The sequence below is a fragment of the Quercus robur genome, chromosome 9, assembly GCF_932294415.1.
Source record: "Quercus robur chromosome 9, dhQueRobu3.1, whole genome shotgun sequence".
NCBI classification, from domain to species: domain Eukaryota; kingdom Viridiplantae; phylum Streptophyta; class Magnoliopsida; order Fagales; family Fagaceae; genus Quercus; species Quercus robur.
The window spans coordinates 11,073,280-11,192,429 of record NC_065542.1 but is presented as its reverse complement, the minus strand read 5'-3'; the positions used below and the strand labels follow the sequence as shown (position 1 = coordinate 11,192,429).

The 119,150-nt window shown below is 33.7% G+C and overlaps 3 protein-coding genes, 1 long non-coding RNA gene and 1 pseudogene across 8 annotated transcripts; all 5 read right to left on the bottom strand.

The window, feature by feature from the left end:
• Positions 1–2,156: 2,156 nt before the first annotated feature.
• On the bottom strand, positions 2,157–5,831 carry LOC126698532 (abscisic acid receptor PYL8). The gene is made up of 3 exons (XM_050395831.1): positions 5,428–5,831; positions 4,265–4,480; positions 2,157–2,844 (listed from the first exon to the last, which is right to left on the bottom strand). Exons 1-3 carry the CDS (start codon positions 5,575–5,577, stop codon positions 2,626–2,628), a joined length of 585 nt encoding a protein of 194 aa, XP_050251788.1. The 5' UTR covers positions 5,578–5,831; the 3' UTR covers positions 2,157–2,625.
• Positions 5,832–20,587: 14,756 nt separating this feature from the next.
• Positions 20,588–26,346, bottom strand: LOC126699841 (laccase-14-like). Its single transcript, XM_050397818.1, has 7 exons — positions 26,123–26,346; positions 25,857–26,008; positions 23,824–24,068; positions 23,494–23,619; positions 22,147–22,738; positions 21,296–21,654; positions 20,588–21,019 (listed from the first exon to the last, which is right to left on the bottom strand). Exons 1-7 carry the CDS (start codon positions 26,216–26,218, stop codon positions 20,820–20,822), a joined length of 1,770 nt encoding a protein of 589 aa, XP_050253775.1. The 5' UTR covers positions 26,219–26,346; the 3' UTR covers positions 20,588–20,819.
• A 4,528-nt stretch (positions 26,347–30,874) lies between these two features.
• LOC126699291 (uncharacterized) lies at positions 30,875–35,143 on the bottom strand. Of its 2 annotated transcripts, none has more exons than XR_007646766.1 (6): positions 34,810–35,143; positions 34,605–34,705; positions 33,846–33,941; positions 33,197–33,344; positions 31,455–31,549; positions 30,875–31,156 (listed from the first exon to the last, which is right to left on the bottom strand). It is a non-coding gene; the product is annotated as an uncharacterized LOC126699291 (long non-coding RNA). The 2 variants fall into 2 exon arrangements; XR_007646765.1 differs by having other exon boundaries at positions 33,899–33,941.
• Positions 35,144–37,339: 2,196 nt separating this feature from the next.
• LOC126700704 (laccase-14-like) lies at positions 37,340–69,106 on the bottom strand (annotated as a pseudogene).
• A 30,664-nt stretch (positions 69,107–99,770) lies between these two features.
• On the bottom strand, positions 99,771–112,873 carry LOC126699771 (probable trehalose-phosphate phosphatase 2). Of its 4 annotated transcripts, XM_050397737.1 has the most exons (12): positions 112,702–112,873; positions 110,207–110,253; positions 103,450–103,518; positions 103,021–103,167; positions 102,705–102,845; positions 102,424–102,495; positions 102,193–102,318; positions 101,867–101,920; positions 101,466–101,567; positions 100,902–100,979; positions 100,671–100,814; positions 99,771–100,163 (listed from the first exon to the last, which is right to left on the bottom strand). In XM_050397737.1, the coding sequence occupies exons 4-12, from the start codon at positions 103,162–103,164 to the stop codon at positions 99,969–99,971; spliced, it is 1,056 nt and encodes a 351-aa protein (XP_050253694.1). In that variant the 5' UTR covers positions 103,165–103,167; positions 103,450–103,518; positions 110,207–110,253; positions 112,702–112,873; the 3' UTR covers positions 99,771–99,968. The 4 variants fall into 4 exon arrangements, with proteins under 4 accessions (XP_050253694.1, XP_050253695.1, XP_050253697.1 ...); XM_050397738.1 differs by lacking the exon at positions 110,207–110,253; XM_050397740.1 differs by lacking the exons at positions 110,207–110,253; positions 112,702–112,873 and adding an exon at positions 103,826–103,894.
• Between the last annotated feature and the right edge of the window lie 6,277 nt (positions 112,874–119,150).

Genomic DNA, 119,150 nt, shown 5'->3' with positions numbered 1-119,150 from the left:
GATTCATTAGCATTAAGAGCTGTTGAGATGAAATGAAGCCGATGAAAGTTGTTTGAATGTAATAACAATCAACAAAAAATGGTTTTCACTGTTAATAAAAGTGGTGTTAGTAATAAATTAATGTGAAAGTAGTATTGTATAAATCATAACTTATTAGTTCAATGAAATCACAACTTATCAAATCAGGAAGTTACAAATTTTTGAGTGCATATATTTTACTCTAATCTTTTGCTATGGTAAGAGCAAGCTTGAGGTTGTTTGGGAAGTACATAAATCTTTTGCTATAGTAAGAGCAAGATTTAGGCTGTTTGGGAAGTACATAAACTATGAAAAAAAAAAAAAAAATACCATTTAATAAAGTGATATAAAACAATGACATTCCATATAGTAATATTTTTTCTTTGTTTAATATGTAGATAGTGGGGAAGGAGAGGTGGGGTTCAAATCACATACATGAGAAACCATAAAGGATGCCATTATCACTGAACTATCACTTAAAACCCTTAATCTCATTGTTGAAACCACCAAAGTTGAGTTCAAGATATAATTAGAGTTTTTTTTCTTTTCTTTTTTCTTGGCAGAACTCCGAAACTTTCTTCATTGCAAATTTTTATACCTAAATCCTTGAACTATTGGGAACTACCATTTGAACTAGAGCTTTACCAAAATAGGATAGGCCTTGTTTATGAACCCATTTAAAGAATAACACATTTGGGGATTTCATTTGTGAAATTACTCTACTATTGTTCATGATGTAACATAATTTTTGTTCAAACCATTTATATTAAAACAAAGCTCGAACAAAAACTTTCTAAATAAATAATCCTGAGGTAATAGAGAGGTAAAGTCACATCAATGATATTTATCAATGGACTAAAATACCCACCAACATTTTTGTTAGATCCCATGTAAGAAAAAAAAATTATCTCCTCACACAGATTTCTTCAAATCACCACAACCACCGATCACTTAGATCCTGTTGGTACTATACTAATGGATTCATTTATGTTGAACATTACTAGAATGGTGTCAATGTTGGTTGCTTCAATGATGATATGCTCCTCATGTCTGAGGAGACACGGATAGCCTCTGCCTTTGAGCACCATGTGGAAATTTCTAATTTGAGCAGCATCAATACGAGTCAAAGAAAGTTGGACCATCTTTCATAAAAACTCCCCAAAAAAGACAACAAAAAAAACAACAAATTTTTTGCCAAAAGCCTGTAGCTTAATTGATTGAGTACTATTTGAAATTAGGTAATTTTAATATTTTCATCAGAGATATCCACGATTTTAGATTCCAATTCCTTAAATTTTTTTTTAAAAAAAAAAATTTGGAATTGGAGTATCAACTTCAACATGAATCAAGAAAATGGTATTTTTGTCCTCTAAAAATCCAATAGTTGGAGTAATTGCTTGCATTTACTAAAACTTGAGTGCAGGCACCCTAAATATTCTTGAGAATATGCCAATGTTTTTTTAAGATCATGCTCTGGTCTCTTGCCAAAAATTTGGACCGTTATTACAAAATAGAGTAGTACTGTTTACAATCAACAATCTCCTATATTGACAGAATTTTCCTCTAAACCAGTATTAGAGGTTGCACTAGTATGGAACCAATCCTAATACTTCCTATTGAAGATCCACAATAGCTTAAGCATTTCTTTTTCCTCCACTTGAATTCCATTCTTTAAGGTTACAAGTATAACCTCAATAAAATAAACCTTTGACAGGAAGCAACCCACTAATTACCTATCCATAAAGCATAAATGTTACAGTAAGAAGTACAAAAATAAGTTCCATCTCAAAAGAAAAGACAAGACAGCAGAGAAGGAGTAACAAGTTTTAGGGGTTTTTCAAGTAGGAGGGAAGGTGATGTGAGTCATGAACTTGTGGCAAATGGTTATAATTACACAATGACTACAGTTTCTCCTAAGCCGCATTACAGCGGTACCAGCAAGCAGCCTATGAGACAAGATTGAAGATCTCCAAATTATTGGTGGAAAACCAAAAACTTTACATGACAATTTGTAAGTAGCTAACCTTACAGCAGCACCTGAATCCACAAACATATGTCCTGCAATTTTACCATTTCAAGATTAGAGGTCTTATGGCCTATAGGGGATAATGGACAGTAACATTGGGTACAGATGAATATAGTACTCACTGCTAACTTTTCACAAGACTTCAATTAAATGCAACAAGAAACTACTACACCAGAAACCAAATATACAGACATCATCTCTTTCCAGCACATATATACAACCATAAAAGGATACCGCAATTGGGACAAAAGCCTGAAGAAAAGAGAGAACCTACACTGTCGTTTTTTTGCCTTTTTTTTTCTTTTTCATTTTTTTTTTTTTTTTTTTTTTAATAATTTTCATTAATGAAAAGTTCCTGAAACTCTTATAAAAGCTGTGGTTCTTGATCTGCTAAAGACAGGAAAACCAGACTACAATTTTTAAAAGGAAGGCAAATAACATAGCAGACAAGAGTGTGCAAGTATGTATGAAGAAGGAAGTAGTATAATTGCCAGTCTGTCTCCAAAGCCTCCGAGTTTCGAAAGCCTCGGAAGCTTCATCCTTGGCTGCCCTAGCCTCCACTATATCCCTAGCCCCAATTTTCAGCGCCGATCAATGGGTTCAGTTCGGTCCTGCACTGCAAGCCGCTCTGAGACATCAGCAAGTGATTTGAGATTGCACTTGATCAAGGCCTCAACAAAGTAGCAAGTCTCATCCTTTGTGTTCCCTTCAGGCACATCCACCACAAACGATTCAATTACGAGAGTCCCTGGTCTTCCATCAATGATCTCGGGATGGAGGGAAATAATGGAAGAATAGTTCTGAAAAAACCAGCCAAAGAAAAAGAAATAGGTTGGGCTCCTTTAGGCTTATTTCATAATAACAAAAGAACTAAAAGATCAAGCCATAAAGCAAACTAGATCTAACTTATCCTACCAAGCTCCTTAATGGAAACTTCAAGGTATTAAATTTGGTCAATATGATTGAGTTATAGATAAATAATGCAAGTACAGCTGCAATTAAGCCACCAATAAAAAACAATCATTTACAATAAGATCTGAAACATGGGCAGAGGCTCACTCCGTTAAGCTAGAGCAACTTCATAATTTTGCCAGAGCACATGACACGTGTGTGTGCACAATTGGCCCAAAGGCCCTGGAAAGTCCAAATTAAGGCACAATTCAACTTTAGCTGGAAAAAACATGAACTCTCCATGTAGCAGGCTTGAAATTCAAAATAAAAATCAACAGAAAATTTTCAAACTATAATCATGGAGCTGATATCATCATCAGAAAAAGCACACTGGATTTCCATGGTTAGAAAATTTCTCAACTGCTCACAATTTTCTTAAAACCAACGAAATCAATTATAAGAGCACAAGAGTTTGAGTTGAATCAGAAGAGTCCAAATTGGGTCTAGAACTATCCTCAAGTGGAAACAAATGAATGGACACCACACAATTATTGCATTGAACACCTGGGTCAATTGCATGTTCGACAAATGCTGATGATCAAAAACTTCCATTGACTTCCAGCATTATCAAAAAAAGAAAGGTCCAGCATTCACACAGACAAGTGCACAAATCAGTTGGATCTAGATATAACATATTGGCCAGATTCAACCACTTCCTATCAGTTCAGAAACTGAAATTCATAAATCAAGGACAACACTAGCATATCTTTTAAATAAGTAAAACACAAGAAGAAAAATTGATGAAAGATTCGGACAATAACTGACAGCATTTACTGGGTTTATCTTAACCCACTCAAACAATATATTAGAAATATATTATAGTCCAAACAACTCTAATTAAGGACTGCTTCAAAACGGCAAAACTCTCATTTTGGTATCAACATATGCCAGGTGAACCACCCAATTTTCAGTAATCTCAACATTTAGTAGAGAAGCATACTGTCCTCATAGCTCATGCTTTGTACATCTTGAGCACATAACTTCTTCTAATCTGGTAAATTTCAACTAAAACCAAAAAATTGCACGGTACAAAGCAAAAACTGCAGTACTGAAATAAAATACTCATTGGTGCAGAGCAAAGAGTAATGCTAGATGTTCAGTAATTTCTCAATACATGCACATCAAGAAGCAAATTTCTTCAAGTTGATTTTGGGATGGAAAATTATATAGTATGTGGAGATCATCTTTTTTTTTTTTTTTTTTTTTTTTTATTGAAAAAAAAAAAAGGCGAAGAAAGGGTTAAATCAGAAAAGAAAAGAGATTCCATACCCTAAGCCTATGATCTCCCCCAACTATCCTGATGCTGAGTATATGCTCTTCATCATCAAGAAGTTCCAATCTTTCTGTGCTTGTAGTTGCAGGAAGTCCAGACTTAACATCTACTTCTCTGAGACTCCCAATCTCAAGGTTCCCCTGCGCAACACACCTGCTAACAAACGGCTTGTATTTCTGCGGTTGGTCAAATCTCCTCACTAAGGACCAAACCTGGTTACATGAATGAAAGAAAATGTCAGAAAGAAATCTGCAAACCCAAAACACAACATTTCAACCATCAAGTTTCCCAAAAAAAGAAAAATCATTCAAGAGCTAAACTTCTCAACAAATGAAACCCATTTCTTCACCATAAAAGACATCAATATAGACATGCAGACTCATCTTAAGCCTTCAAAATTTGATGTAATTTGTTTCAATCATTAAAGAAATCCAACAAACACAGCATAACCCAGTATTTGGTTGGAGATAGAGAAAGCAAAAAAAAAAAAAAACTTTTTAAGACTCAAAAACAGAGCTTTATGCAGAATAATGTAATAGGTTCAATTGACTTGAGTTGAGCTAGGAAGTTGCCATTTTAACACGACCGCAAAATTGGAAATTTCAAGACTAGCTTTCTTTACTGTTTCCCTTTTAAGTATTCCACAGAAACAAACAACAAAACAGAAACCTTTATAGCAAAAACCTTCACAAAAAAATCCCATTCCACCCCTTTCCCATAAACCTTTTATAGTAACCAAAAACTTCAATCAAACCCAACATAAATAAACATTACCAAAAGAAAGAAAAAAAAAAAAATCCAAACTTGCATGCAGATTTCACCCAAAATTTATGTGCCTAATCAATTAAGCAACAAAAAGATTGCATCTTTTTTTTCTTTCTTTCTTTCTTTCTCTTTCTTTGCAATCTTTCCCTCAAGAAATGAATCTAAGGAAGGAAAAAGAAAATCACAGATCGAGATCGACCCAGTATCAAAAATCAAGGTCAAACATTGAGAAAATTACCAGAAATCTCAACCCAAAAAAAAAAAAAAAAAAAATTTCACAAATTCAAACTCCGATCCCTTGCTCACAAAACTTAACAAGTCTCCATATCAATCCCCCCAATCTACATATGCATATACATACACATACAGAGAGAGAGAGAAAGAGAGAGTTTACGAGATGAACTGGGGCTTTGATGTGTTTGACGAGAGCTGAGCTACACTGATTATCAGCTGGTTCATGGCGATGGTGTCTCCGAATGTAATCCCACTCCACTCCGCTAAACCTTCCATTTCCATCACCATTACTATCTCCATGCCCATTCATCTTTCTTCACTATTCTCTCTCTCTCTCTCTCAGCTCAGCTCAGCTTTTCTCACTCAAACCACCATATCACAAGCCCTCTCTCTCACTCACTCGACGGAAAACCCAAACTCCGATCACCGACCGACGACGTCTCTATCTCCGATCAGACCCAAGCCTAGCTTTGAAATTCAGAAGAGCATGTGTGTGTGAGTGTGTGTTTGAGAGTCACACCGCCATAGCCGACCTACCTCTAAGCCTCTCTATTATTATCTCTGAATAAAAATAAAATATTAGATAATAAATAATAAAAAATATTGTATTATAATATATAGTTGGATCAGTTTTTTTTTTTATTAAAAAAATAAAAAGTTGAAAACTACTACTACTAAATTTTTTTTTTTAAATTTATTTATTTCCAAAAATGCTATTGGTTTGGATTATAATTACGAGATTGCCATGGTTTTGTCTTTTACTAGAGGTCTAGCTGTTAGTATTTTTTTTTTATGACTGAAATGCCCTCGGTTTTCCGTTTAATTAACGCGTGCGTTTATTAAAAATATATATATATATATATATATATTTTTTTTTTTTTTGTTTTGTCTTTAGACAGAAAAGATGACGGGCGATATTTTGGTTATAGCTATTGTGGATGTCACCCATTTTTATTATTGATAGCAGCATCTAACTTTTGTACCATTTTTGATGTATATATTTTGATGTATATCCATTGGGTTTCCCAAATTTAAAAAATTTAATTTAATTTTTATTTATTTATATCCATTTGAGGCAATTTTTGGGCTCCAATTATATTAGAAACTTTAGGATAAAAGGAAGTGGGAAAATACATTTAATTTTTCAAATGAAAGAAAGAAAGAAAAAATGGCAGATTTTTTCAAGTACAAGAAAAATAGAATATATATATATATATATATGTATTTATTTACTAATTGTTGCTGAATAAGTAAGAAAGAATTTATTAATAAACTAAATTAACTTAGAATACAATATCCATATAGTAATATTTACATAAGGTTAAGTTCAAGTTACATCTTATATAAGTTATGTTACGTTACTAAATATTTTTTTTTATAGAATGTAAATTTTAACAAATCTATTGTTAGATTAGATTTTATTTGTATACTCTACATGTTTGAAATCAATAACTATATTCTATGTGTATTATTGTGGGGCTTGAAAAAATTTTAGATTCTCATAAGGGATCATATAAGTCTAGATATTTGTCTTACATTATCAAAATTAAACTATAAAATTCTTGACTTTTTTTTAAGTAGTTTTTCGATAGTTACAAACAGTAAATTTAAATTTTGAATGTCTTTATTAAAAACACTACTAAGAGATACTAATTAAATTACAAAATTCATGACTTTTTAAAGGTAATTTTGACTTTTTTTTTTAATATATCAATAGTCAAGGGTGGATAAATTTAATCTTTGAATATTTTCGTTAAAAATAATAGTATATACTAATATGTTAAGTTACAGTACTCACATAATTTTGACTGTCTTGATCTAGTTGGGAAGAGTGTGGATTTAGTGGAACAATAAGTATCAGGAAGGTTCAAACAGTCCAATCAGTTTATTCATTGCGAAGTTAAGGATGTGAAGGGTGATTGATCTGTCAGTGTCTATATGATTAGGAGGTGATGGACCTTCCTGTATTGACTGTTATTAACTGGTCAAATAAGAGGGACAGCAACAATAATTTTGATTAGAGAAGTAGAATGGGCTGAGGAGTCTTTGTAAAAGTATAGTCTAGAAACATATGGCTGAACTTTGGAGTTCACAAAGGTGGAAATGGTTAGAAATGATAAGAATGCAATTAGTAGCTTGTAAGCCGAGTTAGTTGGCTCTTATTCAGCCAAAAAAAAAAAAAACCCGAGTTAGTTGGCACTTGGTTTTAAGGTGTTTTTATAGGATTCAATTAAGTGTGCTCTTTAGTTTGAGTTTGACTATTTGTATTTTGAAAAAAAATTCTAGGCCAACGATTTATCCCACTATGGGCTTATCTGTTGCGAATAATGATTAGTCTCTGACTAAAAGTTTTGAGGATATATTATGCAAAAAAAAAGTTTTAAGAAAAATAAAAAGTGCTAGCTAGGTTCACCTATCACTTGCTACTTTGACGTTTCCATCATTGGACAAAGCTTGGATTACTCCATTCCTAACCATCAAGTAGAGCTCCTGCTAGAAATATTATAGTGCCTGGTTGGTATCCCATTTAAAAAGAAAATAGTTTTCTGTATTTAAAAACAAAAATTGGTAGGTCTCACTATATAAAGTTTTAGTTGTTTGGCTACTCTTTTCTTAAAACAATTTTCAGAATACTGTTCTCTGACATTATTTTGGAAAATAGTTTTATGAAAACTGTTCTACATTTTTTCTTTTTTTGGGATGGAACTTTTGTAAATAAGTTGATGGCATTTTTGTAATATTTTGTTATTTTATTCTCTCTCTCTAGGTCACGATGGCCGGGTGATTCGACTAAATTCCATGTAGCGTCTTTATTGTTATTGTGAGTTGTGACTTTTGTGGGATGAGATGGTAGGTCGCAAGTTGTGGTGATGGATGGCAAGTTTGTTGCTGTTGCTATTATTATTATTATTATTAATAAGAGAAATAAAGGATCCAATTAATATATGCCCTTAGACATATATTAATTATTCATTTTAAGAAATTTTTTATGGGAATTTGAAAAATACTTTTAAAAAAAATTAGTCATTTTTTCATTTTTCCATAAAAATGCTTATTAGAAGGGTCCAGTTAAGAGTATACGTTAACAATCCATTTTAGATTTTTTTTTTTCAAAAATTGAAAAAATTGTTAAAAATTTTGACAACTTTTTCAATTCTTGATAAAATTTTTCCTAAAATAGTTTAGTAATATATGCTCTAAGATCATACGTTAGTAAAACTCATTTCTTAAAATAATTTATTAATATATGCCTTAAAGACATACATCAGTAAAACCTTTATTCAAAACACCTAAAAAAAATAGTTTATAAAAATACAAAATTTAAAATAGGGAGTAGGGATGTAGGGACCAAACAAACCCTATGTTTTCCTTTAAGGCTGATAAGTCTCCTGGTCCTACTAGTAAGGGCAGTACAAGATTTCTTCTTCTTGAGTAAGCTCTTGAAAGAGGTGAATGCTAATGATTGTTATGGATTGAGATGGTGCAATACCTAGGATATTGAATCTGATGCAATAGTTTTTAATAATTGAGATTGAGAGTTAAAAAAATAACTTTCAATCTTAATCATTAAATAATTAAAAAAAGTGAGAAAAAGTTAAAAAGTTAAAATGGTAAAAATATTTTATGAATGTAAATGGGGGTAATGGTACAGGACCAGTCCAAATCAGATTGTTATGCTAGTTCCTATTGTATCTAATCCATCCTACATGGCAGATTTTAGGCCTATATTTTGCTACAACATAGTATACAAGTGCATAATTAAGACTTTGGCAAATAGGTTGAAATAGGTTGAAGGGTATTGTGGAATTTGCCAGTAATATTCAAGCAGCTTTTATTCTAGGAAGAATTATAGTTGAGAATGTTCTTCTAGTTCTAGCTTAAGAGTAGGTAAAAAGATTTCATAGAGAGGAAGTCAGATGTATCATGACTAAAATGACAAAAATGACAAAAATTGAAACTTTACCAAACGAAAATGACAATTGATTAAGACACTTAAATACATTAACCTTTCTGCATTAATTTGCATGCACTAGAGTCTAGACCATGCGTATGAATGCATACCGCATCAAGTCTTCTTTTTTTTTGATAAAATACCGCATCAAGTCTTCGTTTCAACCACCAAATTTCACTTGTCAAAATCAATATCTTGGATTTTGTGTCCAATTTCGTCATGCATGACCCTCCTTTCACCCCAGATATGGATGTGAATTAATAATTTATCGTAGCAGATCGATTTTCATTTAATCTGCCGGACTAAAATAGTGAAGGTTTCATTGAAAGTTGGTATTTGGTGGATTTCATCTTTGTAGATAAACATTTCCAATAGTGTTACATTGTATAATAGTTGTAACAAAACAAATCATCAAATATCACTATGAGAGTTCAAAATCTTAGTTGGATCTTTTGGGTTATCCATGATTCTGCTTTAAAAAGGAACTATTCTCATATTAGAGGCATAGCCCTCACTCAATTGCCAATATAGGAATCTAGCTAACAAGTGTTTTGTATTACCAAACTTGTCAATTTAGAGATAAGAAGTTATTTATGACTTCTCATAAATGACCTTGGTTAAGAGATAAGATTATGTAACGTATGCATATCTTACATAGGTTGTGATTATCTAGAAAAAAAACAATTTAAGCAATTGTCAGTGGTCCAATACATTGTATAGGATACATAAATGTCACATTTTCATTTTTAGATTCATGACATGTCTGTGTCATGTCAAGTGAATTGGTTTAGACACTTATAATATAAGGTCACTTCCTAGATATTTAGACTAAAAATATGAGTATGATTGTCTTAACCTTAAAAAATAAGGTTTTAATAATGCATAGTCTCAGGACATATATTAGTAAACTATTTTAAGAAATTTTTTATGAGAAAATTAAAAAGTGACTAATTTTTTTCAATGTTCTATAAACAATTTTCTAAAATGGATTAACCGGACCATAAAAAATATAAAGCCTTTTTTTAATAAACGGAGCCTGTTTATGCAGAAATTATATACGTAAATGTCCGGTTTCTCAGTTTCATGGACTAGAGTTGCACAGAATCCGTGTATAGAGTGAAGTACAAATCGTTCACATCCAAATCAAGCATCCTTGAGCATAATTGTGTCATGTCTCCGAGGCTCTTCTTTCTCTCTATAACAAATGCTTTGTTTCTAAACGAGCATTTTGTTTAGGGAATAATTTCTTTAGGCTGAGAATATTAGTAGACCTTGTTGGTTCTATGTGAATGTAGTTAGCAGTGTCTAATGGCTTTAGGATGGTCAGTTGGTCACTATAAGTGGGGGTGATTGCATTTATTGTACATTCGAAAGCTAGAGAACGTGTACTTCAAACTTGAAAAAAATAAAAGATTTACCATTTTCTTCTAATTAATTTAACTATTTAAGTAACCTAACTCATGCATCCAAGTGGAGTCGAACAGCAACCCCATTTATATCATATCTAAACGTGGAATGTCAAATCCATTATTAAAAAAAAAGTTGAGATACAAGCTAACTTACAAGACCTCCAATACATGTAATCAGATATTGTCATATTTTATTTGAGCTCCCCATTTTTGTTGTGTAATTGTTGATCAAGCCTACATCTTTATAATGGTCCAATTCTGCTCGCCGACCGTAAAATCAATCTCTTAGTTACCTAAAGGCCACTTGAAGGTTTTTGTCATTTCTTTGTGGTTAATTTTAGGAAGTACTTTTGAATACACTCACTAGGCAACCTTATTGTTTGGATGGAAACCTCCTCTCATGGACAGTTTAATTGGAAGGGGTTAGAAGACAAGGAATGGGTTCATTGGGTTTTCTTTGTATTTCAATAGCCATCTTCCTTCTTTGGAGATTAGGATCAACATAAGGGGTTTTTATATGTGTAGCATTTGGGCTAGAGGTGGTCAAAAAATACTTTTGTTCGGTACGTTATATCAAGCAAGTTTCAAATAGAATGTCTCACCAACCCCTCGCTAATCATTTAACTCTGTTTATTAGGCAAGGCCTCAAAGAGTTTTTTGTCCCTGGCAGATTTCTCTCCGTAATCTTTGTGTGTGTTGAGTTTTATTTACTGATAGTTTTTACTATATTTAATTGTTTATCCATGATGCATGAAATTGGAATTGGATTAATCAATCACTTAGTTAAGTAAAATTTGTTAAAATCAATTGTAAGTCGAGCTAGGGCCTAAATTAACATATATAATTAAAAAAAAAAAAAAAAAACCTTTATATAAGGTAATCTCTATTTTCTTTATTTTATTTTATTTTTAGTTATGGTCTAAAAAATTGTAAGCTGTACACCTTGTAAATTTTGGAGTTGAGACTCCGGCCAAAATGGTAGAAATAGGATAGCCATTATTAAGTGGATGTTGCGGTATGCTTAACACCTTTGCAACACATAAATGAATCCTCAAACCCAATTTAATGGTTTTTTTTTTTTTTTTTTTTTTGAGAAGACAATTTAATGGTTTGTAATACTTTATTCTCCCATTTAGGTTAGAATAACACGTATGCTCTTACCCCTAAGCTGATAATAATAATAATATAAACCGGAAATTAAATGATCGATTACAGTTAATAAATTCTATAATTGATGAAGATCTACTCAACTCTCTAAAGTTTAAACATGACTACATGAGATCTCCCAAGAGAGTTGATTTAGAATCCTGTAGTGATATGCACGACTATTCTTTTCATCCTACAATGTATTATTAGATGTATCAATAATTTATTTGGAGAATAGTAGCTCAACCGAGGGCTTTATCGTAAGTTGGATTGCAGGTCGATTCCAAAGTATTAGTAGATGAATCAATAATTCATTTGGAGAATAGTAGCTCAACTATCTAAATCACTGAGATTGTTCAAACTTCAAGTTGGCTTTATGTTCATAAATTCGGCTTGAGAGAACATTAATTGTCATATTCTTGACATTAGATGAATATTGTCTAAGCAACCTATGGTTTATGTTCAAAACTTGAGGGATTTATTTTGACATTGATTTCGCTGTTTTCTCATTTAGAATCGAATCATGGTTTCTAGTTATCTTAATTGGTAAAAATTTTTGTGATTTGGATTCAAATTTCACTTACACCAGATTAGTATCTTAGCATGATGATAAAAGTAATCTTCATGAATTTGACGTCATAGGTTGAAGTTTTATATTATTAAAAAAAAAAAAAAACTCATCTATATAATAAGACATGAATTCTCATCAATATCATACTAGAGAGAAGTACTTTTTGAGAAATTGATGGCTTCCATTTACAGAAGGTGCGTGTTCGGATTCTTTATCTTCTGCAACTACAAATAGGCTAGACATATGCCTATGATTCTCTGAAAAAGTTGGCGATAATGTTTACTAAGAAAATCAAACCCATTTATGCAAAACATGCATTGTAGGTTATGACACTTGTCAGGTTCAAAAATCTAAATTCCATAAGCTAGATTGCAGGGAATTTATTAGTACGAAGTTAGGTATATATCTTCACTTTAGGTCATGCACAATGCCTCCATAAATTTATTTTGTTTTTAAATCTAGCATTGTTGAGGATTTTAGGGAACAATTTATCATGGTTGAGAATATTAGTCCGTAGAAACTGGAGGTTCAGGTTCTATGTGAACGTAGCAGTTCCTCGTAACAAAGTGGCATTTGTAGTACAGGCAACAATAAGCTGGAGAATATATTGAAATAAAAAGACTAAAAGGAATGCAAAGAGAACTTATGGCAGCAGTATGGGCTGTGGAATTGCATGTCCTTTTAACCCAAACAAAAGAGCAATTAACAAAGGAATTAATGGTTGTTGGTATGAGGCATTTTCAGGGCCAGGTAATTTGGTTAGTTCAAGGAACCAAACTCCATTCTTTTGGGGACATTCAAGTGCTGGGTTCAATGGACTTGAAGAACACAGACTTAAAGGACACGTCGTGAGTCCAAAGGTTCTAATTTCTATCAACCAGTTTAAGAACGAAATTGTAACGAGAGATTTTTAATTTTTTACCGTAAATAAGTTTGCGTTTATGGAGACATGATAAGTGTAATTAATTGGTAAAACTGAATTGTCGTGTGATCAAAGTATCAACATCAATGTTACAATATGTTGCACTGTAACGCCTAAAAAGAAACAAAAGCTACAGAATCATAAGAACATACGCTTTATTCAAAATAATAATAATAATAATAATAACTCACACACGCACTTTATTAAGTATAAATAAATTGCATCGTATTGCTTCGTTTGTAAGACAGAAATTGTACTACGAAGAAAGGTGCCAAGGTTTCCAACAAGCCAAGACAATTAAATTCAGGTGTCATTACTAACAAGAAAGGCAAAAAGTTTCCGAGAAGCATAGACAATGGAGCTCTTACGTATCATTTACGCCATTAAAGTTTTGGATGCATCACAAGGCAAATAAGCAAAGGGAATAAGAGAATATTCTCTTACACTCATTTTACATCCACTGCTTTATTTAATATTTACGATTAATATATTGATGTACACATTTTAAAAGGAAAAAAGATAATGTTCATATTTTTTTTTTTTTTTTGAGAATACTAAATATTTTAACACAGGGAGAGAGAGAAAAAGGTCTTAAAAAAATTTACAAAAAAAATAATCGTGGGAGAATAAAAACCTTAGAATATGGAACTCTCATATTCTTTGGTTTTCTATCTCTTTCTCTCTTCAATTTTTTAAATATATATATATATATATATATATATATATATATATTAAAAAATGTAAAGTGTTAAAGGTCATTTACGACTATTTACCCCAAAAAAGGCGTCATTTACTATTATCTTGGATCATGATCACAGAAAGTTAGGCTAGCCAGGAGCTTTTGGCTGCAATGGAGGAGTCATTCTATCATGGGCAAAAATTAAATTATTGAAAAAATGTTTAACGAGAAACTGAAGATTACCCCTTCAAAGAAAGTGAATGCCATGGTTCTCACAACTATTTATTGTATAGATACACGGGTAATGAATCTCTCAAAAAAAGAGAGAAACGATGTTTACTCAAAAAAACAAAAGCTCTTTATTTGAAGAATGTACTCATATTTCTTGGTTCAAACTATTGTACGAGCTGTGTCACTCCACCTTATAAATTAATTAGTGATGAATAAGATACACTAAAATCTTTTATGATATTGAACATCACATCCTATGGACTTATTTTTGAAGTGGTCATAGGGAGCCGAATTGTGGTCTCTTCTAACAATCCCTCCTTACAATATGATACTCTAGCGACCTGAATCTATGACATTGATTCTAATATTTCTTATAAAATTGTGAGTTGTGTTATGCCACCTCTAAAGTCTTTTATGGGATTTAAAATCGTTATCCATGCGCTTGTTTTTAAAGCGGCATAAGGAGGCAAAATGTGGTCCTTTGATAAGGTGCATTTCAATATTAAAATAAATAAATTAATTGATGTTTAGTTTAATAGAAAAGAAAGTGTTGATGCAATTCATCAATATTAAAATAAAAAATTAATCGAATGTTTATTCTAATAGTAAATTGGCTAATTGATGAGAAGTGGTGTGATTCAAGTGAACATATGGTTACGCAATCCCACGAGTTTTTTGAAGATTGATTGATTGGCTAATCTATACAAAATGTTGTATATGTTGCATTCATTAAAATTTTTCCCCTATAATTTTTAATTTTATACTACAGAATAAGATAAACCACCACATTTAGTCTATGATTATGGTGTACATTTATATAATGTTACACCACCTAATAGCTTTTTATTAGATTAATATTTCAAAAATCATACTGTTAGATTATATGTTTTTTATGTTCTTAACATATATGTCAAGTTTCGTGGCAATCGAATGTTATTAACTGCTCGATCTAGAAGCCCATCTTTTATAGACAATTTTTTTTTAAAAAAAAACTTAAAATTTAAATTCATGATTGATGACATAGTTATTGATTTTAGATCATCATGAAATTTTGCAAACATGTAGAATGTAAGAAAAGAATCTAATCTAATGGTGGATTTATTAAAATTTACATCCAATAAAGAAATACCGAATAGTGTAACATTACTTAAAATTAGATCAAGTGTAACTTAATTTAAACTTTATATATAAATATTTATTTATTTATTTATTGAGAAAATACAGCAGATAGGGGCTGGAGATCCGTACACTAATAAAAGTAGGAGAATCAATTTCAATGAATTACAGAATTAAGAAATCATGAATGTGACTAAAATATTAATAAGCATCATTTCACTTGTCGACAATTAAGTTAACACCAAAGCAGCATCCACTGACTAATAGATTAATAAATAATAATTCACAGCATATGTAGCCAAAATATCTTCAAGTCTTTACATTACTGGTTATTAGTGCAAAGCAAAATAATAATTTAAAACTAGTTGTGGTTTTGTAAATCATCCCAATTGGCATTAAATAAGATAGGTTCAGTTTAATCAAGAAGATTGAGTATTAATCAATTTTAGAAAAGACCGTTCAATGTTGGTATTATTACACTTGCTAATTAGGTTTTTTGCGAATTATTTGGACAAGAGTGATATGATATGATATGATATGATATGTTCTTTAAAAAAAAAAGTAGAGTGATATGTTTGAATTTTTTATTTTCTATTTATTTAGATGATTAGACATACATACATTAATATATTTTTGACCCTGCAACTCAAACCCCACCCCCTGAACCCCTAAATATTCTATGCATGGGGGAGGTATCATCCTGCCTACAAGGACGGGTGGTAGTGATGTGTTTGATGAGACCTAACTTTTAGCTTTTTGTTTGTGCTATTTCCAAATATTTCCTAAAAACTAAAGTCAATATTATTTTCCTAATATCACAAAGATCAATTAATTAGAACAGTCTATTAATCTAGTTTTTTTTATGGTACCTTTTTTTGTTGCATTACTTAGAAGGGCTTTTGTTTCATGCCCATTTTATACTTTCCTAGGTGGTAAGAGTTTCATAACAAAAATCTGCATGGAAGTGAGGTACCATAAAAAAATAAAAAAAAAAAAAAAAAAAAAAAAAAAAAAAAAAAAAAACCCTTATTTTGTCTTCAACTAAGCATCCACCAGTGGAGGAACCTTTAATATTCTGTCCGACTTTATAAAAGAGGAACAAAAAATATATGTATAAAAAAATTTTCTTTATAGGCTTTAAACAAGATTCTAGACTGCTGTATATTGCATCTTGATTAAGAAGCTTAGATTCCAGCAACATATATGAGAATGTTCACCTTTTTTAGACTAAATTTTTTTTTTTCAACTTACTAGTTGTCAAGGGCAAAACTTTGTAACCATCCCCATGATATATTTTGATAACTCGAATTCCTATTTCTCAATGATATTTCGTGATTAATGACAATTAATCAAATCTCGCAAAACAGTTAATAGAAGTTCATTGAATGATCTTTATTATTTCTGATGCAATTGCAATAAAAGATTCCATCCCGGAAATTTTTTTTACTATCTTAATTAGGATGAAATGATCTAAGTGAGGTCTATCAACTTAAAAAAAAAATTTCTTAAAAAAGTTTAATTAAATTTTGTTAAAAAAAATTAACACCACATAGATCAATGGTATGTTTAAAGTTTGCCTTCATTTTCCTTTTCTTTTTATAAGTATACTTATTTTATTTTTATAGGCAAGAATGAACCCACTTTCATTTTTGGAGATCCTTTTTCATTTTAGGTTCTTATCTTGACAAAAAATGAACCCGCTTTCATTCAAGAGAACTTTTGTTGTCCTCATTTTTTTGAAAGAAAAGAACCTAATTATTTTTGTGATTTTAAAAAATGTACTTACGTTGCAGGTTTTAAAACATGATTCTCCTTTGTTCTTATTAAGAGACAGATAATATTATTGAACTACAATTTTATTGCACAAAACTTTTTACAACCTAGTTGATGAAATTACAAAATAGTAAACAAGTTGTTTAGTAATCGAGTCAAATAGAAAGAGCTGTAAGAAAAATATGACTGTCATTTTCAGAAAATATACATGAGAGGGAATAGGAATGATGTGAAAGTTGAAAACTTTTACTTTTTTTTTGGTAGAAAAAACTTTTACTTTTAGTTCTTATCATGCTTTATTGTCTTAAAAGAAATTTCTAAAATATGATGGGTTAAAACTCTGGAGACATTTGGAGAGTCAAATCATAAATAGTTATGTCTAAAAAGATTATATAAAATATTATATGAAAATTTTGGGAGTTAGTATTACTTTAGCCCCAGCCAACCCAACCTCATTGGGACATTGAAAACCTTTCTTTTTGAGCTAGAGTTGTACATTTATTTTTATCTAACTACATTTATTTTTCTTATAGCTAAATATTTATAAATGATATTTATTATATATTATATTTATATATAAGTATATCCAATAAAGAACTACAGCAAGTGGGGCTAAAGTTGATTCATTTTCCTACCCTTTTATATATATATATATATATATATATATATATATACTGGTTTCAATTAAGACATGGAAAAGGAAAGAGAGAAGGTGGAAAACTTTTTCTTTCATTTCCTTTGGTCTCTTATTATATCACTGAGAGAGTCAGACTATACAAACACACACATACAAATAAATAAATATTTAAATAATCCATTGTTAAGAAAAGGATGTCATGATATTGTAATTCACAGACACTTCATTAGTGATATATTTTTCTTGTCATGTAGTCATGTGCTGTAAAGTCTCTCTAATTAAATGCCTCTTTCTTTGATGTGAACATGTGGTCGAGCATTATTTGGACTAGTTTGATGAAACACGTCTCTTGTCTTTGACCTCTCTAAAGTAATAACACTCCCTATTGTATATCTACCAAAAATCATGATTCATGTGATACTTCACATTTTTGCTTTTGGAGCATGTGATACTCGGCTTTACTAGTGACTTCACCAGAGAGAGAGAAAGATATATACACAACTTTTACTGTTCTTGTGGTCACTTCAGCCCAAAGACTCATCAACTATACAACAATTGGGTCATTGAAATGTACATCTCTAAGCCCATACTTGGGGAACTAAGAGCAATATAATGGACTTTGTAAATTTAGCCCCTTATAAGACTTTAGACCCAATAAATTATGGACAGGCCCAACTGATTAGCATTGCAGGATTTTTTTTTTTTTTTGAATACATCGAGAAGGAAAGATTTGAACTCTGAATGTTTCCGTTAGAAACACTATCAGATATCAACTAAATGTATGAGTTTTATTCCGTTTATGATTTTAAAAATGTTTTAAGAATATGTCATAAGAAAAAAAAAAGGAAATGAAAGAAAAGAGTAAATAGACTACTCGTAAATAAATTATGAATTTGAATAAAAAATCATGTACTAAAATAATGGCTGTATATGTTATATGATGTTATCTCTTCTATTATATTCTCATGTAATTTCATAAGATATTATAAAAATCAATTAATTAAGCATGTAATATATTTAGTATATTTTTGTTTTTCAATTTTAGTTGTGTTTCTAAGCAAAATAACAATGTAAAGAAAGGAAATGATGTTAGTATTCCATCATTCACTTAGCAAAAGAAAAAAGAAAGCAAGAAAAAAAATTGATTAATTGTTTTATGTGATTATAATTTAAAATCATTTGAATTTTATTTATTTTAAATCTATATATACACACACCCATAAATATGAAAATAAGATTTAAAAAAAAAAAAAAAAAAACAGAATGAAAGGAATTCTGATTACTGAAATAACATTCAAGTACAAAAATGCTTATCTTTGCTCAAACTATCCCTTAAAAACGCAGGCTCATCTTCAATCCAAACAAGCTCAGTCTACTAGCATCTTTAGCAAACCAAGCTAACTGGTGTGCTACACGTTAGCTTCTCTCCTAGCAGGTGAAAATAAGATCTAGTATATTCATACACAAAGAAAACTAATAAAAAAAAAAGTTATCAAACATAAGCTCCCCTAATAAGTTTATGACAATTCATACATATAACTCAGGCAAAAGTTTCATCTCAAAGTGTAAATCATGGAAAGAATGGGCGATAAACAGATTTCTTTGTTAAAGATCTATTCTTAACCGAAGCAATAAAAAACTTTAAAATAAAATTCCTATCTTTGTGTATCATACAACTATGGTGGCTCATTTCATTTAAAATAACTCTTACAATATGTCTTCTACCCTATTGGGCCTATTCATACTTCACCATATAGACTTTCATTATATGGGAAACTAAGGTAGAGTCGTAGACACATTTTGACTATTAAGAGTTGCAGAAAATTTCAAATTACCTTTTACAACAAAGTACTCATGGGTACACTGATGAATAACGGCAACCGCATGTGTGTGTATATATATATATATTCTTTTTTTGAGATAAACAATTGAAAACTCAAATAGTGTGAAACATTAATGCTTGTTTAGACCCCTAATTTTAAAAACACGGTTTAATTACTTTTATTCTAACTTATCTAAGTGCAGAATAAGAGTAAATGAAGCGCAATAAACCAGAACTACTCTAGTGCATGAATATAAGCAATAAACATTAAATGTAAAACACAAAAAGTAAGGGAAGAGAGATGCAAATACAAGATAACACCAAAACGTGTTATCAAAGAGGAAACCAAAGAACTCGGCGAAAAACCTCTCTGCGATCCTCCAAGTTGAAATTGATCCACTAATGAATAAGTCTAAGTCTAATCTATTCAATGTACTTAAGCCCTCCAAGCTCCAGCTACCAACGGATTTCTCGGAATCTTGTTTTCGCTAGTTATCCAGATTTCACAATACCACCCGATTGCATCCGCCAAGCCTCACCAGCTTCTTTTGGCAAATCTCAAATGCTTCCCAAACTCCAAAACACTCTCTACACTTTGAATAGATGTGAGTTATATTTGGATACAAATCTCCTCTCAAGGTATAACAATGGGAGAGGAGAAAGAGAAGAGACTACAAAGGTATTCTCACTTAAGGATGAGTTGCTCTCTTTAAACAAGGGTGGGTGTGTTGTAAAAATCTCTTTAGGATTTTCTTCTGAATAGTCTCTTTGCAATTTTGTGGGTAATAAGAGTATATATAGTAGGGTAAAGAAGAGGAAAGTTCACACTTAAAATCCAGCTAATCAGTGCATTTCGTGGGTCATCTTGCGAGTTGGCCAAGTTGCAAGATGAGTCGCGAAACTCACTGACTCTTCAGCTACTAGCATGTGCTCCTCATGTGACCTTCATGAGTTGCACCACTTGCAAGCCAAGTCACGAGATCAACTTCTTGAGCAATTTTCACCAACTTAATACTAAACTCATTACTAATAAATTTTACAAAATACAAGGAAATAAATTAATGCAATTACAACACTTTTTATATTCATTGCAACCTCCACTACTTAAAACACATGCATCTTACAAGACAAATACAACTTACAAGACACATTACAATACTTAACAAAATGGTTCAAAACAACATTTAAACTTCCAAAGACAGGCACTTGAATTCTTACTTGAAAACTATTTAGAGAAATTATAACACTGCATCAAGTTGTAAGCTTAGCAAAATACTTTTTAAGTGATGTCTAACTAATCAATCTTATTCAGTCTATTCCCATCTAAGTTCTCGTATTGTAGGAGCCTACTGGTAAATGAATCCTTACAAGGAGGCAAGTAAGGTGGGGGTTCGCGTATACTCGTCTCCGGTGTCCCACCATTTTTCACTATAAAGACACTGCTCATACCCCAACTTAAATGTCGTTCATAATGACAATGCCATAACCATACTCCTGCAAGAATTTATCCATTTATGTAGCAAAATTGGAATATATACATACATAATCAAACATAAGTAAATGCAATTTATGTTATGTGCAAAAAAACTTAAAAGTAAGATAAATGCTAAAACTGTTACAAATTTTACTACATGACATTTTTGGTGATTGGTCCCACATTAGTTTACAAATGTTATGTAGTAAAATTTGTAATATTCTTAGCATGCTTCACTTAAAAAAAAAAAAAAAGTAATACCACACCAAAAAAATAAAGTAGAGGAATGTACATACCAGGATTACTTGCTTTGAATCTTATGGCAACCCATCCATTCTTAGGGAGTGTAACAGTGTTCAACTTAGGTGGATCATCAAAATTGTAGCCTTTTGGGTCAGTCTCAATATCAAAGACCCCATAACCCGAGCCTATCACATAGAAGGAGTACCCATGAAGATGCATTGGGTGATCCATCGATACATCTAGCAAATTAGTACCTTGAAACACTATCTCCACCTCTTCATTATAATTCAGCATCCTTACCTTGGTCCCCTGAACAGACAGAGTTGTGTCATCCGGAGAATCATCTTCAGTGAAGTTGAAAAATGAAGGTGGATTGTCTGGAAAATCTGCGGTGAAAATCCCACTTATGTTCCTGTTATAAAGGTTTTGGCATTATGTCATTTCATAGTTATAAACAAAGGCCCCAATTGGGGTTAACTAGTTCATAGCTAGGAGAAAGGATCTTTGTTTGAAATGGAACCATTTTATGGTTTAGAATAAATCTTATAAATCTAATTGTGTATACAATACTACATTATTTAAAATTGTAAATGATGTGATACTTTGTACATAATTAGATCTAAGAAATAAATTTTTTTTTTTTCATAAAATAGACTCTCTCCATATCTCAAGTGAATCTAGTACTTTCCTTAACCTCCAAAATATTAATGCATTTAGGTTATAATATATAAATTACTTAGAAGTTATAATACTACTATCATATTTTCACACCAAGAAATTCTTCACATAACTATTTTACCTAAAGGTATACATATATATATATATATATATATATATATTTGGTAACATGAACATAAATGAATCATGAAATGTAATAAGAAAGGTAAAGGTAATAAGCAAATACCTGTAATAGGCAAGTAGTACATCTGTGGTAGGGTTAACCCAACTAATGTTGTTTAGGCTCGAAGCAAGAGCAGTTACATTTTCTCCCCCCAAGTCAACGAGAACATTGTTCTCGGAAGCTGTTACATACATTCTAGTAGTTATGTTTTGGGGGACATTTATCGGATGATCTTTATTTGCTAAGCTCCTAATACGTTTCATGAATTCTATTGCAGGACTGAAGTCTGCATAGGTTGGGAGATTGTTTGGAAAACTTGGACTCACTGAGGGAGTGTAGTTGCCTCTATATTCAAGAATTGCTGTGACATTCACTTTGTCATAGTTTTTGACACCTTGCCTAATACTATCATATTGTCTAGCAGCCATGTAATAACGACCAAGAGGTTGGTTAGCTGTGACCAAAACATCCATTGTTTGTCCTGGGGATATCATGACAACATCAGTGAGTATGGGCTTAACATATGATCCACTCATTCCTACCACAGTGAGGTTATGTTGAGCAATTGCAAAATAGATTTCTACATTCATGACTGCACTGACTAAACGAAGAAGATAGGTCTTGCCATGTTCTACTTGCCAGCGGTATGTACTTTCTGCAACACAAAAATGATTGTATTTAGAAAGAAAAAAAAAAGGTTAAACAATTAGATCAATAATACAAAATAAATTACAACGTTTATAATTTGTTAAGATGATAAGTCGTAATTAAAGAAATATCATTTCCATACAAACTTATTTTTAATATCACTTTTATTATGCATCAATCACAATAAGTCATGTCAATGAAAAAAAATCATGAAAATATTTGTATCATTACTTCATAGAACAACTTTCCCTTATAAATAGTTTGAGACTCTTTTTTTTTTTTTTTTTTAAATTTTTTTAAATTTATTAAATCTTGGATCATAATAGTTGAAATCAAGAAAATATTGTGTGGGAAATAATTTTTTATATTTTCCTAAGCGCAAAAAGGTATTAACATAAATGTGAACAAAAAGGTAGCAAAGAAACATAAGGGCCTAGATAAAACACGTTGATATTTTATACTAGAGGTCCTACTTCCCGGGGCTGGAAAAATGTTTACTCTAACTATATAGCTTCAAATTAAATTATCCTACTTCATTTTACAGTAAAATAAGTACAATTTTAGAAAGATGTTATAATTGGTTTCGCTATCGTGAAATGAAATCTCATTTTGTCATGAAACATACTACATAAGTGCAAGAACTTCATTATTTCAAAAATACAACTCTTTTATTCTCTCTTTTTTTTTTTTTTTTTCATTTTTTTTTTCAAAAAATAAATACAACATCTTATATATTAACTCTGTGAGTGTATCTCCACATACCATTAGAGCATGGGCACAGATCTCCCGGTTGGCCATTGATAGTGTAAGCATTTGATTGAGGAGTGACATTACCAGTTTCGAGGTCCTCATTAACTTCCTTATTCACATCGCCCTTATACCAAGATCCTGCAAGTATAAAGAGAAGAGATGCATGACATTATTGCACAATATTCAAACTAATGGGACAATTGGGCCACCGGTATATTTATAGATACTAGTACATCAACAGTAGCTTCAATTTGATGGTACATCTCAATTGAAGGAAAAAAGTTCTATTTTAGAAATGCTAATTTAAAAAAAAATTAGGAACACTAAGAACAGTTTGCATACCAAATACAAGAATTTCTTCTCTATCCGGTTGTGGGAATGGATAACCGGTTTCCTCTTTCGGCAAAATAACAATTGCACCATGAACACTATGTCGTGTCCAATCACTATGTGCATGCCACCAAAGTGTTCCTTCTTCATCCGAAAATATGATTTCATAAGTAAAGTTTGATCCTGGTTCAATCGGGCATTGTGTAATGTACTCTGGACCATCTGACCATGAGTTTCTTGGTTGATGCACTCCATGCCTGTTGAAACCATATTCTTTAGATATATTTAAAGCATCTTTTAATTTTTTTTTCATTTCTTAATATTGAAATTCCTTTATATATATGTTTCTTCTAGGTAGTTTCCTAAAAAGTAAAAAAAACTTATAGATAATTGGAACAACAACAAAAAAGTTAGTTCCAAAACCCATATATAGTTAAGAAAAAAAATTGGGTATAGTCTCTCAATAAAAATCAGAGAGAAAGAACTTATATATTTATGTGTAGTTACCTAAAATGATTACACAACTTGATATTAAAAATATCATAACAATCAACAATTAAAAATATCCAAATTTTAATATCACAGTTTTATCCAATACACCACTTGAAGTTGAAGGCTTGCAGAGACAGGATCAACTTCAACTTGTTGCAAAGAAAGACAAAATGGGTAGAGGCAATACAATGGGTCACCACAAGAAACAAAACACGCCTATGTTAAGAATAAACCCTTTGAATTATCAATAAGAATTCTAGAATCCACCCCCCCCCCCCCCCCCCCAAAAAAAAAGTGAGAGAAAACCTCTCTTAAATTATTATTATTAATTTTTTTTTTGAATAGTCTTAATGTCTAGAGGCTACATCCACAAATATTTATTAAAGAAGTCATAGGCTGATTAGGAAACCCTAGAAAACCATAATACATGCTAGGCATGAAATTAGGTTTAAGCAAATGAAAACGAACCAAAAAAATATTCTTAAACAGATCATAATCATAATTGATACCTAACCTTATAAAAACTCAATTTTAAATAAAATACTTTAAAGAAAAGTTCCACTCCGTATTGTTTATATGGCTAATCTGATGTAGCTAGTTTAAAAAATGTTGTATACCTTCCACATAAAACATGGAACTCATCTCTTGACAAGAATGTAAAAGCAACATTTGTTAAACTAGCCCAGTTGGATTAGCCATGTTCTTACTGAATCAAACTGAATTATAACACTCGTTCCAATTCCAAACCAGGTGGAAGAGCTTCTAACCATACACTCGTTCCAATTACTGAATCAATCTCTATAGCTTTTCTAGCCATGGAATGAGCAGCGGCTAGTTCATTTGCTTTGCCCATTGCTGTCTTATTTTATTTTATTTTATTTTATTTTTTGGGGTGAGAATCATAGCTGCAGTCTCTACAATGATTTGCCTATATTGGGTTGAAGATGCTGAGGGTCGAGTGAAGCTTTCACAATGTGGTTTTACAATGCCCGTATTGAGTATAGTTCATCTTCTTTGCCCGTAGTTTGTTATATTTTCAACTTTTTTTTTTCTTAAAATTGAACTTTAACAAACTTTTAGGTTTTAGTGAATAAGTCAAAAAACTTTCCAGCAAGAGATGCTATGATTAGTATCAGTATTATTATATAAATATGTCACAAATAATAAATTTAATATAAAATTATATTTATTATATTGCTAAGTGGTATCAATCAGAAGAATAATTTTAGGAATATGACAAATTTTAGTTTAATAAACCGACATGTTACCAGCACAAAAAAAGTATGTAGATATTTATTTATTTATTAGTTGTTGGTATCTCTTCAACAGACATCAAGGTAAGGAGTGTAATATATACTAATAGTTTGGATATGGATTTTTTTTTTTTTTTTTTTAATTTTGAAAAAGGTATGCCATTTGGTTAAAACTGAATGTCATTTTGTCCATATTTTAGGAATATCATTTTATAAAACTTTAAGGGATATTAGTGTATTTTATCCAAATGAATATTATAGATATGAGAGAGAGAGAGAGAGAGAGAGAGAGAGAACTACCAGTGAATAGTAAGACCATAGTTTCCTTGATTCTGGACATTAACATATACGGTGTCCCCTTTTGTTACACGAATGACAGGTCCTGGAAAACTGTTATTCACAACCAACATGCTCTTGGTTTCACACAACCTTGTAAAGTTAGCCTCCTTCAGCTACATGAACAAATGAAAAATAAAAAATAAAACTGCAACTCTACAAACAAGTATTCATGCATATCCCGTAATCAAAAATAACAAGAAAGCAGATGAAAGAGAGGTGGTACTTACAACAAATTCATGGTAATGGACTTTGCCTTGAGCCAACCCAAGAAACATCCCATGGAGAAGGATAAACTTAAGAAACCCTGAAAGCATACCCATCATCTGAAGCCCCTACTGATCAAGCTGTCTGTTGTGAAATTTTGCTCACTCTACTGTCTCTGAGAGCCAGATATATGTGGAAGCTAAGCTTATATGGTACTTAGAAGTCCATGCATGGTTAGGTTGAGTTGGACTACTTCCTCCTCTTTACGTTGAATGCTTGTTGTAAGCTTTTAGTGCTGGCCAGGAAGAGAAGCAAGAGAACCTTGTAGTCTTGGAGTTGGTGCTCCCCTCTATTTTTAAATTAAGCATTATAAATAAAATAATAGCCAACATTAATCGATCTTTGGTTTTTACTTTTTAAGAGTGGAAATATAATTAAAGCAAGAGCATCTTAATAAGTTCATCAACCAAATCATATGGCAACGTTGTTGGCTAACATATTGGTTTTTATTTCTTCAGTTCTGGCACCCATGGATTCCTGCGGCAAGCATAGATAATATAACTGATTAGTGTCATTCGCACCAAGAAAGGCAAAGAGACTTCCACAAGTAGAGAAAATTGAACGCGCAGTAGTGTTATCAAAGGTAATTAATCAAAACCGTACTAGTACTAGCATATATCGTATCGGTTATTAAATTGATAATGGTTCTACTCTGAAAGTACTGGATGAAATATCGGGCTGTACTGATTTGTATCAACTGTATCGGAGATTTTTCAAGCTTTTTTTTTATTGGTATTGATGTTTAAGTTGGAACAATAGAAATTAATTAAAAATGTTTAAAAAATATAATAAAACATGTTATTTAAACTAATAGATTGGGTTGATGTTTTTAAGGTTTTATTAACGGATGCTCTCAGAGTATTTGTTAATAGTCATTTTAGGAATTTTTTAATACTACTTTTGTGGAAAATATAAAAAACTGTCAAAAAATCAAATTTTCTTTTCTATAAAAAGTTTTTAAAAATATTCTCTAAACCAATGCCATTTGAGCATCTATTAACTTTTCTCATGTTCTTAAGCTAGCAAATATTTGCACTTACAAAATGTGTAGATTTTAAATTATATGTTTATAAACATATAAATAGTAGTATTCCTAAAACAGTACACTGATATTAATTAGTATAGAAATATTTTGTTCCACTAACTAAATTGAAACGATCTCCTGTACAAAACTAACTTCTTAGTTATTATGATGAGCTAGGAATGTTTTGGATACACTCACATAAAGCAAAACTTTATTGATTAGAATTGTTGGAAGACATGTATATAAATAATGTGTATATATATATATATATATATATATATATATATAGCTATTAATTAGGAAGACTATTTGAAAATGGACAAAGTTTAATTACAAAATTGGTTGTAACTTAAGGGTACAACCGTACTTAATAAAATAAATATTATTACATATTTTGAAAATCTAACTGTTGAATTGCATGTTCTTTACTTTCTTAATACACATATCAAATTTTGTGTCAATCAGATATTATTTATTATATGATCTATGAACTTATATTTTATGCATAATTTTAGATTACAAAAACTTACAATTTAAATAATATATTGATGACATAGTTATTGATTTTTAATTTTCTAGAAATTTTGCAAGCATAGAGAATATATGAAGAAGATATAATCTAATGGTAGATTTTCAAAATTCACCTCCTATAAAAAGATATTAAGTAAAGTTATAGCCTGAGATTATAACAAATTTTGTAGTTAAATTTTGTCGTTTGAAAATTCACCAAAAGAATAGAGAAGTGTTACGTCTATAACATTTTCACAACAAATTATAGATGGTAAGTTGCTATTGGTTATAATTTAAACCTACCACTGATTTTTTTTTTTTTTCTCAAATAACAACCAAAAACAATATGCTATTTAAGATTTCTTGTGAAAGTGTTGTAAAATACCCTTTAAAATTCTATTAATAAATAGTGAATGTTGTATGGGCTACAAGTCTACAACCAGTAATTTATATAAGGGAGACACTAAAGAAATTCTTTTGTGATTAGAAAACCCTAATTTGAATTTGGCAGGAAAGTAGACTAAAAAATAGAGAATTTTGTAGAAAAGGAAAAATTTTTAGGGTGGCTAGAAAACCTTAGGAAAGTCCTAATTTGTAGTATAGAGTTAGACAACATATTAGGCTAAAAATAGGAAAATTTGAGAAAATCACATAACTAATACCGCAAACTCTAGAAGTATTCCAGAACAAATGAGACCTTTTTTTTTTTTTTTTTTTTTTTTTAAATTTTTTTTTTTAAGCCTAAACGAAGAATTTAGCCAAAAAAAACAGCATAATATAAGACACAGATAATCTTTATTTATTTCTCGCTTGTTGGGCCACTTTGTACCTCGATAATCGATTTCCTTAACCAACAATTTCCAAGTTGTTTCGTCATTAGTTCCGAGAATTTTTACTAGTGTTTTTTTAATGCAATTTGACTTAAAATAACCTCTTATATGGAAAGTTTGAGGTGTACGTTCTACATAATCTTTATTTTCTTAAAAAAATTTATATTTTAATATGATATTTGAGCCACATTTTTGGGACAGAAACAGAATCATTGATTAATTCCAACCGTGATTAATTCCAACCGATCTCCACTGACCATGTGATATACATCGAAACCCTCTACAACGTTGAAATTCGACTACTCATAGTCTCATACACCCACATGACATGAGAGCATCATCTTTCTCTGCCTAGCATCTCGACATTGCCTCGAGTCCCCATCTCCCCCCCCCCCCCCCCCCCCCCCACACACAAATATATATGCAACAGCAAAACCAAAATTTTAGTCTAGAGGGGGCAAAATTAAAAGACAATATTTAAAAATGAAATTAATCTAAAAAATATTAATCAACAATAATAACAAAATAAATAAACAATTGTAAGCAAATATAAATATATTTCATATTACTAAAATAAATAAACAAAAATAACCAATTCATAGCTACTAAAAAATTTACAAACTGATGGAGTAAAAATGTGATTAGTGTTACTTAAAAAATATAATGAATAAATGTTTGAAATTATTTTTTGTGATTGGTGACATGCCAATCTATAAGACATAAGTATTAAAATTTGTAGCATATCTATCATCATTCAATGATAAAATGCTGTGAAAAGTATCACAAATAGTGAAAATGGTGTAAATAATGATATAAAATAAAAAATAGTGAAATAGGTGCAACATGTAGGACAAGACAAAAGCTACTTACAAGAATAGTGAAATTGGTAAAAAACTTACATGGTTTGGTGTTTGAGAACTTTTTTTTCCTATGTCAGAGTCACTTTCAACCAAGTAGAAGTCATTTTTTTTCATTTTTTTTCCTCCATGTCACTAAGTAATTACTTTAGACTACTAATGCTAGAAAATTTTAAGAGGAGTCAGGGGGGTAGGTGCCTCCTCTCACCCCCCCTCTGGCTCTGCCAGTGTATATATGAGTGATTGATTATCTATCACTTCCATATGTACCTATAATTTTTTTTCTACCACTCACATTCTGCTACATTATAATTGTGGCAAGAAGTTGTGAAAAATTTTGAGATCCTATACTTTTTCCTTTATATATAGAGGACAACTGAAGCATATCATTGAAAGATTTGGTAGTCCTCAGTGGGCAGTCAGTAGCCAGTTGATTAGCAATAATCAACCTTTCTTAATTGAAAGTTGGTATTAACGACTATTTTAAAATTATATTTAAATAAAATAATAGCCAACGTGAATCTGCTGGTTCTTTTTTAATTTTTTCTACTTTTACTTTTCAATGTTTAAGCTTTGTCAACGCAGGCAACGTCTACGGTGTTGGTGTATCTCAGTGTATGGTTGCCATTAAGTCGGAGTTTTAATCGGTGAATAGGGTTTGTATGAGTTGGGTTGACTTGGATTGGATTTGGAATATTATTCATCTCAACCCAAATTTGTTTAATTAAAAAAAATATATAATTCAATATATTAAGAGTTTTGTAGCTTAACTAACATTTTTTAGTGTTCTCAATGGATACCTTTAGGATTTACATCCCTCATTCTTCAACTATCAAATTATCAAAATCAGTAATTATATGAAGACTAACTTAACCCAATTTTTATGAATTAAATAATCAAGTTGGGATAATTTTGTAAAGCCTAATAAAATTTGAACTTTCATTTGGCTATTTTAGCAAATTATGCCAATAAATTATTATAATTTACACAAAGAACTTAATATTCCAAATGTTAGTGTATGGCCTTTACACGCACAATAGTTTACTTGTTTGTTACTCATAAACCCTGTACCACACACATGTACAAAACTAATATGTTTACCTATATAAAGGAAGTCCCTTGTACTTGTACAGCCTGACTCATTTGTTGTTGGGGAGGTCCCGACTCCAAGACTCAAATGGACACAAAAAAAATGAGCACAATGGTTGTAGGATTGAGAATATTAGTGTTTAATGGTGTTTGGGTAGCCAAGCAATCAAAGAAGAAGGTGAAAAACCATCGAATCTCATTTATATTAACTAGTCGCTAACCCGCGCGATGCACGGGAAAGCTTTTGTGTAAGTAGATGTTAACAATTATTTGACTCTTCCTCTTTGATTGTATATTAAGATTCCAGCCTCAAAATTTTCTATCCTTGATATGAAACATTAAATTACATAATGAAAAATATAAATCAAACTTAAATTAAAATTAAAATTAATATTCCAATCTTTAACATCCTCAATTATCCAATAAATATATAAAACACAAATTTAAAAAACTACTTAATTAATATTTGAAATAAATTGAAAGACAACTTTAAAGTATTATTTGTATTTTCTTCCTTTGTTGCTTCACAGTAGTCACTGAATAACTCCTTTTATTTTCCTTGATTACAAATGTTCGTATAAGTTGTACATTGCTTTCAACATCAACTTTTTGAAACTTTGTAGAATCACCATCTTGTTCACTTGATAAGTTGTTGTCACATTCATTTGAAATACCACTGATGTAAGCCTGTCAATAGAATAGGTTGAGAAATCTATTACAACATACAGAAGTGAAATATCAAATTTGTAAATTTGCTATTTTAAAAAAAATATGTACTTCTGTCATTTTATCATGTAGAATTCCCATCCATATTTGAGATTATAGTCATTTAAACTAAACAATTAAACCAAACATAAAACCAAGTTTGAGATAACAAAGAAACTTAAATATGCAATCACATTCCAATTTCAAATTCTTTCTAGAAACATATTACCAATAAATACGCAAGAAACAGTATAAAATAAAGGAGAAGACTGGTAAATACCTGGCTTTTCTCATCTTGCTATCATATTAAGAGTCTTACACAGATAAAGATCCACAATTCCAAATAACCCAGATAACAAAATGCCAAATACCTATCTACAAAACAATAAAATCCAATTTTTAGCCATCATTCAAGAAACATTAATAGAATAAAACAGATTAAATAAACCAACTGCAACTGGAAAAGAACTACAAATGCAGAGAAAAACGTACAACAAAAGCATTCAGAACATAAAAATCATCCAAGTCACTGTTAGGAATGGCTAAACACTTCCTATCAATCACATAGGTAATACCTCCCTTTCATACCAAGTACAATTGAGGGTTGTTGCTAAATTTGTGAGCTAAAGTAAAAAGTTCAGTCGAACACATAGAGGAGAGTCCTAGTGATCTAATCATTATTGATTCTGAATATGAAGGAAACAATGTCAAAGGAATTCAAATTAAGATCATCCAAGGCAGTACTGATGTTTTCCCAATACACACACACTCAATATGTTCTACTTATTCACTGAGAAATTTAAATAAACACATACAGAACAAACACAAAGATAACTAAGACAAAACCCTCAAACCCACATTGCTCTTTTTATAGAAATTGACATACGAAACAGAAAATTGGTTATATCATAGGTGCTAAAATGTACTTAATACAAAAAGTTATTTAAAAACAATGCAGAAAGTTATTCAAAACAATGCATATTTTATGAAATAGTACAATGCAGATTTTTATGAAACAGTGCAGTGCAAATTTTGGTTGATTTTGGTTGTAAAAAAAAATGCAGATTTTAGATGTAAGATAGTGCAAACTTTATGTAGAAAAATAGTGCAGAAAAATAACTTTTTGAAGAAGAAATCCTTCTAACAAATTGGATCCATAGACCAAATTTTACACATAGAGAACAAACACAAAGATAACCAAGACAAAACCTTCAAACCCACATTACTCCTTTTATAGCACTTGACATATGAAACCTGATTTATTTAGATTCAAATGCATGTTAGAAACAAAAATCCCAAAGCCAAAACCTATTAGTAAAATCACATACCAACCAATACAAAGTACAAATTAAATCATAGGAACAAATCACAGTGCTCCTTTTATAGAACTTGACATAAAAAAAAAAAAAAAAAAAAAAAAATCCTAAAGCCAAAGCCAAATAGTAAAATCACATACCAAACAATACAAATTTTAGGCCATGAATTGCGATTGTAACAAATAATCTCTAAAAAATTAAACACTATTTATAATATAGTGTTCTGTACTTGCCAACATACTTGAAAAATGTAGAGGTCCATGGGTAGGAAGTATCGGAATTTGGGGGAGAAATAGTTTGGGGGAGATATTAAAAGTCACAAACCAAAACAATGCAGAATTAAAACCTTTTATATAGACAGCAATGCATCAACCACACACTAATAACACTAAAAGAAAATTACACAATCAACTTTTCATATATACATTACTAATTAAATTCACACACATGCTAAATGTTTCAGTATCATATTTCACTAAACAATCAATGAGTAAAATAAGAAACATAGAAATATGATACACACCAACATTGATGTAATACACTAAAAAAAAATAGTACTAACATAGTGTTGGCAATGCAAGAACACACAGAAGGTGCATTTCACTTATAAATGGCCTCACTGAATGGTCAACAACAGAAGAGAAATATGACAGAAAAAGCACAAGATTAAAGCTACTAAAAAAGAAAATGAGCATTTTGAACTTACCACTTACCAGTACTGCCCAAAAACAATGTAGAGTATGAAAAATCAGCAAATCTGAAGAGAATATATATTGGAAACTTAATTGGATTAGGAATCTCTCCACTTATGACTGTCAACCTTAGCGTCAAAACTTCTCTCTTCTTGTATCCATCTGGGTTGGAAGAAACACAATGAGAAAGAAACATAAATCTTGCATACTTTCATGAGTTGGAGGACCCTAAAATCATCATTGACATAAATCACAAATTACAATGAGAAAGAAACATTGTTAAATCTACATTTAAAATTTAAACAGTACCAAAATTCAAACATTTTTTGAGGGCTAAGTTATTGTTTTTCATAATTATAGTCCTCGGATGCTTTGGCTAGACAATATGACATATATTGATTTGAACTTAAAGTATCTCTTGAAATAGTCGCCACTACAAAAGGATCTTATATATTATGGAGAAACAAAGACTTTTTTTTTTTTTCCAATCAATAATAGAGAATTAAAATGTGACAATCTCTTTCTTTAATTCTCTACTACAAATACTAACCCTTTAAACAAATAATGATGATGAAGACACAATTAAGGACATCAAACATGCTCAGAATAACAATATGTGTTATATCATACCTTTAGCAAGTGTAAAATAAGACAGTATTGTACCTGTCCAAAAATGTGTCTAATTCCTCTATCAAAATTATCGATTGACTGCATACCTTCGCACACGATCATAGTCTCGATGCCAATTCCATTCCATTCCTAATTGAAGACATAATTGAAACTAAACTTTGAGCCTTTGTCCCATTTAAAACAATTTCAATTTGAATTTTAACCCATATCAGTAACTATCATTTCATCAAATGAATAGCTATGCAAATTTCATCATTTCAATTGGAAAAAGTAGCTACTTGGAAAAGGCAGTAACTATCATCAAATATACAATTTACGATAAACAAAAGGACCAAAATTGTATTATTAGTACAATCTAACGGGTCACTACTAAACTGTTCCAATACCAAAACTTATCTTGTTCCTATTAGGGACATAAAACATGGTCTCAGTCAACACACCACATTCTCCCTCCAATCTACATTCTAGTAGAAGGATCTCATTCCTAGCCAAATCATTTTTCCTTTAATACCAAGCAAAACAAAAACAAATAACAAAAGGTATATTATGTCCAGATAAAAGCAATCCTCAAGATTATTAAAACCTGATGTCAGTAAGAGCACCTCAATGTTCTACTCAGCAACTATGCAACAATATTGGTTCCTAAGGAAAAATAAAATAAAAATAAAATAAAAATAAAAACCATGCACAACCCAAATATATAATCCAACAATGCACAAAATGCTCTTGTTTTCTAATAAATCAGATCATTCACATAAGCATAAAAGAAGAAGAAGAGAGATAGAGATAGACCTGGTGATGCCAACGGTGACAACCGAAAAGGCAACCACATCTCTGCTAGGATTCACTTGGCGTTGGGACTGAGTAATTGGCATCATCATCATTACCTGAAACTGAAACTCAAAAAATAAGTTTTAGAGAAAATCTTAGAGAAGAATTTCTTGAGAAGCAGATCAATCAAATAGGAAAGAGAATGACAGAGGGGGAATTATTTAACCTAATCGGCTCTGTGGCTAAATTCGTCCATGGAGAAAAGAGGTTGAGAGTGGAGACCAAGGAAACTCTTGCATAGGTCTAGCACGTTGGCTGCCTTAGGTATAGGGTTTGCTTTGGAGATACAGATTGATGATTAAATTTGATTTTAGGGAAGTAGCATCGGTTTTAGAGAAGAGAGAGGAGAAGAAGATGGCGTTTGGGATTGATTTTCAGAGTTGGGTTTTGGGGAGAAGGGTAAAGAAATAGAGAGAAACGATTCAGAGTCAGGTTTGTATGTAGAGTTGGGTTTTGGGGAGAAGGGTAGAGAAATAGAGAGAGAGGATTCAGAGTGGGTTTGTGGGTATCGGGTTTGATTTTAACGATTGTGGAAAAAAATTTGAGCTTCATTTTTTTAACTTAATTAATGTTTTTTTTTTTAATTTAATTAATGCTGACGTGGAAAATTGTGGGTTTTAACTTAATTAATGTTTTTTTTAATTTAATTAATGCTGACGTGGAAAATTGTGGGAATTTCAGAGGCTTCGGTTTTATATATATATATAGATTTGGATTGAGGTTAGACCCATGTTTGTGTGTAATTTTTTAATAATAAAAAATAAATAAATTTCATAAACCTACCTTGAGATTTGAAACAATACCAATTAGGTCCAAAACATTTTAAAACCCACCAATTTGGTCATCAAAAGAGATATTAGTCCCTAATGGACCAAACACCATTACTTTGGTTCACTCTCTCTCTCCTCACCCCTTCTCTTAAACTCTTTTCTCTGAGTTCTCTCTAAGAATTCTCTCTCTCTAATTGAACCTTAGCTACGGCGAAACCCATGAGCTTGGCCACCGACATCAGCAACACCACCACGTAAGGGTCTTCCCGATTCCCACTGCAAGTTTGATGCCATCAGCACCATCAATGGACCCCATCCTTCTCTCTCTCTCTCTCTCTTAGATCAGAACCCGCACGGTGGTGGTGGTGCTTCAATTTGGATATCGCCTTCAATGGACTCTCTCATCCTCTTTGTGGCAGCGTCGACGTGGATCGCGGCATGGCCTTTGGATTTCGGATTTGGGTAGTGTTTCTTTAGGAGACAATGAAGTCAATCTCGTGATATGGTTTTTTTTTTTTTTTTTTTTTTTTTTTTTTTTTGGGTTTCTCTAATAAGGTTGACAATTGGGGTTGTGTTGATTTTTTGTGTTGTTTGGCTGGGATTTTTGGGGTTTTTGTTGGGATTTTTAGGAGATTTCATTGGGAAATTACAAAGGGATTTATGTGTGTTATTTGGCTTGGATTTTTGTTGGTTTTTTTTTTGGGTTTCTATTGGTTTTGAAAGAGTGTTTTTTTTTTTTTTTTGGTGCTTTTTTTTTTTTGGTAGTTTTTTTAGAGGGGCCTTTAATGAGATTTTGGTACCATTTTTTTGGATTCAGAGAGGGTTGGGAATTTTTGAGTTGTTATTGTGTTGGTTTTTCTGGTGCTTTGGGATTATTTGTAAAGGCAAGGAGGTTTTTCTGGGAGTGACTAGGGTTCAGTTAGAGAGAGAGAGAGAGAGAGAGAGAGAGAGAGAGAGAGAGAGAGAGAGAGAGAGAGAGAGAGAGAGAGAGAGAGAGAATCACTAATGACTTTTGGTTTGTTTAGGGACAAATTTGTCTTTATGGACCAAATTGGTTAGTTTTGAAATGTTTTGAACTTAGTTCACATTATCACAAACCGCAAAGTATGTTTATGAAATTTACCCTAAAAGAATTTGTCATGTCACTAAAAATTGTGCCTCCCATCATTATTCTATTAGATGCATGGATAAATAAACTAACGGAAGTTAATAGAGGGACTATTAGTGTTTGTTTCGAAACAACTTATCTAGCTTTTTTCTAAAAACATTTTGTTGAAAGTGTGCTATAGTATACTTGTACTTAAAAAAAAGTTAGAAAAATTGGGAAAATGAGGTTTTAAAAACCTATATATAAAACATAAAGCTAAAAACGAAAAGTTAAAGTTGATGCCAAATTGACTCTTAATAGAACTCGTTTTTAAAATTTTCGAAGCCAATAGTGCACATTTGAAAGTTTAGGAACCAAAAAGCACTAAGTAGTTAAACTTAACAAATCAATAATATATTCAAAAAAAAAAAAAAAAACATGTCAATAATAATAATCATTAATGAATTAACACAAAAAACATGATCTAGAACATCTGTACTATATACATAATTTAAAAAGAAGAAACAACCTCAAATTTTGTTTAAATTATTTTGATAAATAACAATCCCATAATCACTACAACTTCCCGCTACTTAAAACACATGCATCTTACAAGACAAACACAACTTACTAGACACACATGACAATACATAACAAATACTAACCTTATTTTAAGACAACATCCATCTGATTAAGACTTGTTCAAAACAACTTTTAAACTTCCAAAGACAGGAACTTGAATGCTTGAAAATTATTTAGACAAATTATAGCACGGTATTAAGTTGTAAGCTTAGCAAATACTTTTTAAGTGATGTCCAACTAATCAATCTTGTTAGGTTCTAAAAGTTTAGAACAACTGGAAAATTGTGAACACAAACTTATCTAGATATAGATCTTAGAGTTTATAGGTATTATTAGACAATGCTCAAGGTGATTCAAGTCAAGATTCAAGAACATACAAGCTGTAGGAAGAAGATTTCATAATCTGTCTAGTTCGATCGATCGAAAGACAAGCTCGATCGATCGAGAGTCGTATTTGCATAATTTTAATTAAGCCCAAACAGCAGTTCAAGCCTATTAAGGATTAGGGTTTCAGATCTACTTCTCCCAATATATAAAGGAAACCCTAAGCACGTTTTTATAAGACTTTTCAGAGAGAGAAGAGAGTGCCTCTTTTGTATTTAGGTTTTGTTCCTAAAAAGCTCTCTCATATCTTCTACCGGTGCTATTACTTGAAGAATCTCAAGATCCGGTATTGTAGAAGTTGTTGCCTTCTCTAGTCATCAAAGGTGCTGATGATCTAAACCTTCAAGGGTGGTCTTGGAGTCACAAACATGAGAGTTTTTGTTGCCAAACCTTTTAGTGGGATCTCAAAGTCACAAACGTGAGTGTTTGTGTTTTGCAAAGGCCAAAGAAAGAAGGAGTTCGTGGTCTTGGAGCTTGCACGTGGTCGTGTCAGTAAGTTTCTATTGGTGGGTAGCAATAGGATGTTAGTGGTCTAAGTCGTTATTGCAAAACTTCGATTCTTTCTAGTGGATTTGCTTTTTACCTTGAGGATAGCTAGGTTAAATCCTCTCCAGATTTTTTACTGGTTTGATTTTCCTAGGTTATCATATCGTTGTGTTCTTTATTTTTCGCACTTTACAAGGATATGATATATTTGTGTTAACCTAGATTTGTTAATTTGACTAAGTAATCACTTGGCTAAATACCTAGGTTAATCTGGTTGTGTTTTAAGGGGTCTAGAAACATACAAATCTTATTCAATCTATTCCCATCTGAGTTCTCGTATTGTTGGAGCCTACTGGTAAACGAATCCTTACAAGGAGGCAAGGCAGGTGGAGGCGTTCCTGGACGCTTATCTCTGGTTTCCCACCATTTTTCACTATAAAGACACTACTCATATCCCAACTTAAATGTCGCTCATAGTGACAACGCCGAATCCCTACTCCTACAAGAATTTATCCATTTATGTATCAAAATTAGAATCTATACATAAATAATCAAACATAAGCAAATGCAATTCACGTTTTGTGCAAAAGAACATATATGTAAGAAAAATACTAAAAGTGTTACAAATTTTATTACGTAACCTTTACAAACTTGTAGCAATGTGATTAGTATATTTAAAAACCGTAATAAATGAATGTTAGATTTACTTTTTTGATGATTGGTGTCACATTAATTTTTATAAATTATGTAGTAAAATTTGTACTTGATGATGTGTGAAATCATATGGACGAGAAACACTTTTTAATTACCCATCAGTACTATTACTAGCATGCATCACTTGAAAAGTAATACCACACCAAAATCAATAGTTCATCAAGAATGTACATACCAGGATTACTCGCTTTAAATCTCATGGAAACCCATCCATTTTTAGGGATTGTAATGGTGTTTAACTTAGGTGGATCAACAAAATTGTAGCCTCTTGGGTTAGTCCAGTGCCGGCTGAATGATAGAGCAAAAAATGCGGTTGCCTAAGGCCCCAAGTAAAAAAAAGGCCCCTAAATTTTAACCAATAGGGTTATTTATAATCAATAAATAAAATAATTTTTTTTACTAGATAAAAAACAAATAAAAGCGAGAGAAAAATGTAACGTCCACAATATTTTTCACAACACTTTTACAACTAATATTAAGTAGTAGGTTGTTATTGATGACAAAAAAAATAATTATAGTGATATTTTCAAATAGAAAACAAAAAGCAACTTAAAACCTAGGATTTGTTGTAAAAAATATTGTGAATGTTGCACTTCTAAAAAAAAAAGAATAATGATAAAAGTTGAGTTTGCAAACTTTTACCAGTTCTCATCTAAGTCTACCACTAACACCGCTTTTTTACTTATCACTATCAATCTGCCACAAAAAGTATGAAAAATTTTGTCAAACTTTTTCTATCTATAAAATTTCTATAAAAAAAGAAAAAGAAAAAATTCTACGTAATTCATATTAATTAGTGGAAATTTTGCATCTAAAATAAGATAATCGATTTTCGCCTTAGGCCTCCAAATGCATCAAGCCACCCCTGGGTTAGTCTCATTATCAAAGACCCCATAACCAGAGCCAATCACATAAAAGGAGTAACCATGAAAGTGCATTAGGTGATCTATTGATGCATCTAGTAGATTAGTACCTCGAAACACTACCTCCACCTCTTCATTATAATTCAGCATCCTCACCTTGGTCCCTTGGACAACAAAAGTTGTGTCATCCACAGAATCATCTTTGGTGAAGTTGAAAAATGAAGGTGGATTGTCTGGAAAATCTATGGTGCAAAAACCCACTCATGTTCCTGTTATAAAAGTTTTAGCGTTATGTCATTTCATAGTTATAAACACAGGCGCCAAGTAGGGCTAACTAGTTTATAGCGGCAAGAAAGGATCTTCGTTTGAAATGGAACCATTTTACAGTTTGGAATGATCTTATGAATCTAAAAGTGTACAATAATACGTTAATAAAATTTCAAATGATGTGACAATTTGCACACTATTAAATCCAAGAAATAAAATTGCAATAATGAAATAGACTCTCCATAACTCAAGCGAATCTAGTACTTCCTTAACCTCCAAAATATTAATGCATTTAGGTTATAGTATTTTATGACTTTAATTTTTAATGGTCTATTGACAAATATGACTTGTACAAGAATGCTTTTCTGAGCATGTTCATATTGTTGACCTGTGGCACATTAACCCTAGAAAATTGGATACATTCATGGCGTAAATGCTCTTTTCGTCCCTACATTTTGAGGTTATTTATATTTTGGTCCCTACATTTCTATTTTACCACTTTTAGTCCTTAATCCAATTAACGCTTGTTATTTTAGTCCTTTCCGTCACTCAACTAACAGAAAAAGCTGACGTGGCAAACGGAGTGCACTTGTTGACATAGTAAATGCTAACGTGGCGAATAAAATAATAATAAAAAAATTATTTATTATTTAATAAATGCCAAATCAGCATAAAATAATAATAAATGCCACCTCAGATCCATGTCAGTTTAGAATTTTAAATTTTAATTGATCAATTTAAAAAAAAAAAAAAACAGAATTCAAAATAAAAAACACATGAATTTAGATCTAACATCCTCTTCATCAAGAACACAGAAGAGCACAACCTAGAAAAAATCATACAAACCCAGAAAATCAAACACAAAGAACACAAGAAAATCAAACTTAGAAAAATCATAAATGAATATTGTACAAAACAAAATCAATCCACATATATACATAAACAAAATTAATAAATAAAAAAATAAATAAAACTTGAATTTAGATCGGGTAATTCGTTGGTTTCTCCATCTTCATCTCTCTCTCAAACACAGAAAAGAAACAAAACAAATCTAAAGTTGGGCTTTGAATCTAACAGCAAACCATGAATACAACAATTACAACCAAATCTGAACAAGGTGGAAACCCAGATCAGCAAAATCATAACCCACAATTACATAGACAAAGTCTCCGAATCTCTATCTATATACGTAATGAACCAACCTTTAGGGGTTTCCTCGACCTTACACTTGCCGATTCGACCGAGATACTTGATGAACTCAGTGAGTGTGGCCCACTTCGTCAAGTTCATGGTGACGTGGTTCATGGCCCTACTGTTGCCTTCAATGGCGGAATCGAAAATCAACGAAGAAACCCTAAAATCCTAATCCAATTTCCCCAAATTTGGTTCCAAGAGAAGAAAAAAAAAAAAATTCAAAACCCAAATTTTAGAAAAAAATTTTGGGTTAGTGGGCCACACTCACTGAGTTCGTCAAGTATCTCGGTCAAATCGGCAAGTGTAAGGTTGAGGAAACCCCTAAAGGTTGGTTCATTACGTATATAGATAGAGATTCGGAGACTTTGTCTATGTAATTGTGTGTTATGATTTTGCTGATCTGGGTTTCCACCTTGTTCAGATTTAGTTGTAATTGTTGTATTCATGGGTTGCTGTTAGATTCAAAGCCCAACTTTAGATTTGTTTTGTTTCTTTTCTGTGTTTGAGAGAGAGATGAAGATGGAGAAACCAACGAATTACCAGATCTAAATTCAAGTTTTATTTATTTTTTTATTTATTAATTTGATTTATGTATATATGTGGATTGATTTTGTTTTGTACAATATTCATTTATGATTTTTCTGAGTTTGATTTTCTTGTGTTCTTTGTGTTTGATTTTCTGGGTTTGTATGATTTTTTCTAGGTTGTGCTCTTCTGTGTTCTTGATGAAGAGGATGCTAGATCTAAATTCATGTGTTTTTTATTTTTAATTCTGTTTTTTATTTTTTTTTAAAATTGATCAATTAAAATTTAAAATTCTAAACTGACATGGATCTGAGGTGGCATTTATTATTATTTTATGCTGACTTGGCATTTATTAAATAATAAATAATTTTTATTATTATTATTTTATTCACCACATCAGCATTTACTGTGTCAACAGTGCACTCCGTTTGCCACATCAGCTTTTTTTGTTAGTTGAGTGACGGAAAGGACTAAAATAACAAGCGTTAATTGGATTAAGGACTAAAAGTGGTAAAATAGAAATGTAGAGACCAAAATAGAAATGATCCCAAAATGTAGGGACGAAAAGAGCATTCACGCCTACATTCATTGTTATCTCATCATAGTCTAAGTATTCAAAATATTCAAGGGCAATGATACAACAGTGCAAGTCATATGTAAGTGGAATAGATTAACAACTTTTATTTCAAATGATTTTTCATATGCTTTCTACATCTAGACCTGGTAAAATTGGACTCAAACCTGATAACCCAACCTAAACATGAGATTTTTAACCCAGAATAAAAACAGTTTGGTTCATGGCCCTACTGTTGTACCCAAATTTCAGCCGTGTTTGACATTATTCCCCCAGCCATTAAGGGTTTTTCACTAAGTGACGCATGTTTGGTGCAAAATGTAAAAGGTGTGTATGTGTGCAATACTAGGGTGATATGTGTAAGTTGGATATATTCATGGCTATCTCATCACAGTCTACGTATTCAAAATATTCAAGGGCATTGATACGACAATGCAAGTCATATGTAAGTAAGTGGAATGGGTTAACAACTTTTATTTCAAATAATTTTTTTATATGCTTACTACATTTAGACCTGGTAAAATTGGACTCAAACTTGATAACCTGACCCGAACATGAGATTTTTAACCCAGAGTAAAAATAGTTTGGCTTGTGACCCTACTGTTGTACCCAAATTTTGGCCGCGTTTGACATTATCCCCCCATCCATTAAGGGTTTTTCACTAAGCGACACATGTTTGGTGCAAAATGCAAAAGGTGTGTGCACATGTGCAATACTAAAGTGATATGTGTAAGTTTCCTTGAGATCTAAACCCATTTGGATGCTTAACTAATGTTCCCATTTCGTAGTTAAAACAAATACTAAGATTGAAGAGAAAAGAATTTCCAATTTTGAAAATATATTGAAATCTAAAAAAGGAAACTTAAACTGTCGTTGATCTCACTAAGATTTCTACTAAGATCAAATCTGTGTGGGATCTCGATCCGGATCTTAGGATCCCAATCCCATAGCGATATTAAAGATCCAGTGATATAAAGGAAAATTCAAAAAAAAAAATTTTATTTTTTTGGGCCCAAATGCCCCCAAATTAATATCACACACACACACACACAAAACAAATTATCACAGTAGCCTAACCCAAATTGATAAAAAATTAAATATAAACTTCCATTTCCCTTTCTTTTTTTTGGGGGGTAGGTGACAATGATAAAGAATTACATACTATAAGTGATAGCAATGAATTTGAGTTTGGTGTTGCCAATGAAAATGAAGTGAATGAACCTTCAAAAATGTAACACTAAAAGATTCTGATGATTATCTAATGGATGATGCGAACATGTGGCTGCTAACAATGACAATAATGTTGTTTAAAAAAATCAATTGTACTTTGAGTAACCCATTCAAGATAATCAAAACTTTGGTCTTGTTGATTGAGTGTGTTTATGGAGTTGTTTGAAACATTGTTATTTGCTTTGTTTTGTTTATTGAGACATTATGTATGCTTTGAGTTGTTTAACTTAGAACTTGGTATTTGTGAGTTGTAACTTTTGAACTTTGTTTATGTATTTGTAATTTGATACTTTACTTTTTATTTCAATGTTTCTTTAATATATATTATGAATTATAATTCTAGGTATTTTTTAGTATTATTTTTTAATTGGAAAGTACGATTTTATGATTCTTGTACCAATCCTACGATCTAATCCCCAAACCCTCTCACCGATCTCATGTAGGATTTCGATACTGATAACCTTAGTTATAACTTATAACTGATATTACTTACCTTCACACACATATGCATACTAAGCGAGCGATAGGTTTCCTACTCCTGGGATTTGATCCTCAGAGCATGTTTCTAACATATATCCATTCTCAACCATGTTTCTTAGCATTCCTTTGTAAACATTTTACTAAACATATCTTTATTCCTATGCATGTTGTTAAGCATTCCTTCCGAAACATGTTACTAAGTATAATTTTATTATAAGCATGTTACAAGGCACATATCTGAACCATTTCAATCAACACTGAAGATATGGAACAAGGTACTTAGGAAATTGTGTTGACGACAATTCCTCCGTAGCATGTGGAGAACGTGATTTTTACTCCTGGATGGGTGGGTATTGAAAAAGATAAAAAAAAAAAAAGGTAGGAAAGGGGTGGGGATTGCAAACAAAGGTAAACCAACCCAACAAGGCAATGGGCCTCCACAGGTTTTAGATGTGACAGAACCTCGACCCAATGGTACATGGGCCAAAATAAATGATAGGCCGAGGCATTCTAGTGAAACATGTCTTGTTGAGAAAGAAGGGCCCAAATGGAAGAAAGCAAGTCAGATAGATGAGGAGGGTGAGGTACTGGAAAAAGAAAAGAAAATCAAAATGGAGGAGGAAACAAAGAACTTGAGCATGCTTTTGGCATCTGAATTTAGATCAGTGGAGGTTGTTAAGCAACCCCGCCGGGCTCAATGAATCTCTTAAGTTAGAATTGTCGGGGGCTTGGGAACCTCCGAACAGTTAACGCCTGGAAAGAGTTGGTTAAAAAAGAAGAGCCCAAAGTTGTCTTCCTTATGGAGACAAAATCAAATATGGACTGGATGATTATCGCTAGGTATAAATGTAACTTTAAACATGGTTAGTTTGTGGACAGTACTGGTTCTAGAGGTGGGTTGGCAATGTTAAGGAAGGAAGATGTGAAATTAAATATTCAAACATTTTGACAATCACATATCAATGCACTAGTGGATGGTGGGGCTGAATATGGATGGTGGCATTTGATTGGGTTTTATGATAATCCTGAAACATAGAAAAGACCAGAGTCTTAGGCCAAGATGAAGTACCTGATTACAACTTCCTCGCTACCATGGCTCGTCATTGGAGATTTTAATGAGATCACTAGCATGTTGGAAAAGGAAGGAAGGAGTTCTCGACCAAGACAACAAATGATTAATTTCGTGGAAGCAATTAATTGGTGTGGCTTGCGTGATATTGGGTTTGTGGGACCGAGTTTCACTTGGATATATGAAACAAAGGATGGAAGGCAGATTCGGGAAAGGCTTGATCGATCACTAGCATCAGCTGATTGGGTGAACTTGTTTCCAATGGCAAAACTACACCACCTTACTTCCTCGGTGTCAAATCACTCCTCGTTGCTGCTTCACTTGGACAAAAAGGTCAATAGAAAATAAATGAAGAAACTATTTAAGTTTGAATCAATGTGGCTCAAGGAACCTAGCTGTGAAGAAGTGGTGTTGGATGCTTGGAATGAAGGCCTGGTAGCACAATCGGATTTCCCGTTGGTTTCATGCATAAATCAATGTAGGTTGAGGCTGGACGTGTGGAATAAAAATGTGTTTGGACATGTTGGGAAGAAATAACTGAGCTACAAAAACACTTGGAGTGGCTAGAGCTACAACCGACTTCTCCAAGTAACATCCAAGACATGAGGAACACAAGAATGTAGTTGAACAGATGGCATGAGAAAGAGGATGCAATGTGGTATCAACGTTCGAGAATAAATTGGTATCGGGATGGGGACAAAAATACAAGTTTTTTCCACGCTAAGGCATTGGCAAGATTTAAAAAAGAATCAAATGGAAGGGCTGTTAGATGCATAGGATGTTTGGCAAGAAGATGAATAGAAGATGGGTGATATGGTGGTGGAGTATTATACAACCTTATTCTCAACAAGCCAACCAACATAGTTCAATGAATTGTTGCAAGCCATTTAACCAGAGTGACCCCACACATGAATCAGATGTTGAACAAGGACTTTACAGCCAGTGAGATAAAAGTGGCTTTGAAGCAAATGCATCCTTTAAAAGCTCCATGTCTGGATGGTCTGCCCCCTTTATTTTATCAACATTTTTGGCCAATCATAGGAGAGGTGGTTACTAAAACTATTCTTGATTTTCTTAATCATGGTTTGTCTCCCTCTAATTTTAATGAGACTCATATAGTTCTAATCCCTAAGGTCAAAGAACCCAAAAGGGTGACTGACTTTTGTCCTATTAGTCTATGTAATGTGGTTTTCAGGATTACATCCAAGTGATTGCAAACAGACTGAAAAAAATCTTGCCATCCATTATTAGTGACACCCAAAGTGCTTTTATGCATGGAAGGTTGATCACTGATAATGTCCTTGTAACTTTTGAGACCATGCACCACATTAATGGGAGGAAAGGAGGAAAAAAAAGTTAAATGGCACTGAAGCTAGACATGAGCAAGGCATATGATAGAGTGAAGTGGATATGTCTTGAAAACATTATGGCCAAGTTGGGGTTTGGGGAGAAATGGAGGAAGCTGGTCATGAAATGTGTTACATCGGTTACTTATTCAATAAAAATTAATGGAAAACCAAGGGGTCATATCATACCATCTAGGAGTATATGGCAAGGAGACCCTTTATCCCCATACTTGTTCCTGTTGTGTGCTGAGGGATTATCTGCTTTAATAAAGAAGTTAGTGGATGATGGTGAGATGGAAGGGGTAACAGTGTGTAGGAGTGGTCCTCGATTATCACATTTTTTTTGTGTGCTAATGATAGTATTATTTTCTGCAAGGCCACCCTTGAAGAATGTAACACTTTACAAAAAATCCTTAGGGTTTATAAGCATGCATTCGGCCAACAATTGAACCGAGCCAAAACTTACTTATTTTTTAGCAAGAACACTCCTGGAGAAATTAAAGAAGAAATAAAAAAATAGATTTGGGGCACAAGTGATTAGGCAGCATGAGTAGTATTTAGGTCTACCATCCTTGGTGAGGAGGAATAAGAGAACCACTTTCAATGATATCAAGGAAAAGCTTGGCAAAAAACTATCAAGGTGGAAAGAGAAACTTCTTTGAAAAGCAGGTAAGGAAGTGTTGATTAAGGCTATAGCTTAAGTTATATTGACATTCACTATGAGCTGCTTTAAAATACCTGATTCTCTCTATGGTGATCTGACTAGTATGATCCGAAACTTTTGGTGGGGTAAAAAAGGAGATGAGAGAAAATTGTCTTGGCTTAGTTGGGATAAAATGTGTGAGCCAAAGGCTAATGGAGATGACGTTTTGCCAATTAAAACAATTTAACCTTGCTCTTCTTGCTAAACAGGGATGGAGGCTCCAAGTAATGCATGACTCACTAGTCTATCGTGTCTTTAAGGCAAGATACTTTCCTCACACAAATTTTATCCAGGCCTCAATGGGGAATAACTCATCTTATGTTTGGAGGAGTATCATGGTAGCCCAAAATTTGGTGAAGCATGGTCTCCGATGGAATGTGGGAAATGGAGAGTCTATTCGTTTATGGGGAGATAAATGGTTGCCTTAGTCATCTACATTCAAGGTGATGTCTCCTCGGCAGTTTCTGCATGCTAATCTATGGGTTAGTGAGCTGATTTCACACGATCCAATTGGTTGGAAAATGCAGGTGGTAGAGGCAATCTTCCTTCCCCATGAAGCATACATCATAAAGAGAATTCCCTTTGTTAGAAATACTGAATGAATTGTATTGTATTTCTCAAGTAATAGAATATAAATAAGTGCCTTTATATAGAAGGCAGAGTGTGCAGTACAAGTGTGCTATACAAGTAAACAAGGTGGGCCTAAAGCCCATATACCTTAATACACATTAACAGCCCCCCTCAAACTCAAGGTGGATGTGAGACCAACTTGAGGTTGTCAACCAAAGTGCGAAGACGTCCCTTAGGATGTGACTTGGTGAAGATATCTACAAGTTGATTTTTAGAGGAGACTGAGATCAGCTTGAGAGCACCATGGACAAGATGATAAGGGATAAAATAACAATCGATCTCGACTTGTTAAGTCTGTTCATGGAAGACATCATTGTGAGCAATATGAATGACACTCTGGTTGTCATAATAAAGAAGAGTAGCAGAGAATGTGGACACACCTAAGTCTTTGAGAAGCCACCGTAGTCAAAGGAGCTCAGATGTGGTATCAGTAAGGGCACGATATTCTGCTTCAGTATTGGAGCGGGCCACCACATGAGTTCGTTTCTTGCTTCGCCAAGAAATCAGAGAAGAACCAAGAAGAAAGCAATAACCAGTGGTGGACCTGCGATCAATGGGATCTCCTGCCCAATCAGCATCAGAAAATACACGGAAAACAAGAGGAGACTGAGTAGAGTAGAAAAGACCATGGAAGAGAGTGCCCTTTAGGTATCGAAGAATGCGCAGAACAGTAGCATAGTGAGTCAATCGTGGAGCAGACAGATACTAACTCACCTAGTAAACAGCATAGGAAATGTCTGGACGAGTGACAGTGAGATAAACTAGGCTACCAACCAAGCGTCTGTAAAGAGAGGGATTAGACAATGGTTTCCCCCCTAACGGAGTCAGATGCGCATTAAGCTTAATTGGAGTGTCAACAGTCTTGCTATCAGTGAGTCCAGCTCGAGACAAGAGTTCAGAGGCATACTTGGCTTGAGTAATATAAAGTCCATCTATAGAATAAGTGATTTCAAGACCCAAGAAGTAGCTGAGATGTCCAAGATCTTTCATCTCAAAGTGCTGACTAAGAAAATCCTTAAGTTCTTGAATGCCACTGAAGTCATCACCAGTTATGATCGTATCATCCACATACAGGAGAAGTAAAATAGTGTCTTTGTCAGTGCGACGAAGAAATAAGGCAGAATCATAATGACTGGCCACGTAACCCAAACGAGAGATGGTAGAGCTGAATTTGGCAAACCAAGCTTGTGGAGCTTGTTTAAGGCCATAAAGTGCACGCCGAAGGTGACAAACCTTGTTTGATTCAATAGAGAGACCAGGAGGAGGTTGCATATAAACTTCTTCACTAAATCCCCATTAAAGAATGCATTTTTGACACCCATCTGAAAAAGGTCCCATTTACTAGCAGCAACAACAGCTAAGAGGGCACGAACAGATGAGATACGAGCAACCGGAGCAAAGGTCTCTTCATAATCAATCCCATACTCCTGTGTAAAACCTTTTACAACAAGACGAGGTTTGTAGCGCTCAATGGACCCATCAAAGCGAGTCTTAATCTTGTAGATCCACTTACAACCAACCATAGATTTCCCAGGGGGGAGAGTTACCAAATCCCAAGTATGGTTTTTAGATAATACATCAAGTTCCTTTTTCATTGCAATCTGCCATAAAAGGGTCAGTGGAAGCCTCACGATAGGTGTGAGGCTCGTGCAGTGTCGCAAGGGCAGTGTAACAATGATAATCAAGTAAATGTGTAGGAATGGATCTTACCCGAGTTGAGTGACGAGGTGGAATGTCTTGTGCAAGATCTTTAGGCGGAGCAAGAGCAGGGGACCCAAGCTCAGGGTTGGGTAGCTCGTCTTCAACCTGTGCATCTTTCACCTGTTCATTAAAGGGTGAACTAGGAAAAGGATCAAAGGTATCTGGTGGTTGGATAGAAAAGTCTATAGGAGAATCAGTAGCAACCACAGGAGGATCAGGAGCAGCTACAATAGGAATATGTGCCTCATCTGGAAAAAGATCTAAAACAGAGGAGGAAGATAGGGAGGCACGGAAGTGAGAAAGCTCGACAAAGGAGCGATGTTCCCAAAAGACAACATTGTAGGAGATACGAAGACGATGAGAGACAAAATCATAACACCGATACCCCTTTTGAGTTTCGCCATAGCCAAGAAAACAACAAAGCCTTGACCGAGGCTCAAGTTTGTTATGCTCATGTGGCTGAAGAAGAACAAAACAAGCAGAACTGAAGGAGCGAAGGTGGTGATAGTCTGGAGGTGATCCAAAAAGGCGCTCATATGGAGTTTGATTTTGAATAACAGGACTTAGAATGCGATTAATAACATGAACAGCATTAAGAGCAACTTCGCCCCAAAAAGGAGCAAGAACTTTGGTAGAGAGAAGAAGAGCATGAACAGTGTCAAGAATATGACGAAGTTTTCGTTCGGCTCTACCATTTTGCTGAGAGGTATCTGGACAAGTTAGTTGATGAACAGTGCTGTAGGAATGCAAAACAGCTTGGAAAGCATATTGAGTGTACTCAAGAGCATTATCAGATCGAAAATTTTTGATACGTTTGGAAAATTGAGTTTCAACCATTTTTGCAAAGTTAAAATATACTTGCAATAACTCAGAATGATGTTTCATATTAAAAATCCAGCTATAGCGAGAGTAATCATTAATAAAGACAACAAAATATCGAGACCCACAAATACTAGAGACAGAGGAAGGCCCCCAAACATCAGAATGAATAAGGTCAAAGATATTAGTGGATATTGATCCACTAGTATTGAAAGGCAAAGCTGGTTGTTTTCCTAACTGACATGAAACATAATCAAAATTTTCTGTAGACACTGAACCTAACAAACCTCTAGAAGCCAATTGTTGTACCTAAGAGGAAGATGCGTGACCAAGTCGGGCATGCCAAAGTGCAAGGGAAGGAGTAGAAGAAACTACAACAGCTGCAGCAACAGAAACAAGAGCAACAAGTGGAAGACGAAGGTTGTCCACGGGAAACATACGCCCAACTCTAGGACCGGTCCCAAGCTCCTGTCCCATCCTTGGATCCTGCACAATATACCCAGAATAATAAAAAATAATGCGATAACCTAACTCAGCTAATTGTCCCACACAAAATAAATTGTAAGTAAGGTCAGGAACATTAAAGACACCAGGAACCGAGAGATTGGAGGTCGAAACAGAACCTATATTATGACCAGACATTGTGGAACCATTTGCTGTGTGAATATTAAGAGGATGTGGTGCAGGTTTAAATTCAAAAAACAAGGACGAGTGAGGAGTCATGTGATTGCAACAAGCAGAATCCATAAGCCAAGAGGAAGGAGACATACCAGATAAAGTTGAGAGAGAAGAGGAATAAGATGCATTACCAACCATACGAATGACATTGGTGATGATATTTTTAAGGTCATCTGTGGACATGGTGAAAGTGCGTCCTGAAGACTTAGACTGTGCAGAGACGAAAGCCATTGGTTGGACACTCTTAGTGTTAGCAACAGTAGCAGCGAAAATTGAAATAGCTAATTTGTTGCGATGATAGCAAGTCTCAATATTGTGGCCACAACGTTTGCAAAAATTGCAAAAACGTTTGTTGGATCGTCGGCAACGATTATTGCAATGAGAAGAAGACCTGTCCTTATTTTTCATTTAGAAGCAAAATATTCAAAACGGACTACAAAAATGAAATCTATGCGAAAAACTGGGTAAGGAGCACCTGGACTGTAAAAAGTCAACTCTGCTAAAAAGTCAACGGTCAAACCAGGTCAAAGTCAACCGTCAAAAGAGAAGAGTCAATGGATGACGTCAGCAGGCTGACAGGCGATGATGTCAGCAGATGGTGTGGTGATGACGTCAGCAGATGATGTGGCGCTGACGTAAGCAGGTAACGTCAGCTAGGGCTGACGTGGCAGGGATGACATCAGAGATGACGTTAACAACTAACCCAGTGGTGCATAGAACGCATGAGGAGCGTGGATCAACTTCGCCAAAGATTTATGCGGTGCGTGTGAACGTGTGGAATATCCGATGAAGCTGATTCTTTGCCGATGATGCAGATCGAAGAAGGAAGATTCTTATGGTGTCGACAGCAACAAGATCGGAGATACCCTGGTGGCGCGTGAGGCGCGTGGAATTCTTTGCTGAAACTTTGACCAGCGCATGGTGGCGCGTGGACAGTCAGATGTGGATGTTTTTGGCAACGATGTGTAGAGCGAGTGAAAATCTACACGGTGATATGTCTTATATCCTGATCGGAGTTCAAAGGTGACAAATTCGATGATGGCAGTGGTTTTGGCAGCAGAGGAGGAGCTTCTGGCGGTGAAGATTCAACCTTGAGGACCTCTAACAGCGGCAGAGTAGTTGGGAGAGGGCATTGAAAGGGTTTACTAACCACAGAAGTTGATGCAGCGGAAAATACCAACAAAACAAGACTGCAAGACACAAGAAAATTAGGGCAGTGGCTCTGATACCATGTTAGAAATACTGAATGAATTGTATTGTATTTCTCAAGTAATAGAATATACATAAGTGCCTTTATATAGGAGGCAGAGTGTGCAGTACAAGTAAGTGTGCTATACAAGTAAACAAGGTGGGCCTAAAGCCCACATACCCTAATACACGTCAACACCCTTAAGCCTACACTTACCCCCTGACAAGCTTATATGGGCTGAGACTAATAGTGGTTTATTTAGTGTTTGTAGTGCATACAGGTTAGCAATGGAGCTCTCTTGACCTGAAAATTCTGGGTCCAGCTCGGATGCTAGTAGGCTTCGAAGGTTTTGGAGACTATTATGGAAGATACTAGTCCCTTATAAAGTGCAACACTTTGCATGGAGAGCCTGTCGTGAAATACTACTCACAAAGGTGAATCTGAAGCGATGCAAGGTGTTGGAAGCGAATCGGTGTGAGGAGTGCAATGCTGAAGCGGAGTGTTCAGGTCACCTGCTTTGGAGCTGCCAGCGAGCTAAGCAGATATGGCAATGTACCAAACTCCACTTTTCTTTTGAACCATCCACCATCATATCGTTTTTTGATCTATTATGGCACTTGATGCTGTTGGATGCTTACGATGAGGATAAAGTGGCGATGGTGGTCATTATTGCATGGTCAATATGGACAAACTGAAATGAAATTCGCCATAAAGGTATTAAGAAGACTGGGGAGGCTATAGTTCAATGGAGTTCACAATACCTCGCAGAGTACAGGAGTGTGAATTGCTTATCGAAATTGCCATTGAGGATCCAAGTTGTGGGATGGTCTCCTCCGTCGACAAGATACAAAATTTATGTGGATCGTGCTGTCTTTAAAACACGAAAATCAACAGGGTTTGGGGTCCTAATCCAAGATGAATATGGCCAAGGTGTAGCAGCACTAAGCAAGAAGATAAATGCCCCTTTGGGAGCTCTAGAGGTGGAGGCGAAGGCAGTTGAGGAGGGGCTTCACTTTATGAGGGATGTAGGCATCTATGATTTCATTATGGAAGGGGATTCTCTGGCAATGTATAATGCTCTGTGTGGTCAGTCCTCTCCTCCATCCTCTGTGGCATCTGTCACATTGGGTATACTTGGATTCTATGGGGTTTTTGGCTGGGTTGATTTCTCACACATTCGTAGGCAGGGTAACAGACTAGCCCATTTATTAGCAAAACATGCTTTAAGTATTGTTGATTATATAGCATGGATGGAAGAGACTCCTTGCTTCTTAGTGCAAGCTCTTAACCATGATGTATCTTTCTTTATTTGATTTTGAATAAAGTAGCAGTCTTCCTATAAAAAAAAAATTAAAAGAAATAAACCTATATAGTATATACCTGTGTAAGATTCTTTAAAACAACCAATATGAATGACCACTAGGTTATACCCTCCATTCCGTTTGTTTGAATAAAAATTTATATAAAACTAGTTTTTCGCATTTTTTCAATGTTTAGTGATATCTAGAAAAATATGTTAAAGAAAAATTATTTTTGATCAATAAAAAACCTATAAAAAATATACATAATTTTTTAAGATTGTTTTCCACCTAAATTTTTTCGGATCACTCAAGCGTCACATAAAAATAAATAAATAAACAAAGAGTCTCACCTCTCTCTCTCTCTCTCTCTCTCTCTCTCTCTCACACACACACACACACACACACACACAGTCTTGTGATAGCCAACATCAAGATTGTCGAGATAAAGCTAAGAAGAGAAATCAAGAGTTCAAGCCAATCTCACCATATAGCAAATGTAATATGTTGCATAGCCAGTTTTATAATGAGAATTCAATATCAATAATGTTAACGTGTATTAAGGTATGTGGGCTTTAGGCCCACCTTGTTTACTTGTATAGCACACTTACTTGTACTGCACACTCTGCCTCCTATATAAAGACACTTATGTATATTCTATTACTCGAGAAATACAATACAATCATTCAGTATTTCTAACATGGTATCAGAGCCATTGCTCTAATTTTCTTGTGTCTTGCAGTCCTGTCTTCGTTGGTATTTTCCGTTTCCTTGACTTCATCGGTCAGTAAACCTTTTCCGTGCCCTCTCCTGACTGTTCCATCGCCGTCAGAGGTGCAAAGGTTGAATCTTCACCGCCAGAAGCTCGATCACCGCCACCAAGATCACTGCTTCCGTCAGATCTTCCACACCGGATCTCCAATTAAGACATAAGACCTATCACCGGGTAGATCTTCAACCGATCTACACAAAGCCACCGGAATCATCATCAGCTAACCATTCACGCGCTTCCACGCGCCGGTCAAAGATTCCGCAGCTTGTCCACGCACCTCACACACCATCAGTATTGCTCTAATCAACTCACCGCCACCGTCATCGGAATCGTTTTTCTCCGATCTACATAACAGGAGAAAAATCGGACTCATCGAACTCTCCACGATCCCTCACTCGCTGACCAAAGTTCCGGCGAGGATTGACTCACGCGCTCCACGCGCCGCTGTGCACCTGCTGACGTCATCATTACACGTCATCATCCACGTCAGCCCTAGCTGAGGTCTTTAGCTTACGTCATCCTGCTGACGTCATCATAGTGGTTGACCGTTGACTGTTGACTTTTCTCAGAGTTGACTTTTTGCAGTCCAGGTGCTCCTTACCCAGTTTTTTGCATAGATTTCATTTTTACAGTCCATTTCTGCATATTTTGCTTCTAAATGAAAAATAAGGACAGGTCTTCTTCTTGTTGCAAAAATCGTCGCCGACAATCTAGTAAACGTTTTTGCAATTTTTGCAAACGTTTTGGCCACAATATTGAGACTTGCTATCATCGCAACAAATCAGCTGTGTCAATTTTCGCTGCTACTATTGCTAACACTGAGAGTGTACAACCAATGGCTCCCATCTCTGCACAGTCTAAGTCTTCAGGACGCACTTTCACCATGTCCATAGATGACCTTAAAAATATCATCGCCAATGTCATTCGTATGGTTGGTAATGCATCTTATTCCTCTTCTCTCTCAGCTTTATCTGGTATGTCTCCTTCCTCTTGGCTTATGAATTCTGCTTTGCAATCACATGACTCCTCACTCGTCCTTATTTTCTGAACTTAAACCTGCACCACACCCTCTTAATATTCACACAGCAAATGGTTCCACTATGTCTGGTCATAATATAGGTTCCGTTTCGACCTCCAATCTCTCGGTTCCTGGTGTCTTTAATGTTCCTAACATTTCTTACAATCTATTTTCTATGGGACAATTAGCTGAGTTAGATTATCGCATTATCTTTGATTATTCTGGGTGTATTGTGCAGGATCCAAGGATGGGACAGGAGCTTGGGACCGGTCCCAGAGTTGGGCATATGTTTCCCGTGGACAACCTTTGTCTTCCACTTGTTGCTCCTGTTTCTGTTGTTGCAGCTGCTGCAGTTTCTTCTACTCCTTCCCTTGCACTTTGGCATGCTCGACTTGGTCACGCATCTTCCTCTCGAGTACAACAATTGGCTTCTAGAGGTTTGTTAGGTTTAGTGTCTACAGAAAATTTTGATTGTGTTTCATGTCAGTTAGGAAAACAACCAGCTTTGCCTTTCAATTCTAGTGAATCAATATCCACTGATATCTTTGACCTTATTCATTCTGATGTTTGAGGGCCTTCCTCTGTCTCTAGTATTGGTGGGTCTTGATATTTTGTTGTTTTTGTTGATGATTACTCTCGCTATAGCTGGATTTTTAATATGAAACATCGTTCTGAGTTATTGCAAGTATATTCTAATTTTGCAAAAATGGTTGAAACTCAATTTTCCAAACGTATCAAAATTTTTCGATCTGATGATGCTCTTGAGTACACTCAATATGCTTTCCAAGCTGTTTTACATTCCTATGGCACTGTTCATCAACTAACTTGTCCAGGTACCTCTCAGCAAAATGGTAGAGTCGAACGAAAACTTCGTCATATTCTTGACACTGTTCGTGCTCTTTTTCTCTCTGCCAAAGTTCCTGCTCCTTTTTGGGGTGAAGCTGCCCTTCATGCTGTTCATGCTATAATCGCATTCCAAGTCCTGTTATTCAAAATCAAACTCCATATGAGTGCCTTTTTGGGTCACCTCCAGACTATCACCACCTTCGCTCCTTCAGTTCTGCTTGTTTCGTTCTTCTTCAGCCACATGAGCATAACAAACTTGAGCCTCGGTCAAGGCTTTGTTGTTTTCTTGGCTACGGCAAAACTCAAAAGGGGTATCGGTGTTATAATCCTGTCTCTCATCGTCTTCGTATCTCCCGCAATGTTGACTTTTGGGAACATCGCTCCTTTGTCGAGCTCTCTCACTTCCGTGCCTCCCTATCTTCCTCTTCTGTTTTAGATCTTTTTCCAAATGAGGCACATATTCCTTTTGTAACTGTTCCTAATCCTCCTATGGACTTCTCTGTCCACCAGATACCTTTGATCCCTTTCCTAGTTCACCTTTTAATGAATAGGTGGAAGATGCACAGGTTGAAGACGAGCTACCCAATCCTGAGCTTGGGTCCCCTGCTCCTGCTCCGCCTGAAGATCTTGCACAAGACATTCCACCTCGTCACTCAACTCAGGTAAGATCCATTCCTACACATTTACTTGATTATCATTGTTACACTGCCCTTGCTACACTGCATGAGCCTCACACCTATTGTAAGGCTTCCACTGACCCTTTGTGGCAGATTGCAATGAAAGAGGAACTTGATGCATTATCTAAAAACCATACTTGGGATTTGGTGACTCTCCCCTCTGGGAAATCTGTGGTTGGTTGTAAATGGATCTACAAGATTAAGACTCGCTCCGATGGGTCTATTGAGAGCTACAAAGCTCGTCTTATTGCAAAAGGTTTTACACAGGAGTATGGGATTGATTATGAAGAGACCTTTGCTCCGGTTGCTCGTATCTCATCTGTTCGAGCTCTCTTAGCTGTTGCTACTGCCAGAAAATAGGACCTTTCAGATGGATGTTAAAAATGCATTCCTTAATGGGGATTTAAGTGAAGAAGTTTATATACAACCTCCTCCTGGTCTCTCTGTTGAATCAAATAAGGTTTGTTACCTTCGGCATGCTCTTTATGGCCTTAAACAAGCTCCACGAGTTTGGTTTGCCAAATTCAGCTTTACCATCTCTTGCTTAGGTTACATGGCCAGTCATTATGATTCTGCCTTATTTCTTCGTCGCACTGACAAATGCACTATTTTACTTCTCCTGTATGTGGATGATATGATCATAACTGGTGATGACCTTAGTGGCATTCAAGAACTCAAGGGTTTTCTCAGTCAGCAGTTTGAGATGAAAGATCTTGGACATCTCAGCTACTTCTTGGGTCTTGAAATCACTCATTCTACAAATGGACTTTATATTACTCAAGCCAAGTATGCCTCTGAACTCTTGTCTCGAGCTGGACTCACTGATAGCAAGACTGTTGACACTCCAGTTGAGCTTAATGTGCATCTGACTCCATCAGGGGGGAAACCGTTGTCTAATCCATCTCTTTACAGACGCTTGGTTGGCAGCCTAGTTTCTCTCACTGTCACTCGTCCAGACATTTCCTATGCTATTCACCAGGTGAGTCAGTATCTGTCTGCGCCACGATCAACTCACTATGCTGCTGTTTTGCGCATTCTTCGATACCTAAAGGGCACTCTCTTCCATGGTCTTTTCTACTCTGCTCAGTCTCCTCTTGTTCTCCGTGCATTTTCTGATGCTAATTGGGCAGGAGATCCCACTGATCGCAGGTCCACCACTGGTTATTGCTTTCTTCTTGGTTCTTCTCTGATTTCTTGGTGAAGTAAGAAACAAACTCATGTGGCCCGCTCCAGTACTGAAGCAGAATATCGTGCCCTTGCTGATATCACATCTGAGCTCCTTTGGCTACGGTGGCTTCTCAAAGACTTAGGTGTATCCACATCCTCTGCTACTCCTCTTTATTGTGACAACTAGAGTGCCATTCATATTGCTCATAATGATGTCTTCCATGAACGGACTAAACACATCGAGATCGATTGTCATTTTATCCGTTATCATCTTGTCCATGGTGCACTCAAGCTGATCTCAGTTTCTTCTAAAGATCAACTTGCAGATATCTTCACCAAGTCACATCCTAAGGGACGTCTTCGCACTTTGGTTGACAACCTCAAGTTGGTCTCACATCCACCTTGAGTTTGAGGGGGGCTGTTAACGTGTATTAGGTATGTGGCCTTTAGGCCCACCTTGTTTACTTGTATAGCACACTTACTTGTATTGCACACTCTGCCTCTTATATAAATGCATTTATGTATATTCTATTACTCGAGAAATACAATACAATCATTCAGTATTTCTAACAAATAGAGTTACAAACTGCTCAACATATTCGAGGAAGCCAAATATAAATTTGCTGAATTTTACTCTTTTACTCTCTCTCTCTCTCTCTCCCCCCCCCCCCCCCCCCTCTCTTTCAAGCCCTCTCCATCTCTAGATAGTGTCTATTGAGTTCTCTTTTTCCCTTACAAAAGCGCAGCTGGTCTGTGCAATGAGGATCACATTTGTTGCAAGGATGATAATTTTTTCATCCCTTCTTCCAAAACCCCAATTTTATTCAGAAAATCGATGCTCTATTTATTTCGAATATCAATATGTTGTAGATAGGGTTCAATACTGCCATGTTGTTTGGACTCTATTTGTACAATATGTTGACTGTATAGGGGCTGGTGTTGCAGATGGTTTCTACTTTCTACAAGGTAGTTTTTGCCGATGGGGCTGGTGGTGCAATCTGCAGGGTAGTTTTGCTGGCATATTGTTGATTGTAGAGGCTGGTGCTGAAAACTAACTTCTCTTTTATTGGTTGTTTGTTTATTTCAACGACTAAAAATAAATAAATTAGAGAAATATAATCAATTTACACTTTATCAGATTTTTTTTTTAACTATCTTATTCTAGTATTGTTAATTTTTTATACACTAAGCTTTACATTATTAGAATATATTTATGAATTTAATATGAGATAGAACACATGTTCACATAACAGACCCATTAAATCTAATCCACATAATTCATATAACCCCACTAATGGACTATGGATTACTAATTTTGATTTTGTCCGTTGTCAAAATTTTATTTGAAAACTAAATTCATACTTGGTTTTTTTTTATCAGGATTCTTTTTTGGGTTTTATCATTTTGTGTACCAAAATACCCTCAAATTCATATATTTAAAAATTTTAAATAATAGGATTAGATATGTAAAATTACTAGATTAACCTCGGTTAATTAATTTAATTATCTAAGTTTATTAATTAGGTTAAATTACATGCAAATCGTGGAGGCACACACAAATCACCAAATAAATCAAAATGTAGCAGAAATTAAATTGACATAGTGATTTGTTTGACAAATGGGAAAAACCTCTTGCAAGGCCAAAACCCCTCATTGGGTGATTCTCACTTTAAAGCACGTTGAAAATTTGGAAACACTTGGTTACAAAACCCTAAGATGCACAAAAATGCAGTAACTTCTCACAGAATGTATGAGTTCTCTAAATTGAGACTCTATCACTTTGATGGCTTTAAAATAAGCTTTTATACCCTCCAGGAGTTTAGTAAATGAAACCCTAGCAATCCAAATCATCATGGGCCGAAATTCTGATCTAAGAATTCTGGATCTGCGTAGCTCGATAAATCGAAAGGTGTCAAGCTTGGGTCAAGAATTACTCATTAAGTCTCGATAGATGCTAGTGTTGAGCTTATGTTGAGACTAGTGTCGTGGTTCACTGAAATAGCTTTTCTTCACTTGTTTCTTGGTTCAATCTTCATATCTTTAATGATACCACTTGTTTTGTGTTATCAACTCACTTCTTGATATCTTAAACACATCTTAGATCCACCCAATTACAAGTAAAGTGCATTTTGTCAATAGATATGTCAATACATAAAAAATATGACCCTAACAAATTCAACCATAACCCCTTATTTATATCCCTTAAAATTAGGCACTTCCATCTCTCCATATTCCTTCTGGTAGGTTAATTACTAAAATCACATAAATAAATGCCTCTTTATTTGTTTAGTCTTTTTCTTTTTTCTTTTTTCTTTTAAAAAAAAAATCATTTCTTCTTCTCTCAGAGGAAGGAGTGGTCTTTTCCTACAAGATAATTCTTTTAGTGCTTTTTTTTTTTAATTGTTTTATTGCTCATATGATTTTGATTATTATATATAATTTTTAGTTGCTTCTTTCTCTTTTATTTTTCTATAAAATTTTCATACTAAACCCAAAAAAAAAGGTCTCATCACACGCGCGAATATATATATATATATATATATATTAATTACATTAGTTGGATTTACACAATACACATGTTATACATATTTTAAATTATACAAGAAATGTTATAAAAAAATTTGTGCATACCAAACACCAAAAAACATTGTCAAGTTCATTGCCAAATACTGGAAAATGAGATAGTTTTCTAGAAAATTCTCTCTGAAAAATGACTCATTTTCTAGTGATGCTAACGAATGGAAAACTATTATATTCAAATATGCATTAGCGAATTAAATCAATTAAAATAGTTTATTACATCTATCAATAAAATATTTAAATTTTTATATTAATTTTTATTGTAAATAACATATTTAGATTTATCTCTATTTTTTATACTTATATCAAGCAATTCAAATAATAACTAATATACTTGAAAGATTAATTGTAATATTAATGTCTTTTCTGCTTTATTATTTTGTATTTTTTAATTATAATGTAAAAATTGTGAAAATATATTTGAAAATTATTTAATTTCTTTATTCTTTTTAAATCAAGATTGCTCATTTTTAAAAATTTGTTTCGCTTTTTTATTTTATTTTATTTATTTAATTGTTATAATGTCATCACAGTCTGACCTTGAATGAACCCTAGTCCAACCTCAAAAACCCTAAACATTTTCCTTTTTTAATTCTTTAAACGCTTTGGTTTTTTAAGTTAAAATATTGGTTGTCGCAATTCTGGCATCTGAATTAAACTCAAAATTTGATTTTTCAATGATGGGTTGTATTTATTCAAGGGCTTGTATTATTGGGGAGGTCACAACTCCGAGAATCAAATGAACAGAACAAAATGTGAGCACAATGGTTGAAGGATTGGGAATCTTGGTGTTTGATGGTGTTTGAATGGCCAAGCAACCAAATTAGAAGGTGAAAAACCATCAGAACCCGTTTCTATTAATTTGGGTTAAGGTTTGACCCATGCTTAAGTGTAATTTTTTAATAATAATAAATTGCCAAGTCATTAAAAAATTGCTCACCAACGTTGTTATTTTGCTAGATTCCTAAACAAATAAACTAACGAAAGTTAGCGGAAGAACTAATAACGCTCATTTTTTTATACTTTAAAAATTTTAGGGACCAAAAACATTCAATAGATAAACTTTACGGATCAATAATATATTTTGAAAAAAGAAAAAAACACACACGTCAATAATAATCAATAATAAATTAACACAAAAACAAGATCTAGATTCTGACATCTCTACCATATACATAACTTAAAAACAAAAGACAACCCCAAATTTTGTTTTAATTTTTTTTGATAAATAACAATCCCATAATTGCTACAACTTCCACTACTTAAAACACACGCATCTTACAAGACAAATAGTCAAATACAACTTAACAGACACACATGGAAATAATTAACAAATACTGACCTTATTTTAAGACAAGATCCATCGGATTAAGTCTAGTTCAAAACAACATTTAAACTTCCGAAGTAAGGCACTTTTATTTATTTATTTTATTTTATTTTATTTTTTTGTGGAGAATCCGTTCCAATTGGCTTATTATTAATCAAGAAATAGGCTTATCCGTCAAAACAAAAGTACTGATATTTGGAGGAACAAACTTCATCCAAATAGTTAAAAAAGAGCCTTAAATTTAGACACGTACATTATAACACTGCATCAAGTTGTAAGCATAGCAAATACATTTTAAGTGATGTCCAACTAATCAATCTTATTCAATCTATAAGCAGCCGAGTTCTCATATTGTTGTAGCCTACTGGTAAATGAATCCTTACAATTAGTAGATTTAAAAAACATAATAAATGAATGTTAGATTTAATTTTTGATGATTGGTGCCCCATCAATTTGTAAAGAGACTATTTAGTAAAATTTGTAGTATTACTAGCATGTATCACCCAAAAAGTTATACCACACCAAAAAGAAAAGTACAATGAATGTACATACCAGGATTACTCACTTTGAATCTAATGGCAAACCATCCATTCTTAGGGAGTGTAACGGTATTCAACTTAGGCGGATCAACAAAATTGTAGCCTTTTGGGTCAGTCTCATTATCAAAGACCCCATAACCGGAACCAATCGCATAAAAGGAGCAACCATGAAGGTGCATTGGGTGTTCTATCGATGCATCTATCAGATTAGTACCCTGAAATACTACCTCCACCTCTTCATTATAATTCAACATCCTCACCTTGGTCGCCTGGATAGTCGGATATATGAGATCTGAAGAGAAATCATCAGTGAAATTGAAAAATGAAGGTGGATTGTCTGGAAAATCTGCAGTGTAAAACCCACTCATGTTCCTGTAATAAAGGTTTTGGCGTTATGTCATTTCGTAGTTATAAACGTAGGTGCCAAGTGGGGTTAACTAGTTTACAGCTAAGAGAAAGGATCTCCATTTGAAATGGAACCATTTTATAGTTTAGAATAATCTTATAAATCTAGAAGTGTATACACAATACTAAGTTATTTAAAATTTTAAATGATATTACACTTTGCACACTATTAGATCCAAGAAATAAAATTTTAATAATGAAATAGACTTTCTCTATATCTCAAGTGAATCTAGTATTTCCTTAACCTCCAAAATATTAATGCATTGAGGTTATAATATTTTATAACTTAATTATAAGTTATAATACTACTATCATATTTTTACATCGAGAAATTATTCACATAACCATTTACATGAAGGTTTTTTTTTTTGGGGCAATATGAGGACAAAATGGGCTTCTGCCCTTTTCAGCCAAATTAATTAGTCTTTTACCCTTCTTCCCAAACTAAATAGGGAAATACCCTTCTTTTGAAACTCGACTTTCTCAAAATCGAGTTAAAAAAAAAAAAATTCTGAAGCCCTATAGTGACCTTTTTAAGGATCTATAGTGACGTTATTACCTATAACTCGATTTCATGGATATCAAGTTACAAAACGCCACTATAGGTCCTTAAAAACGTCACTATAGATTCTTGAAAACGTCACTATAGGGCTTAACTCGATTTTGAAAAAATCGAGTTTCAAAAAAAGGACATTTCCCTATTTAGTTTGGGAAGAATAGCAAAAAGCTAATTAATTTGCTTGAAAAGGACAGAAGCCCATTTTGTCCAGCAATATGAACACAAATGAATCACAAAATGTAATAAGAAAGATAAAGGTAATAAGCAAATACCTGTAGTAAGCAAGCAGTACATCTGTGGTAGGGTTAACCCAACTAATGTTGTTTACGCTAGAACCAAGAGCAATTATATTTTTTAGTTGAACATCGCTCTAAGAAACTGTTACATACATTCTAGTAGTTATGTTTTGGGGGACGTTTATTGGATGGTCTTTATTTGCTAAGCTCTTAATATGTTTCACGAATTCTATTGCAGGACTGAAGTCTGCGTAGGTTGGAAGATAGTTTGGAAAAATTGGATTTGATGAGGAAGTGTAATTACCTATGTATTCAAAAATTGCTGTGACATTCTCTTTGTTATAGTCTTGGATACTTTGCCTAACACTATCATATTGTCTAGCGGCCATGTAATAATGGCCGAGAGGTTGGTTAGCTGTGACAAAAACATGCATCCATTGTTTGTCCTGGGGTTATCATGACAACATCAGTGAGTATGGGCTTAACACAAGATCCACTCATTCCTACCACAGTGAGGTTATGTTGAGCAATTGCAAAATAAATTTCTGCATTCATGACTGTATTGACTAAACGAAGAAGATAGGTCTTGCCATATTCTACTTGCCAGCGGTATGTACTTTCTGCAACACAAGACAGATCATATTTAGAAAAAATGTTGAGCAATTAGATCAAATATACAAAAAAAAAAAGTACAACATTTTTCATAATTTGATAAGGTGATAAATCTTAATTAGAGAAATAGCATTTCCATATGACCCTACTCTTGATACCATTTTTATCATGAATCAATCACAATAAATCATGTCAATGAAAAAAAAAATCATGAAAATTTTTGTATCATTACCTCGTGGAACAATTATTCTCTTATAAATAGTTGATGTTTATGCTAGAGGTCCTACTTCCTAGGACTTGAAATTGTGACAATGTTTACTCTAACTATATAGCTCCAAATTTAATTATCCTACTTCATTCTACAGTAAAATAAGTATAATTTTAGAAAGATGTTATAGTTGGTTTCACTATAGTGAAATCTCATTTTGTCATGAAACATACTACGTACATGCAACAACTTATGGCCTGTTTGGATGGAGGGTGGAAGGAGGGGGCCGAGTAGAGTAGAGTTTGTTAGGTTCTAAAGTTTAGGATTTTATGTATTTAGAACTCTAATGTGTATTGTTGGCAAACCATGATCAAAACAATGTGTTTAGAAGTGTTTAAGTCTAGCTCAAAGTTGTGATTTTATGTAAAGTTGGAATCGAGTTAAAGCAGGAAGCATTGTGCCTTTCGGCCTGGCTCGATCGATCGAAAGACAGGCTCGATCGATCGAAGCTCGGGCAGAATGCTTTTCTGCAGATTCGTCCAACTCAGCCCTAGTTGTTTTAAAATGTTTTTAGGGTTTCTTATTTGTCCTAAGTATAAAAGGAAAACCCTAGCCACGTTTTAGTGTTACTCATATTTGTGGTTTGTGTAAATCTCTTGTGAGATCTAGAGGAGCTTTCCTTTACACAAACTTAGGATTTTCAAGGAGAAGATTTATCTACACCTTGATGATCAATTCAGTTGCTGCCATTGAAGCTTAAAGAAAACACAAGCGGGTGTGCTTGTAGCTGGTGGTGAATCCAAGAAAGAAGGAGTCCGTGGATTTGGAGCTTGCACGTGGTCGTGTCAGTAAGTTCTACTGGTTGGTAGCAATAAGAAGTCGAGCGTGGGGGCTTGTAAGTCTTACTGTATGAACTTCGATTCTTTCAAGATAGTGGATTCAAGTTTACCTTGAGGATAACTAGGTCAAATCCTCCCCAGGTTTTTACCAGTTTGGTTTCCTGGGTGATCATATCTTGTGTTATTTATTTTCCGTTGCTTTGCATGATTTGATCTTTTATATTGTGATAACCTAGACTTGTTTAATTGGACTAAGTAACAACTTGGCTAATTACCTAGGTTTAATCAATTGTTTAAAGGGTCTAAAAACTGACAGAGTTGACTAAAAATAAATTAATTTTAGGCTAAATCTACTCTACTCTACTCCCCCTTCTTTCCCCTCAATTCAAACGAACCATTAATGATTGCAAAAATACAACTCTTTTATTCATCCAAAAAATAATACGACATCATATATTATTTACTCTGTGACTGTGAGTGTCTCCACGTACCATTAGAGCATGGGCAGAGATCTCTTGGTTGGCCATTGATAGTGTAAACATCTGAATTAGGAGTGAAAGTGTTAAGACATATGTGATTCACTTGTTAAGAACATATGTCACTATTTTATGTAATTGGCTTATCTTTTGACAAAACGCACTTTACTTGTATTTGGGTAGATATAGGATGTGTTTAATACTTCAAGAAACTGTGTTTCAAGATCAAGTGTTGAAGACATGCAAGTCTGTCCAAGATTCAAGTTGAAGAAGTGTTGTTCATTAAAGCTCAACAACTGCTCGACAGCACCTCAACAGATAGCTATCTGTTGAGCTTTATGAAAAACAGAATTCCAGTTCTGTTTTGACTCTAATCTGATTTTATGTATTTGGGCTTTCTTTTCTTCTAACCCTAGACATATAAAATGATTATTTTAAGGGCCGTCAAAGTGTTCACAAGTTGCACAAGCTTTGAGAATAGTTTGTTCAAGCAAATTGTGACCGGAGACAAAGTTTTGCCCTTGTTCATCTCTTCTGAAGAAGTTGTTGTGTATGTGCACCTTAAGGTTTTGTGACCAACCATCTTCTTGATCTTCATTGTGTGGATGAACTGAAAAATTTTGCAACCAACAACCTTCTCTAGTTGGTGATTGAAGTCGCGTACTGGGATCCGTGCAATTGATTAGTCACGTACTTGGGAGCCGTGCATCGAAAAGGGAAATTGTCATTACAGAATAAGTCCAATTGGATATTAGGGTAAGCGTTCAACTGTAGGTTGGTATAAGGTACTGGGATTCCTTTACTTGTAACCGCTTGTTTTGATAATAGTTGAATTTCGAGAGTGGTGACCTAAAAATCACCCAGTGGGGTTTTTGCCATTAGGTTTTCTCCATTCGTAAACAAATCACCGTGTTATTTATTTTCCGCTACATAATTAGTTTATTGGTGATTTGTTTGTGCTACCACGCGTTTGCATGTTAATTTGATTAATTAATAAACTTGGCTAATTAATCAATTAATTTATCACAAGGAGTCAATTCGTTTTTAGCCTATCAAAAAGTACTGGTTTCGAGGTCCTCAGTAACTTCCTTATACACATCACCCTTATACCAAGATCCTACAAGTATAAAGAGAAGAGATGCATGACAATATATTGTAAAATATTCAAACTAATGGGACTATTGGACCACTGGTATATTTATAGATACTAGTAACGGTAGCTACAATTTGATGGTACATCTCAATATTGAACAATTTGAAGAAAATCTTCAGTTTTAGAAATACTATGTTTGAACAACTTTAGGAATACTAAGAACATTTTCCATACCAAAAACGAGAATTTCTTCCCCATTAGGGTGTTGGAATGGATAACCAGTTTCCTCTTTTGGCAAAATAACAATAGCACCATGAACACTATGTCATGTCCAATCACTATGAGCATGCCGCCAAAGAGTTCCTTCCTCATCCGAAAATATGACCTCATAAGTAAAGTTTGATCCCGGTTCAAATGGGCATTGTGTAATATACGTTAGACCATCTGACCATAGATTCCTTGGTTGATGCACTCCATGCCAGTTGAAAAGATATTCTTTAGATATGTTTATAACATCTTTTAATAGTTACCTAACATGATTACACAACTTGATATCCACATCATCATAACAAATCAAAAATTAAAAATATCCAAATTTTAATATCACAGTTTTAATGTTTTATCTAATACACCACTTGAAGTTGAAGACTTGCAGGACAAGATCGTTGTCAACTCATCACAAAGAAAGATAGAGTGGGTAGAGGCAATACAATGGGTCACCACAAGAAACAAAACATGTCTATGTTAAAGAATAAACCCTTTGAATTATCAATAAGAATTCTAGAATCTACACCCCCCCCCCCCCCAAAAAAAAAAAAAAAAAAAAAAAAGAAAAAGAGAGAAAACCTCTCTTAAATTTTTATTAAAAAAAGTGTTTTAATAGGATTAATGCCTAGAGGCTACAACCACAGCTATATAGTAAAGAGGTAACAGGCCGGCTGGCTAGGAAACCCTAGACTACCATAATACATGCTAGGCACGAAATAAGGTTTAAGTAAACACTACAAAAAACGCGGTCTGCAGCCGCGTTTTGGAGCCACGTTTTTGGAAAACGCGGCTACAGCCTTTCCTTTGAGCCGCGTTTTCCAAGAACGCGGCTTAAAGGAAAGGCTGGAGCAGCGTTTTCCAAAAACGCGGCTCAATAACGCGGCTTCAGGCCAGTCCAGCTAAATTTTTTTTTTTTTTTTTTTTTGTAGCTTGAGCTGCGTTTAAAAAATGCAGCTTCAGAAATGCTTGAAGTTTCAGTACAAGTCTGGAGCTGCGTTTAAAACGCAGCTTCAAGTTTCAGTATAAAAAAAAAAAAAAAAAAAAAAAAAAAATCGTGAAACCCCTCACCATCGAAACAGAAAACTGGCTCTCCGATCGCACAAAACCCTCACCGATCGCCCACACTCCCCTCATCGATCGCACACTCCCCTCACCGCTCCAACACAGTCCCCTCACCGCTCGCACATCCCCTCACCGATTGCAGACAACTCTCACCGCTCCAACACACTCCCCTCACTGATCTGAGACAACTCTCACCGATCTCACACTCCCCTCACCGATCTCAGCCCACTCTCACCGATCTCAAGCTACCTCACTTCCACCCTATGTGAATCCCCTTCCTCCCTCCGCTCTTCCTCCTCTTCGTTTCCTTCTCATCGATCGCTGGCACACACCCATTCTCGCAAGGCTGACTAGCAGTAAGTTTTTCAAAATTTTTTGTTTTGATTCCTGTTTTGGGGTTCCTATTTTTGCTTTACGGTTTCGATTTTAGGTTTAGGGTTTCGGCCGTCGATCTAGGGTTTTGATTTTAGGTATAAATGTTCAATTTCAATATTTGGTTTTATATTTCAATATTTCAATATTTGGTTTTGGAGATGTTTGATCGATGAATTCATATTGGGTTTATTCATGTTTGTCATTTTTGCTTGGTGGGTTTTTGATATCTGTGTGTGTGTGTGTGTGGTGCTGCTGTGTGTGTGTGTGTGTGTGTGTGTGTGTTGCTGCTGCTGCTGCTCTGTGTGTGTGTGTGTGTGTGTGTGTGTTGCTTGTGCTGCTGCTGTGTGTGTGTGTGTGTGTGTGTGTGTGTGCGTGTATGTTGCTGTTGCTGTTGCTGTGTGTGTGTGTGTGTTGCTGGTGCTGCTGTGTGTGTGTGTGTGTGTGTGTGTGCTGCTGCTCTGTGTGTGTGTGTTGCTTGTGCTGCTGCTCTGTGTGTGTGTGTGTGTGTGTTGCTGCTACTGCTGCTGTGTGTGTCTGTGTGTGTTGTTGCTGTTGTGTGTGTGTGTGTGTGTGTGTGTGTTGTTGCTGTTGTGTGTGTGTGTGTGTTGCTGCTGCTGCTGCTGTGTGTGTGTGTGTGTGTGTGTGTGTGTGTGTGTGTGTGTGTGTGTGTTGTTGCTGCTGCTGTGTGTGTGTGTGCGCGCTGCTACTGCTGTGTGTGTGCTGCTGTGTGTGTGCTCCATCATCAAAATCCCAACGATCTCCCACTGGAGGCATCCAGAAATCATCTTCTTCTACATCACTGTCATTATCAGACATATTTCTAACTTCAGAGATAATCTCCGCCCACTATACCGTTAAACCTATTGACAATGATATTATTACCACTTTAAAGCTGGTTGAAGCTTTCAAAAGTTTTAGGGTAAAATCTTTAAATCACCAAGGTTTCAAGGAATAACTATTGCGGGAATAACTTTTTTTTTTTTTCTTTTGCTAAACAAGTTTTAGAACCTTGATTTGAACAACTTATCTCATTTATGTTAGGTGTGATAACTCAAATGCTTTGTTAGAATTTTTATTATTATTAAAGTACATATTTTGTCACATAATATGCAGTTGGTAATAAACTAATAATGACATTTCAGAATTATTGATAATTTGTCCAATTCGGTCCATGTCGGTCTATTCAGTCTACCTTAGTCCTTTCGGTCCACTTCGATCCATTCAGTCTATTTTGGTCCTTTCGGTCCAATTCGGTCCTTTTAGTCCACTTCAGTCCTTTCGGTCCAATTTGGCCCTTTGATCCACTCGATCTAATTGGTCCAGTTCAATCGAAAATGACAAAAAGTAATATAATTATTTTTAATTGTTTAATTTAATTATTTGTGGTATTATTTATTATCTTTGTTTATGTTCCCCCTACATGATATTATTATTTTTTTTTTTATAGGGGTAAGAAATTTAAAGATTATGGTATTAAATTTATTATCATAATCTACAATCTTGTAATGCATAAGTTATTCAATGGAATTCTATTTCATATGAAGATTGTGAAGCTCATCTTACAATGTATAAATTATATAACATATCATGGCAGAAATTCATCTGTAAATAAATTTATTGCCCTCTTCATTCTCTAACAATAAACGCCGTTAATATTTTCATACAATCACACAAACTAGTTAATATGATAAAACAAAGCCATACAAAGTAGCTTTTTATGTTCAAGACTCTTGTTATGTGGTTGGAAGAAGCACAGACTTTTTATTGAACATATATATATCGATACAAAAAAATTGTAAATGCCTCATGCATTGCATAGACCTACAACTAGTTATGATAATAACCAATCCATTAGGGAGGTAAAGTGCACTAATTTAATTTTTAAACTCATGTTATCCAATAACAAATGTTATACATGGTCAATGAAAAACAAGTCATGTAGAACTGTTTTATGTCATTTCCTTATGCCTTTTCACCCTCTAGTCCTTTTTTTTTTCTTTCTTTTTCTAATTTTAATTTTTTATTTTGCGAAACACATACTTTATTCTTGATGTTTGATTGGGAAATACGAGAAAAAATTTATTTTTATTTTTATTTTTTTTTGGTTTGAGTGAAAAGGAAATGAAATAGGGTTGGCCTAACAAAATTTGGGGCCTAAGGAAATCAGATTTTTATTTGTGACTTTGTTTTAGATTGGTTTTGATTTTGAAGGTATTATTGTAGAGAGTGGCAGTTGGTTGAACTGCAAACTGTGGTTTGGTACAGAATGGCCAACAGTTTAAGTCCATTTGTTTATGAAATGCATAGTGATCGATTAATCGTATTAGATTGGTTTGGTACAAACTACAAAGTAGGAAAAATTTTTGTTAAGTTTCTAGATGGTACAACTATTGGTGGACCCTGAAGTGGATTTTTTTTTTTTTTTTTTAATTTTAATTATGAAAATTTTACTGACTAGTTTGTCTTATTTTACTATGATTATTGATGTCTTATGGTAGTTGTGAAATTTGATAGTGTTTGTTTACGGAGTTGGTTCAGTTGATAAGGTTAACAATATACTTTATATTATATTTTCTATGTTGGTATAAAATATATTAAAATAATCTAAAAGAAAGGAATAAATCTCATTGCTATGTTACAAAATAAAATTAAGTAAGCATCGCAACAATTGTTCCAAGACGAAAGCACCTATCTTTTTGGTACTCATGAAAGCTCACATCTAGATGTATCGTGTTTTGGATGAAGGGCATATCTCACTTGTAATGCCTGTTGTATCAATTTCTCTTTCGTGATTAGTTAAGATGACTATTTATATGTGATTTGTCATTATTTTTTTTTTTAGCAATATATGTGTGAATTTCAGTAAGATATTCTTATATTTTTTCAAGGGATTTTGTTAGTACTTTATTTTTTAATTCTTGAAGGAGGTAACAAATCATTTATTTATTTTTAATTATATACATACATACATACATACATACATATATATATATATATATATATATTGAGGTTTTAATGTTCTAGGAATATGTTCTTCTATCGAAGGAGTTAGAATTTCTTAATATTCATAGCCGCTGGGTCTATAGCCGCGTTTCTTAGAAACGCCGCTATAGGTTCCGTTTCAGCTGCGTTGAAAACGCGGCTACAGACGTCGTATTCAGCTTGTTTGGAATACCTATAGCCGCGTTTTTAAAAACGCGGCTATAGGTCCGCAGCCATAGCCGCGTTTGAAACGCAACTCGAAGCTGTCCTGGAGCCGCGTTTTTAGTAAACGCGGCTATAGGCCGCATCCTATAGCCGCGGTTAGAAAACGCAGCTATAGGTCTGGTTTTAGCCGCGTTTTCAAAAAACGCGACTATAGGCTTTGAGCTCTGGACTTTAGGTCGCGTTTATAAACGCGACCATAGGAAACGCGGCTAAAAGCCTATTGCCGCGTTTTTGGGGTCTGAAGCTGCGTTTTTCAAACGCAGCTTTAGACCCCTTTTTTTGTAGTGAAAGGAAAACTCAACAAAAAAAATATTCTTAAATATATCATAGATTCATAATCATAATTGATACCTTACCTTATAAAAACTCAATTTTAAATAAAAGTCTCCTAAAGACGAGTTCCACAGTTGTTTATAAAATACTTCTGATGTAGCCAGTTTAAAAACATAAAACATGGAACTCATCTCTTGAGCAGAATGTAAAGGTGAACAGTTAACATCTGTTAAACTAGGCCAGTCGAATTAGCCATGTCCTCTTCTTTTTTACTTTTTTAAGAAGAAGGTAGGTGTTATTTTAAGTACTGAATCAAATTTAATTGTAACCATACAACGTGATCTGCAAGTTCATTTTGTGTGCTAGTTCATCTGTTTTGACCATAGCTCTCTTGCTTTCTTTTTATTTTCCTGAGAATCATAGATGCAGTCTCTACAATGATTTACCCGTTTTGGGTTGAAGATGCTGAGGCTCGAGTGTAGCTTTCACAATGCTTAATACAATGATGTGCCCGTTATCAAAGGCATGACGATAAAACAAGTTCTGCAGCAGGTGCAACATCAGCTGCCACACCAGAGCAGCTTAGGCTGCAACATAGTGCACCAGCTAGTGCACCAGAGCTGCACAAACAAGCACCAGAGCAGGCAAGGCAATCAGATGATGCAATAGCAAGTGCAAGAGCTGATGATACGCAGATTGAAGGTTTAAATGATCATTAAGGGATTGTGTCTTGTGTTACAAAGTTGAAGAAGCTCTAGAATAGTACAAATCTGTCTAAACGACAGAGCAAAAGTATAGCTTAGTTAGTGTTGTACAGTAAACTACATGTAGTTTTGTATATAAGTATAGTTAGTTTAGTGAGTCAAGCACGTGTAAGAATCTGTTATGTTTGTTAGTCCCTGTTCACACGTGTAGCAGTCTGTTAAGTTAGTTACAGAGTTGATTTGGGTCTTTTGGTGTATATATGTATAGTTTGATTCAATGAATGAGATGAGCAAATCATTTTCATCAAAAAAAGTTTTCTCATATGGTATCAGACCAAACTTCTAGATGCTTCCATTTCTAGGGTTTATCAAATCAAATTTGGGAATTTTTTCAATTTCTCATTCACCGTTGTCGTCTTCTTCAAGCTTTTCTCATCCACCATTGTTGTCTTCCTCAAGCTTTTTCAGTTTTCTCAATGGTAGACACAACAACAGCTAATGCTTCCACCATAGAGTCTTCATCTTCTTCACAAGATTCGTATAATCTCAATGACCCTCTGTTTTTGCATATCCTGGAGAAAATCCAAGAGCTGTTCTCACTTCTCAACCATTAATTGGGGGAGAAAATTATCCTGCTTAGGCAAGATCAGTGAGAAAGTCTTTGATTGCCAAGAACAAGCTTGGTTTCATAGATGGTTCTTTAACCATTACTTCTCCAATGGTGAATTCACCAACAACTGCTCAAGCATGGATTCGTGCTGATAATATGGTTGGCACTTGGATCATCAACTCTATTTCACCAAAACTCCAAGGTAGTATTGTCACGCTCCAAACCCAAAAGGATCCAAAGCGTGAGAGAAGAACCATTAAGAGCGAGAACGTAGGAGTTTTGGCTCTACTAGGAGAATCAATGGAGACATGATCGTCCCTAATAAGGAGGTTTCAACTAGAGTGAGGAAAGAAATGATGAAAGAGATGGGAGCTAGAGTGTGCTTATGTGTGTTTCGGCAGGTGGGTGAGATAGAAGGATAGATAAATAGAGAGAAGGGGTAGCTGGTCAAGAGGGAGAGAGATATCAACGTGAAAATGAGGAAGAAAAGGGGGGGGGGGGAGGCTGACTTAAGTTGAAAAGCTTAATTACCAATTTGCCCCAAAAATATCTTGTGAGTAAATTACCAATTTGCCCCTCAAGCTTCCTCCAAATTACACTTAATAACTGGGTGTTACATTCTTCCCCCCTTGAAAGAATTTTGTCCCCGAAATTAAACCCATAATTATGTGTCTCAAAACAAAACTGAGCAATCATTGGCATTAACATTTTTGACATAAACCTTTTGACTGAAAGTGTTAGTTTTTAGACCCCTTAAAACCACAATCAAATTAACCTAGGTAATTAGCTAAGTGATTACTTAGTCCAAATTACAAGTTTAGGTTATCACAATCAAACAATCATATCATGCATAGCAGCGGAAAGATAAATAACACAACAATATGATAATCCAGGAAAACCAAACCGGTAAAAAAACCTGGGGAGGATTTAACCTAGCTATCCTCAAGTTAAAAAGCAAATCCACTAGAAAGAATCGAAGTTCATACAATAAGACTTACAAGCCCCCTCGCTCGACTTCTTATTGCTACCAACCAGTAAAACTTACTGACACGACCACGTGCAAGCTCCGAATCCACGGACTCCTTCTTTCTTGGATTCATCACCAGATACAAGCACACCCGCTTGTGTTTTCTTTAAACTTCAATGGCAGCAACTGAATTGATCATCAAGGCGTAGATAAATCTTTTCTTTGAAAACCCTAAGTTTGTGTAAAGGAAAACTCCTCTAGATCTCACAAGAGATTTATACAAACCGCAATTATGAGCAACACTAAAACGTGGCTAGGGTTTGCCTTTTATACTTAGGACAAATAAGAAACCCTAAAAACGTTTTAAAACACTTAGGGCTGAGTTGGACGAATCTGCAGAAAAATATTCTGCCCGAGCTTTGATCGATCGAGCCTATCTTTCGATCGATCGAGCCAGGCCGAAAGGCACAATGCTTCCTGCTTTAACTCGATTCCAACTTTACATAAAATCACAACTTTGAGCTAGACTAAAAACACTTCTAAAACATTGTTTTGATCATGGTTTGCCAACAATACAAATTAGAGTTCTAAATACATAAAATCCTAAGACTTTAGAACCTAACAAACTCCCCCTTTGGCAATCTGTGACAAAACACAACTAGAAGCTCAAAGTTTACAAAATAAAAATCCCTTTACAAAATAATGCTCATAAAACAAATTCAATCCTAACTACTATCCATCAGTTGCAAGTGTAGACAGCAGCTCAATTGAATCAACCTGTATATTTCCTGAAACACTAAACAAAATGCATAACCGCATGTGTGGAAACAATACAAGTAAACAAAATAACTTCTTGATTTCAAACAACACACAAATAAAGACAAATATCAATGAATAACTCATAAATATAAATCAATAAGCAGTTTGAAACAAGAAATATATAAAGTATCAACAAAACATAAAACTCCCCCTAACATGAATATCTCATCAAAAACATGGCAAGAGCTAAAAAATGTAAAGTACAAAGTGAAGCACCTAGATACAATCTAAACTCCACAAGCTCCAACCAAAATAAATAAAACTCCCCCTGAAAGCAAAAACTCTACAAAGTACTCCCCCTTTTTGTGACGGAATGCCAAAGGGCAAACAAAATCCATTATCAAAAGGGAGGTGGTCTAAACTGCGCCAACTCTGCACGCAAGGCACGAATCTCATCGAGCATGTCCACCAAAAGCTGTCCATGAGCCACCTGAACGGTCAAGACATGATCTAACATGCGACGAATGTCAAAATCATCCGAAGCAGTCGGTGGAGGAACATCATCATCAACAGCAGCACCTGATGTCTCAGCAGCATCAACACCTGTAGAAGAGGGAGGAGGGGGAACACCACTAGATGACGCACCTCTAGGACGAGAAGGAGCAACTCTCAAGTGAGCAGCCCTCTAACGAAGAAAGGTGGCACCTATGGGAGCAATCACATGAACAGGCTCACCAGACGAAAAACCATCTAGACCTAAAAAGAGCAAAATCCTATGAATGAAAATAGGATGAATCAGCGCATGCCCTACGGTAGAACTCCTATGAACCTCGTTCAAAGAACGAAGGAACAAGTGAGGAAAACTGATAGACGCTCCAGAAACAAAGGCATAGAAAAACACACATCGCTCTAAAGGGATGGTGTGGAAGTGAGAAATAGGCCACAAGGAATGACACGCTATCCTAAAGAAAAGATAGGCAGTCTCGGTAAGCTCAGCGGACGTGATCCGAGGATCAGAACCCCACTGGATAGATAACCCAGTGATGTAAGACATGACTACATCTAATGAGGGTGACTCATCATAGGGATAGTCAGGCTCCTGAACAACCGGAACCCCAAGAGCCTCAGCCACTACCCGAGGGGTAATGGTGAACTCTACACCTCGTATCCAACTTCGAACAAGGGTGTTGGAATCATAGACGTGACAAGAGAGGTTCGAGAAGAACTCTCTAATCAGGGCAGTCGGGGGTGGATGATCTATCTCTAAGAGAGGCAACCAACCTCTAGACTCAAAATTGGCCCTAATGGCCGGATCAAGCTCATCTAAGACCACAGCTCGCTCAGCCCATATCTTACGCTTTCGGTTCAAATTCTCAAAGGCCTCTCTACACTTATCATTCCTAAACTCCTCAACCCTAGAGGGAGACACAGAGGAACTGGAAGGGGTCCTATTGGCTCTAGTTTTCCTAAGCATAGTGCTAAGATAAGGACCAAAACACAGAGCAAAAGAACAAAACACAAAACCAAGAGCAGACTGCAAGTTAGCACAAAAAAATATAGAAAAAAATCTATATGATGCATGACAAATTTAAATGGTATGATGCATGTTCTAATGCAGTGAATTAAGTCCAAAAAGTTCAAATTCACAAAATTGGCTTGAACATTGAGGTATTAACACAAAAACCCCAAAAATTTGGAAAACCACTTGATCAATTTGAAAAATATTGACGAATTGATCATTACACATGATAGTATTCAAAAAATAATGACCAAATACATCAATTTGACAAGCCAATTTCATCAATTTAACTCAATTAGACAAAAATCCCCAATTCGGAACAATTTCAAACCCTAGAATTTCCAAGTTTTCAAAAACCACAAAATTGATCAAATTAAACTACAAGAATCATCATTATAGCATCCTAGGACAAAAATCCATTGATCAATTTCACAAAAATAGGTTTGAATCATCAAAAACCCCAAAAAATTGAAAGTGCCGAAAATACCCATAATAATGCATGAAAAATGCATGAAATCATGAAATAAAATGCAAAAGGAAGGGCAAAAGAGTCTTACCGGCCTTCAAGGACAAAAACCTTGCAAAAATCTTGGAGGAAAATGACAAAAAATTGATGGTGGAGCCTTAGCCAAGTCGGAGAGAGAGAAGAGTTGAAAGACTTTTTGAAAAAGTGACTTTGAAAAGTCCAATCTGTCTTTTTAAAAAACATGTTTCACGAGTTTCGATCGATCGAGCCTGTCTTTCAATCGATCGAGCCAGGCCGAAAGGCACAATGCTTCCTACTTTAACTCAATTCCAACTTTACATAAAATCATAACTTTGAGCTAGACTAAAAACACTTCTAAAACATTGTTTTGATCATAGTTTGCCAACAATACAAATTAGAGTTCTAAATACATAAAATCCTAAGACTTTAGAACCTAACAGAAAGGGTCAAGGATTACTTCAACCATTGGCTTAAGTTTCAAACCAAAATATGGAGTTCAAATCATAATGATCAAACTCATAAAGGGGTTTAAGGGTAACCATTCTTGAAACCAAGAGTATAGGAGTATTCCACTTAATCTTTGAAAATATAATTTTGACTTCAACTAGTTTCAAACACAAGTGTTGAATAATAGCCATAAGGCCAAAAAGCTAGCTAATGATTTTCAAACCAAAATAGTCACATGAAACCTTCCATTTCACAAGGTCCAAAAATTTGAAACTAGGATTAAAATTGTCTTTTATAAATATAACTCACATATGCTCCACTAAATTTATAGGCTTTTCAAAGTGGTAAGAAAATACTATTAGTTAGAACCGAAGAAGTCTTGGATTTGTAAATTTAACATTTGTCACGAAGACAAAATTATGTCCATTTTGAACAAACTGTTTGCAAGGAATACTTTAAAATGACTTTCAAAATCCATAAAAATGTACAATTTCGCATTCAGAAGTCTTCCCTTTACCCGAGGTTTGCAAAACATCTAATAAAGTTTTTTCTATCCTACAACGATAACAAAATTTTGTAAGAAAAATATCTTACACACAAGTCATGTGCAGACCGGTTTCTGAATCTAAGTTGGAAAATTCACTTTATAATATTATAAGGCAATCACACACAAAGACTATGAATATATGTTCAAACTGACCAACAATCAGAAAGAGCATGGAACCTTAAGACCAACCAAACAATGATATGCCAGTTTAATAAATAAGGACAAAAGTCCAAAGAACCCCCTTTTCTTTATTATAAAAAGCTCCAAAAATCCACAAAACTGTTCATGTGAGGTTTAACATATTGGAGAGAACATGCATTTGAAATAGGTTTGGGAAAAAACCCCGACTAGCATCAAATAAAAAATTACATCATTCTTTGAGGTGACAAAATCATAGCATTATCATAGGAAGATCAATCCGTGTACTTTTATCATATAAGAGCAATAAACATCCCAAGAGGACACTCAAAATCTTGAAACTCGACAATTAGGAATTTCAAAGAGGTTGTTTAAAACGCATTTTTCTTTAAAACTACTTTTAGAGAAAAATAATTAACATGATAGCACCATACTTGATGTTTAGTCGTTTGTTAGACACCACGTGAGCTCAATGGGATCAAACAATTCCTCTAACCATCTCTCATGAATAAAACTTGTTGAAGTATGCTAAAGATAGTTGGTAAACAACTAGTCATGCCACTTGTGGACAGCAAGATTTGACCAGATTGCACCACCTAAAGTCAGCATAACCAACAAAATTTGCTAACGGCAAATTGTCTTTAAACAAATTCTAAATACTTATAAACATGAAATTTGAAAACTTGATTCTTTTTTTTTGCTCAAAACAATTTTAGGAATTTAACTCAAAACTTTCAAGAATTTTAAGAACAATGCATAACAAACACGACAGTTTACACGAACAATGCATATGAAGCACAACAGTTTCCCTCACACATGAAGATTTAAGAACTTACTAATAGCATCACGAAATAACAAGGACTAAACAAACTCCAAGCCATTACAATCAACCAAAATAACACACAAGGTACTTTCTCACCCAAACTACCCCAACGGAACCACCTCAAATGGATTACTACAACAAAACCTAATGCTCTGACTTAGATCATTATCATTTCCTAATTCAAAAGTCTACAGAATCATAACCTAAGCTCTAATACCATAACTGTCACGCCTCAAACCCAAAAGGGTCCAAAGTATGAGAGAAGAACCATTAAGAGCGAGAACGTAGGAGTTTTGGCTCTACTAGGAGAATCAATGGAGACATAATCCTCCCTAATAGGGAGGTTTCGACTAGAGAGGGGAAAGAAATGATGATGGAGATGGGAGCTAGAGTGTGCTTGTGTGTGTTTCGGTGGGTGGGTGAGATAGAAGGATAGAGAAATAGAGAGAAGGGGCAGCCAGTCAAGAGGGAGAGAGATATCAACGTGAAAATGAGGAAGAAAAGGGGGGGTGACTTAAGTTGAAAAGCTTAATTACCAATTTGCCCCAAAAATATCTTGTGAGTAAATTACCAATTTGCCCCTCAAGCTTCCTCCAAATTACACTTAATAATTGGGGTGTTACAAGTATCATCTATAGAGATACTGCACTTGAGATTTGGACTGATCTCAGAGACACATTCAGTCAAGGGAATGGAACCAAGGTCTTCAATATTCAGAAGCAAATTGCTGAGATTCATCAAGGAGAGCAATCACTCACTAATTACTTCACTCAGCTCAAGGTTTTGTGAGATCAATTGCAGAATCTTAGTCCATTTCCTCAATGCACTTGTGGACAGTGTGTCTATAGTATTAATCAAAAGTTGAGGAATCTTCAAGCTAAGGAGTCCACAATGAAGTTTCTCATGGGAGTGAATGATTCATTTTCTTAAGTAAGAACTCAGATTCTGTTAATGGATCCTTTGCCTTCTGTCAACAAGGCTCACTCCTTGTTCCTCAAAGAAAAAATGCAAAGATCTGTCACCAATACTGTTAGAGTTGAATCCACTGTCTTAGCCACCAAGAGTTTAGGCAACAATTTCAAAGGGAAAGAGAGACATGTATGTACTCATTATGGCAAGTTAGGCCATACTGTGGACAAGTGCTACGAGCTGTAGGTTTTCCACCAGGTTTCCTCCAATCTTGAGTTGATTCAAGGCAATCAATCTAATGGAGTCACTAATTTTATCTTAGTCATGCCTGCATCTCAAGCTCCTGTTTTCACTCATGATCAATACCAACAACTTCTATCCTTAATTGGTTCTTGCTCTACTCCACAATCCACAAAAGGTCAGGATTCTCACGTGGCCAATACTGTAGCTTGTCCATCTAATGTTGTTGCAGGTAATCCTACTAACTTCAAGCATTCAGTATTCTCTCTGTTAATTATAAATCAATAAATCATAGCTAAGATCATAAATCAATAAATCACCTAGATTGTTTTGGGGGGGGGGGGGGGGGGAATAAATCACCTAACTAAGATCACCATTTAATCATAAATCAATAAATCATAGCTAAGATCACCTATTAAACATAAAAATAAAAGCTACAAAATAAATCCCACAAGTCCAAATCTAAGACTATTACAACAAGTTCAAAAGGCTACAAAATAAATCCCACAAGTTTAGGATAATTACAAACTAACAAGTTAATCCAACAAGTCCAAGAAATTAAAAAGCTACTAAATTAATCCAACAAGTTTAATCCTCCACAACTGTGACATAACTTCCATCCTCTTTATTAGGCTCCACATCATCAAGAATTGTTTGAATTGTACAATCTCATAGCATAGTTGAAGAACCTACAACAACAACGAATTAAAAAATAAAATATTATTCATCAAATTATAACCGGCAAATATAAAAATACAATTTTTATTTTATTTTATAAATACAAATTATACAATTGCTAACCTTTAATTTATCAATGCTTCTATAGTCTTGGGATGAAGCTGATTATGGTGTGGACTTTGTTAGGACATATGTGGAACTTGTTAGAACATATGTTATTGTAAATTGGCTAATCCTTTGACAAAACGCACTTTACTTGTAATTGAGTAGATCTAAGATGGTTTAGTACTTCAAGGAACAAAAGTCCAATCCTAGTATTGAAGCCATGCAAATATGTCCAAGAAACAAGTGAAGAAGTGTTGTTCATTAAATCTAGACAGATAGCTCGACAAATAATATCTATTGAAGTTTAATAAGAATTCTCGACAGCTCTTGACAGAAGCTATATCTATTGAGAATTACGAAATTCAAATTTCTAGATTTGTTTTTCACGCATATTTAAGTTATTTTGTGTAGGGTTTCTTTTCTCACAACCCTAGACATATATAAAGATTACTTTAAGGGCCGTCAAACATGATGCAAGGTTATGCGACTTGATGCAAAGTTATTTTGCATGCATATTGTGACCGAAGATAATTGCCCTAGTTCATCATACTCATTGTAGAAGCTGCTACGTCCTTGTGCCAAGGGTTTTATAACCAAAGAGCTTTTTGATCTTCATCGTCTGGATGAACTGAAGAACTTTACAACCAACATCTTTCTCAAAGTTGGTGTGTTAGTCACGTACTTGGATCTATGCATCGATTGGTTAGTCACGTACTGGGAGCCGTGCATTGAAAGGAGAAATTGTCACTAAATTACAAGTCCAATTGGATATTGGGGTAAGGGTTCAACTGTAGGTTAGTATTAGATACTGAGATTCCTTTTATTTGTAACCGCTTGTTTTGATAATAGTGGATTCTTCGGAGTGATGACCTTAAATTCACTAGTGGGATTTTGCCTCGATGATTTTCCCCATTTGTAAACAATTCACCTATGTCATATTTATTTTCCGCTACATTTAATTAAGTTGGTGATTTTTTTTTTTTTTTTTTTTGCTATCACGCTTATTGCATGTAATTGAATCTAATTAATTCACTTGGCTAATTAGTTGATTAATTTACCAAAAGGGTCAATACATTCTTGGCCTATCAAGTGGTATTAGAGCGAGCACACTCTGATTAGGGTTAATCTTTATTGTATGATCCATTGACCCCTGTCTGTCATGGATAGAGGACAATCTTTAATTATACCTCCTTTATTTGATGGCACTAACTATGCATACTGGAAAGTACACATGAGAACTTTCTTGTAGTTCTTAGATGTGTTAGGACATATGTGATTCGCTTGTTAGGAACATATGTCACTATTTTATATAATTGACTAATCCTTTGACAAAACGCACTTTACTTGTATTTAGGTAAAACTAGGATGTGTTTAATACTTCAAGAAAATTTATTTCAAGATCAAGTGTTGAAGCCATGCAAGTCTGTCCAATATTCAAGCCTGAAAAGTGTCTATCATTAAAGCTCGATAGCTAGCCATCTATTGAGCTTAAAGAGCTGTTCCAACCCCGTGGCTCGATAGCAGCTCGACAGATAGGGTATCTGTCGAGGTTTATGAAAAACAGAATTTTAGATCTGTTTTGACTCTAATTTGTGATTATATGTTTGGGTTTTCTTTTCTCACAACCCTAGACATATAAAAGGATTATTTTAAGGGCCATCAAAGTAGACACAAGTTGCACAAGTGTTGAGCAAAAATTTGTTCAAGCAAATTGTGACCGGAGACAGAGTTTGCCCTAGTTCATCGTTCTTGTGAAGAAGTTGATATGTTTGTACACCGTAGGGTTTTGTGACCAAGCATCTTCTTGATCTTCATCGTCTGGATGAACTGAAGAAATTTGCAGCCAACAATATTGAAGTCACGTACTGGGATCTGCACAATTGGTTAGTCACGTACTAGGAGCCATGCATTACAAGGAGAGATTGTCACTACAGAATAAAGTCCAATTGGGTATTGGGGTAAGGGTTCAACTGTAGATTGGTATAAGGTACTGGGATTCCTTTACTTGTAACCGCTTGTTGTGATAATAGTGGATTCTTGGGAGTGGTGATCTTAAAATCATCAGGTGGGGTTTTTACCATGTTGGTTTTTTACCATGTTGGTTTTCCCCATTCGTAAACAAATCACCTATGTCAAATTTATTTTTTGATACATTTAGTTTAATTGGTGATTTGTTTGTGCTGCCACACATCTTTCATGTTAATTTGATTAATTAATAAACTTAGCTAATTAATCAATTAATTCAATACAAGGGGTCAATTCGTTTTTTGGCCTATCAAGATGAAAAGGTGTGGCAAGCTATGGAAATTGGCTAGACTAAGCCAAAGGAAACGCCGGTTGATTGGGATGATGCTAAGATCAAAGCGGCAAACTTCAACATTAGAGTATTGAATGTTTTATTCAGTGTGGTCACCAATAAGGAGTTCAAGAAGATATCCTCTACAAAAACTGCTTAAGAAGCATGGACTATCCTCCAGAAAACATATGAAGGGACTAAGGCTGTCGAGGATTCAAAGCTTCAAAGGCTTATCACAAGTTTTGAAGAAATTAAGATGGAGGAGAATGAGTCATTTGATGATTTCTATACTTCTATGTCAAGCTGAAAGACATAGTTAACTTCGCCTTCAATCTTGGGGAAACCATTCCCGAACCCAACGTTGTAAGAAATGTGCTTAGATCTTTACCGGAGAGATTCCATGCCAAGATTACCGCCACTGAGGAATCAAAGGACATTGAAAAAATTCATTTGACAGAGCTGGTTGGCAATTTGCAAACCTATGAATTGGGTTTGACTAGGATCGGGAAATCAAGCAAGAGCAAGACCATGGCATTGAAGGCCAAAAGCATTGATACAAATTAGTCTTCTGATGATGAAGATTCTAAGATGAAATCCTATATCACGAGGCAATTCAAAAAGTTTATAAAGAATGCCAATGCAAAAGGATTCGACAAGGACCGAAAACAATCTAGTTCTTCACAATTCAAGAGCTAAGATAAAGGGAAGAAGGATGCTAAGGATGGCGGTTAGTACACTGTTCCCATTAAACCAAAGTGCTTCGGATGTCAAGGTTTTGGACATATGAAACAAGAATGCCCAACATATCTCAAGACCATTGGGAAAAGCAAGGCCCTTGCTGCTACCTTGAGTGACACCGAGCCTGAGGATGATTCAAATGAAAATGATGACGAGGAAATATTGAATGCCTTCACTGCTGCAATTGATCCTACTGATGGGGTTTCAGAAACAGTAGATGATGAAGAGGACTTGGTGGACTCTAAGTTTGAGAAAATGGATAATCAAGATGATATCCATACAACCTATGAAAAATTGTATAAGGTTTCTGAGAAGCATTAGAAAACTATATAGGCTGGCCACCAAGAAGCTGAGTGATATTGAGCTAGATCGAGAGGAGCTTTCCACAAAGTTTGATGAAGCAAATCAGACCATTGGAGCACTACAGTTTGAGAACAACTTCTTGGTAGAAAAAGACCAAGAAGCTTGAAGTAGAACTGTCATAAGTCAGTGCTCAATTGGAGAGGACTTCTAGTGCAAAGCTTGATGAGATGCTTAGCTTTTAGAAATCTACTTCTGATAGAACCAGTTTAGGGTATGACTAGTACTACTGTGTTTGTCTCACCTACGAATAATGTTAATTCTGAGAACAATGATTGCAAAACCGATATAGCTAGTGAGAACATAGACAAAGGAAAATCAATTTTAGGAGCACCCCTTAAACTTGAAAAGAAAAAAACTAGAAACCTTAGGACTAAGAAGGGTAACCAAAAGTCTAAACAGAAGAAGCAGCATCTTTGTAATCACTGTGGAGCTTCAAGGCATACTCATCCAAATTGCTACAAGTGGTTAGCCACTCAACAGAGCAATAGTATGATCTCATCTGAAAACCAGAATCAGTTTCCATCCTCTTTTGCTCCTCTTGGAGATCTTCTTAAGGCACTCATGTTCCTCTTTTGTTTAACATGTTTTTGTTTGTTTGTTTTCAGTTTTGCTTTGTTTTGTTTTTCATAAAAATAAAAAAAATAAAAAAATTTGAAAAAACAGAAAAATTAGAAAAATACAAAAACAGTATGTGTTTTGTATACATTGGTACTTGTGTACCTTGGATGGCCATTGAAACAAAGTTTTCTAAATTTTGTATCTTTTGTAGCTTAGATGAGCATCTCAATGCACAACTAAGCAAGTGAGCTTTGTGATTCGTATTTGTAATGAGTACAATTAAGTAATCTCTTGTACTTAACACTCATATCACTCTTTTTGACGAGAAGAAATAAAAAATCCTAAGAGAAATGCATAAATAACCATCTCATCACTAAAACCCGCCAATCATGAATAACATCTGTGTGTTTCGGCATAGCAAAATTGTGATGTTTAAAGCTTAACATAATTGAATATTTCTTCTCTCTCTTATATGCCCATGCATGATATACTCAAAAAGAAAAATATGGAAAAAAAAATAAATAAGAGCAAAAAGAATCAAAATGTTTTTAAATATAGTTGCAATTTTCACGTCCAACACACAAATTCTTTGCTACTCTTGATACACGTGCAGGTACAATGTGATTTGGCCATCACAAGGGATACATGTGTTAATGTATGCTCACTAAACTGTCTTGACTTGTTTTTGAAATGTAAAATTGGTTAGACTTGTTGTGTGTGTGTGTGTGTGTGTGTGTTTTGGATCTATGAATACTTTGCATTTTTTTATTGAGAGATGTTTTTGAAAGCTTAAAATGTTGTTTGGATCTTTAGTTGAGTAGCTTGCTTGATTGCATTCATTTCTATGTGTTTTTCCTTTCTTTGAAAAACTGCTTTCTATCTAGCTCGACAGCTTCTCGACAGATCCTCAACAAATAGCTATCTATCGAGCCCCTTGGACTTATTTTCTCGACAAATCTTATCGCATCTTCGATCCATCAAGCTATCTGGAATTTGTCTCGATAGCTTCTCGATAGATTCTCGATTCATCGAGAAAGTTTCTATCTGGCCGATAGCTGCTCGATAGTTGTTCAATCAATCGAGGTATTTTTGTCGTCGACAGATTCTATCTGTCGAGATTTAGTGCTCGACAGATCCTCGATCCATCGAGAATTGATTTCTTTAAATAGCTTCAACGCAAAATCCGTTTTCACTTTTTCGTATCTCTCTCGACAGAAAAGCTATCTCTCTCCCTCCAAACACTCTTTTCTCTCTCAAAACTCCTTACCCACGAGATTTTCAGCCTTGTCCAAGATTAAATCACTTGGTAAGTGATCTAAATCCTTCACTCTTCATGCATTTCATTTAGACCTAGGTTTTGGGTTTTCTTGAAATTTTTGGGTTGGGTGTTGTGTTTTTGATGTTATATGATCATGCATTGCATTCCATTTGCATTTTCACGATATTTCATGCATTTAGATATGTGTTTATATGTTGAAAATTATGTGCTAATAGGTTTGGATTGGGTTGAACCCATAATGCATTTCTTTTTGCATATCACATGTTCATGCATTTTTCATGCATATGTACCCTTTTTTTTTATCTCTTGGTACTCTGTCTGTTGTGATAGTGCTTTTCTATTTGTCTCCTTCTCTCTCTCTCTCTCTCTCTCTCTCTCTCTCTCTCTCTCTCGGATAGTCTGCACATGGCACCCAAACGCAAATCCACTCCGTCTCGGAACCCTTTTCGTTCCAAGGCTTCTTCCTCTAATCCTACTCCTCTTCACATTCAATTCTGTGATGAGAAGGCTCATTAGGACTTCTCAGAGAACTTCTCCAAATGTGGCATTCATTTGGAACGCCGCGTGATTCTATCGGACTTTTCCGATACTACTCTACCCACTGTCATTCACAGTCAAGGATGAGAATCTCTATGTGAGATACCCGTGAGTTATCCCACCATGATCATACAGGAGTTCTACTCCAATATGCATGGTTTCAATACCTCTATACCTCAGTTTGTTACGCAGGTCCAAGGTACACGTATCGTAGTCACTTCTGATATTATTTCTGAGATACTACATGTTCCGCAGGTTTCACATCTTGATTACCTCACTTGTCCACGTCTAAGGACTGTGTCCAAAGACAAACTTCTGTCTCTTTTCTGTGAGACACCTTCTTCATGGGGTGAGCGCCAAAACACCTCATACCCGGACTTTGCAAAAGGTCCGAGGTTCATAAACATGGTGATGACTTTTGTTCTTCATCCTTTATCTCACTATAACTCCATTACCAAGCCTTTTTCTTGCTTTTTGCTTTCCCGCATTGAGGACCTTTCTATAGACTTTCTTTCTCACTTCATTCTCTCTCTCATAGATGTCTATAGAGATAGGGCGACCCGTGATAAGCTTATTTTTCCTTCAACTATTACAAGGATCATTCACCATTCTTCTATTCCTTATCCCGAGTCTTCTCATTTCACCATCATGGTTGTCATTAGCGCGGCGTCTGTTCGATGAAGCGAGGCCCAGCTTCAATTGAAGCGACCACGGACCGAGATGATGACTCCTCCAGCCCCTTCCATTCCATCCACCTCTACTCCCTCTTCTTCAAGTGGTGGTGTGACGCTTGAGGCCTTTATGGTGCAGCTTGAGCACATGGATGCTCTCCTTGATACATTCACTACTAAGTTGTATCAGGTGAACACTCGTGTTAGTCGTATCACACGACGACAGGCTCACATGGGTGGCTTCACTGCGTCTCCTTCTCCAGAGGCTTCTGAGGACGAGGATGCTGATGATGGTTCCGGTGATGATGATGAGGATGAGGATGCTAGCTCTTCCAGTGTTGAGGAGATGATCGCTTCTGAGTGACTTATCCTTTGTCATTTGTGACAAAAAGGGGGAGTAGTTTTAGGTTGAGAGTAGTCATGTATTTAGGGGGAAAGTTAGCATAGGACATTTTTATAGGGTGGGTGTCTTTGTTTTTTAGGGATGTAGTGAGGATTTATGTACTTTTCTTTTCTTTCTTTGTAGTTACATTATCCATTTGTACATCAGTCTTGTCATCATTTAGTGATAACAAACATTGTACTTATTTATCTTTTATATATATGATGATGTTGTTATCATTTCACCTATCTCTCCATGTGTTGTTTCTTTTCTCTCTTTATACACATGTTTCTATTATTGTATGCAATCCTTTATTTCTGTTTCACACTAAGATGCCTTGATGAGTTTTGTTTAAAGTGTTTCAGAAAGATAGGTTGTCAAAATCTATCATGCCATGTACTCTCTTCTTGCAAAGTTTTTCAAGAGTTTGTGTTAGGATTAGATTTTATTGTATTCAACAAGTGATTATGAGTTTAGTGATTTATGACTTCTCTCATACTTCATTTGTTTGTTGTGGTTTTGTCACGGATTGCCAAAGGGGGATATTGTTAGGATATATGTGGAACTTGTTAGAACATATATTATTGTAAATTGGTTAATCCTTTGACAAAATGCACTTTACTTGTAATTAGGTAGATCTAGGATGGTTTAGTAGTTCAAGGAACAAGAGTTCAAGCCTAGTATTGAATCCATGCAAATATGTCCAAGAAACAAATGAAGAAGTGTTGTTCATTAAATCTCGACAGATAATATCTATCGAGGTTTAATAAGAATTCTCGACAACTCTCAACAGAAGCTGTATCTATCGAGAATTACGAAATTCAGATTTCCAGATCCATTTTTCACGTATATCTAAGTTATTTTGTGTAGGGTTTTTTTTCTCATAACCCTAAACATATATAAGGATTATTTTAAGGGCCGTCAAACATGATGCAAGGTTATGCGACTTGATACAAAGTTATTGTGCATGCATATTGTGACCGGAGACAATTGTCCTAGTTCATCATACTCATTGTAGAAGCTGCTTCATCCTTGCGCTGAGGGTTTTGTAACCAATGAGCTTCTTGATCTTCATCGTCTAGATGAACTGAAGAACTTTGTAGTCAACATCTTTCTCAAAGTTGGTGTGTTAGTCATGTACTTGGATTTGTGCATCGATTGGTTAGTCACATACTGGGAGCCATGCATTGAAAAAAGAGATTGTCACTACATTACAAGTCCAATTGGGTATTGGGGTAAGGGTTCAACTCTAGGTTGGTATTAGATACTGGAATTCTTTTTACTTGTAACTGCTTGTTTTGATAATAGTGGACTCTCGGGAGTGATGACCTTAAATTCACCCAGTGGGGTTTTGCCTTGGTGGTTTTTTCCATTCGTAAATAAATCATCTGTGTTATATTTATTTTCCGTTGCATTTAACTTAGTTGGTGATTTGTTTGTGCTACCACGCTTATTGCATGTAATTGAATCTAATTAATTCACTTGGCTAATAAATTGATTAATTTACTAAAGGGGTCAATACATTCTTGGCCTATTAGACTTAACTAAAACCCAAACAAGATCATTCAAACCACAGAAACCCTATTGCATAGTGAGAGCCAAATATATCTGAGAGCCAGATATATGCGGAGTCTAAGCTTATATATAAAGTACTCAGGACTCAGGGGTCCATGTATGATTAGGTTCAGTTGGGCTTCCTCCAAGTTATGTTGAATGATTGTTGTAAGCTTTTAATGTTGGCCAGGAGGAAAAGCAAGAGAATCGAAAAAAATTGCAAACTAACACCAATCTCTAAACAATTTCATTAGTTAACAATGTTTCTAAACTATTTAGGAAACTAGCATCTTGAGTCTAAGAGACTCAATTTTGCTAAGAAATCAACCTAAATAAAAAAGAGAGAAATGGAGGAAACGAAACCTTCGCCTAAGGAATCAAAGGACCTTCACCTAAGGAATTAGAGGAAAAAGAGAGAAATAGAGGAAAAACGAAACGTTCGCCTAAGGAATCACACGTTCGTGGGTTCAATCCAAGCTTGGGTTCATGAGTTTCGCCGCCTGGGTTTGTGGGTTCGCCACCTGGGTTCGTGGTTTCTGTTTTGATCTCTTACTTCGTGTGGTTTTTGCTTTGATCTATTGCTTGTGTTTGTGTTTTTGTTGTTTTAGAGGGAGAAGGGGTAGACCAGAAGAAGAAGAAGAAGAAGACTTACACATTTTTTGATTTCTTGATTTTCTTTTGTGGAACTCAAGTCTTAGGGTACGTTTGGTATGCTGTAATAGCTCTTGTAATGGAATAGTTATTCATGTGTAATATCAATTTGGTCATTTGGTTGCATCTTTATTACATGGATTAGTTATTACATTGGAATAATTATTCTTTAAATTGAAGAATAGTCATTCATCTTTAAAATGGATGTAATAGTTATTCCTTAGTGCATAAAATAGGTTTTAAAATTAATATATTTCTAAAAATATAAAGTTTCCTTATACATCATCTTTTACAAGCTTTCCATATATAACAACCAAACTTATGAATAGTAATAGTTATTCCATTATAATGTCTTCTATTCCCAGTAATAAAGATTACTATTCTTAATGTAATATACATTTAGTGTACCAAACATACCCTTAGAGATTCGATGTTCATAGAAATCAAGTCTTTCATACTCGAGTTGCTATAGTGAACTCGAGTCTTTTAGACTTAAGATGTTGATTTTCTAAATAATTTGAAAACAATGTTAACTAACAAAATTATTTGAAAATGGGTGTTATTTTGAAAAAAAAAAAAAATCCCAAGAGATCGTATAGTACCACAAATATTATGCCATTTGACTGAGATAATATCTTAATATGGAAAGTTTGAACGTACTACGTTGTTTCATCATTTAGGGTGTGTTTGGATAGAACTTATTTTGCTGAAACTGAAAACTGAAAAATGAAAACACTGTAACAAAATAATTTTTAAATATGTGAATAGTGCTGTGGGACCCATTTTTAATGAAAAAATTGATAAAAAATGAAATTTGTGGATCCATAAACAGTGCACGGACCCACTGATTGACAGAAAAGTAAAAAAAAACAGGGCCAAACAGTACTGAATAGTACTCTACTGTTGCGCTTGTCCCCTGAAACGCGTGTAGAAAAGAAAAAAAAAAAAAAAAAAAAAAAAAGCAAAACGCAAAACGCAAAAGTAAAACTCAGACGTGGATCCAAACTTACACTTAGTTCCCAGAATTTTTACTGGTGTTTTTTAATGCTATTTGACTAAGATAGAGAATCTCTTACATGGAAAGTTTGATATGACATTTGAGCCACGTTATAGGGACTGAATTATTGATCTGTAGACGCCGTACATATCGAAATTCCGACTGAACTCCACAGAGTCACCGACCATGTGATCAGAGACGGAGGTATTATTGGCCTAGGGGCAATGGCCCCAATTTAAATTAAAAAAAAATTATTATTATTATTATTATATATATATATATATATATTAATTTTAGTAATTTTATTTTATAAAATTACATTTTATTTCTCTTAAATAATATCATTGATTTTTTTAAGCATAATGTTATACTCACAAACTTTTTTATAACATTTTTATAAACTGTTTTGTAGCAAATTCTTATTGGTTTGCATAATTGGCCCACCACTCACATTAATGTTACACTTATCATATCAGTAATTTTTTTTTAAACTTTTTTTTAGAGAATTTCAACTTATGACGTCTGCTTCTAATAATAACTTTTTATCACCAAGACACCAATCAGTTTTTGGTGTAGCCGGAGATTGAACCCCAGATCTCTTATAAGTGGAGATTGAATCCTAGATCTTTTATACAACCATCAGAGATTTTACCATTTGAGCTAACTGGAACCCTGTAAAAAAAGCTTGTAAAACTAAAAAATAGCTCAACAACAAAAATTATCAATAGTAAAACTAAAAAAAATTAAGCTCAACTAACTAATTTTATTCAAAATAAATAACCTTACCCTTTAAAAAATTCTAAACAAAAAAAAAAAAAAAAAAAAAAAAAAAAAAAAATTTCTCAATAGCTAAGCCTAAATAGTAGCAAAGTCAGAAATTAAAACTACCACACATAGTTAACAATAAAACCGCATCTCCCTTAATTCAAAGTTCTGGCTCCGTTCCTGCCTGTGATACATCTAAACCCTCAACAAACGTTGAAATCAACTACTCATACACCCACTAACCCACATGACACGAGAGCATCATCTTTCTCTTCCTGGCTAATACTGAGAAAGCAAGTTTTTTCATGGAGGGCCAGCTAGTGCCGAGAAATTAAAGCAAGTTTTTCATGGGGGCTCGATCTGTCATTGCCCATATAGAATAGTTAGGTTGAGTTGAACCTCCTTGTCGTTATATATGTTGAATTCATGTTGAAAGATTTGGTAGTCCGTAGCCAACGTGAATCTGCTGGGTTATTACTTTTTAATGTTTGAGCTTTGTCAGCGCAGGCAACGCGTACAGTGATTTTGTATAAGTGAATTAATGGATATGGTTGCCATAGAGTCTTGGATTGAATTTGGAATATTTTTCATCTCAACCTAACATTTTTTAATTGAAAAATCTCTAATACATGTTTAAGAATTTTTTAGCTTAACTAACATCTTTTTGTGTTTTTAACAAATACATTCAGGATTTAAATCTCTCATCTCTAACTATTAAATTATTAAAATCAACAATTATCTATGAAGTACGGATGCATTTCCAAATTCGGGTGCGGGTGCAGGACTTGGCAATTTTTGAAAAAATAGGGTGCGGATGCAGTAGGGTGCGGCGATTAAAAAATTATTAAAAATATTTTTATTTATATTTTCTATATATTTTTACTATTAAAATATTCTTAAAAATTACTATGGCCTGTTAGTAGTATTTTTACTATGGCACATTAAAAGCAAAATGTACAGCCAAAGCCCATGAACAATCAACAAAGCCAAAGCCCATGAACAATCAACAAAGCTAACCTATTAGTAGTAAATTATCTCAACAGTACTCTCTCAACACAGTCACACTCTGCTGTTTCCCTTTGCCTTCACGTGATTCTGATTTTTGCAGAGTCCGACAGCGACAATGCTTCATTTTCAACCCTTTAAACTTTTCTTCATCTCCTTCTCACTTATCTTCACCTTCGTAATTTCTTCTTCTTATTCACAACCAAACGATGTGCAAGCACTTTTATCTTTTATTCACAACCAAACGATTTCGGCCGTTTCGGTTAGTTTTGGCCGCCGGCCAATACGATCCAATACGGCCGAAATGATCCGATTCTTGCCGAATTGGCTCAATTCAACGCAAATTGAAGTTGAGTCGGCTCTGTTAGGTTCTAAAGATTTAGGATTTTATGTATTTAGAACTCTAATTTGTATTGTTGGCAAACCATGATCAAAACAATGTGTTTAGAAGTGTTTTAGTCTTGCTCAAAGTTGTGCGTTTATGTAAAGTTGGAATCGAGCTTAATGCAGAAAAGATTAATGCATTTCGGCCTGGCTTGATCGATCAAAGCTTAGGCTCGATCGATCGAAGCTCGAGCAGAATGTTTTTCTGCAGAATTTTCCAACTCAACCCTAGTTGTTTTAAAACGTTTTTAGGGTTTCTTATTTGTCCTAAGTATAAAAGGCAAACCCTAGCCACATTTTAGTGTTGCTCATATTGCGGTTTGTGTAAATCTCTTGTGAGATCTAGAGGAGCTTTCCTTTACACAAACTTAGGGTTTTCAAGGAGAAGATTTATCTACACCTTGATGATCAACTCAGTTGCTGCCATTGAAGTTTAAAGAAAACACAAGCGGGTGTGCTTGTATCTGGTGGTGAATCCAAGAAAGAAGGAGTTCGTGGATTCGGAGCTTGTACGTGGTCGTGTCAATAAGTTCTATTGGTTGGTAGCAATAAGAAGTTGAGCGTGGGGGCTTGTAAGTCTTATTGTATGAACTTCGATTCTTTCAAGATAGTGGATTCAAGTTTTCCTTGAAGATAGCTAGGTCAAATCCTCCCCAAGTTTTTACCAGTTTGGTTTCCTGGGTGATCATATCTTGTGTTATTTATTTTTCCACTGCTTTGCTTGATTTGATCTTTATTATTGTGATAACCTAGATTTGTTAAATTGGACTAAGTAACAACTTGGCTAATTACCTAGGTTAAATCAATTGTTTTAAGGGGTCTAAAAACCATCAGGCTCGATTCAAAAAAAAAAAAAATCAAACGCGGAACCGACGCGCGGGCAACGATGTCGATGACCGCACCCGCGTCAGGCCACGTCAAACTCCGGTGCGACACTCTCCCAGCCACATCGGTGCTTCCCAGGTAACTATATGAAGATTAACTTAACTCAATTTGTATGAATTAGATAATCAAGTTGGGGTAATTTTGTCATACCCAACAAAATTTGAATTTTTTTTTTTTTTTTTTTTAGAGAGAGTTTCAACCTATGGCGTCCGCTCCTGATAATACCTCTTTATTATCAAACCAAGACATCAATCAGTTTTTGGTATAAGCGAGGATTGAACCCCAGATCTCTTATACAACCATTAGAGACTTTACTAATTGAACTAACTGGAACCCACAACAAAATTTGAACTTTCATTCCACTATTTTTGCAACAAGACAAATCAAACTCAACTTATGAGGTATTTCATTTCAATTTGTCTTCATTTTGCTTCTTATAAAAGAAATTATGAAGATCACTAATTTACTTTTTCAAGCTTTGCAGTACCAATCTTAAGATATTTTAGATGTCATGCATCTTGTTTCATCTATTAAAACACTTATCAAAAAATTCAAAGATGATTAATGGAGACAGTTTACTTACCATTATGATATTATTTTGTGAGGTACATAACATAAATGTGTTGGATATGAATGCTCATTAAGTTGAAAGATGAGGTTAAACTCGTCATAAGCAAAAATGACTTTAGAATTATCATTATTGAGTAAATAGTTTTTCTGCTGCAATATATTCTTAAAAACAATCATTTTTATTTTTTATAATTCTAGTTACAATAATTAGGAAGAAGGGGGATTCTAATAGGAGTTTTACTATACTGTTTCATTAGCTAGCTTGGGAAATTAGTTAGTAATAATGAGTTGTGACAATTGTACTTGTAGTTAGTTAGTTAGTCCAAGAGTTGTAACTGATTGTTTAACAGAATTCATACATGTACTAAATGTATAGCAGATTGCTCTACCTTAAAAGGGTAATCTGGATTGTAAGCAAGGACATTGAAGAATGATATGTGAGAGTTATTTTTAGGCCCCTTAAAGTCTCTGATGGTTGTATAAGAGATCTGGGGTTCAATCCCTGCCTACACCAAAATTTGATTGGTGTCTTAGTTTGATAATAAAGAGTTATCATCAGGAGCGGACGCCATAAGTTGAAACTCCCCCTTAAACAGATTGTTTAACCTAATTAATTAGCCAAGTAATTACTTAAATTTATTTCCAGATCTAGGTTAAACACAAATAAATCATATCATGCAAAGTTGTGGAAAAGTAAATAACACCACGATATGATTACCTAAGAAAACCAATGAAACGAACCGTTTCAAGGTAAAAACCTGGAAAAGATTTGAACTAACTATCCTCAAGGTAAATCAAATCCACTATAAGAAAATCAAAGTTTTTACAAAAGATTTAACCCTAAATCTAATGCTACCTTTAGTAGTAACTTACTGACACGACCACGTGCAAGCTCCAAATCCACAAACTCCTCTTCTTGGATTTACACCAACACAAGCACAAGTACCCTTGTGACTTTGAGACTCCACTCAAAGGTTTCAGATCACTTTTTCTTGTTGATCTTTGTAGTAGCAACTTCTATAACACCGAATCTCGAGTTTCTTCAAAGAATATTACTAGTAGAAGACTTGAGAGAGTTTTGGGTACAAAACCCTATAGCTACAAATTAAAGGCACAAGATGCACTCTTTTCTCTCTCAAAAAGCTCTGAAAACGTAGTTAGAGTTTTCATTTATATACTAGAAGTGTTTCACTTGAAACCCAAAACGTTTAAACAGAGTTTGGGTTGAAATAGAATTTTGCAGAAATTTCATGTCTGTGATTTTCGATCAGTCGAATCTAATTTTAGATTGGTCAAATTTCACTGAATTTGAATTCTCTTTTCTGCAACTTGAATGTTTTTGTGTTCTGACTTGTAACACCTTGAGCATTGCCTAATAAACTCTACAAACTCTAAGATCTATACCAAGACAAGTTTGTGCTCACAGTTTGCCAATTGTTCTAAACTTTTAGAACCTAACAATCTTCCACTTTGGCAATCCGTGACAAAACTTACATACAATATGAAATGTTCAAATACAAGAACAGCCCAATTACATCACAAATCCCAATCTAAGACTTCAAACCTAAAAGTTGCTAGAAGAGGCAGAAGATCTTGATTAGAATATACTTGTCTTTCTTGAAACGCTCACAAAAACACATCACGGCATGTGTGGAAATAAAGACAGATAAACAATATGAATAACAAATATAAAATCAAAAGCAAACTAAATCAAACTAACTCCCCCTAAATAAGAACAATTAAAAAACTTTTCAAATTTCATCTATTTCTCCCCTTTTTTGTCACGTATTGACAAAGACACACAATCATATGTACAAGGTTTAACAAAGTTTTGTTTGTGGTGTGTGTAACTAGCAAGTGTATAAGATACTCACAAGGTGACATATAAACGGAGAATAAACACACTTTCTACATTATCCATCACATAAGTTTGAAAGGGACTATCATCTAAAAAGTTACATTATATTAACTCCTACATCTCATAGAAAACACGCTTGTAACAATGCAAAAAAAAAATTTATAATTCTTTTGAAGCATAATTTTCTTTTGTTTTTTATCTTGCTTTTAGCTTCTTTTACTAATGTACAATAACACCTTAATAATTTTGTTGTGCAAGTGCTACACCTTACTGAGCATGGCTTTTATGATTTGCACACAAGTGTTCATGATTGGCGAGTAACAATGGTGAGATGGTTATTTATACTTTTTTCCTAAGATTTTTTAGTCCTTACAATCAAAAGAATGTGACTTCAAAATCAAGAGCATGTGTTTAAAAACCATACACAACTCACACAATATAAGCACTACATAGCACAAACTAGCAAAGTTCAGAAAAATAAAGCTCATCTAAGCTAAATAAGGTACATAGTCATGAAATGTAAATTTCGTAAGCCAACCTCAATTACACATCTTGAAGATGTATAATACAAAAATTTTTTTGTATTTTCAAAATTTTTGACCAAAAACAAAAAAGCACACATTATGCTAAATGAACAAAATGCAACAACAATGCATGACAGTACTCAACTAAGCTATAGAGGGTACACAAACAAGAAATATTAATTTCTTAATTAACCTATGAGTACATGTACAAACTAGTACATACTCATACAAAATAGTATTTATGTCAAAATAGTTATGCACTTAGTTATGCAATACATACTTTCTATGTTTCTCCACAATATCAAGCATGATCTAAATTAAGAGAGAGATATAATTCATGTAATCCTCAAGAAAAATAAAACTAGAAACAAAATAAAAAAATTTTGTATTTTTTAAAATTTTCAATGTTTTTGGGGTTTTTTTTTTTAAACAAAACAACATAAAACAAAAATAAAAACATGTCCAAAAATAATTGAAAGAATTATATCAAGGACAAATGAATAACACTCACCTTAGCAAGTCTTTTCTCATCCATATAGCACGCATCTTTGGCTTTGTAGGTGAAAAACCATGAGAAGCAGTGTGTATTTGAGGGATTATACCATTCTTCTAAGAGAGACTAAAATCCTGCAATTTCCTTTCACAAGCCAACAAGAAATTTTTTAAAAGCATATGAAATAATTTATTTGGACTTATGGCAGGGGAAATATCATCACATATCCTAGACTGAAACACAGAATGCTTAATTTTCAATTTATGACAGTTAAGATGAATGTGATTGGAGACACCACAAAAGTGACAAACGGGAACAAATTTAGGAACATCAGTATTCCTAACAGCAGATCTAGTCTTAGATTTTGGTTTTTGCCTCAACAAAGAATAATTTGGTCTAATATGACCAACAACACCATAAAGATGACAGATAGGCACAAAAACAGATTTCTTATGCACTCTAACAGAAGGTTTAGACATAGGTTTAGAAACTTCAACGTCTACATCAGAACTTTTACCTTTGTTTAACCTAGCAAAATAAGCCTTTTCTTTATGATTCCACTTGAAGGGAGGGATATAAATTTTTTCTTTAGGCTTAACAGGAACAGGAAAAGAAACAAAAACAGATCTGTTATCAACAAGAAGTTTGGTATTAGACAAATTTTCAAGTTTAGCTTCAAACTCAGCTAACTTTTGTTCCAAATTTTTCATCTTTTCATCTTGAGAGGAAAATTGATTTCTTAAAAATTCTTTCTTTTTATTAGATTCATCTAATCTCAAAATCAATTTCTTTTTTTTAAGATTAGCCAATTTTAACTCTTCCTTGAATTTCTTAGCAATTTTCATAGATTTAGTTAATTCCCTTCAAAGAGTTTCACAACCATCAAAAAGATCAACAGAAGCATTAGTGTCTTTTTTATTCAAATCATCACAAATATGAGCAGAAAAATACTTAAAATTATCCATGATAGCAGCGATCAAGGATCAACTCTAGGTATAAAAACCTAAAAACAAGAGCTAACCTGCTCTGATACCAATTGAGAGTTATGTTTAGACCCCTTAAACAGATTGTTTAATCTAATTAATTAGTCAAGTGATTACTTAGATTAATTCCAGATCTAAGTTAAACACAAATAAATCATATCATGCAAAGATGTGGAAAAGTAAACAACACCACGATATGAGGAAAACCAATGAAACGAACTGTTTCAAGATAAAAACCTGATGAGGATTTGACCTAACTATCCTCAAGATAAACCAAATCCATTGTAAGAGAATCAAAGTTTTTACAAAAGATTTAACCCTAAATCTAATGCTACCTCCAGTAGTAATTTACTGACACGACCACGTACAAGCTCTGAATCCACGAACTCCTTCTCTTCTTGGATTTACACAATACAAGCACCCTTGCTTGTGACTTTGAGACTCCACTCAAAGGTTTCAGATCACTTTTTCTTGTTGATTTTTGTAGCAGCAACTTCTACAACACCAGATCTTGAGTTTCTTCAAAGAATATTGCTGGTAGAAGACTTGAGAGCGCTTTGGGTGCAAATCCCTAGATCTACAAATTATAGGCACAAGATGCACTCTTTTCTCTCTCAAAAAGCTCTGAAAACATAGTTAGGGTTTTCCTTTATATACTAGAAGTGTTTCACTTGAAACCCAAAATATTTAAGCAAAGTTCGGACTGAAATAGAATTCTGCATAAATTTCATGTCTGCGATTTTCGATCGGTCGGATCTAATTTTCGATCGGTCGGATTTCACTGAATTTGAATTCTCATTTCTGCAACTTGAATGTTCTTGTGTTCTAACTTGTAACACCTTGAGCATTGTCTAATAAACTCTATAGACTCTAAGATCTATACCTAGACAAGTTTGTGCTCACGGTTTGCCAATTGTTCTAAACTTTTAGAACCTAACAATATGAAATATCCTTCACTTTGAAGTTCTTACTACCCTCTATTCTCTTCTTTACTCTATTCTACTCTAGGAGGCCTAGTTCCCTCGAAGAAATACCATAGCTATTTTCATTACTTGATTAAGAACTATTGAGTTCTTATTAGATTCAAATCCTTGTTCTCCTCATAAAAGAAAGTAGGCAATGGCACTAAACAACAAGGTTGTTTTCCTCAACTACAGGAATTAAATTATTGATTTGGTAGGAATGTAATGGAATTATTTAATTATATATAGCTCTATAATATAAATCGTTTTATTTGTAAGATTTCGAAGATCATGAAAAACAAGTGTTGGAAGCAGAACTTCATCAATATGAGCATAATTTAGTTTGACATCCAAATTTCAAAAATTTGTCAAGTATTTATGATATTTGCCAATGGGTTGTAAGAAATAGAGAATCAAGAACTTACCTACTTATTTAATAAAGTGATCATACTTGTACCTACTCTTCTATAGTTTCTACTACAAATACAAAGCAAGCATTTTTTATTTTTCAACTTTAATGTCGTCAAACAAGACTTTGCAACAAAATATAAGATACTCTTTTAACGTAATAAACAACTTAGCATGAGAGAGAGAGACAGAGACAGAGAGAGATTTTACAATATTTTTGCACTTGTCAAAGGGCAAGTACATTTCTTTCATAAGATGGTCATTTATAAGGTGGAAGCTCCAATACCTGGTTGTTTCACAAAGCACTAAATAAAACAGTGAAACTTGTATTTTCCGGAGTCCTCCATCTATCTATATATGAACCTTTTTTTTTTTCGAATTTCTATCAACAAAACCAAAATGCTATTTCAAATTTTCAATTGCCTTAACCCTGAATCGAGCAGGTGTCCTGTAAGAAGAAGATTTTTCCCTCCGTCCTGCTAGCTTTTTCAAGAAAGTTAATACTTCCGAGGGATCACACAGAGAGTATAAAGCTCCTGTATCCTTCGGAATGGAAGATACAATAATTGGATAGCCATGTCCTCTACTTCGAATGACCTGAAAGAATTTACATGAACTATAACTAAGTTCCCACAAGTAATTGCATCTAGTCTAATTTAAACTTTTATATAGTTATTATATTATTATGGAAACATTTTTTTTTTGTGTATATATGCAAAAACTTCCATTAATTTTTTTTTTTTTTTTTTTTTTGAAGTGACATTTCCTCTAAAGCATTTCACTATGGATATTTCTTGAAGAAAATTTTTGAGTTCCTACAAGCTAAACCCTCTCCAACAAATTTTTAGTTGGAAAGAGTAATGTTCACCAAAGTGCTTTTCTATATATCATATTAAAAATTACAAAAAAATAAATAAATAAATGAGGCTCTTGGAACAACTGTGTGATTGGGGCACCGGTGAAAATAGCTTTCAAAGCAAAGGAAAATGGTTTTAAAAGGAGGAAATGTTTTTAAGCTGAATACAACTTTTCCTGAGTTCTTAGAACAACATTTTCCTGCTTAATAATGCAATCAAATATAATAAGTGGGATCATGTAGGAAACCTTGAAAGCATCTTCATCAGATCGATCATCCCCAATGTAAAATGGGAGGACATTAGTACTGGAGTCGCTAAAGCCTAAAGTGTCAAGTAAATATTCCAATGCATGACCTTTGTTCCATTCAATAGATGGTCGTACCTCCAAAACCTGTAAATAAAATTACATGCCACATTGAGAACAAGAAAATCTATGGCAAGCAAGGCAAAATTCATGATTTAAGGTTAACCCTCTTACCTTTTTACCCTCAGTTACGTGAAATTCTTGGTATGTCTCAACTACAGACTTGACCGTCTCTTCCAACATGCCATAATCCTGCACGTGGAAAAATAATCCATATTTTGTAAATGTCCCACTATATATTTTGATTAACCTTCAACAATATCAAATGTTCTTAAACTATTAGATAATCATAGTCGGTGATAACTTCATTGTTATCGTTGCTATTATAGAACCGTACACAAGAAAGCTACTTTCATTTAAATTTTTTATATTATTAAATATAATGTAACATTATGAAAAATAAAATTAATTAATTAAAAAACCTTTGATCAAGACCTTTGGTCTTTACTCAGACCTGATGAAAATAATAGGTTCACTTTTTATGGACCCGTTGAAAAATGATTCTTGAAATTCAAATGAAAGTTACTTGTCTATGTATCATTACATTTTATCTTTCCCAAGTAATATTGTTACAGAGCAATGCTCTTCAAAAACATTAATTAGGTTTGTAATAGGTAATTCATGTGATCTTTAAAAAATAAAAATAAATTTATGAGGATAACAGCCAAGAATCTTCACCTCTTCTCTCACTTGCCGATAATGTACAGATATGCAGAACCTATTATCCTCTACCCTGGCACCTTGTATTGTCTTCGTTTTTTCCTCCAAAATTCTGTATATCTGTCAGGAACAGAAGAAATTGATCTTATATATGAAACTGAGTCTGGCAAAGGAAAAAAAAAAAAAAAAAAAACTTGGGATGGTTTTTTACAGAATATCTAATACACTACTAGTTTGAACGATTTGATGGTGTGTAATTATTTCTATGTAACAAAAAATATAGACACGCTCAAACATGTATATACACACATATATTGCATACAAAATGACCCGATGGCATAAAATCTACTTAGATGTGATTAATCCTCTTTGCAGTTGGTTCATTGATTAGGAGAAATAACCATAGAAAGTTAGCTAACCTTTTGAATTGCAGGCATGAATTTCTTAGCAGGTTGGAAGAGAACTTCACCCCCCTAAAAGATGGGAAATTCATGTTATTCAAGGAAATAAGAAAATAATTATTACTCCATTAAACACTATTCAAATGAAAATGATATAGAAATTTTTTCATCATATCATGTTACAAGTTTTTAGAAAATTGAACATGTTGGTTGAAAGGCCTTTATCATGTGACCACTCCAAGTATTTCTTTAATCATGGTGTTACCTTGAGAATCCTATTACTTTCTAAAATCATGAAATGCATATGAAGAAGAAGAAAAAAAAAATTAGAAAAGCAGACTGACCTTTTTGTCAGGGGCTATGTTATGGTTCTTGCCATCACCGGACTTAACTACTCTTGGTGGAGCCATTATATCCATCCCATGGCTCCCAGCATAATAAACATTACTCAACTTAACAAAATCTTTTACCTAAGCAAAAGAGATCCAAGTAGAAAAACACAGTTATAGAAACCTCAAAGAGTGTACAATTAGATTAGCAAACAATTAAAGTATTTGTAGTGATTAGATTATTACCTTGTCTCTGCACCTTCCACTAATAATGGCTGTTGGAAATTTTTTTGCAACTTTACATACTGCTTTACGCATCTGTTATTAATTATAGTAAAGGATAAGATAAATAGTAAAAAATTGGTCTTGTAATTTTTATATTATGGTAAAGAATAAGATAAAGAGTAAAAATTAGTCTTGTAATTTTTATATTATGGTAAAGGATAAGATAAATCTATGTCACATAGAGTGAAGTACAAAATTAGACTTATAAATTGTAATGTTTCAATTCTTACAGTGTTATTTACCTCATCAGACATGATAGCGAGATCAGGATCATTTACAATAGGAGAGAGGGTCCCATCGTAATCTAAAAACACGACAATCCTCTTCCCTTTTGTGGCTTTCATCATTCGGTCAAATGAGCGTAGTGCAGAAGGGTGTTCCACCTAATATTTTGTATTCAACCAAAAAAACAAAAACAAATTAATTATTTAAATATAAGACTGATTTTTTTTCTTCTTCTTTTTTGAGTGTAGGGAGTACAACTTTCATGGTCATATAAACTATGCCAAGTTCAGGTATATAGTAAAATTTTAATAACGTACACAATTGAAAGCTTACCACCCAGGAATTATAACTTGAATTCAAGAATATAGCTTCATTTGTGGTAGAATAGCCATTGACTTTGTTCTCTTCATTTTTTGTTTCTGGAATAGGTTTAGGTTGGACCTTTGGTTTATAGGAAGGTGATCTTTGCAATCCCATTGCCTGTGTAAATGTCCAAAATTTCTCTTAATCATCACCAATAGAAAAATTGAAAGGAAGAAACTAAAAGGAACTATAATATTAATTGTTGAATTTTGTTTTTGATGCAAATCAATCAGGCCGAAAATGTAGTGGCCCTGGTGGGTGTTAGTTCATGTAATTAAAGCCCATTAAAGCCTCGGGTCTAGGAGCCAGAAACCCAAGCTCAAAAATCCATAATCCATATATGCCTATGTCATCTAACCAATCTGAGAAAATACAGCCCAGAATGAATTTGATAGGTACCTGTAATCCAAAAAAAAAAAACCGCTGGCTGATTTGGTCAATGTTGTAAACTAATAATTACCTCCAATCCTGCAACAAAACCCAAATTATTAATACATAATTTCAAAAGGGAAAAGGAAAACCATCATCAACTTTTCAAATAAGCAAAATGCAAGTCCAAAACAAAAGATCAAAGAACTAAGAAAAAGGAGAAAGGTTAAACACTAAATCCATTTTCAAATAAGCAAAATGCAAGTCCAAAACCAGAAAAATAAAAATAAATAAATCAAAGAACTAAAAGAAATACTAAATGGGGTTTGTTAGTGATTATTAGTCATGAGCATAGGGCAACTCAAATGGCCAATGATCTCTAGCTACTATACCATACTATGAGAACCTTATATGAAAGATTGATGATGACCCAGATGATAGAACTGAAGCTTAGCGAGTTGGAGTGTAGCTCGCATGCTGTTTTTATAGGCATCGTTTCCATTTGTATTAGATCTTATTGGCCCACAGTATGAGATGGTGCGCATTACTATCGATCAACTTGATGTTCCCGCACTTGATGCTTTTTTTTTTCTTGTTTCTTTTTGGTTAAACTTGGATCATATTAATCATTAATAGTACTACCCTGATGGGAATGGGAGATAATTACAATTTACTTATCAGAGTTTAATAACCACACAATTGTGCTTTCAATATGTCACTATTGCATGTGTGGTTTTATCTGGCACAGCTTGGTTTAATTAATTAATACAATTTTTTTTTAACTTCATTTATTTGATATAATTATATTTTTTACTCAATTTATATTTTAAGTAAAAATAAACTAGCCAAATTAACAATTATATATGTTTTCCACTATTTGGGTAAGCTTTGTTTCAAATAACGCTAGTCTAGTAAAATTGAGCAATGAATTCAAAACCCATAGAGTATATACGAAACTTACTCCTTCTTTTTCTTATCATTCTCATTATAACTAACCAGGAAATAGCTAGAAATTTTTTTTTTTTTTAATTTCATTGTCGAGTATAATTAATAACAAAAACTAAAAAGTCTCATCAATCTAATTCTGCATGCATGTTCCATGTGTTATAATGCCTCTATTGTTTCACCAGGTCATTCTTAATAATTAGATTGACTTGTATCTGATACTCATTAAATGTGACATAGACACAACACGACACATGTTTAAAAATATTCACGTGTTGGTTTTACTGTCTTGTCCAATACTCTAGACAAAAATCTTACCCCTTAAGAATTGAACTTCAATCTTCTACCCATCCTTATAAAAACTAATTACGATAAGTTGGTTAATCAACCTCTATTAGAAAAACTTAAATTATTCTCTTTTCACATACTAATATAATTCATGCTTAGAATAATCTCTAATCTTCTCTTAAACATTTTATTTTAATCCCTCTCTCATGTAAGGAAAATATTCAAGCTAAGATTTCAATGGAGGTTGGTGGTATACCATTACACGTGGTTGTAAGAATTAATTGAATATCATGAATTAGTTTAACAAAGTATCCATGGGCTTACCCAAATGTACCATGGGATGTGGAACAATGATTGCCACACACGAGTTCCCTTTTTCGTTTCTCAAAAAAAAAAAAAAAAAAGTACTATACTATCACAAGTTTTTTTTTTTTTTTAAATCAAGGTCGTTTTCACCTAAATTTAAGCTTTTTTTTTTTTTTTCTTTTCTTTTCTTTTGGTAAGGGAATAATAATAAATCTAAAAACACAACTATTTTGACAAAATTTATCACAATCACTGACATAACAAATAGTGATTAAAGTAATACTATTTTCAAATAAATCCACTACTAATATTTCTTTTAATAGAACCAATCACAAATTAATTTATTAGGGGAGTAATCTCTTTAAGCCAATTTCAGTGCAACCAACCATATATAAAGTGACATGTATTATAACTAGTTTCAGTGGGCTCCGTTAGAATCATAGAGTTAAAGAAAGGTCCTTCTCCAAATATAACATTTTTAAAAAGAGCAACACACAGAAACAGTAGGAAAACAAGGGGAGAAAATTTCATTTTTGACCATAATTTTATAGACCCTATGACTTGACTTTATACACTTCAGACAACTGAAAGGTTTTGTCTCACAGTAAGGTTCCAATCAGGCTGATTCAGATGACAATGACATTTGCTAGTGTGAAAAGAGTCTTAGGCTCTCAGTTAACATCGAAGTAACTTAATATACAATGAATGGTAGATTTGTTTGTCTCCACACTAAGTACCACCATGCCTCAATCTAACTCCTTCCGCCAACTGAATTAGAATTTAATGAATTGTATAAACATAGCCTAATCAATATTTCTCTCATTATCACTCCCCACTTGACTGATTAAAGGGCACTAACTAAATAGATTAAATTTTAAATTGACTAGTGGAGGCTCATGGGAATAACAGTAAACATATGTATGAGGAACAAAGCAGGAACAAAGTTTAAAATCTAGAAAATCATGAACAATGGAGCTAGAAATTGACTAGTGGGGGTTCATGGGAATAACAGTAAACATATGCATGAGGAACAAGGTTTAAAATCTTGAAAACCATGAACAATGGAGCTAGTTTACATGACAAGCAAGGACAATTTCAACATTGAGGACTCCAAGGTTTTCTAATTTTGTGAAAGGATCAGTACATGAATATGTTGCTCAAGCATAATAGGGCGTGTATTGCAATGACCTTATTAGGGTTTATAGAGTAGCAATAGTGTCTAGGGTTAGATGTGGACGGGTTTATTACATCATTGGATTCCTTGGGCCAATACACAATAAACATAAAACCCAATATCTTTAACAAGACAATATGAGAGAAGTTATTAATAAGCATCTTTAACATTTAAGACACTAATTCTCATGCTCAAACCCACAATATGTCAATTTTGGGGGAAAATACTTATTATCACACTAAGATCCAACCTTTAACTGCCATTGGACAATGTAAATTTAATATAATAACTACAAAGAGTTTTTTCATTTGAGGGACATTAACATGAGAGAGAGAGAGAGAGAGAGAGAGAGAGAGAGAGAGAGATTGTCTAATTTCAAGGAAAGACTTTCATGGAGACAAATTAAGCCCTCACTAAATAAAGAAAAAATTGTTTGTGGAAAAAGATAACAAGAGCATTAACATTATTTTAATGAAATTTAGGACATGATATGTAATAAAAACTAAAATATTACTACCTCCAAAATTGACCAAAATAATTTTTAATTATATGGGGTGCATGCATCTAAAAAAGTTTTTTTTTGTCTTTTCTTCATAAGAGATTTGAATTTAGGTTCTCTGTTATGGGAGAACAGAATGTGGCATGTGATAAAAACTAAATATTACTTCCAAAATTAACCCAACTTTTTTTTTTTTAATTATATCGGGTGCATGCATCTAAGAAAGTTTTTCCCCCTTAGAATGAATTTGAATCCAAATTCTCTTTTATGGGAGAAGTAGATTATGCCATTGAGTGGCTCTTGACGCATCTAAAAAGTATGAAAATAAATATTAAACTATTAAAATGTGAGTTAGGTTCAAGTTCCATCTAATATGATTTTTGTCAATATGAAATCAATAATAAAATTTGTCTGACAAACTTATCATTAGATTACATATTTTCCTCATAAAAAAATAATTACATATTTCCCTATAATCTCTATGCTTATCACATATTAAGGTAATTAGAGATTAAGAACTTTTTCATCTTTAAATTATAGAAAATTTTATAGGTTGAGTCCAGCTTATTCAATCTGTGTTGTTTAGGATTCAGGTTTATTGGACAAGTTCCTTTATTCTCTCTGTAAAGGTAGTTAAGGATATTGAAAAAGCTCTTTAATTCATACTTGTGGAGTGGTTTTAATCAAGCTGTTCATAAGGCCAAGGTTTCTTGGAAACAAGTTTGCTTGCCTAAATCTGAAGGAGGTTTGGGGTTAAAAAGAATCACAGACTGGAATAGATCTACAGTCACAAGTCATATCTGGAATTTACTAATTCAAGCAGGATCTTTATGGGTGGCTTGGGTTCATAAATACCTCCTAAAAGGGAAAAACCCCTGGGAGGTTAAAATACCCCAGAATTGTCCTGGAGTTGCAGCCAAATTCTGAAACTCAGGGACCTGTAATAGGTTTTTACAAATAAAGGTTGGTGATAGTAGCAAAATTCATCTTTGGTATGACAATTGGCATCCTTCAGGGGTGCTTAACTTTAAATTTGATGTTCAGGCTATTTCGCGGCAGGTAGTTATCCTTCTGCTTAGAACTCTTGATCAAATGATTTTGCATCAAGATTGCAAGCTTGTTCAGACTTGTGAGGAAGACACCTTGGTTTGGGTCCCCACAGCCAATGGTTGTTTTTCTTGTAAATCTGCCTAGGAAGCTATTAGATATATGTGTGCTGAGGTAAATTGGTACAGGTTGGTCTGGGATGCAGCTATTATGCCTAAGCATGCTTTCTTTTTTTTAATTAGCCATACAAGATAGACTCTCTACTTGTGTCATATTAACAAAATGAGGCTGGCAGGGTGATTGTGTGTTTTCTGTAGAATCAGTGTGAAACAAGAGAATTTATTCTTTGAATGTTCATTCTCTGGTGGGATCTGGAAGAGAGTGGTATATATGGGTGTTAGAATTATGTGGTTAAATAATTAAATTTACCATATCACAATAGTTTAAACTTTCGGGACAATTGGTAATTTAACATAATATCAAAGCAAGAGGTAGGTAATTTAACAATAGGATTGTCTTCAGCAGTGAGTGTCCACTGGCATGAGGTAATCAATTGTGGTCAACAGCTAGGAGGGAATTGTGTTTGATCTAGAGTGGATAAAAATTAAAATGTTAATTAATTGCTGCTGGTGTGTATCATTTATGGAGACAAAGAAACAATGTCAGTTTTGTTAAAACTCTCTATTGACTGAAGACCAGATGGCAAAAGGCATTAAGAATGAGATAAAAAAATGGAGAATTGAGGGTGACTATTTTAAAGAAAAAACCTACAGAGCTGTAGTGCTATCTTAGCCTTTGTTGAATTATAGTCGGTTTTTAGTGTGTAATGTTTGTTTGTAGTGTAGGTGTAGCTAATAGTTTTGTATGGTGAGTTGTTTCTGTAGGCAGGTCTGAATGTACAGCTCGCTGCTCCAAGTTTAAGTGCTCTGATCTATTGCACTCTATTTTATATTCTTTATATATGCACCGGTTAGAAATGATTTTACTGCTACCCCAACACCCTCCCCTCTTCAACTTAGTACCTAGGCTAGGGAGGTAACACTTGGACCAAATGTCTGGTGCTATAGGAGGTAATTATATTCTTAAAAGTACAGATTAAAGTTGTATAAAATAGTTCTATATATACATGTGTGTGCGTTTTTTGGGTTTGCTATTGCCATTTTCACCATGAATCACTTATGACTTCTTTAATATTTCCATTAAGAAGTTCCAATTGTTTAGAAGGAAACCAAAGATTGGTTGGAAAGAAAGAGAAAGAATCAAGAAATTTCAAGGCACACGGTTCTCTACTTTATATATATATATATATATATATATATGAATTTATTAATGTGTGCCTTAGGGAATACATTAGTAAATTATTTTAGAAATTTTTTTTATAAAAAAAAAAGTAATTAATCTTTTTGATAATTTTTTCAATTCCTCATGAAAACTTTTCTAAACTAATCTTAGGCCCATTTGGTAATATTATTTTAATAACGTTATTTAAGTGTCGTGAAAACACATGTAAATAAAAATATGTTGTGAAAATACGTGTTACATTGTTTAAACATCAAGAACTGACAACACAAACAACACAACCAAACACGGCGCAAAACAAGTTCAACAAACCAAACTCCTGTTCAATTAAAAAAGCAACGAAGAAAACGCAAAAGCAAAACACAAAGGACAAAGCCAAGGCAGACAGAAACCCAGAAAAGCCCACACCACACGTGACACGTATCAGAAAAACACGTACAAATCCAACTGTCAACTGCCATCTAAACCAACTAATAATAAAAGTTAAAGTGTAACCCTGACTTTGAAACCGAAAGTGCTAAAAGTTAAAGGCTTGTTGGACAATTAAAAAGGTTTTAATTAGCAGACAAAGTACAAAAGACACAAATCACGTGTCAATGAGGTACATGGCTAATCCAAAAGCTTTGGACATCTAGGGGTTTACCTTGGTGGAAACGTCTAGACACTGTTTTAGACTCATAAGAAAAGCCCCAAAAATTAAGATCCACAAAATTTGTCACCATTTTTTATCACAATTGTAACATGAGAGATTATGATTAATGAAGAAAAAATAATGAGTTAATGTATAAATGATAATTAACTATTCACAACGTTCATCGTCAAAATTATAATAAAAAAATTATGAAATAATTTATGGCCTTAAAACTAGTCTCATAGCCCCAAGAACCATACAGGACACAAAGGACGAAGTGTCAGTTCAACTTCAAAGAAACCACCTGGAAGTGATGTTGAATATTCGTAGGAAAGACTATCTAAATAATAATATTACGTTTATGGAAGTATTAAGTCATTACTTATTAATTTAATAATTCAAAAGGGTGATCAATGCCTGTCTTTTGTTTTTTGGTCACTTTTTTGTGGGGTTATGAAAATTTTTTATACTAATTCTTCTTGTGTTCACTCACACCTAACTATGAAGTGGAAATTGATTATGGACCAAGCAAAGTCTAACATTGAATATTTTAATATTATATGCGAACAAAAAAGAAAGCTTGAATAAGGTACAATACCTGGTATATATGCTTGTCTCTTAGTTCAAAAAAATAGTGACCACCACCTGGTAATGATTTTGATTTTGAAAACCGGATTTAGAGCCGCTGATTAGTGATTAGGAGGTTATGATGCTATAAGTACTTTTAAAATAAGTAATTTTTTATGAGAGAGTTTTGATCCAAACCAATGTGATAATTATGTCAATCAAATTATGAGAAATTAGCTTATAGTCTTTAAACATGTATGGCTATGGTAGTAATAGCAAAAAAAAGCAACATAATATTCAATAAAGTTTGGTAATTTTCCACTCCATTAAGATAAAACCAACAGATCATACAAGCAATCCTTTTCTTGTTTATCATTATTTTCAAGATTGGGATTGATTAATTGAATATTATTGTTATAAGAGCTAAACTTAAACGTTTGCTTGTTTATCATATAAGCAATCTGTTAAGAAGCTTATAAAGAAGGATAAGGTTTTATCGAAATCGATTTGAAGGAATTTACCTTAACCTATTAGGTGTTTTGATTTCAAACGGTCCATTTTTTCATATACTTTATTTTTTATATATATAAATAAAATAATATTTCAAATATATAGCATTCATTCTATAATGAATATTTTTTTATTATTAGACTAAAATACCAATTAAATTTTGATGTAAACAAAACATACGTGGCTATTGGCTAGCACTTTCCTCTTTGCCCGTGTCATTACATGTGCTTCATGATGGAAAAGAAAAGTCTGAAATTTCCATTAAAATATATATATATATATATATATATATATATGTCTAAAGTTAGTAAATGCCTCTTTTAAAAACAAAGAAGTTAGCAAAATGCCAGCCTAGGAAAATGCATGTGCTAAAATTTTCCATTGCCACCAAACAACTCCCCAAGTATAATACTGCTCCAATATGCTTTAAGCCTTTAACCCCTTTTCAGGTACCAGTGCAGTCCTTAACTGGAATGTGACCTTCCAAGGTGGGGTGCTTATGTCAGAAATAGAAATTTTAGATCCATAGACTTAGACAGCTTTTGTCGCAACTATCCTATATAACATATTGTTATTGGCTACCTATCACTTTCATATAAACTCACAAATTTTTCTCCACTACTCACAATCTGTCATGTACATAATTGTGAGGCAAAGTTGTAACTTAGTTTGTAGAACTAAAATTTGTTTCAAAAAATATTTTCACACTCTTAATACAACTTTTGTCACAAAATTTGTATCCCTAAATTAAATCCTCTCTTAACACACAAAAAAAAAATTACCAAGGAATTTGGTGGACCCTAGAATCTAATTCGTGGCACTTCCCAGTTCCCACAGATGACAGCTTCTTGGCTGTGTGATGAAATCTGGGCCCAAGGTCTTTGACTGAAATCACGGGCTTATACTATATTGTACGTACGGTGGGCTCAACTGGCCCTCTCGCCCAATCAACTTATGGGCCCTAAGAAGAGGCACGTGTTCGGTCGTTAACCATAACTTCAAAAACAGACATAGAAAAAGACCACTCAATAACCGAAAAGACTATTCAAAAACCCACCTCAAGGGAATTGACCAGAGACAGAGGACTCTCCTTTGTTTTGTTTGGCAAGAGGGAAAGAGAAAAGACACAGAAGGTATAGAGAGAGGTAGCCCATCTTATCATCGATATACTAATTGGTTTAAGGTAGGTGAAATTCAAACTAGAGTTTCTTATTCGATTATAAGAAATTTTACCAATAGTTAGAACCTACAAAACCGTAAGAGTTAAATCTCTATAATTTTTTATTCTCTTTTCATATAGAATAAGATTTTATAAAGTTATAAGCGGGTTTTAGTGAGCTTAATGCTAAAGTTTATTATCGTGAAATTATTTTAAGAAATTTTAAATTAGAGAAGTTATCAAACATATCAAAACAATTACACCATCCTACCATTTCTTCTTTCTTTTTTTCTTCCCTCTGCCCTTTCTATGCAACCAAACAGAGAGTAGGGTCATGACCATGGATATTGTATCACGCACTTAATCTCGCGTGAAAAGATACAGCAATTCATAAACAGATCTTCCGACAACCTTTTTCTATTCCTTCGCCCCAAAAAATGAAAATTAGTAATTATTAGGTAGTCCTAAAGTACAATAACATGGTATTATCTTCTCAAATATTCTTACCGAAGTTCAAAAAAAGAAAACTATGGCAGTTTAAGAAAGAGAGACGTGAATGGAAGAACTTGTCCGCCGATTTCGTCAGTTATTAGAAACGCACATTTTAAAGTAGATTCTATAAATAGCAAATAAACCAAAACTTTAACATCTTCAACACAGTTTCTAGCTAGCTAGGTGAGTCAAAAAGGCATGCATGAATGACTGTGAAACATGAAAGAGAACAAACAAAATGATAATTTTCAAAGTGGGTATTATCATAAACACAGTATTCTCTGCCTAAAAGCTCCAAAAAAAGTTCTAACATAAAAAGAATTAAGAGAACAAAAGATTGCAATGAAAATAAAAAAGGAACTCACCAAATTAGATGCAACTTGATATGAAATATTCTTGATTGCTTTGCCCAGTGCTTGAGAAGGAAAATAAATGAGTTAGGGAAGCTTTTGGGAACAAAAGAGAGAGCTTTGTGTGTGCAGGAAAAAGTTTTGAGTGGTGAATGTAAAGGTTGTGGAGATATAAATGGTGACCGAGAGAGGTCAGGGGGTTTATTTATAGAGGCAAGAAAGTGAGGGGTTTAGAACTTTAGATATGTATTGGAAGTTGGCCAGGTGCCACATGCACAATGAAGCCATGCATCTCATTGCATTAAAAGATCCTCTAAGCTTTTTACCATATTTGAAATTCAATAAGTCTAATTACCTAACAAATTTCATAAATTTTTTTCAATTATTGAGGCAATAAGTTGTAATTTGTGATCATCAAATGATTTTGTAATTAACTCCTCCTTTTTTAGGAGATTTGGGATTTAGATTCTTCCTCCCATAATTGTAATTATGGAATTATTTTTTAAAGAAATTGTAATTTGTGTAGAATAAAATTGATGTTAATAATTTTTTTTTATAAATACGATAAAATTTTAATCTACGGCGTTTGCTCTATAATAACCAATGTATAACCCGTACATATGTACAATATAATTAAAAATAATCATAATTATACACATATATGGGTTCATATTATACCTAGTGTAAGAGTTACACATTTTTTAAGTCATAGATATATACATGAATTTTACTCTCTTTTTTTTTTTTTTTTTATAGATATACACATGAGTTTACTTTTTTTTTATTGGGTTTTTATGATTTATTTATATTATATTCCTCGTTTTTTGCATAACATTAACTCATTTAGAACCAAAAAAAAAAAAAAAAATTTAACTTATATATACATACATACATACATACTAGCATATAACCATGCATAAGTATGGATGCATTTAAAATTAAACACAATTTTTATCATAAAAATATAAATAGTTAGTTAATTTAAAAAAAAAAATAGCATATAACACATGCATACGCATGGATACATTTAAAATTAAACTCAGTAAAAATATAAATAATTAATTAAATTATTTAAAAAAAAATTAAATGTAATTAGTTACATGTTAAAATTCTTACCTAAATTTAATACTACTTATGATAAATTTTTTTTCTAATTTTCAATAAGATAGAACGTATGGTAATCTTTATTGTGTGGTGATTTTTATTGGGTATATGAGATTTTTTTTTTTAATTTTGTAGTTCATTAATATTAGACTCTTAGTATTTTGCACTCATTAACTCACTTGGCACAAAAATTAAAAAAAAAAATGAAATGGACACATGGCACAAAATTAGCTCACAATTGAATTCTAATTGAATTTTCTCTAAGATTTGACTTTAATTATATATATATATATATATATAGAGAGAGAGAGAGAGAGAGAGAGAGAGATATGCTACAGACACAAATTATTTTAAAATATTTTTACAGACTATTAATGTGGTTATTATAGGCTTACCACTAACATCACATTTTTATTTACCAATAATTATTTAGAAAATGCTAAAATCGCATTAGCAATTTGTAAAAATGATATAAAATAATTTGTGTCGGTAACATTACTTATATATAGATTAGACTCTTTGTCTTTTGCACAACATTAACTCACACAAAAAAAAAAAAAAAAAAAAAAAAAGCTTAGATAGGACGCATAGTGCAAAATTAGACACAATTGGAATCCAATTTAGAATCCAATTGGATTTTTTTTCAGTTTTGACTTTAATCTATATATATATATATATTATTGTTCTTAATCATTAGAATAAGATACTTATTGATTTTTTTGATCTAGGAAATATTCGAATTTCGGGTTTTTTTTTGTTTGAGAACAAGAGACTTTATCATTTGATGTTAATAATTATTGAATATAAAAATGATATTATATTAATTATAACCTACTACAAATAATTTGTTGTGTGTGTGGAGACAAAATTTGCTGGAGATAATTGAAATGACTAAAATAGATCTAAGCGGTCGTGTAACATGGCCTGTGGCCTGTGGCTATGTACCTGTGTGCCAGTGGAAATGGCTTTAAAAATGAACCTAACCAAAAAAAAAAAAAAAAAAAAAAAAAAAAACCTTTTTCAACAGCCCTTAGATTTATATTTTGTTAAGCCATTGTTAGATTATGTCTTCCACGTTAATCCAATATAAATGGCTATTTGTTTTGCAGATGTTGCAATTAAAAAAAAAAAAAAAAAAGTGAATTCTTTATTAGATGAGGTAGATCTTAATTTTCAATTATTTAATTTAGATTTTGACAAGCATAATGAGCACATATATATATAAATGTCGCTAAACCTGGAAACATGTCAATTTTATATGAGGTTTTTTTTTTTTTTTTTAGAGTTTCAATTTATGGTATCTGCTCTTGATGATAACTCTTTATCATCAAACCAAGACTCCAATCAGTTTTTGAAGTAAGGGAGATTGAACTCCAGAATTTTTATTCAATCATCAGAGACTTTATCAGTTAAGTTAACTAAAACCCACTCAATTTTATATAAGTTACTCAGGTTTTCAAATAAATAAATAAAACATATAAGTTGCCCAATGATGTAAGTGAAAAGAGTTCGATCAAATATAATTTAAATTTGTCTCTATTTATGGCCAATGATATATATCATTTTTGTTCAATGTCATTTATTTGTATTTCCAACAGAAACATCGAAAGCTCAAAGTGACTTTAAATCTCTTTTATCCCACTTAAAATATATCCAAAAATAATTTGTTAAATTCTATCTTTTATTTTGGTCGAAAAATATTTTTACAAAATTTTTCAGCTTAAAATTTTTCATATTATCTAGGTTTTTGAGATAAAAATGTGCATATATATATATATTTAGTTCATTTTTAAGATTAATCCAATTGAAATATTCAATCAAAAAAGCAAGCACAAAAATTCGTATGACATCAAAAGACAAATCTATTGTAATTGAGGAATACAATCTAGGCTGCCATTTTCCTTGATTTTTCGACTTCATTTCTCTCTGGCTAATTTTTTTATAAATTAAATTCCATCAAACATCTTAATTTTCTATTAGCAGAAATAACAAAAGTTGTAATCAAACAGAACACAAGCATTAGGGTTTAGCTTTCCACTCATTTTCTTTCCTTTGTATCTTGATGGATGACATGACACTAACAAATATACAATTTAAGAGCCTAAATCAAGCACAATTTTTCTTTCTCTCTTTATTTTTTTATGAATAATTTTTCTCTTTCAAGCACAATTTTTCTTTCACTCTTTATTTTTTTATGAATAATTTTTCTCTTTCAAGCACTTTACCCTCCCTCAGAAAACTCAACCACCACCACCTGTCTTTCATCAACCATTAAAACCTTGACTACCAATAATGTCAAATGAAGTATATATTTTAAAGAGGGTTAAGAAATAATTTTTTTTTAAAATAATAATAATAATAAAGGTAAGGTAATTAACAACACCAAATATTCCATCCCCAAGAAATTTAAAGGAAAGTTGTCACACCCCGAATCAACCAAAAAAGATTCAATGAATCAAAACATAACCCTTTTCAAAACAATCTTTGCTGGTTCTAAAAAAAAAATCAATGCACGCTGACATGATATATAATAATTTGCAAGATTTGGCATATTGACTATAGGTAGCTAGGGTTACTAGCTTTTTGGTCATTATTCTTGAAAACCAAATTAAAATATACAAGGTAAAGTGGAGGGTCGGTAAATGAAACCAAAAGACACGCAATTAGCTAGGCTTTAGGGGTCAATGACCCAAACAGCCCTATCACTGTAGGGTCTCACTGAGGAAGCAAATGTGCAGGGAAGCAAATGTGTTTTTTGTCATAACCCTATGACAGAAAATCCACCGTGCACTGGTCTTTGTTCTAGAAGTGAAAAAAAAATTTAAAAGGCTGTCTCTTAATTCTCTTCAATTCTTTGAATTTGACCCATTGGGAAATGCCAATGAAACTTCGTTTAGGACTTTTATATTAGCTTGCATAGTCTTTGGCATCATATGCATATGCATTTAATAAATTAATTAATAGTGTAGCAATACTAAAGGATTCTTTGTCCCTTGTTGACGGCTCTTTGCATGAATGTCTTCGGCGAAGTTACGTGGTAATTAACTAACTACAGAAACAAATTCCGATAAAAAAATTATAAAAACATTTATCAATCCCAAGATACAAAAGCCAAGATTGTCGGTAATTATGGTATGAACTAGAATTTGTCTTCAGAAAGGAATCAAAACGAGAAAGTTTTTTTTTTTCATTATAGCATCTACCAGTTGTGAGAAATTTTTTACAATTTTTGAGAGAAATTTTTTACAATTTTTGAGGTAACCCGTTATGATTATTAGTGCATAATAAAAATCATTTAAAAGTGATGGTGTACCAACTATAATTTATCATTTTTTTTTTTGAGAAACTATAATTTATCAACTAAATAAGTTATAAAATAGAAAAATAGTTACAATACTTTAATAACATTGGTTTAAGGAATATTTTTAAAAACTTTTTGATGGGAAAAGAAAAAAAATATCTGACTCTTTTTTTACTAGTTTTAATATTTTTCATGAAAATGATATCAATTTTTTTTTAAAATGGTCAATTAACAAATGTTTTAAACCCACTCGTTAACTGGGGAAAAAAAAAAAAAAGTCTTGATCCTTTGGTGGGCATGAATAATTATTGAATTTTCGAGTGTAACACTTATTCTCATATCAAATAAATGACAAGTCTCATCATATACTTAATTAGAGAAACATACATTCATGTGAGAGGAAGAAACATATTAATAGAGTACTCAATAATTACTTAGACTCTTACATATTAATAGAGTACTCAATAATTACTTAGACTCTTTAGTGAACATGAAGAATTATTGAATTATTGAATTTTCGAATGTAACACTTTTTCTCATATTAGATAAATGGCAAATTCCATCGTATACTTAATTAGTAAAACATTCATTTATGTAGGAAGAAGAAACATTATTAACGGAGCACTCAATAATTACTTGGGTCGTGAATGAGCCCTTGATCTATTAAAAGGAGTTACATGGTTCCATTAGGACAAAATGTCACAACCCAAAAATAAATAAATAAATAAATAAAGAGCAAGAGAGCAAGAACCAAAAAACAAACTATTCTATTTCTGCTGAATCTGAACCAGTAGGACAGTAAAGAACGCATCCTGCTTATTTGATCAACTCTAAACCTATTCACTGAATGACAGGAGTATTATTAGATCACAAAATTATTGGTCATTAAAAAACAACAAAGATAAATAATAATGCAATGGAACTTGCCTTTTCGAAAAAAGAGTAAAACACTGGCTAGTCATCTCCATTGAATGCACCATTTTCCTAACATGTCAGTGATTTTCTACTCTGACCAGGGAAAAGAAATTTGATCATTTCTTATCATTTTCAAAGCCTCCACTAGCTAGGTTAGGTCCAACATTATTAAGTGGACTGAAAATTGCCTTTATGTCTTATGGTGGAAGGAAATTGAACAGTTTCGAAGAAACTTGCAAGAAAGTGTGAGCAACAATTGGAGGGTTCATGCTGCTGGAAAAAGTGACTCTTATTATTCTTCAGTCTTCACACAATGTGAGAAAAAATTTACTTGTATCTCTCAGAATCAGAATATTATATTTGCTTTAACAAATATGCCCCATTCACATTAATTGAACCACGTAGAAAGAATAGATGGTCAATGGTGGAGAAACAAAACAAAAGATCTTCCCTCGCTTTCTTTAGATTTTTTCTTCTTCTTTAATTTGCATCATAGTTTCGAGACTGTCAGTTTGCACAAGTTTCAATTTGTCAAGGTAAAAGGTAGGGGTTATTTGTAGACTTGTAGCGTCGGTTTAATATTCTATTTTATAATATTTTTTTCATTATTATTGTAAAAAAATTTTATTGATTATTGGTTCTCTCGTTAATATAATTTTTTTATTTATCAATAATTATTCATTATATTAACAATTTATAAAATGGTTTATAATTTTTAACATTTTCGCAAATCCAAATGGGCTAAAAGCTCTGACTTGGGCTTGTTGACCCAACTCTCCTTACCATATATTAAGCCTTAGAAAAAACATAATGCTTCCAAGTCGAATAGAATCAAACATAAAATCATGCTCCACATGACTCAGCATAAGGTTAATTATTAAAAAATTATAAATTTAATCATTTAATATAACACTCCTCCTTAACTTGTGGGCGATCTAAACCACCCTTATTAAGTGGAATCCAATGTCCGGAATTTTTTTTTTAATGAAAGTAAAATAGAGAGATGGTTTGAATTCAAGAACTCTTATTTTTAATACTACAATAAATTAATTATTATAGTCCCAAGAAATTATGAATTTAATCATTTAACCTAACATCTCTCTTAATTAATTAAATGGTTATACATGGAAGAGTGAGGTTGATT

Bases quoted from the DNA above. Each gene is read 5' to 3' on its own strand.
- LOC126699771 (XM_050397737.1), bottom strand. From the start codon at position 103,164: ATGGGATTGCAAAGATCACCTTCCTATAAACCAAAGGTCCAACCTAAA. The intron at 101,568-101,866 runs GTTAGCTAACTT...TGTTCCTGACAG, and splicing joins TCATGCCTGCAATTCAAAAG to ATATACAGAATTTTGGAGGA. The intron at 100,164-100,670 runs GTTTCCTACATG...AAATTCTTTCAG, and splicing joins CTGATGAAGATGCTTTCAAG to GTCATTCGAAGTAGAGGACA.
- LOC126699841 (XM_050397818.1), bottom strand. From the start codon at position 26,218: ATGATGGGTATGCTTTCAGGGTTTCTTAAGTTTATCCTTCTCCATGGG. The intron at 21,655-22,146 runs GTATTTGCTTAT...CCTTTATAACAG, and splicing joins GTACTACTTGCCTATTACAG to GAACATAAGTGGGATTTTCA. The intron at 21,020-21,295 runs GTATGTACATTC...AAATTCTTGCAG, and splicing joins ATTCAAAGCAAGTAATCCTG to GAGTATGGTTATGGCATTGT.
- LOC126698532 (XM_050395831.1), bottom strand. From the start codon at position 5,577: ATGAATGGGCATGGAGATAGTAATGGTGATGGAAATGGAAGGTTTAGC. The intron at 4,481-5,427 runs GTAAACTCTCTC...TCATGTAACCAG, and splicing joins TCAAAGCCCCAGTTCATCTC to GTTTGGTCCTTAGTGAGGAG. The intron at 2,845-4,264 runs GTATGGAATCTC...TGGTTTTTTCAG, and splicing joins GGGGAGATCATAGGCTTAGG to AACTATTCTTCCATTATTTC.